General features: G+C 39.4%; 1 protein-coding gene and 2 non-coding genes across 6 annotated transcripts; 1 reads left to right on the top strand and 2 right to left on the bottom strand.

Annotated features, from left to right (window-relative positions):
* Nucleotides 1-19,954: 19,954 nt before the first annotated feature.
* On the top strand, nt 19,955-20,061 carry LOC135269229 (U6 spliceosomal RNA). Its single transcript, XR_010337555.1, has one exon. It is a non-coding gene; the product is annotated as a U6 spliceosomal RNA (small nuclear RNA).
* A 3,114-nt stretch (nt 20,062-23,175) lies between these two features.
* PLS3 (plastin 3) lies at nt 23,176-112,885 on the bottom strand. 4 transcript variants are annotated; one of them, XM_012451788.3, is made up of 17 exons: nt 112,780-112,885; nt 64,957-65,037; nt 51,745-51,908; nt 42,896-43,025; nt 42,269-42,401; nt 39,910-39,991; nt 38,951-39,116; nt 35,677-35,819; nt 33,148-33,174; nt 32,779-32,874; nt 30,164-30,359; nt 28,365-28,443; nt 27,313-27,427; nt 26,967-27,100; nt 26,163-26,286; nt 25,826-25,950; nt 23,176-24,408 (listed from the first exon to the last, which is right to left on the bottom strand). In XM_012451788.3, exons 2-17 carry the CDS (start codon nt 65,027-65,029, stop codon nt 24,276-24,278), a joined length of 1,920 nt encoding a protein of 639 aa, XP_012307211.1. In that variant the 5' UTR covers nt 65,030-65,037; nt 112,780-112,885; the 3' UTR covers nt 23,176-24,275. The 4 variants fall into 4 exon arrangements, with proteins under 4 accessions (XP_012307211.1, XP_064217738.1, XP_012307209.1 ...); XM_064361668.1 differs by lacking the exon at nt 112,780-112,885 and adding an exon at nt 81,898-81,916; XM_012451786.2 differs by lacking the exon at nt 33,148-33,174.
* An 11,953-nt stretch (nt 112,886-124,838) lies between these two features.
* On the bottom strand, nt 124,839-124,966 carry LOC135269365 (small nucleolar RNA SNORA64/SNORA10 family). Its single transcript, XR_010337659.1, has one exon. It is a non-coding gene; the product is annotated as a small nucleolar RNA SNORA64/SNORA10 family (small nucleolar RNA).
* Nucleotides 124,967-144,179: the final 19,213 nt, after the last annotated feature.

Raw genomic sequence — 144,179 nt, forward strand, 5'->3', positions numbered from 1 at the left:
TGGCTCAGTCCTGTAATCCCAGCACTTTGGGAGGCTGAGGCTGGTGGATCACCTAAGGTCAGGAGATCAAGACCATCTGGCCAACATGGTGAAACCCCATCTCTACTAAAAATACAAAAATTAGCTGGGCGTGGTGGCATGTGCCTGTAATCCCAGCTACTCGGGAGGCTGAGACAGGAGAATCGCTTGAACTCAGGAGTCAGAGGTTGCAGTGAGCTGAGATTATGCCACTGCACTCCAACTTGGAGACAGATCAAGACTCCATCTCAAAAAAAAAAAAAGAAACTTGTAAAACGAACAGAAAAATGTGCAACCCCAATTCACTCTGCTAAAAGGAAAAAATTAAGCTGAAATCTGAGTGCTGCAAGCAGCTGCCTTTTCTTTTTTTCCTAAGCAGATAGCTAGAGACAAAAGGTGAAACAACTTTTCTTATGTAAAGTTCCGATTTACTGAATGTGACACGAATACATAATTCACTAATCCCTTACCAGTTCCTTTTGTCTTGCCATTTGTGTCTTTGGTAATGTAACCATACCCTCCCCCTTTCCCCTCCATCCTGCTTCTCCCCCGCCTCCCCACCCTCCCCACCCCCCCACTTCCTTTTTTCAAGACAGGGTCTCTCCCTGTAACCACGGCTGGAGTGCAGTCCCGGGTTCAAGTGATTCTCCTGCCTCAGCCTCCCGAGTAGCTGGGACTACAGGTGTGCACCACCACACCCGGTATATTTGTATTTCTAATAGAGATGGGGTTTTACCATGTTGGCCAGGCTGGTCTCAAAGTCCTGACCCCAAATGATCCACCCGCCTCGGCCTCCCAAAGTGCTGGGATTATAGGCGTGACCACCATGCCAGGCCTGCTTTTCCCCCTTTAAATACTGAAGCCATTAAAATTTTCTTTGGAGAAAGGCACAGACCACAGACTGTTTCTTCAATTCCATGTTCTTTATCCCGGGACGTTGTCCTTAACCTTGGCAAAATAAACTTCTAAATTGATTGAGACCTGTCTCAGATACTTTAGGTTTACAAACTGCATGGTCTTTGCAAGCAGCTGCAATTCTCCTGTGGACTCTCTCCCCTGTATGTAAACCCCCAGTAAAACCCGAGATCTCATTTGCTGGCTCTGGGTCACTTCTTTGGCCTCTTGAACCTGGTGCCTTCCCTACTGAGGTTTATGCGTTCAGTACAACATCCATTCTTTTTTTTTTTTTTTTTTTTTTTTTCAGACGGAGTTTTGCTCGTTACCCAGGCTGGAGTGCAATGGCGCGATCTTGGCTCACCGCAACCTCCGCCTCCTGGGTTCAGGCAATTCTCCTGCCTCAGCCTCCTGAGTAGGTGGGATTACAGGCATGGGCCACCATGCCCAGCTAATTTTTTGTATTTTTAGTAGAGACGGGGTTTCACCATGTTGACCAGGATGGTCTCGATCTCTTGACTTTGTGATCCACCCGTCTCGGCCTCCCAAAGTGCTGGAATTACAGGCTTGAGCCACCGCGCCCGGCCCAACATCCATTCTTGAAAGCAGAGCCTAATCACCTTTTAAAGGTCTCACCTCACCTCTTTTTCTTTGAGACGGAGTCTCGCTCTGTCACCCAGGCTGGAGTGAAGTGGCACAATGTCAGTAGAGCAACCTCCACCTCCCGGGCTCAAGCAATTCTCCTGCCTCAGCCTCCCAAGTGGCTGGGATTACAGGCATGCACCACCACACCCAGCTAATTTTTGTATTTTTAGTAAACATGGAGTTTCACCATGTTGGCCAGGCTGGTTTCAAACCCTTGACCTCAATGATCTGCCCGCCTCGGCCTCCCAAAGTGCTGAGATTACAGGCGTGAGCCAACACGTCTGGCAGGTCTCACCTCTTAAAACCATCACAATGGCATTTATATTTCAACATGGGCCAGGTGCAGTGGCTCATACCTGTAATCCCAGCACTTTGGGAAGCCAACGCAGATGGATCACTAAAGGCCAGGCATTTGAGATCAGCCTGGGCAACATGGCAAAGCCCAATCTGTACTAAAAAATACAAAAATTAGCTGGGCATGGTGGTGCACACCTGTAATTTCAGCTACTAGGGAGGCTGAGGCAGGAGAATCGCTTGAACCCAAGAGGTGAAGGTTGCAGTAAGCTAAGATCACGCCACTGCACTCAGCCTGGGTGACAAAGTGAGACTCTGTCTCAAAAAAAAAAAAAAAATTCAACATGCGTTTTGGAAGGGACACTGAAGCCATAGCAGGTAGACACCAACTCCCTGCAAACCTCAGTATTTAATGCTTCTAGATTCCCTGCCCTAGCTCCAGCTCCAACTCCCCTTCTCTGTGCCTCTCCGGTTTCTTTTCTTTTTTCTTTTTCTTTCTTTCTTTTTTTTTTAGACTGTGTCTCACTCTCTCACTCAGTCTGGAGTGCAGTGGCACAATCTCGGCTCACTGCAACTTCTGCCTCCCAGGTTCAAGCGAATCTCATGCCTCAGCCTCCTGAGTAGCTGGGATTACAGGCACCCCCACCACACCTGGCTAATTTTTATAATTTTGGTAGAGACAGGCTTTCACCATGTTGGCCAGGCTGGTCTAGAACTCCTGACCTCAAGTGATCCACCCGCTTTGGCCTCTTAAAGTTCTGGGATTACAGGCATGAGCCACTGTGGCTGGTCACCTGTCCAGTTTCAAGGCCAATAAAGGCAAGCTCAGTATACTCCAATTCTTTTCTCAGCTAGAGGGCAGGACCATCCTGACCTCATTTATAATTTGCTCCTGTTCTCTCCAATTTTGCTCCTGTTCAGGGACATGAGGATTAGTTTCCCGCATGGCCCTAGCTCCTGGCCTGCTGACACATTTTGATCTTCTAAGCCCTAAGCTCAGTCATCAAGCTCACCTCTCTGGGGCCTGCATCCCCTCGAACTCCACCATTATCTCTGGCCTTCTGGAACACAAATTCTAACTGCTTCAAATTCGGCTGCTCCTTTGCAGTGTGTAGGGGAAGCCCGGGCTGGCAAGGACTGTTCCTAAAATCCACATGTTCACCTGTTATGCTCCCAGAATCCTGCCGCCTAAATATATCCCCTCCTGGTTTCAGAACAGAGACTCACAAACATATATAAATAGGGTCAAAGGGACTTCAGCGTCAAGGTCAAATCAATCCTTCCCAAATGAGGACTTTGTTTTCCCGCAAAAGGCAGACTATTTCCCAAAAGTTTCAAACATTCCTTGCATCTTGAAATAGCTAAGGCTTTGTTCGTATTTCACGGATGCCGAAGGAGTGCGGTGAACCTGCTGGGCTCCATGAACATGCAGTTCAATTTTAAATAAGCTAGTAACACTATGCAATTTGGCCGCTAGATGGCAGGACCTTTTCACCATGAGTATGACGTGAAGCTGACTCTGAAAACCCCCAAGTAGTAACACCAGCCAGCCAAACAAAGCAAAAACACCAGTCAGCCAGACAAAGCAAAAGGAATTTACCAAGTTTGGTGAAAGGTCCTCTTCATGTATAAATTTTCTCACATTTATCCTTATTTCGATAATGATGTTAGCAAATACAATTATGATTGTCTAACTTGTTTCCATGGTGATGTCTGTCCTTGTTATATCTTATCTCCACTCTTAACTCTTCTAAGGAAAACCACTCGAATTAGGAAAGAAATCTGAGACTTTTTATGGAAATACAGGGCAAATACAGAGACTCCACTTTTATGGGAAATTTTTTTTTTTTTTTTTTTTAAGACAGGGTTTCACCATGTTGGTCAGGCTGGTCTTGAACTCCCGACCTCAGGTGATCCGCCCGCCCGCCTTGGCCTCCAAAGTGCTTGGATTACAGGCGTGAGCCACTACGCCCGGCCTTTGGGAAAATGGTTTTCAAAGGAAGTCTCTAGGAATCCTCAGCAAGCTTCCTGAACATGGGTTATTTCAAACAGGAGTAATCCAAACTTCATTTAGGGCAATTACTCACAGATAGACCTTTACAATAATTAATTTCATGCTAAGTGCTTCGAACTCCTTCCAGGAGTGAAGTGGGTATACTGCAAAATTATTTTCCTCTTTTGAGAAGACAAAGTCAGAAGAGAAAAAGTAGAGAGGAGGAGACTAGTTCTGGGCATGTAAGTAGTGGCAAAAATTCAAGTTTATTTTCTCATTGCTCTCCACGCGAACAGGAGTTGAACATGGAGATAAACATCTCCATCTTCATCTGGAGATGAAGTCAGTTGTTTCCAGGGTCAAACAATAAATCCCTGCAGTGAAACAAGCGGGATTTGTTGTTCACTGAAGGAACCATGGAGCACCTCCAGAAAAGGGTGTGAAAAAGGATTTATTTTAGGATTTGGGTTTGTATTAGGCACTTTTAGAGAGGATCTAAGGAATTAGTGCTATGCTCTGAATTGGATGCTATGAGGGAGTGTGAGTAATTCTATTATTGGGAATCCTAATAAGTTTATCTAGGATGAGGCAAGAATACGGAGTGAGGATAACACTATAATTTGTTTTTTTTTAAAAAAAGGAGCTGGGCATGGTGGCTCACACCTGTAATACCAGCACTTTGGGAGGCCAAGGCTGGAGGACTGCTTGAGGCCAGGAGTTTGACACCAACCTGGGCAACAGAGCAAGATCCTGTCTCTACAAAGAATAAAAATAAAGCCGGGCACCGTAGCTCACCCCTGTAATTCCAGCACTTTGGGAGCCCGAGGCGGGTGGATCGCCTGAGGTCAGGAGTTTGAGACCAGCCTGGCCAACATGGTGAAACCCCATTTCTACTAAAAATACAAAGATTAGCCAGATTTGGTGGCCCATGCCTATAGTCCCAGTTACTTGGGAGGCTGAGGTGGGAGAATCACTTGAACCCAGGAGGCGGAGGTTGCAGTGAGCCGAAATCTCGCCATTGCACTCCAGCTTGGGCAACAGAGCAAGACTCCATCTCAAAAATAAATAAATAAAAAAAAATAAAATAGACAGGCATGCTGGCACACACTTTTAGTCCCAGCTACTCTGGAGGCTGAGGCAGAAGGATTTCTTGAAACTGAGAAATTGAGAATTGAGGCTGCAGTGAGCTATTATCATGCCATTGCACTCCAGCCTGGGTAGCAGAGTGAGACTGTCTCAAAAAAAAAAAACCAAGCAATAGTCACTCATATTAGCCAGTCTAGGGGAATATCGGTCATTTCTGTAGCTGAGACAATGTTCATGTTTAATTTAGTTTGTGTTAAAACATTACAGTTTGATCTTGTTTTTGCCTTGATTGATCATTGTCACAGAGTAAACTTGTCTGATGTTGCTGTTCTGTGAGATTTCTCATGTTCAACAGCAGATCACCATGGCCCAGCTGTTAGTGCAAGGACAGCAACACTAAGGCTGATGCCTTACTCTCTTTTCCTTTTGGCCAAGGGCAGATGCAGTCAACCTGCAGAAACTTCATCCTTGATATCCAGATTTTCATCATAGCTAAGATTTTGCTTTAAAAACTGTTTGTAGCCGGGTGCGGTGGCTCAAGCCTGTAATCCCAGCACTTTGGGAGGCCGAGGTGGGCGGATCACGAGGTCAAGAGATCGAGACCATCCTGGCCAACATAGTGAAACCTCATCTCTACTAAAAATATAAAAAAAAATTAGCTGGGCATGGTTGTGTGCCCCTGTAGTCCCAGCTACCCTCGAGGCTGAGGCAGGAGAATTGCTTGAACTCGGGAGGCGGAGGTTGTGATGAGCCGAGATCGCGCCACTGCACTCCAGCCTGGCGCCTGGTGACAGAGCAAGATTGTGTCACAAAAAAAAAAAAAAAAAAGAAACTGTTTGTAGAGGGTGGGGGCACAGTGGCTCATGCCTGTAATCCCAGCACTTTGGGAGGCCGAGGCGGGCGGATCACCTGAGGTTGGGAGTTCAAGACCAGCCTAACCAACATGGAGAAACCCTGTCTCTACTAAAAAATACAGAATTAGCCGGGTGTGGTGGTACATGCCTGTAATCCCAGCTACTCAGGAGGCTGAGGCAGGAGAATCGCTTGAACCTGGGAGGCAGAGGTTTCAGTGAGCCAAGATTGTGCCATTGCACTCCAGCCAGGGCAACAAGAGCAAAACTCCATCTCAAAAAATAATAATAATAAACAAAAAAATAAACTTAAAGAAAAAAAGAAGGCCGGGCACGGTGGCTCACGCCTGTAATCCCAGCACTTTGGGAGGCCAAGGCAGGTGGATCACGAGGTCAAGAGATCGAGACCATCCTGGTCAACGTGGTGAAACCCCGTCTCTACTAAAAATACAAAAAATTAGCCGGGCATGGTGGCACATGCCTGTAATCCCAGCTACTCAGGAGGCTGAGGCAGGAGAATTGCTTGAACCCAGGAGGCGGAGGTTGAGGTGAGCCGAGATTGTGCCATTGCACTCCAGTCTGGGTAACAAGAGCGAAACTCCGTCTCAAAAAAAAAAGAAATAAAGAAACTATTTGCAGAGAACGTAATCTAAATTTGGAGTATTGATAGTTTCTCCTGCACCTTTTGTTACAGGGTAAATTGTTGAATCCTCTGATTTGATAATGGTCACAGAATATCATTTAAAATTGATAGGAGATAAGGATGATGGCTGAGGCCTGTAATCCTAGAGCTTTGGGAGGCCAAGGCAGGAGGATCGCTTGAGTCCAGGAGTTCAAGACCACCCTGGGCAACACAGTGACACCTCCGTCTCTACTGAATAAAAAAATTAGCCAGGCATGGTGGTGTGCACCTGTAGTCCCAGCTTTTCAGGAAGCTAAGGTGGAAGGATTGCTTGATCTTGGGTGGCTGAGGCTGCAATGAGCTGTGATCGAACTATTGCATTCTGGCCTGGGCGACAAAGTGAGACCCAGTCTCAAAAATAAAAATAGGGCCAGGCGCGGTGGCTCACACCTGTAATCCCAGCACTTTGGGAGGCTGAGTCGGGTGGATCACTTGAGGTCAAGAGGTCCAGACCAGCCTGCTTAACATGGTAAAACCCTGTCTGTACTAAAAATACAAAAGTTAGTAGGGCGTGGTGGCACATGCCTGTAATCCCAGCTACTCAGAAGGCTGAGGTAGGAGAACCTCTTGAACCTGGGAGGTACAGGTTGCAGTGAGCTGAGATTGCGCCTCTGTACTCCAGAGCAACACTCCATCTCAAAACAAAGCAAAAAAACTGATGGAGTTCAAGAGACGACATCTCATCCCAAAATATGAGTGTAGACTACTAGATTATGCCACTGCATATTACGCCTGTTGGGCATAAGGATTATTTTGAGAAACAAGAGACAAAGGAGAAACTCTGAAGGCAAGAGTAGAAGCTGGCCGGGCACGGCGACTCAGGCCTGTAATCGCAGCACTTTGGGAGGCTGAGATCACCTGAGGTCAGGAGTTAGAGACCAGCCTGGTTAACATGGTGAAGCCCCATCTCTACCAAAAATACAAAAATTAGCCGGGCGTGGTGGCGGGCGCCTCTAATTCTAGCTACTCAGGAGGCTGAGGCAGGATAATTGCTTGAACCTAGGAGGCGGAGGTTGTAGTGAGCGGAGATCGCACCATTGCACTGGTTGCCTGGGCAACAAGAGCAAAACTCAAAAAAAAAAAAAGTTACCCCTCCTTTTTTTAGCCCCAAACCTTAGAAGACAGAAGTTACCCTTTTGTAGGAGAAATTTACATGCATATAAGAAATCTCCATTTGTAAGGGTTCTCCCACTCTGCTTCAGAATAAGAATGGTGACTCTAAATTACTGGAGACTCTTATCAATGGAGAAGGCATGGACTTAAATCTGCACTTTTTTTTTTTTTTTGCTTTTTCATGAGTTTATTTGTTTTGTAGTATATAGATGTAGCCAGGGGTGTTTAGTATAGCATAAATTTTCCCTTGGCTACTTAGGACGTAATCAACAACTATGTGATTGCCCATAACCTTCCTGGCTAATGAGTTTAAACTAGTTTGTCTTTCAGAGTGAAGTTGTGTTTGTTATGACTTTTGTTAGGGTATGAGGCAAGTTTTGAACCATGTTTGCCAGTGGGATTATCTTTAATGTGGGAATTGCAATTTACATAGTATCCGTGAAAAGGGAGTCAGTTATGTCTTTTGGGAGTTTGTTTGTTTAATTGTAAATAAGCTTTTGTGTTCTGCATTTTGGAGGTTTCTGGGTAGAATTTTTCCAGCGAAACCTAATCCACTAGGGGGATGATACTTTTAAAGATCTGAAAGTGTCTCACTATTATCCTAAATACACAAGATAAATTAGGATATAGCAGACCAATGTAAGCCCAATATCCATATAAAGTGTAGCACCCTAATTAGGAGCTACACTGTTTTGAAAGTATAAATATCATGTATGACAATAGGAGTAAGCCAGTTTTGTGTCCTTTGAGGTGGACTGATTTTTGAGTGAGGTTAAATAGCTCAGCAAAGCAGGATGACATGGCTCTGGAGAATAAACTGAATATTGTGGTCAGGACGGGGTAAATAATATTGTCTACTTCTGATTGGCTAGGTCTCGCTGATAGTATTAAAATAACCTTAGCAGAGATATTCTCATAATGTGAGGTCAGAGTCTGTTAATACAAGGCTGAAGGTCAGGATTAATGATATTGTTATATGTAAATTTTCAGTGATGCAAAAGAAGTAGCACTTGAATGTAAATTTCCTCACCAAGGTAATTTACTTCTATAGAAGGGTGCCACTCATAGATGGAACAATGGCTAGTGCACACCTGGACAAGGAGAGGGAAGGGGTACTTACTCTTGATGGAGGCTAGCCCCTACTGCTGTCATTCCCCTATTGTCTAGCATTAGACAGCACAGTCTAGGCTAATTCCGATTGGCTATTTTATTTTATTTTTATTTATCTATTGTTTTTGAGATGAAGTCTTGCTGTTGTCCCCAGGCTGGAGTGCAATGGCATGATCTCGGCTCACTACAACCTCCTGGGTTCAAGTGATTTTCCTGCCCCAGCCTCCCTAGTAGCTGAGATTACAGGTGCCTGCCACCATGTCCAACTAATTTTTGTATTTTTAGTAGAGATGGGGTTGGCCAGGCTGGTCTCGAACTCCTGACCTCAGGTGATCCGCCTGCCTAGGCCTCCCAAAGTGCTGAAATTACAGGCATGAGCCACTGCGCTCGGCCCTGATTGGCTATTTTAAAGAGAGCAGGGCCGGGCGCGGTGGCTCAAGCCTGTAATCCCAGCACTTTGGGAGGCCGAGGCGGGTGGATCACGAGGTCGAGAGATCGAGACCATCCTGGTCAACATTGTGAAACCCCGTCTCTATTAATACAAAAAAATTAGCTGGGCACGGTGGCGCGTGCCTGTAATCCCAGCTACTCAGGAGGCTGAGGCAGGAGAATTGCCTGAACCCAGGAGGCGGAGGTTGCGGTGAGCCGAGATCGCGCCATTGCACTCCAGCCTGGGTAACAAGAGCGAGACTCCGTCTCAAAAAAAAAAAAAAAAAAAGAGAGAGCAGAGGTACGAACCGGAGTGGCAGGGTAGGTAGTTTGGTGGGAAGGACGGTTACAGGGACAGGTCAGAGCAGGTAACCAGGGGTCAAAGCAGGTGACCGGAGCAGGTGACCGGAGCGGATGACTGGGATGAGTCAGGACGGAGAAGGGGACCAGGGAAACAGATGTGAACTACTGATTAGAACTGGTGGAAAAGGTTGTTCACTGAAACTACAAGGAAGTTAAACTTTAAAATGGAGGACAAAGAACTGAGCATACTGACATACCGATTCTTTGAAGAGAAACTTGGAGTTCATTATATCTAACAATATGAGGGAAGTTTAAATGCCAGAAGGGGCCTATAAAAAGGAATCTGCCTTCTTAAGTGTTTAAAGGATTGCTAGTAAATTATTATCAGCAGGATGTGGTGGAAGATGTTAGATACAACAATCAATTCAATTCGCAGCGGTATCTAGGGCCTGTGAACAACGTGAGGTGATAGAAGACAGCCATGAGGATTCAAAATAATAGGATGAAGATAAGTGGGGCTAATATTAATATTCTAGAGGGTATCATAGTGTAATAATAGATAATAGTAGTAGAAGAACAAAGGATAGAAAAGAATGTTGAAGAATCAGAAAATTAATCTTGTTCTGCTGTCTTAGGTGGAACTTCTGAAGTCAGCAGCTAGTTTTCTTTCTTTTTTTTTTTTTTAATAGAGGTGGGGTTTCACGGTGTTAGCCAGGATGGTCTTGATCTCCTGACCTCATGATCCGCCCACTTCGGCCTCCCAAAATGCTGGGATTACAGGTGTGAGCCACAAAAGCCATCTACTTCTGCAGTCAGTGTTAAGATTCCTAAGAATCCTCAGTTTAAGGTCTTCGAAAGAAATGGATGTCCATTAGTGTAGGAAAAGGTGATGTGTATCTTTTAAGTTAAAGGTTTTGTATACTCTTAAAAATCTAAACATCAACACCTTGGAGTTTTACTGATATAACAACTTGTTAACAGCCTTTTTTTTTTTTTTTTTTTTGAGATGGAGTTTTGCCCTTTTGCCCAGGCTGGAGTGCAGTGGCACAATCTCAGCTCACTGCAACCTCTGCCCCCCAGGTTCAAGTGATTCTCCTGTCTCAGCCTCCTGAGTAGCTGGGATTACAGGTGCACGCCACCACGCCCAGCTAATTTTTGTAGGTTTTTTTTTTTTTTTTTTGAGATGGAGTCTCACACTGTCCTTCGGGCTGGAGTGCAGTGGCACAATCTCGGCTCACTGCAACCTCTGCCTCCAGGTTCAAGCGATTCTCCTGTCTCAGCCTTCCAAGCAGCTGGGATTACAGGTGCCTGCCACCACGTCCAGCTAATATTTTGTATTTTTTTTAGTAGAGATGGGGTTTCACTATGTTGACCAGGATGGTCTCAAACTCCTGATCAGCCTGCCTCGGCCTCCCAACGTGCTGGGATTACAGGCGCGAGCCACCACATCCAGCCAATTTTTATAGTTTTAAGAGAGACAGGGTTTCATCACGTTGGCCAGGCTGGTCTAAAACTCCTGACCTCAGGTGATCCAACCACCTCAGCCTCCCAAAGTGCAAGTATTACAGGCATGAGCCACCATGCCCGGCCAAGAAGGCATGTTTTTTTTAACCAAAGTTCAGGGAAGTTGTATTTCTGTTGCCTATTTCAGAAGACCAGATCTTCAGGTTGCAGATCTTGCAGAGGATGTTTAGGTACATACTTTGAAAATGCACTTTGTTTGTCATAATGCTGGAGGTATTATATGAGTCTCTTGGAATATTCAGTCACATTAGCCTGTAATTCAGTAGTATCTGGGATTAGAAATGAAATTCCCAAATGCATGAGGCAGGCTTTTATTAACTTAGAAGGTGATAACCTGTGGATCTTTGAGAGCTTTGATCTCATAGTCATGAAGGCTAATAACAGTTCTTTGGGCCTGGGAAGTCCAAGGATTTTTTTTTTTTTTTGAGATGGAGTCTCACACTGTCACCCAGGCTGTAGTGCAGTGGTCTCAGCTCACTGCAATCTCTGCCTCCTGGGTTCAAGCAATTCTCCTGCTTCAGCCTCCCGAGTAGCTGGGACTACAGGTGTGTGCCACCACACTCAGCTAATTTTTCTGTATTTTTAGTAGAGATGGGGTTTCAGCATGTTGGCCAGGATGGTCTCAATCTCTTGACCTAGTGATCCGCCCGCCTTGGCCTCACAAAGTGCTGGGATTACAGGCATGAGCCACCAAGCCCGGCCGGATTTTTGAAAGCTTTGATAATTATGATTAGATAATTCTATTAATTGTCTTTATTTTTTATGAATTTGAGTATGGCAAGGATAGAGGAATTTCTGAGTAAAATGTAGTATGTTAAGGAATTTAAAAATAATGATACCAGGCTGGGCGCAGTGGCTTATGCCTGTAATCCTAGCACTTTGGGAGGCCGAGGTGGGTGGATTGCCTGAGCTCAGGAGTTCGACACCCCGTCTTTTAAAAAAAATAAATAAATAAAAAATAATGATACCAACAAAATGTGCGTCCCTGTTACTAGGGCGATACCTCGAGATTTCCCACATCAGGAGCACAAAAGCAAGCAATTGAAAAAAATCACTACATTCAGCTCTATAGCAAGGAGAGGCCTCAACCAACTCTAAGGATAGACCATGATAACCAGAACACACTCACATCCCATTTGGAGAGGTTTAAAAAGGGCCTGAAGGCTGTAGTTCCTGCCAATTTCCTACCCTAATAGTTTTGCAGGACTATGCAACTGTAGGTAGGACATTTCCTTGGAAACATCTTCGACGATATCTCTCAAGATTCCCCCACCATTGCTGGTTCAGTACGGTAGCCAGTCTGTCTCTGCTATTACGAGTGAAATGATGAAGGATTTTGGCTGAAATATTTTTATTATGGTTATCTTCTTGGATAATGGCAAAACATCTCCAAGTTTTCAAATTTACCATTTCAGTTTTAAGGGTTCTTAGAGAGGTCAGAAAATCTCTTTGTTTCTAAACCATTGTGATGTTATGAATTACCCTAAAATCATAAGTTTGCTATAAATATAAAATTTTTATTTTACATTTTGTCAGTTGATAAGTCTAGGCCAAGGCAATCAATTTAGCTATCTGTTTTGCAAATTATTAGTTGTTTTTTAGAGACAAGTCTATCTTTGTCACCCAGACTGCAGTGCAGTGGCAAAATCATGGCTCACTGCAGCCTCAAACTCCTAGACTCATGTGATCCTCTTGCCTTGGCCTCCCAAGTAGCTGGGACCACAGATGCTTGCCAACATGTCTGGCTTATAATTCTTTTATGCAATGGTCCCTCAGGTGTGGCCACTAGAGGAGATGCCAGAGAGGCTCAGGAATAAAACAGTGTATTTACTCACAGGCTGTACAGACAGGAGGCCAGGAACACCATGCAGAGCCACATGGGAAAGACACCAGGGTGGTCTGGAGGCAGAAGACAGGAGCAAGGGGAAGATTTAGGCCATGACCTTTACTGGGACTTCTATAGAATAGGCAATGCAGGGCAGGGTGAACAGTTTATGACTGGCTAGTTTGAATAACTTCCTTGGGCTTTGGGCTACATAAGGGTGGTCTTTAGTTGCTTGATACCTGGCCCTAGTGTCAGAGGTATCCTAACCCAAGTGACTCCATCTTGAATAAAAGCCAAATAAAGCCAAACCTGCTGGGGTGCTGGGTTATATTACCAGGGGATTGGGAACTCTTGGTCTCAAGATGTTTATGGTTGAGGGGACAAGTTAATGATGCTAAATACAAAAAACCCAGAACTTTAGGAAATGTCCTGATGTCCTGATATCTTAAGAACAAAACGCACTCTTAGTTTAAGAATGCATTTCAGCCAGGCGCAGTGGCTCACGCCTGTAATCCCAGCACTTTGGGAGGCCGAGGTGGGTGGATCACGAGGTCAACAGATCAAGACCATCCTGGTCAACATGGTGAAACCCCGTCTCTACTAAAAATACAAAAAACTAGCTGGGCATGTTATTTATTCATTTATTTTTTTGATGGAGTCTCACTCTGTTGCTCAGGCTGGAGTGTAATGGCGTGATCTCGGCTCACTGCAATCTCCGCCTCTCGGGTTCAAGCAATTCTCCTGCCTTAGCTTCCGTGCCTGCCACCATGCCCAGCTTATTTTTGTATTTTTAGTAGAGACAGGGTTTTGCCATGTTGGCCAGGCTGGTCTTGAACTCCTGACCTCAAGTGATCCACCTGTCTCAGCCTCCCAAAGAGCTGGGATTACAGGAGTGAGCCACAACGCCCAGCCGATTTCACTTTAAAGACAATAGTATACCCATGAATTCTTGCTGAAATCAATAGTTACACAAGAGAATAACAATACTAGGCTAGGTGCAGTGGCTCATGCCTGTAATCCCAGCACTTTGGGAGGCCAAGGCAGGTGGATCATGAGGTCAGGAGTTCAAGACCAGCCTGGCCAACATGGTGAAACCCCGTCTTTACTAAAAATACAAAAACATTAGTCAGGCGTGGTGGCAGGCACCTGTAATCCCAGCTACTTGGGAAGCCGAGGCAGGAGAATCGCTTGAATCTGGGAGGTGGAGGTTGCAGTGAGCTGAGATTGCGCCACTGCACTCCAGACTGGGCAAGAGAGCAAGAATCTGACTCAAAAAAAAAAAAAAAAAAAGAAAAAAGAAAAAGAAAACGAAAGAGAATAATAATACTAGTATCCTGTCACAAGCTGATCACAAGCCTTTTATAATAAAGCACGTAAGATCATTAGTCTTAGCTCTATCATCCTATATCAGGAAGCATTGTATTTGATGTGGGTTTGTTCCTCCTCTTGCTTTCTAAGGATACTCTACTCTGTAATAGAATAGTCTGTAATAAACTATCTTAACTTCACCATGCTCTCCAACTTGCCCTGAATTTTTTCTTACGTGAGATCCAAGAACCAGCTCCTTGGGATCTGGGGCAAGACGCTTTTTCCATTAACAGTAGGATGATTAAGAAGAGGAATGTGGCCTCCTGGGGTATCTGGGCCAAACAGAGGAGGTAGGGCTCTGGATTGGTTATTGTGCATAAGAAAGATGCTCCTGGCTGGGCCTTTGTTATTTTTAAGACTTGGCTAGCCCCAGGAGGGGCAGTCTCCCCCTGGCCAGAAAGATTTTTTTAAATGTGAAAACATCATAATATGCAGAAAATTTAAAAATATTTACAATACACAATGTGAACTGATTTAGTTTCTATGAGAAGCTTATATTTTAAGGACAAACTTAAGTCTGTGATAGGTTATCCTGTTTAGCAATTTTTAGTTTTACTTTTTATGTTTGAACCATTAATGAATACAGTTAAATCAGGGTTCTTTAAGAAAGTCTCTAGATGAAGCTTCTCCAACCCGTGGCCCTTGGGCTGCGTGCAGCCTGGAATGGCTTTGAATGCAGACCAATAGAAATTTGTACACTTTCTTAAAATGTTATGAGATTTTTTTTCACTGTTTTTTAAAGCTCATCAGCTATCGTTAGTGTTTGTTAGTGCATTTTATGTGTGGGCAAGACAATTCTTAATTCTTCCAAGGTGGCCCAAGAAATCCAAAAGATTGGACACCCCTGATCTAGATCTGCCCAGGGCTCAGATACTCAGATAATCTCCTAAAAGAGGTAAGTAAGCATGGAGTTTTACTTTTTCAGGTAAAGGAAAGAATATTTAATTATCATATTATTATTATTATTATTTTGAGATGGGGTCTGCCTCTGTCGCCCAGGCTGGAGTGCAGTGGTGCGATCTCAGCTCACTACAACCTCCACCTCCCGGGCTCAAGTGATTCTCATGTTTCAGCCTCCCAAGTAGCTGGGCCCTCAGGTCCATGCCACCTTGCCTGGCTAAGTTTTTTGCATTTTTCGTAGAGATAGAGTTTTGCCATGTTGCCCAGGCCGGTCTTGAACTCCTGAGTCCAGTTCAGGACTTAGGAGTTCGCCATAGCCTCCCAAAGTGCTGGGATTACAGGGCTGAGCCACTGTGCCTGGCCATATTTTCTTTATGTATGATTAACTTAGGAAGTTAAACTCTTTAGATTTGTAAAGTTTATTATTATCATCACCATTATTACTAAGTTTAGCAGAGAAAAGCTCTCATAACACTTTTTACTTAATAGGTGGAGAAATTTACTCTTAGTTTCTTTTCTAAGATTGAGTAATACATCTTTGTGTTACTTAGTCAGAGCTGCTATAACAAAGTGTCATAGAGTGGTGGCTTATAAACAACAGAAATTTATTTCTCAGAGTCCTAGAAGCTGAAAGTCTGAGATCAGGGTATTGGCTTGGTTGGAAGACAGGGTGTTGCTCGGGCTGGAGTGCAGTGTCAGGATCATGGCTCACTGCAGCCTCTATCTCCCAAGCCCAAGCAAGTCTCCCACCTCAGCCTCTCAAGTAGCTGGGACTACGGGTGTGTGCTACCACGTCCGGCTAATTTTTTTTTTTTTGTAAAGACAGGGTCTCCCTATGTTGCCAGGGCTGGTATCCAACTCTTGCACTCAAGAGATCCTCCTGCCTCGACTTCCCAAAGTGCTGGGAGTATATGCATGAGCCACTGTAACCAGCAGGTATGGTTGGTTGTTGTTAGGGCTCTCTTCCAGGTTGCTGCTGACTTCTTGTGTCACATGGCAGAAAGAGGGAGAGCGTGCTCTCTGGGAGTCCCTTTGATAAGTACACTAATCTCATTCATGAGGTCTCCACAATCATGGCCTTACTGCCTTCCAATGGCCACACCTCCTAATACCATCATGTTGGGGGTTCAGATTTCAACATACGAATTTTGGGGAGACATAAGCATTCAGTTTATTGTTATTACCTGATGAACATTTTAGGAATCCAAAACATGGTTTAGGTATAAAAGACATCTTAATAGATTTATAATTTTGAATTTAGATCCTGAATTCAGGAAAGGCAAAATCGAGAATCAGTATTAAAGGAGAAAAGGTATGTCATAAATATCTAAAAACAAGAAATATTTACAGTCAATGATATAAAACCATACTAGATTATAGTAAGGCTAAAGCTGTAATTCACTCCCCACCCCATAATAAAAGCAAAAGCAGTAGCAATCCCTCATATCAGCCAGAAGAGGGGGATATTTGTTAATTTCTGTGGCTTGGACGTCTTTTGTCTGTGTTCAGACATGATTATGCAGTGGTCCTGCTTTTTGTCTCACTTCATTACCATCACAGAGGGACCTTGCCGGATGTTGGTGCTCTGAAATTATTTATGCTCACAAGAAAACAACAAAGTCTAGCTGTGAGTGCCAGGCAGCTCCTACATGTCCGGGGTTATTTTTCCCTTTCTCATCACTGTGATAGAAAAAATTGGTGATGCTGTTTTGGTGATATGTGTTACGTACATTTTAAGTATAAGCTGTCAAGCCTTACCAGGAGCCCCTTTTGTGAAATCTAATGAACATATCATGGTTTGTTTTTTTGGGAGGCGGGGTGGGGTGAATATGTGCTGTGCTGCCGAAGTGTGAGCACTAACGTATCATGGTGTTGAAATAGGATTTTAAACCAGAGAGCAAACCCGGGTCAAATCTGGACAATAAGAAAAAACCTACAGAATTTTGTTTTAACGTCTCTGGGCCTTATTAATTGCAGTCAAACTTGTAATAAACTGAAGTTAAAGCATCGCTTTCACTTTGAGGACTTTGCTGACCACCATCTACCCACCCATGCAATATCTACCACTATCAAAGTGTACCCTTTCTGACTTTGTGCTCCCACCTGCCATCAGCTTCCATCGAAACACTTTACTTCATGGTGTTTGTGCCCCTGTAGAGTCCTGCACTACTCTAAAGCTCAAAGAAAAGAACATGTTTCTTTCATCTTATTCAGGTCTTAAACAAAAGCCTGGAGCAAGTAAGTGCTCAATATTATTTAACTATTAATAAAACATGTTTTAACAGAAGACTTGACAGAAAATATGACTTTGAAAACTTCATCCACATGAAGTATGCTCCTTTTCTTTTTGGTCAGACAGGGTCTTGCTCTATCACTCAGGCTGGACTGCAGTGGCATGATCATAGGTCAGTGCAGTCTGAAACTCCTAGGCTCAAGTGATCCTCCCTCCTCAGCCTCTCAAGTAGCTGGGACTACAGTTCTGCTCCACCATGCCTGACTAATTTAAAATTATTTTTTAGACATGGGGTCTCACCAAGTTGTCCAGGTTGGTCTTGAACTCCTGGACTCAAGTAATCCTCCCACCTCGGCCTGCCGAAGTCCTGGGATCATAGGTGTGAGCCACCATGCCCAGTCTACATGAAGAATGTTGAACAAAGTGACGAGAGGAAGAAGACTGAAGTTATAAGGTCTTCACTTAGGGTTATTTTGCAAAAATAATGCAATCTGATAAATTCTTCATGAGTCACTGCAAGCCTCTATACCTGGTGTTTAATGGTTTATTATAAAAATTTTTTACAAATGCTATTTGTTTCCCAGTAAGAGGTTGTCATTTTCACCTCAATAGTGCTTTTTGTGTACCTTTCCATGCAGTGTTCCCAGGAAGATATAAACAGGTATATAAAGAGCAGAGGACCGATTTCCATTAAATAAGCAATGATTGCTTTTATCTTATTATGAACATGATGCATGTATGTGCAAATATATATGTATTTGTTTTCGTTTTTGAGACAGAGTCTCACTTTGTTGCCCAGGTTGGAGTGCAGTGGCACAATCACGCTCACTGTAGCCTCAAACTCCTAGGCTCAAGCGATCCTCCTGCTTCAGTCTCCTGAGTAGCTGGGACCACAGGTGTGTACCACCACACCCAGCTAATTTTTAAAGTTTTTGTAGAGATGAGGTCTTGCTTTGTTGTTCAGGCTGGTCTTGAACTCCTGGGCCCAAGGGATCCCCCAATCTCGGCCTCCTAAATTGCTGGGATTACACGTATGAGCCACTGTGCCTGGCCCATATATTAATAAAATAATAAAATATATGATGAAAAATGATCTCTAAATCTATCACCTGGAGGTAACCACTAGCAATATGTTGGTTTATCTTCTTCCTGGCCTTTTTGTACTATGAATGTGTATCCATGTACACACATAACCTAAGGATCAACATTGAGACCTCAGGAAGAAAGAAAAGTAGAAGGGTTATGATAGAGGTAAATATAATAAACTAAGCTTCATGCTTTTTAAAAGTACTATTTGAGGGCTGAAGCCATATTTATATCATCTAACACGGTGCTCAATGTGTGTAGAGAAATCACTTAAAACATTTATATTTATTTAACAGGTAGAGAGAGTCAAGTGATCTAAATGAAAGTAAGGTATCTATACCTCACTTGAAGTGCTAAAATGTTGCTTAGAAATCAACTGTGATATGATACATATGTATATACCAACACCTAAAGCAAGTCTTTAAAAAATAAGGTGGCATGTGCCTGTAGTCCCAGCTACTTGAGAGGCTGAGGTAGAGGATCGCTTGAGCTTGGGAGGAGGTTGAGGCTGCAGTGAGCTATGATAGTGTGACTGCTCTCCAGCCTGGGTGAGAGAGCAAGACTGTCTCAAAAAATAAAAATTAAAAGAGAGATATATTCAAGATCACTATTGATGTATCAAAATGGAATTTTAAAAAACGTTCAATAGCTCACCAAAAGGTAAGAGGCAGGCAATAGAAGGACAAAAGGTGGAATGAGCAAACATAAACTAAATAATAAAATGGCACATTTATTCCTTATCAATATTTCCTTTCAATGTAAATAATGTCTAACTATTAATAATTAAGGCCAGGTGCAGTGGCCCACAGCCGAGTGCGGTGGCTTACAACCAGGCGCAGTGGCTCACGCCTGTAATCCCAGCACTTTGGGAGGCTGAGATGGGTGGATTGCCTGAGGTCAGGAGTTCGAGACCAGCCTGTCCAATGTGGCAAAACCCTGTCTCTACTAAAAATACAAAAATTAGCCGGGCATGGTGGCGGGCTCCTGTAATCCCAGCTACCTGGTAGGCTGAGCCACGAGAATCGCTTGAACTGGGAGGCACAGGTGGCAGTGAGTCTAGATCAAGCCACTGCACTCCAGCCTGGGTGACAGAGTGAGACTGCATCTCAAAAAAAAAAAAAAAAAAAAAAGGAATGGCCTGGCATAGTGGTTCATACCTGTAATCCCAGCACTTTGGGAGGCCAAGGTGGATGGATCACCTGAAGTCAGGAGTTCGAGACCAGTCTGGCCAACATGGTGAAACTTTGCCTCTACTAAAAATACAAAATTAGCCAGGCATGGTGGCAGGCACCTGTAATCTGAGCTACTCAGGAGGCTAAGGCAGGAGAATCTCCTCAACCCAGGAGAGGGAGGTCGCAGGGAGCCGAGCTCACACCACTGCTCTCCAGCCTGGGCGACAAGAGTAAAACTCCATCTCAAAAAAAACCACAAAACAACAACTAAACAAAACAAGTAATTAATTAAAACACACATAGAACTGGCAAAAAACAGATGACCCAACTATATGCAATCTCCACGAAACTCACTTCAAGCAAAATGACATATGCAGGCTAAAAATAAAAGAAGAGAAAATGACAATTATGTAAACATTAAAAAACAGGTGCTTGCTTTGGCAGCACATATACTAAAATTGGAACGATACAGAGAAGATCAGCATGGCCCCTGTGCAAGGATGACATGCAAATTCATGAAGCGTTCCATATCTTCTTCCGTTTTCTATGTCCTAAACTAGGGAAACTGAGGCTCCTGTAAGTGAAGTCACTGAACCCGTTAAGGAATATTCCTAATTCCAACCCCATTCCCACCTCCTCCTCTAAAAAGAAAAAAGAAAAAAAAGGGAATGGCTAGGCTATATTAATAACACATAAAGTAGACTACAGAGCAAAGAAAATTACTAGGGACTAGGAGTGACATTATGTAATCAGAAAAGGATCTATTAACCAAAAAGACATGGTGACCCTAAATGTATAAGCACCAAACAACACAGGCTCAAAATACATAAAAACTGATCAGGCTGATGCAGGGCGTGGTGACTCATGCCTATAATCCCAGCATCTTTGGGTGGCTGAGGCAGGGAGCTTGAGACCAACCTGTAATCCCAGCTACTCAGGAGGCTGAGGCAGGAGAATTGCTTGAACTCGGGAGACGGAGGTTGCAGTGAGCCAAGATAGTGACATTGCACTTCAGCCTCAGGGAAACAGCAAGATTGTGTCTCAACAAACAAACAAAAAACTGATCTGGCTAAAAGGAGAAATAGATAATTCTGTATGGGTAGTTTCTTGAGGTTAGTAGCTTTTTATGGTTGTCTTGGGCAGATGCTATAAGCAAAAAGAGCAAAGCACATTCAAAGAAAGTAGAAAAATAGAAATCATAAAGATAAAACCATACATCAATAAAATAGAAAACCAAAAAAAAAAAAGAAACAAAAAGCTAGTTCTTAAAAAAACAGCAATGAATTTGATAAACTTCTAGCAAGACTGACAAAGATTAAAAAGAGAGAAGACATAAATCGCCACTATGACAAATCAAACTGAAAATATCATTACATACCTTGCAGCTATTAAAAAGATAAGGAAATAGCACAAAAACTTTATGTTCACAAATTCAACAACATGGAAGAAGTGAACAAATTCCTCTAAATTCAGAAACCACCCAAAACGCAATCAAGATGAAATAGATACTCTGAATAGCCCCGTAACCATTAAAGAAACTGAATGTATAGTTAGGAGATCCTCCCCCAAGTATCTCCAGGCTTGAACAGTTTTATTGTAGACTTCCACCAAATATTTAAATAAAAATTAACATCAATTCTGAGCTTAGATGCAAAAATCCTCAATAAAATATTAGCAAATAAAATTCAACAATGTATAAGAAGAATTATATACTGTGACCAAGTGGGATTTATTCAGGTATGCACGGTTTGTTCAACCTTTGAAACCTAATCAATGTAATCCACCATATAAAAAGGATAAAGAAGAAAATCTTATGATGATATAAATTGACACAGAAAAAGCATTTGATAAAATCTACCCACCCATTCATGATAAAAATTAAAAAATCAATCTCTCAGCATATTAGGATGGGGGAAATATCATCGTTATTTTTTTTAAGAGATGGAGTCTCGTAGCCCAGCTTAGGGTACAGTGGTTCAATCATAGCTCACAGCAGCCTTGATCAACTGGGCTAAGTGATCCTCCTGCCTCAGCTTCCCAAGCATCTGGGACCACAGCCATGCACCACTATGCTCAGCTAATTTTTATTTTTTTTCAAAATGGAGTTTCACTCTTTTGCCCAGGCTGGAGTGCAATGGCATGATCTCAGCTCACTTCAACCTCCGCCCCCTGGGTTCAAGTGAGTCTTCTCCCTAAGCCTCCCGAGTAGCTGCGATTACAGGCGTGCGCCACCAAGCCCAGCTAATTTTTATATTTTTAGTAGACACGGGGTTTCACCATGTTGGTCAGGCTGGTCTCGAACTCCTGACCTCAAGCAATTCTCCCACTTCAGCCTCCCAAAGTGCTGAGGTTACAGGTGTGTGGGGAAGAGATGAGTATTCACTATGTTGCCCAGGCTGTTCTTGAGCTCAGGCAATCTATCCACCTCAGCCTCCCAAATTGCTTGGATTATATTTATGAGCCACCTCACCTGGCAGAATTCTAAATGTATTGCTAATTTTGGTTCATGTTGCTATTTGTTGTAATTAGTTTTTGGAGGAAAAAAACCGTTTCTCGGGCCCACTGCTTTATATGAACACTTAACTATCTAATGGTATACTCCTACAGGCTGTGGGCCCTGTATGGTGAACCACCCAAGAAATCAGCTCCTTTTTGGAAGAAAGGACCATATGGAATATATCTTTCCTATCTTGTTAGGGCTTATAGAGAAGAACCTTTGTACTTTGACAGAGACGAACATGCATAAGTATGGCAGATTCAAGGCATAAGATGTAATTGTCCTTACTTCATCAGTTACCCTAGTATATGTTTGCAGATTTGTCTTTTTCTACTCATAAATTCTATTTTTATATTAAAAGAATCTATAATCTGAGACTGAACTTACTTTTTTAGTCATCTATATTTTGATTCTTTTTTTATTTTATATATATATGCAAAAGTAGAGTTGTTAAATGTATCCTTTTTTAATTTTATGTCTTTGGGATTGGGGTGATATTTAAAAAGGTCTTTCCATCTCTCAGATTATAAATGCAAAATATTATATAGTATCACTATGTAACCAAATCCTCAACAGACTGTACTTTATATTACTCATTCAAACAAAGGCTTAAAAGGGCACTGTAAACCACTGATTGTTAACAAGGGATGATTTTGTCACCCAGGAGCATTTGGCTATGCCTGGAAACAATTTTGGTCAACGCGACTGGGGATGTGCTACTGACATCTAGTGGGTAGAAGCCAGTAATACTGCTAAACCTCCTACAATGCACAGGGTAGCCCCTTCCCCTACCTCAACAAAGAATGATCCAGCCAAAAATGTCAATATGGATGAGGTTGAGAAGATCTGCCACGAACCATTTCTCCTCTGTGACTGTTCAGATCCCCACTGTTTCAGGATCTGTATATCATAGAACATTGAAAAGAGAGTTGGGAAAGAAAGAAAAAAGCAGGAACTGGATAAAGAAATTTTGGTAAATTGGAGAAAATTCTTTTATTTGTACTGTCCTTAATTCAGTACCTCTAATTCAGCTCCCAAAACTCAAATTTACCCAAACACCATTTTAGAGAATACATCAGAAAAACGAAAAGAAAAAGTCCTGACAAACACTGGCATACTTCCTAAGGGACCAAAGCATGAAGAAGAGACTAGTTATTATGTAAATGCCTTTATTTGAACTACTACATTGCTATCAGATTACATCACTTTTCAGAGTTAGAGTAACATAATACCTTGGAAACTACAGCAAACAGCTTGACAAAGCAAGAGTACATTAAATCCTACATATATACTTTTATTTTTAGTGACCACATTTCTTTGTTTTAGGTGTAAAATTTAAAAATATATTGTACACTTAGCATACTTGGCCTACCAAATCCTAAATTCTGAGCATACTCTCTCCTCAAAAGTATCATATTCAACAGCATTTTAAATTTAAAGAGAGAGTTTGATGATACAGGTTTTAAAACAAATAAGCATGTATTGAACCAAGTGACAAAATATTTCAATTGTTTACAGCTTAGGTATGAGAGGGAAAGATGCAAATTTAAGGTACATTTTTCTTCTAGCTATAATGTATGTTTTACTTACTTGAAGACCCCCTTAAAAAAAGTAGTAAAATCAGCAGTCTTGTTTAATGTAATCAAAATATTCTTAAATGTACAAAAAAGGATCATGTAGAAAGAATACTGTAAAAAGATACTGATCTTAAAAATAAAATAATAAGAAAAGCTTCTATTACATTCTGCACAGCCAGTTACTTCGGCAAATTTTCAGTACTACAAAGATAAGCAAAGGATACTCATATCCAAATACCCTCTGACCATAGTTCTCAAATAAGAACTAGCATACTGGATGGAAAGCAAAATTACTGTCTAATAATATTCATATCACATCATCTAAGTGAGTCCCAAGACAGGGACATTCTAAGAGGGCAAAAGATAACAGAGCGAGAAATAACATACGGCAATGGGAAATGTCAAGGGCAGCATTCTAGGAGAGAGTAAAATGTTTTGGCTATGAGCACATTTCAGGCGTGCCTGGAAAATCCAACTCTGACTATGGGAAAGAGGAATTGTTTTTATTAAAACCCTTTCCCCTGAGGGCTCTCATGCTGAGCTAGTCTTGTTAATCAAAATGAAAAGTTCTTTGAATGGCCAAGAGTTCCTTAAGCCATAAGCACTTCACCTGGAAATAGCTGACCTGTGGATCATGCACCTGGGAGCAAGGCTGTTTTATTCAGATTGGTTATTTTACACTCTCTTCATTCCCCTGCCCATCAAACATGCAAAAACAGTCATGACCATCTTGGGCTTTACTTCCACAAGGTCTTCAGGAAGAGCATACACTCTGGCTCCGATTCTTCTAGCCATTGACACTGCATACCTATTTTAGGGGGAAACAAAAATCAGGATGAAATTCTTGTCAGTTAAGGACATCACATAAGACATCTATTTCTTCATATATGATTATTATGCTGTGATGCAAAGATTCCATATTGATAGTTCCAATTAGAACAGTTATGCTTTTTGTTTTCTTTTGATTTTGGTTTTGATTTCATTTTGAAGTTACAGTAGGTTTTAAGCTCTACTATTTGGAGCCAATAATATTTATTCACTCTTTTTCTCCAATGTGAGGTGAGAATTAAGCTGGAAGCACTGACTTTATATACATAATTACCTAGGCTGTCTACGTGATCGATGTTGGTATTCACATTGCACATATAATAACACACACTCATGTCATCTTAGAGATATGAGGTGAAAAATCATGTAAGATGCAAAACCCAAGTTGTTGGGCAGATACAATGAATACTTCCAAATATTCACGAGAGGGGAGACAGTCTACATGGTACATGGAGAGGGTGGCTGGACCAAAAACTAGAAAAGGTAGACAAAGGATGGGACAGAAGAACTAAGATGTCCAGGTACGGAAATTTTCAGGAACACATCTCAACTATTCCATGAAGCATTTCTAGGTGTGTTGGAACCAGAATCTTTAAAGATGATTAAACCATCGAGTTTCTAGAAAAAGAGGTTTCAAGAGCTCTTTATACATTGTAAATATTAGACCTTTTTCATATCTGCTAGAAATATTTTTAAAGGAAAAATAAATAATGTGCCTAACTCCAAAGTTTTTCAAGAATGCTTCTTAGCTGTTTTATAATGCAGGGCTGTGGATGGATTTTCAGTGTCTAATTAGTAAAGTTTTCATGAGTCACCCATGAAGCCAGGTCACACTCTAGGTGTTTGGTGAAGAAGAAAAGAGGCTGGTGGAAAAGACCTAAATATTGTTGAAATGCAAGAAACTTTCAAAGCATAGTCTTCTGTGGAGGCCTAGCAAGCATTCTGTTAATATGGGAACTGAGGAAGATAAATTCAACAAATGTACTAAGAATGATCTATGTATAGTAAAAGAGACATAAGTGGATAATGTGTTTTTTAAAAAAGAATGAGATAGACAGATGAACACCCTAAGCTCATTTTTCCCTTGTTGTAAAGTTTTACTTAATTTGCATTCAGATATATGCTACATTATTTCTGTAATCCACCGAAGCAATATTTGACTAAGCACCTAGTAGGCCAAGCACATGGCTAGGCTCTTATAATTTTTTAAAAATTTAATCTTTATAAAATCTCAAAGGTAAGTATTATTGCCCCCAGTTTACTGATGAGGAAACTGAGGCTCCAAGAGGTTTCCACCACGGTGATGCAACTCTTAAATGGCAGCACCTGAATTAGAACTCAGATCCATCCAGCTGCAAAGCTGTGTTTTTTTCATACTACTATGCAGTCTCCCTTACTTGGCATTATTGTGCTTGTCATCTTCTGTTAGATTGCCACTCTTCACAAGGTCATAGTTTATACAGCCTGGCTGGATGGCATCAATTAAATCCACAACTGCCAAACTGGAGCTGATCGTCTTGTCCTAGTGTGAAAGGAGAACAAATCTGAGAATTTTGATACATACAGATTAACATGTGCTTACTTATATCAAGTGCCAAAAACAAAGCCCAGTGAATTCATAAAGAATCATGCCATTAGCCCAACAATAATTCTCACAAAGAATCCAAAGGTGGCCTTCCCAAATGATAGATATTACCCAGAAAACATATTTAATAGTCACATATGGATTCTGACCTTAAAACTCTGAATAGAAGTTGATTTTCCAGCTTCACTCAACGTTCTGTTCACCCAGTTCACAATGATGTCGTCATTGGCTTTCTGACCATCTCCAAGATCTTCCAGGACATTGAGGGTATATCTAAGAGAAGCAGCAGCAGAAAATATCACAATCTACTTTATGAGGAAAAATGCAAGCATCAGAAAGATGCTTTATCTTCCATTTTTATATTCCTTTGATTTCAAAGACTAAAGATTTCATGGAAAGAGATTCACACTATGTGAAAAAAACATTTCAAGCAGTAGTGGCTTGCTACTGATCTACCCTTTGTAGTGGTGAGAGAGCAGACTGACAGTGTTTTAATGAACAGGTTCAACAGCCTACTGCAGGCACATTTTGTACTATTCCGATACTGGTAATGGCATAAAATAAACTGTGCTTTGGCTGGTACCCAGTCATAATGAATGCGTTTCAGCATTATGGCGATCTTCATCAGCATTACAGAGAGATCTTCATTTTCAAATGAGCATGAGGATATTCATAATTTTGTTCTGACAATTTTTTTATTCACTGACACTTTAAATGAGGCCAAAAATCTACATGTCAGGCTTCCTATTTTTTTTTAAAAAGGACTAGCTATAGTTCTCCTGCCTAACTTGGAAGGAAGCATCCAAATATATTAATTAAACTCATTGCAGAGTGTAAATACAACATATTTCAAAAGTGTAGTCACTGACATGTTCACTTATTAAACACAGTAAGGACTAAATCACAGACCTATATGATAGTAAAGCTTAAACAGCTAAAATTGTATACTATACCTTCTCATCAGCTGCCAGACTAAAGCTAAAGTCAGGGTTTGGTTCCCATCATTCAGGTCTTGCCCTCCAATGCCAACCAGAGAAAATTTAGCAGGATGCTTCCCTAATTCAACGGCATAGTTGCAGTTTTCTAGCTGCAAAAACACAAGAGTAAATGGTTAAAGATTTCTATTTGTTTAATCTGCATACGTGTGTGTATGTCTTGTAAATGCTAGGTTATCAGTACACAGAACCAAAGAAGACACAGTTTTTGTCTTCAAGAAGCTCCGAGTCAAGAGTTTTAGAAACAAAAGAAACAAATCGACAATAAAAATACTCTAACATACACAGCAACTTAATTATCTACCTTTTTCATGTTGGCTCCCAGTTTCGGGTATGGAGGCTTATTAACCTTACTCCAGTCAACAGGAACTTTAATTCGTTCATATAACTGTAAGATTACCAGAGCATCTTGCAGGTCACTAATGATTTAAAAATAATGTAATCAGTGTTTTCAGGAAGCTGGGATTTGACTTTCCTTAGAAACAGTAACACTACATTGTCAAACAAGATATATAAAACAATAAATAATACCCAAGACTCATATTTTCTATCAATCTGTGCTGAAAACAGAGCTAAGACCATCCACTTCATTTATAAGTATTTATTGAGAGCTTACTGTGAGCAAGGCACTGTTCTAGAGGCTGGGCCCACAGGACAAAAATCCCTGTCCTTACGTTAGAGTCAGAGAGATAGACAATAAACAAGTACATGGATAAACAAACAATAGGATTTTGTGGGTGTATATAAGTGCTATGAAGAAAAAAAGGAACTAGGGTTAGGTGTTAGAGAGTAGCAGGTGGTAGTCAGGAAATCTTTGAATCAGTGACTGGAATACAGTAAGGATATGAGCCACGATACGTGAGCAAACAACGTCCCAGCCGGAGAGAACAGTGAGTCAAAGTCCCTGAGTGTTGCAAATGGTCTACTTAAAGGGCTCTCCAGTCTCTGCTTCTTTTTTACCTTTCTTTTTTTCCCCCTTAGAAATAAGATCTCGCTTTGTTGCATAGGCTGGAGTACAGTGGCACAACCATAGCTCACTGAAGCCTCAAACTCCTGGGCTCAAGCAACACTCCCACCTCAGCCTCCAGAATGGCTGTCTCAAAATATAAACTATTTGCTACCTAGGGTACTATAAAGACATTTATACATTCTATCACTTACAGTTAATGATCATATAAAGAAATAATTTCGTCTTTTGTGTGTTTGGAAAATGATGATGGAAATCACCACTCAACATTTTCCAATATAAATAACTGCTACAAATTAATACCTAGAAAGTCTTTAGAGCTGTCATTATTTGTGTAACATCCACTCATGACATTCATAACCATTTACGATAGCAGTAGGAAGGCTTACGCATAGAGATGGTTTACGTGGGGATTGACGCCAAGAGAGTTCATCCAGTTACGGAAGGTTCTTTCTTCACGAGTTTCTCCTGTTAAGAATATTCACACACTTTATTGATTTATTAAACACTTTATGTATGTGCGTATAGTGCCAATCCACATATTAGATTATTGTATCTCTCTATTCAGATCTAGAAGCTTTCAATAATACAAGTTTCCAAGCATTCTCTTAAGTACATACATTCTCTCTAGATACAGGCTTATTTTTAAAATTTGAACTTTATTTATTTATTTATTTTTGAGATGGAGTCTCGATCTGTCACCCAGGCTGGAGTGCAGTGGCACAATCTCGGCTGACTGCAACCTCTGCCTCTCGGATTCAGGAGATTCTTCTGCCTCAGCCTCCTGAGTAGCTGGGATTACAGGCGGCCACCACCACATCCAGCTAATTTTAAAATTTTTAGTAGAGACAGGGTTTCCCCATGTTGGCCAGGCTAGTCTCAAACTCCTGACCTTGTGATCTGCCCACCTTGTCCTCCCAAAGTGCTGGGATTACAGGCATGAGCCACCACGCCTAGCCTGAACTTATTTTAAAATTAAAGAATACAACCTTATTCTAACCAGTTAAGTAATTTAAAGGTTTATGAAGATTTGAGTCTCCTTTTCAAATCCTTCTCCCATATTTCCTCGAATCTGTATTCCTCAAAGTAACTGATGTTATCAGTTTAGTTAATGGTTTTATAGAAATATCAGTGGACACTCTTTGCATTTCTTAATTTTTTTATTTTTTGAGACAAAGTTTCGTTCTTGTTGCCCAAACTGGAGTGCAATGGCGTGATCTTGGCTCACTGCAACCTCTGCCTCCCACGTTCAAGCGATTCTCCTGCCTCGGCCTCCTGAGTAGCTGGGATTACAGGCACCCGCCACCAGGTCTGGCTAATTTTTGTATTTTTAGTAGAAATAAGGCTTCACCATGTTAGCCAGGCTGGTCTCAAACTCCTGACCTCGGGTGATCCTCCTGCCTCGGGCTCCCAAAGTGCTAGGATTACAGGCGTGAGCCACGGCACCCAGCCGCATTTCTTAATTTTTATAGACTATCCTTCATGCATATATAATCTGGAAAAGGTAAACTCTGCCTTTCCCAAACTTAAAAAAATTTACCATATATTATCATTTGTTTTTTGAGGAGGTAAGGGTGAAAGGAGTTGGGGTTAGTTCCAGTTACACTGACTGTGGATGAATGAAACATAAATACATAAAAGTGGTCTAACCCTAAAGATTAAAACTAAATATTGATTTATGAAGTGACTTTATATTAAATGACTCTACTACTTTTTTTTTTTTGAGATAGAGTCTCACTCTGTTGCCTAGGCTGGAGTGCAATTGCATGATCTCAGTACACTGCAACCTTTGTCTCCCAGGTTCAAGCGATTCTCCTGCTTGAGTATCCCCAGTAGCTGGGATTACAGGCTCGCACTACCACGCCCAGCTAATTTTTAAATTTTTAGTAGAGATGGGGTTTCACCATGTTGGCCAGGCTGGTCTCAAACTGCTGACCTCAGGTGATCCACCCATCTTGGCCTCCCAAAGTGCTGGGATTACAGGTGTGAGCCACCACACCTGGCCTCAACTACCTTACTTTATAAAAGTTCACTTGTATTGTCCTTTTCTGCTAGTTTTTACTCAGCACCTGCATCTACTTGTTGCAGATATAAAAAAACTTATTCAGTCAAAATTTAAAAATCATTGTGGCCTCTGTATTTCTACTCTATAGTCCCACACATTCGAATTTGAGAAGTTTTTGGTTACCTTCTAATAGAGTCCAGTCAATATCCTGGTTCTCTGGCTTAGTTAGTGCTGGGTATTTATTAAACAGATTAGCCACGAAAGCTAAGTTGAGTTTGGGGTTTCCACTGACAACATCAGCAGGGGTAACAAACTGTCTGCAACCTAATTTATCTGCTTGTTGAAGCATACTCTCAGCTCTCTTCAAATCATCTGTTTCCTGTTGAAATAAAATAAGAAGATTTTGTCAAAGGCCATACTAAAAATATAGAAAATTTCCCCACAATCGTACTTTGGGTGTACAGTTCTACTTTCTTTTAGCCAACATATGGTACTGATTATAAAATTGTTTTGAATGCAAAAAAAAAAAAAAAAAAAAAAAAAAAAGTTGGCCCTGTTGGAGGTGCAGTACCTTTAATATATCCTAGATGGCACCAGATGACATAGCAAACTACTGAGTACATTTAACCAAACCGGATTAAGTTTTATGTAAAAGGTTGGGGGAAACTCCCAGATTTTGTTTGAAAAATATACATTCACCATCTTTACTTTCTCCGTTTCCACTTTTCCTTTTTTCCTTCTCAATAGGAAAACAGCTTCAATTCTTATAAGCCATCTCACGTTAAATATTCAGATATTTTCAGTGGAATTATGTTAAAAAGTAGTTTTTTTCAAATGTACTTATCTACAATGAATATCTACCAATTACTAAATGTGAAAGGGTATTAGCTCTAGTGCTACTTAAGTCTCATTTAGAAAATAGTGTTCACTTTCTGTAAATTGTGGGTTTATTATCTTCAGCCTGGTTGATTTTATTTTATTTTGCTGGTTTACTAATTTCTGTTTCGGAGTTTCTCCTTTTCTCTACTGGCTGTCAGCTGAACTTCGCTGAGGCTTCTGGGTACTGTGCATTAGGTCAATGAGCTTCATGACAGAGTTGACGCCTTGCAATCCTGGAATCTCTGGGGCTGTGTTATGCAGCAGAAGGAACTAGAAAAGAGGGCGTTGCTGGAGCGAACTAGAGAGAGAGAAAGTTGTGCTGAGCTGTGGAAGATGGCTCCCCTGGCTCAGGGAGAAGACAGATACCTTCATTCAGTTTATGCTCAAATCCCAAGGGAAATGCTTGTGAACTGTTGCTTGACTTGAAGAGAAACAGAGAATCTGTTTCCACTGATTTCTTTTTAACAGATCAAACCTACTTAGGGCAAGAATGTAGCAGGAATGGTGGAAGGCAAGACCAAGGATTAATTTCAGGGAACTGAAGGATTAAAAAAGTTAGGACGAAAGGAAGGGAATTTTTTCCATTACAAAGAACAAAAGAAAAAAGTTAAATTGAAATTAAAAAAGGTAAAACCGTTCAGAGTTAAAATTAGGCCTTGGCTGGACATGGTGGCCCATGCCTGTAATCCCAGCACTTTGGGAGGCCAAGGCAGGAGGATTGCTTGAGCTCAGGAGTTCAAAACCAGCCTGGCCAACATGGCGAAACCTTGTCTCTTAAAAAAATAAAAAAGGCCCTGAAGAAGGTGTAAAGCTGAAAAAGATGAAGGACACTGAAAATCACGAGAACAGCATGAGGAAAGGCACATGGGTGGTGGTGGGAAGGGAGGTTGGGGTGAGGAATGCAGACTTTTGGCGAAATAACACTGACTAGAAATGATAGAACAAGATTTGTAGGGTGAGTGCTAAGCAGAACATTTTGGACTGAATTCTAGAGTCAACAGAAGAATCCTTGTCGGATCCGAAGAGGCAAGAGACAAAGGAGTGTTTTAAGATCAATCAGAAAGGACTGACTAGAGAAGGTGTGTATCAGATCACACGGCTAGCCATCCCAGACAGCTCCCTTCTTGGACAAGATGGCCCCTCATCCTTACCAAGAGTGACCTGAGCTGAAGAGTTTTGCATTTAACATATAGACAGAAATATAAGCACGCAAGTCAGGTACAAATTCAGTTATGGTAAGGGCAGTATAAAAATGGTTTAGCCAGTGTAATCCACTCCATCCTATGGCATAATATGCTAGATATGTGGATTTTGTTCACTAGTAGCATGCATTCCATATCTAATGGGTACAAAGACCACAGAATCCTAGAAACTTGGGACTAAGTAGTCCAGTCTAACTCCTTACTTTATGGATGAACAAAGTAAAATCCAATTTTGAGAAGAAACTTGTCCAAGGTCACTAAACAAATTAGTGACATAACCAGGGAACATGGTCTCTGAGAGTAATTCCCTAAATCAAATTTCATAGACTGGGAGTTTGTAAAACATAATAACATTACTCTCAACACAGAAATATGAATATATGTATATATAAATATATAGTCACTAAATCTGTTACTGTGGTTATAATCCAAATACTTGGAAATGGTTAGCTTCTAGTTGCTTATTTCCCCATACTTGTTTTGAATATTTTATGCCATCCATATAAATCAATACCACAACAACTATGGAATTCACTAACAATCAAAATAAATCTAAGCTAGTTTTCTGGCCTCTGAATTACATGTACAGTAATACTTTTTAAAATAATGCTTAAAATTACCAAATCCACTTCATACAATTGTAAAAATTATTGTATTTATAAGAAATTGACAATAATTTTGCAAGATTGTAGAATTCAAAAGAGCAGCTATACTTACATTAAAACCTGACATGTTAATATCTATCCGTGGTTCACCTTCCTTTTGTCCTTTTGGTGCAATTTGATTGAGAAGATGGAAATAGGCTTTGGAATCCTACAAAGAATTGAATATGTCAGTGAGATCACGGTTACAAGGAATGAATGTATCCTATTGTCTCATGTTTGGAAGGCTATTTGCATTGGATTTTTTTGAGAATATATGGCACAAATCTCTGCCTTCTAATTTAACAGGTGTCTTCCCCAGAAAAGTCCATCTATCTGGCCTTATATCTGTCTTGCATATGGATGAACTGGATTTTGACATGACTTCACAATTATTAAAGCCATCAATACAATAATGCTCATAAACATATAACCAGTTCTGTACCTTCACTGAATTACTGAAGTCAATAAGCTTGATAGACAAAACAAGCATTTAAAAAAGTAGGAGAGCAGAAATCCAGGAAGCATAGAAGAAAGAGAAAATAAACAAGTTATATCATTACAAAGCACAATGCACATACCACAACCTATGAAGAAGAGATTAGCTATGTTACAGATGTATTTAATTGTAAATTTAAATGAGAAAAGATTAAATGCTAAACATTTTAGTTGCTAAAATAACACTGAACCCTCTATGATCTGAACATACTTAACAAAACAAATGTCTCTTTTCGTTTTAAACCCCTGGACTCTTTTATCACTTGAATGTTGCTTTCTTAGAATCCCAATACATAAAACAATGGGGTTGGCTCACAGTCAATGTGAATTCAGGTTGTGTGGACAACACAAAACACAGCTTGAAAACCACTGTATTCACACAAACACTTATTAAGAGCCTTCACACGTGTCAAGTAAATTCCTGCATCTTCAGAATTCTAGAGGACAGGAAATCGAGTCAAGATTTCTTAATCCTGCCATATGTGAAGACCACCTTCTAGCTTTGATCTTAACAGTTTCCTGTTACTGGGCCTTGAAAGTCCAGACAGACTATGAAGGACTGTTTCTCATAGTCTATGTGCATACCAACCCCTGTGGAAGTTGCTCAATATGTCAATTACTGAATCCATTTCCCAAGCTACCAAATCTAAATGTCTGGGAGCTGCCTAGAGAGGTGCCTTTTAGATCAGCTACCCAAGTGAGTTTGAAACTCGGTGCCATAAATGGTTCTAAGAATGGGGAAAACCAGGTGATCGAAAGCTATTTCAGAGCAATTCATAAAATGGCAACTCTGATCTTATTATTCGGGGGCATAGCATCTACCTCCTAAGGAATAGTGTATTACAACTGTGAAAGTGCTTTAATTTCCAATTTCTTGCTAAAGCTACATAAACAATTTATAATCTAAACTTATGCTCTTGAGAAGAACAAGTGAAGAGCAGACCCAGCAAAATCTGTATTTACTACCCTGAAAAGGGCTTTACAGGTGAAAATTTGAACTTGAATACAGATAATCTGGAAGTTAGTTTTCACATTACCAAACAATTCTTTACTTTTTAAAAATATTCAAAGCAGGCTTCACTTAAAAAAAAGAGAGAGATTCTCTGTACATTTAAAATACATCCCAGTACATACAATCCATTTACAGTTGGCTTGCTGATTTTCAGGAACGCATCTAGTGCATGAAGCAAAATATACCTGGCTGGCCAGGTGCTATGGCTCACGCCTGTAATCCCAGCATTTTAGGAGGCTGAGGTGGGAGGATCACTTGAGCTCAGGAGTTAGAGTCCAGCCTGAGCAACACAGTGAGACCCCATCTCTATAAATAATTAAAAAAAAAATCAGCTGGACTTCGTGGTGTGCACCTGTAGTCCCAGCTACTTGAAAGGCTGAGGTGGGAAGATCGCTTGAGCCTGGGAGGTCAAGGCTTCAGTGGGCCACGATAGTGCCACTGCACTCCAGCCTGGGTGATAAAGTGAGATGCTGTCTCAACAACAACAACAACAACAACAACAACACCTGGCCAAACATATTGTATAATTCAAAGAGAGGGAAGTGTCAGTTGGGTCTTATAATTTTGGGGCTATTCTTAATTTTCATGGATGAAATCAGCAGTACAGGCATCTCACTGCCTCCTCTCATCACTGAACAAAATCATATGATAGCATAGTATTGTTTTCACAGCCTCGCCAGTCAGTGACATCTGATGAAGACCCTTAAGTTTGTTCCTTGTGTACCAGCATCTGGATGTCAGAGTTGAGGCAGCTAAGGAGAACTCCACACAATGTTTGCTATAGTAATGTTGGCCCTCTCTGCATGAGAAGCCAAAGGCAACATGTGATAAATGTCTTCCTTCATTGTTTGTTTTTCCTCACTGCTCATGATAAACAGTGAGTTAAAAAAAAATCAATTCAAGGCAAGAAATACGAGGGTCTTGTATGTGCCACATACCGTGTTATAGGTTGGCTTTAGTAGGAGGGCCCTGGAGCAGGGGCTGAGGTAGGAAGGATACACAGACATAAATAAGAGCTCATCACTATCCTGGAGGAACCCACATCTGAAGGTGGGATAAAATGACGACAGAGAAGCCAAATAAAAACGGGGAAGAGGAAATCGTGAGGCCCTTCCTCTCTCTTCTAGGTGTGTTTACTAACAGGTACACTGAGGCCTGGGAAAGGCAGTTAAGAATAGAATAGTCATGTCCTATTCTTTTATACTCCATGTTTAACAAGAAGCAGAATATAACAAATTAGCATAATATAACAAATTAGCATAATACTCTAACCTTTTTCCCCAAAATAAAACATAGGTGCTCATGCTCTTTATCTGGCTCTACTTCTCTTCTAAAATCTACCTTCAGGGCCAAGAGGCAACAAGGCTTGGTGATACAGTGTTAGAATTTTCCCTCCGATAAGCTGGGATGAAATCCTCCAGCTATTATATCCCCCCAAAATGTTGTGGTTCTTTGAATAGTTACCTTGATGTCAGCACTAAAGTTGTTAATTTTTTGCCAACCCGAGTTTTCCAAATGAAAGTTTGCCCATCTAAGGAGAAGCTCTTCTGGAGACAACTTCATAAGCTCTTCCAAAGTCTCACCATCTCGGAGTAAAGCAGCCAAAGCTAGAAGAAAAAACAAAAAATCCCACAATCATTATATGACATAATAACGGTCATGCCAAGTTGATTCACTCTTTTGACACTGTTGAGTAACAGAGGTGCAAAAACTAGTATGACATAGATCTGGTTTCAAGACACTCATAACCTACTCAAAAAGATAAATATATATAAGTAGATTTAATAACATAATACTATAATTTATTATTTTCTCTGTTATTCTTCACATTCCAAGTAACAAATGAGTTTACGGCCTTTAAGCTTACATTTTCACATTATGTCGTATGTTTGTATAAACTGTTCTTATTTAATACTTCTAAAGTCAAGGATTTGGGGAAAGATGTTTAAAATTTGGGAACCTTTTACTTAATCTTTTGATTAAAGACAAAGATTCTGGGAAAGATGTTTAAAATTTAGAAATCTTTTACTTAACCTTTTGATTACAGTAATCTAGAAACACTGTGGTATTTGTGTTTAAATATTATTAATCAATTAACTCTTGAAGTCTCAAGCCTATTTTAACAGGAATATAATTCAACCTTATTATTTTCTTTTTCCTTTATTTTTGAGACAGTCTCGCTCTATTGCCCAGGCTGGAGTGCAGTGGCGTGATTTCGGCTCACTGCAACTTCTGTCTCCTGGGTTCAAGTGATTCTCCTGTCTCAGCCTACTGACTAGCTGGGACTACAAGTGCATGCCAGTATGCCCAGCTAACTTTTCTATTTTTAGTAGAGACAGGGTTCTGCCCTGTTGGCCCGGATGGTCTCTACTAACTCCTGGCCTCAAGTGATCCACCCGCCTCGGCCGCCCAAAGTGCTGGGATTACAGGCGTGAGCCACCATGCCAGGTCTCAACCTTACATTTTCTATAGCACCCAACATGTAAAGCCTGCTCAATAATTTTTTGTTGTTGTTGAGAAGCCAAGCTTTTTTTGGTAAATATTTCCACAGGTCATAGGCAAAAGCTTGAGCATTTACAGAGAACTGTCTAAATTTAAACATTGTTTTAAAGAAGTTATGCAGTCTTTATGCAGTAACTGCCTCCCATAAAATGAGATTAATATTGGACAAGAATGCTGAAACTGTCTGATTTCTGAAGAGGTCCAAGTAATACCTCCATCAGGCAAATTTAATCTTCAATGGACTCGGCTTGATGTTATGCCCCTTTGACACTTGGATGCTAAGAGCAGAGGCAGCATGACCATTTGTATAGAGCCCTCCTTCTGCTCCTTATCTCCACCCAGTCAAAGGCTGGAAAAGATTAAACAGCCCAACATCTATGCACCTGAGACCTTGTCAAAAATAAATTATATATTACATGAGCCGATGCCATTTTATTTTGTTTTTTCTCTTTCCTTCTTAAATGGACTTCAACCCCTTGAAACAAAACATGCACCACTGTGAAGAAGGCAGCAATTAGAACAATTTTATTCATTCAAAAGCAGGTACTTTTGAGTGGATTCAAAATGTAAGTGTATGCTGGGCATGGTGGCTCATGCCTGTAATCCCAGCACTTTGGGAAGCCAAGGCGGGCGGATCACCTGAGGTCAGGAGTTCGAGACAAGCCTGGCCAACATGGTGAAACCCATCTCTACTGAAAATACAAAAATTAGCTGGGCATGGTGGCGGGCACCTGTAATCTCAGCTACTCAGGAGACTGAGGCAGGAGAATCACTTGAACCCGGGAGACGGACGTAGCAGTGAGCCGAGATCGTGCCACTGTACTCCGACCTGCATGACAGAGCGAGACTCCCTCTCAAAAATGAATAAATAAATAAGTGTAATAAATTCCTAAAAGTGAAAAAAAGACTTATAGTGGATAGATGTATAAAATAAGATCATTGGCAGACATGATGAGACTTGGACAATACTGAGAATCCCAAACATGTAATCTTCTCCCAAAGTAACTGAGGATTGAGATGGTGATGTTAGGGATTTCTGGAATGAAATCTGAGTATTTGGAGTGGTGCTCAGTATTTTAAACTTTTCAGAGGTTAATGAAGTACTTCCTAGGACCTCAGGGGAACTGTATGGAATATGCTTAATACATTCTATAAATCCACAATGTGACATAAAAAAACCTATGCTGAAAAAATGATCCTTCTGTTGGTTCAGGAATGTGAGACCATTGAGGGTAGGTTAGAAGATTTTGAAGGGGGTCTAAATCTATAGGATATAAAAGTTGTTAAAACTAGGAGATAGGCTGGGCATGGTGGCTCACACCTGTAATCACAGCACTTTGGGAGGCCAAGGTGGGCGGACTGTTTGAGTCCAGGAGTTGGAGATAGCCTGGGCAACATCATGAAACCCCATCTCTACAAAAATACAAAAATTAGCTGGGCGTGGTGACTTGCGCCTATAGTCTCAGCTACTCAGGAGGCTGAGACAAGAGGATTGCTTGAGCCTGGGAGTTTGAGACTGCAGTGAGCCGTGACTGTGCCACTGCACTCCAGCCTGGGTGACAGAGTGACACCTTGTCTCCAAAAAAAGGAGATGGTGCAAAATGGTGGAGCTGAGAGTGGTAAAGAGGTAGAAGTTGTGTAGGCAGAGCAGAAAAAAATAGATAATCAGGCTGGGCGCGGTGGCTCATGCCTGTAATCCCAGCACTTTGGGAGGCCCAGGTGGGTCGATCACCAGGTCAGGAGTTCGAGACCAGCCAGGCCAACATGGTGAAACCTCGTCTCTACTAAAAATACAAAAACAAGTCGGGTATGGTGGTGCATGCCTGTAGTCCCAGCTACTCGGAGGCTGAGGCAGGAGAATTGCTTGAACCTGGGAGGCGGAGGATGCAGTGAGCCCAGACGGTGCCACTGCACTTCAGCCTGGGCAACAGAAAAAAAAAAAAGAAAAAGAAAAAGTAAAAAAATACATAATCAAGTTTTAGGACTTCGGGAAAGCTCCTTAATCTCTCTGTGCTTTTGTGTCATTGTTGCGAAATTAATTGTAAAGTGCCTGACAAATGTGAATTACTAGTAGAGAGTCATGTAATTATGCTATTTTCCTGAATAACTCTATAGCATTACCTTATGTTCATTCTAGTTATCACTAATCACCTCCATTAAGTGAGAGCATGAACGTCTGCATGACTAGAAAAAAAATAACCAATAAACAATTTCCAGAATGGTTGTGTTCCATTACCTTCATTCCTGCTTAACTCGATGTCAGCGAACAAACCGATCTTAATGATCTGCCAAAGCAGTCCCAAAACCAGATGAGGTTTCCCAGCCCTCAAATCTTCTGCACCAATGTTCACAACGTGACACCCAATGGCAGAAGCAGAGTTCAGTGCCAAGTTCAAGTTTTCCTGCAAGACAGCCAAATTACACACCTGCTTCTCAACCTTTCCATTTTTTAGCAGTCTACTTTCTTCCTTTACTGAAAATAACACTTAATGAGGAAATTAATACCTTGTATTAATTTTATACATATATGTGTCACAGAAAACAAATTCCAGACTTTTGTGTTAAAAAGCCTAGCTAAGACAAATTTCAGCCTTATTGCTATTGCCTTTTGCAGAATCTCATGAGAAGTTAACATATTTTTATTTGGTCCCTTTTGAAGTATGCTGGCACTAAAGGAAAAGGCTGAGTAGCACAGTAAATTTATCCATGTGAATAAAGTGCTATCATTCCAAAAATGCCTAAGGTGAGGGACCAACAGTAATGCATATGCCCAAAAGAGTTTTAGAAGTTATCAATGTCCACATCCCAAGAGGTGCTCTTCCCTGAGGGAATTTTGCTAATAATTTAATGTTCAATTGATAGAAAAGAAAAATGTTCCATTCCTTAAGCACGCCAGTTAATTAAGAGCTTATATATTTTTGCTTATCTCTGTAGTGCTTGAGCACATTATGAAATAAAAAGAACATAGAACTTTGAAATTAGAATGGCATTTGAACCTCAGTTTCGACATTAATTTCAGGCAAGCTCAGAAACCTTTCTGAGTCCCAGTTCTGTCTGTATAATCTGGATGACAATCCCACACTCAATAGTTGTTACAAGGATCAATTGGGAACCTACAGAGTGCAGAGCCTGAAGTCTGTGAACAGGTCCTCAAACAGTAATTTCATGTTAAAGGGAGGGGAGAACAATGCATACCTGAATGATGAAGGGTGTAAGTTTCTTCTTGTTGATTGCTCTTTCATCAATGGTATCAGGAACTGAAAGGTTAATCATCTTACTGAAACAAAAAATGAAAAAAAAAATGAGTTGATTTACTTTTATTAAGTGTCTGTAAATATTTACAAATATTTTAAAGCTTACTATAACATCTCTTTCACATACTCTAAAAATGCAAATAGATGACTTTTATCATGTTGATCATAATAAACGACCCAAATGGAAAATAAAGATTGAAAAAAAAAAAGACCAGGCCTGATGTGATGGCTCATGCCTATAATCCCAGCACTTTGGGACGCTGAGGCAGGAAGACTGCTTGAGGCCAGGAGTTCCGGACCAGCCTGGGCAATACAATGAGACCCTGTCACCACAAAAAAGAAAAAATTAGCTGGGCATGGTGGCATGTGCCTCTAGTACTAGTTACTCAGGAGGCTGAGGCAAGAGGATAGCTTGAGCCCAGGAGTTCAAGGTTACAGTAAGCTACGATCACACCATTACACTCCAGCCTGGGCAATAGAGTGAGACCCTGTCTCAAAAAACATAACAAAACAAAGAAACTCTGGCCAGCTATAGTGGCTCGTGCCTGTAATCCCAGCACTTTGGGAGGTTGAGGCAGGTGGATCATGATGTCAGGAGTTCAAGACCAGCCTGGCTAAGATGGTGAAACGCTGTCTCTACTAAAAATACAAAAATTCGTTAGGCATGATGGCAGGTGCCTATAATCCCAGCTACTCAGGAAACTGAAGCAGAGAATTGCTTGAACCTGGGAGGCGGAGGTTGTGGTTAGCTAAGATCGAGCCACTGCACTCCAGCTTGGGCGACAGAGTGAGACTCCACCTCAAAAAAGAAAAAAAAATGCATGGGAGGCCGGGCAAGTTGGCTCACGCCTGTTATCCCAACACTTTGGGAGGCCGAGGTGGGCAGATCACTTGAGGCCAGGAGTTCGAGATCAGCCTGGCCAACATGGTGAAACCCTGCCTCTACTAAAAATATAAAAATTAGCTGGGTGAGGTGGTGAGAGCCTGGAATCCCAGCTACTTGGGAGGTTGAGGCATAAGAATGCTTGAACCCAGGACGTGGAGGCTGCAGTGAGCTGAAGTCATGCCACTGCACTCCAGCCTGGGCAACAGAGCGAGACTCTGTCTAAAAAAATAAAAACAAAACACACACATGGGAAATTATTTATTCACTGCCTATAAACGGAACACAAAGGAAGTGTGTGTGTGTGTGTGTGTGTGTGTGTGTGTGTGTGTATTTATTTATTTATTTTTTAGATAGATAGGGTTACCCAGGCTGGAGTTCAGTGGTACAAAGCATAGCTCACTGCCACCTTGTACTACTTCTGGGTTCAAGTGATCCTCCCACCTCAGTCTCCCAAGTAGCTGTGACTACAGGTGTGCAGTCCCATGCCCGATTAATTTGTAATTTTCTTGTAGAGACAGGGGTCTTGTTTATGTTGCCCAGGCTGGACCTGAACTCCTGGCCTCCAGCAATGTTGCTGCCTCAGCCTCCCAAAAGGCTGGGATTACAGCCATGAGCCACCATGCCCAGCCTATCTCACATTTCAAAAATCAGCTTTTCAAACAACCAAAATGACCCTATTGCAAAAAGAATTTTATATCCTATAATATATACTGTCATGTGAAATATTTCAATTGCACTACCCTAAGCACTCTGTAGGTAGTAATTTACTTAATGCTCACAACAGCCCTGTGAGGTAAGTATAATAATGTGGAGATCATAATAGATAGAAACTGAAATGCAAAGGGGTTGAGTGACATGATCACAGTTCTACCGCTTCAGAGTGGCAGGACTGAATATAAACTCAGTCAGACTGATTATGGAGCATGGTATTAACAACTGTGTGACACTGCCTCTATAAATTGGAACACCGACTAACAGTGTTGATAATCTTGTATTATGTCTGCCAAGATGCTGTTGGCTGTGGGGCGGCAGCAATGACAAAAGCATTTTCTGGAAATAGGTCATTGGAGAGTGAGAACTGAAGAGTAGCCTCTTTTTTTCTTTTGGAAGCTGTGATACTTTAGAATAAACAGACACTGACATACTTAAGTTCAACAGAGTCGTAATGTTCTGCTGGCTCGGTGATGAGAAGAAAATGGAGGCTGAGAACTTCCCTATAAAGAGGTTGTCGATCTATGACTGAATTTTAGATTGACGGACAGACCTAGAGATTCAGTGAAAAAGGCAGAACCTGGATAATTTTCTATTCTAATTATTGCCTGAGGTGAATCTGTCAAGCATGCAGAAGCAAATATATCAACTATGTGGAAGTCTATTTTTGGATATCTGGATATAAAACAAGCTAACATCTTACCAAAGCACAATTCCATCACCAACAGCTTTGAACAGGTCATCAGTGTTTGGGTTCATTGGTATAACGTGTCTACAATCAGGATCATTTTCCAAAGCTTTGTTTATCCAGTTAACAAAAGCATATTTTTCTTCCTCTAAAATTATGTTAAATAACAAGCAAGACATTAGTTCACACTCTAAGTTAACGATTTGACTCCAAAGCCTAATAGTGCCGAAAGTTAATGTGTCAGAAACATGTGGTTATTCTGTGTGGAATCCCAGACACTTGGATGCAACACAGTGGTTATTAGGAATTACAAAATTAAGAAAAAGAATAGAACACATTAACTGGTCCTCAGAGAAGTTACAAAATTCCTTAAAAATTACACTTATCTTACTGTACAATTCACTATAGTAAAGCCTATCATTACATGGATTGTATTCTGTCTCTTGCAAGCTAATAAAGCCATACAATAAACACAATACCTTTATGACAAGTATTAGTTTCAAGCCTAAATACATGTCGCAAAGGACTTCTATTGTATTCATAATTAGGAGGTAATGATTTTCTAGAGCGCTTCCTTGACATTGCAGCATCCATCGCACCTAGCACATTGTATTAATCTAATAATGCCTATGAAATGATTACCTGAGTAAGAATGCTGTGTTCCTTCGCTGGACAACTCTGAAGTTCCACCCAGAGCACAAATACCTTCTTTCCTGTTGATGGCTTTGCGGAAGGTCTTGGCAATATCGCTACTTTTTACCTCTTGAAAAATCTATTAATTAAAGTAATTTTGTTGATTCACAATTAATTTCAAATTAGGCACAATAAGCTTATTCATATTCTTTTATATCTTCATCACTTACATTTTTTCCATAGCTGATGTTAAAAGATATAAAAAATTGGGCTTGAGTTTTTGAAATGCTAAACAAGTACTACAATACTACTGCTGAAAATGAAGCACCAGAATGTCAATTGCACACACTTGTCAAAAACATTAAGTGCTACATGCATTGAATCCACTTTAAGCCAAAAACTAATGTGATTCAAAGGCACAGGTAAATCTGTTAATTTTCTACAAACAAGGAAGGGTTTGTTCTTTTCCTGGAGAGAAAACATTGAAGAATCCTCCCTCTTTAATCAAAATTCTTAATGAAAAGAAAGATAAAATTTTATAATTTAACCAAAAAACTATTTTACAGTATAATGAGGTAACTCATTAAGAATTCATTAAATCAAAAGTTACAGAATAATATGGTTAAAAAATGCATTAAGCTGGTAGTAATAGATGACTGTCAAGAATAAACACCAAAAAGACGCTTTTCAGAGATTGTCTTATTGTGGCATTTATGAAGTTCAGCTTCTCTTCCCAGTAAGAAATATTCTAATCATACAAAAGCAAGTTATAACAAAGGAACATTCTAACTGTACAAAGGCAAGTTATAACAAAGGAAGTTTCACATCCTAGTACTGTGTAACCATCTGATTGGACATTCTAAAGGTCTATATTTTTCTGAGGTATTGGAATTTACCTAATTCCAAATGTGTTCCTGATCCACCAATGTGCATGGCTAAATTAGCAAAGCCAGTAAAACAGGAGCAAGATGTAGAAACTCTAAACTGTATACAACTTTCTTTAAATGGTGTTTAGAACCTCATTTAAATGAATTCATTAAAAGAAAACTGAAGACTTCATGGAAAAGTTGCTGAAGAAATGCAATTCAAAGACCTTTAACATTCTTGACAAATATGTATTCACACACACATCTCAGGAAGATGCAGCCTATGTCTGCGGTTCATAGAACAGGGTCACAGTATACTTAGCAGTTCAGGTTGTATGTGTCAGAGCAGGCACGAGCAGAAGCAGAAATGCAGCCCAAGCTATACTAATCAAGCCTTGTGTCTTGCACAGGACTGTATCAGGCTGAAAGAAGGAGTGCCTTGTTACATTTCATCTTTCCAGGAGGGCACCTCTGTGATTAATCCATCTAGAGAAAGTGACTTTTTGGAACTGGGAGAAAAGTTGCTGTATGTGTTGTCAGTGTCCCTATTACAAAGTCATCTTTTCCTGTTACCTTTCTTAAATCCTTTCTTTGGACTTAAAAATACAATTTTGTCTGGGAGAGTAGTTAGTAAGCAGTTAAGTTTTACAAACTCAAACTTACTCAAGTATTTCCATAGCTGCAATTCTGTGCTAGGTATATGAGTAATTTTGGAGGTAGAATTTTAGAATAAATGTCTGTATGTATGTTTGTATATATATGCGACACATATACACACTGACTACTCTAAATACTACATACAACCAATGAAGTCACCCTTCCTGCTCTATGGCCATTATATTGACTCTAACTAAGTATTAACAGTGTAGAGCTGATGCACACACTCCAGTTAGTTTTCAAATCATTAAAATTATTCTTATTTACAATCTGAATTTTTAGTCCAACTGTGCCTTAACTGTGATGCATTTTGATTCCATAGCTCTCCTTTTGATAACAATGCACCTGCTCAGTGAAAAGACAATAGTCACTAGTCTACTTCTTTCTGAACTCTACTTCATTTAGTGAAACATTGTCTAGTAAGGTAAAATCTGAAAGGTGTGCATTTCTTCATGCCTAACATACCACAAGTCCCCACAATGACAAAAATGTTACAGCTTCAGAATGAGATATGTAAAGTTGTATTTCTTATTACAAGTGCTTATGCTTCAAGGATCATTTACTTCTAAGAATTAGGTTGTTTGAATGATCATAATTTCAGCTAAAAAATAAATCCAGGGCCGGGCATGGTGGCTCACGCCTGTAATCCAAACACTTTGGAGGCCAAGGCAGGCGGATCACCTGAGGTCGGGAGTTCAAGACCAGCCTGACCAACATGGTGAAACCCCGTCTTTAAAAAAAATAAAAAATAAAGAAAAAAAATAAAGAAAAATGCAAATTTATCCTTTAAAAAAATAAAATAAATAAATCCAAATTTGTTTACGTCATAGAAAAGAGGATTAATTCATATTTTAAAAAGAGAATGTAGGCCGCGTGTGGTGGCTCACACCTGTAATCCCAGCACTTTGGGAGGCCGAGGTGGGTGGATTATGAGGTCAGGAGTTCAAGACCAGCCTGACCAATATAGTGAAACCCCGTCTCTACTAAAAATACGAAAATTAGCAGGCGTGGTGGTGCGCACCTGTAATCCCAGCTGTTCAGGTGGCTGAGGCAGGAGAATCGCTTGAACCTGGGAGGCGGCAGTTGCAGTGAGCCGAGATCACACCACTGCACTCCAGCCTGGGCAACAGGGTGAGACTCTGTCTCAAAAAAAAAAAAAAGAATGTCTAGAAATTGGAACTAATAACTAGAAACAGAAAAGCAGGATGGGAGTGGTGGCTCACACCTGTAATCCCAGCACTCTGGGAGGCCGAGGTGGGTGGATCACTTGCAGTCAGGAGTTTAAGACTAGCCTTGGCCAACTTGATGAAACCTTGTCTCCACTAAAAATACAAAAATTAGCCGGGCGTGGTGGTGCATGATTGTAACCCCAGCTACTCAGGAGGCTGAGGTATGAGAACTGCTTGAACCTGGGAGGTGGAGGTTGTAGTGAGCTGAGATGGTGTCACTGCACTTCAGCCTGTCTCAAAAAAAAAAAAAAAAAAAAAAAAGACTATCTCTGCTATATATCCTAATGCAATTACTTCTGTAGCTCTAGTAAAACTTCTTATGCTTGACAATGAAATGTAAAGTTGTAATTAAGTTTGTTAATTTTCATCAGTCTTGCAAAAGTTATATGACCTTCATTTTCTAAATTGTTTAAAATAAATTATTCCAGCTAAGCTTAAACTTTTAGTTTCATAGTATTTTCCTTTATTCCTTGGATTTAAAAAAAGTAAAAATGGGCTAGGTGTGGTGGCTCACACCTGTAATCTCAGCACTTTGGGAGGCTGAGGCGGCGGATCACCTGAGGTTGGGAGTTCGAGACCAGCCTGACCAACACAGAGAAACCCCATCTCTACTAAAAATATAAAATTAGCTGGGCACGGTGGCATATGTATGCCTGTAATCCCAGCTACTAGGGAGGGTGAGGCAGGAGAATCGTTTGAACCCAGGAGGTGGAGGTTGTGGTGAGCCAAGATCACGCCATTGCACTCCAGACTGGGCAACAAGAGTGAAACTCCGTCTCAACAAAAAAAGTAAAAATGTGCCAGGCACGGTGCCTCATGCCTGTAATCCCAGCACTTGGGGAGGCCGAGGTGGGCAGATCACCTGAGATTGAGAGTTCGAGACCGGCCTGACCAACATGGAGAAACCCTGTCTCTACTAAAAATACAAAATTAGCTGGACTTGGTGGTGCATGCCTGTAATCCCTGCTACTGGGGAGGCTGAGGCAGGAGAATCCCTTGAACCTGGGAGGTGGAGGTTGTGGTGAGGTGAGATCACGCCACTGCACTCCAGCCTGGGCAACAAGAGTAAAACTCCGTCTCAAAAAAAAAAAAGAGTAAAATTTATAAGAAAGAACTGAAGATTTGTTATGTCTATGATATTAATTCACTACACAAGAATTTGCATTTTACTTTCTACTTTCATAAAGAAATTGCTTAAGTCGATGATAAAACTATTTGAGTACAAGCTTTGGCTTAACAGGGAATCTCTGAAATCAGAGATAGCACAGGACTGACTACTGTGCTGGAGTCTTCTCAATGACTCTTTTCAAAGCTGCCTGTTGTGATACTAATGAGCTCACTGTTTTGTGCTGTTTTCCCTCCACAAGGAAAGACTTGCTTTATCATCTGGGAGCTAATTCTTGCTGTACTTTTTTCAGGAAGCAATATCCACTGTTGTTCTATCCATCTTTTTCAGTCTCCTTTATGGAATATATATATTTTCTATTCTTTTATTAAGTTTCACCGCCTTTCTCTCAAAGACGCTCAGCAACCAGCTAACTTCTTTTGACCCCAGAGTTAGCTCAACACAGGACAATTGGCCAAACCAAAACAATCCAGAGGCATATGACTTAAGAAAGAAAGATTGCAGAAAGAATTGCAAAAAAAGAATTAACTGGCTTCCAGTGTTTGGGGCTTATTTCCAAAATGTTTCCAAAGAAGCAGGTTTGAATTTTTCCATTTTTTGGGAATGTCTTGTAGGCCTAAACTTAGTAATATTTGAAAAACATCACTTTTTTTTAAAGAAATATCTACCCCAACAACTAACACCTATATAGCATTTACCATATGTCCAGGACTGTTTTGGGCAGCTTACTGCTCTGCTGAAAGTGCCATACTATTCCTTAACAATCAAAGAAAAAAAGTCCCATTATCCTGTAAGCATAAAAATCCAGTATTTTAGCTCTCCTCTCGCTGCCCAAGATGCCGAAAGGAAAAAAGGCCAAGGGGAAGAAGGTGGCTCTGGCCCCTGCTGTCGTGAAGAAGCAGGAGGTCAAGAAAGTGATGAATTCCCTGTTTGAGAAAAGGCTTAAGAATTTTGGCATTGGACCGGACATCCAGCCCAAAAGAGACCTCACCCGCTTTATGAAGTAGCCCCGTTATGTCAGGTTGCAGCAGAAGAGAGCCATCTTCTATAAGCGGCTCAAAGTGCCTCCTGCAATTAACCAGTTCACCCAGGCCCTGGACCACCAAACAGCTACTCAGCTACTTAAGCTGGCCCACAAGTGCAGACCAGAGACAAAGCAAAAACAGAAGCAGAGGCTGTTGGCCCGGGCCGAGAAGAAAGCTGCTGGCAAAGGGGACGTCCCCACTAAGAGACCACCTGTCCTTCCAGCAGGAGTTAACATCGTTACCACCTGGGTGGAGAACAAGCAAGCTCAGCTGGTGGTGATTGCACACGACGTGAATCCCATCGAGCTGGTTGTATTCTTGCCTGCCCTGCGTCATAAAATAGGGATCCCTTACTGCATTATCAAGGGGCTAGGCAAGACTGGGACGTCTAGTCCATAGGAAGACCTGCACCACTGTCGCCTTCACACAGGTTAACTTGGAAGACAAAGGCGCTTTGGCTAAGCTGGTGGAAGCTATCAGGACCAATTACAATGGCAGATACGATGAGATCCGCCGTCACTGGGGAGGCAATGTCCTGGGTCCCAAGTCTGTGGCTCGCATTGCCAAGCTTGAAAAGGCAAAGGGTGAAGGACTTGCCACTAAACTGGGTTAAATGTACACTGTTGAGTTTTCTGTACATAAAAATTATTAATACAAATTTTCTTTCAAAAACAATCCAGTATTTTAGTTTTGAAGTGTTTAGAATTTTAAAAAGCAGGGTATTAAATTTAATTTTCACTTTTTTTTTTTTTGAGACGGAGTTTCACTCTTGTTGCCCAGACTGGAGTGCAATGGCACAATCTTGGCTCACCACAACCTCCGCCTCCCGTGCTCAAACGATTCTCCTGCCTGAGCCTCCCAAGTAGCTGGGATTACAGGCACCCACCATCATACCTGGCTAACTTTGTATTTTTAGTAGAGACGTGGTTTCTCCATGTTGGTCATGTTGGTCTTGAATGCCTGACCTCAGCCTCCCAAAGTGTTGGGATTACAGGCATGAGCCACCGCGCCCAGCCAATATTCACCTTTAAAGTTTACATACATATAATTCTGGGACTGTTTTTTGCCATACACACACACACACACACACACACACACACACGCACACACACTCTTCTCTGAAAGTAACATAAACTGTTTTTGTTTGTAGCTTGGTTTGCAATTAACACCCCTCAAGCAACAGTTCAAAGAAAAAGCAAAAACACAACAAGCAAGAACATGTTTATTTCTATTTCCTTATGCTAATATGTGACAGGAATAAAATGCTCTCTATTTCTTGGATAACTAAGCTTTACCCATATTTTGCCTGACAATTTGTATGTTTCATTGATGATAAGGCAGATGGGTGTGGACAGACATTTGGTTAATACAGTCATAACAGTAGCATCTGAAATTTCAGGCAGGTTACTTTACTGTTGTTGATATTTCAAATTTCTTGAATAGCAGGAAGGTGCTTGGAAAAAGCCACTAGTCCTCTGTGTAATGTTGGGCAAGTCACTTCCTTTTTCAGAAACCCAAGTTTGTTTGTTTCTTTTCATTTGAAAAGTGTAGGAATGTAAACATAATGATTCCTTCCAATTCTAAAATGTATATTCTAACCTAAAATGTCCTCATGAATGTTGTTTTTTTAAAGCCCTGGAGTTGCCAAAATTATTGTGCATGGTCTTTACTTTTAAAGAATATACTAAGGTAATCACACCTCCTCCCTTAAAAGCCACAAATAGCTGTGTAGAAACTACATTTCAAAATCTACAAAATTAACAATTTCCCCAAGATCATTTTCAAAGACATTTTAATAATTTTGTCCTTAATAATAATAACACACTGCAAATCCTAATGATTTAGGTCTGTTCTTTCTAGTAGATTAAAAAATTCTGAGCAATAAATTTTATCAAAAACAGCCAATCATAGTTAACTGCTGCTCTGAACTACTTTAAATTCACAATTAAACATGCAGTTAAAAGCGGAGCAAGTGATACATCAGAAAACATGCAAGTGCTCAAATTGCAAACAAACTGCAACTTACTATTGAACACAGAATTCAAAACAAAAGGCTTTGGCCATAACTGGAGACAAAAAAAATGGTGGGAGGAAATCAGTATTTCAAAAGAAAATGGCAAGAACTATATCATAATTATGACACAAGTATTTTTTTTTTTTTTTAAGACTGAATCTTGCTCCGTTGCCAGGCTGGAGTGCAGTGCTGTGATCTCGGCTCACTGCAATCTCTTCCTTCTGGGTTCAAGTGATCCTCCTGCTTCAGCCTCCCAAGTAGCTGGGATTATAGGCATGCACCACCACCACGCCCAGCTAATTTTTGTATTTTTAGTAGAGACAGGGTTTCACCATGTTGGCCAGGATGGTCTCGATATCCTGACCTTGTGATCCACCCGCCTTGGCCTCCCAAAGTGCTGGGATTACAGGCGTGAGCCACTGCGCCTGGCCAACAGGTCTGCATTTTAAAAACAATCACAAAATGCTGTCAGCTCAGTAGGCATCATTACTTGGTCAATTTGCTTCTTGAACTACTACAGTGTTCTAAAGGTGTTAATTCTAACTGGAGAGAACATTTCAAAATTTCACCTGCTATGGTGAGCCACAGTTACTGATGGGAGTATATGTTATTGTTTCAGTTGTCTTGGGGTAAAATAAACCCTGAAAAGGAGGATAGAAGTGCTAGGACATTTGTGATAAGTAATACGCACTGATAACTAGTTTGTGATATACTGAAAGGAATTCCTAGTTAAGATCTAGTCAAACTCAGCCTTAAATTAATAACAAATACACCAATAAAATCTTAAGGGTATCCTTAATTAAGGGAAGAAGCAACAGCTATTCTTTTATTTTTAAAATTAATTAATTTATTAATTTAGACACAGGGTCTTGCTCTGTCACCCAGACTGGAGGGCAGTGGTGCTATCATAGCTCACTGCAGCCTCAAACTACTGGGTTCAAGCAATCCTCCTGCCTCAGCCTTCTGAGTAGCTGGGACTATAGGCTCGAGCTACCATGCTCGGCTAATTTTTTAAATTTTTTGCATAGATGGGGTCTCCCTAAGTTTCCCAAGCTGACAAGGTCTCCCTATCTTGCCCAAGTTGGTCTTGAAAGGCTGGCCTCAAGAGACCCTCCTGCCTCAGCCTACCAAAGTGCTGGGGTTACAGCCAGCTATTTTTAACATATATCTCAAATACACTGTCAATAAATACAGACTGAAAATGGCATAAGTCTAAAAAATCTAGACCTCACTTGCTAGCAGCCAATAGTGGTAGGCATTGGAGAACCATGTGCCAAGTATACATTTTCCAGGCACTGAGTACAGAACACCAGACTAAGTGCTGGGAGTAGCGGCGGGGGTGGGGGGGTGGGTGAAGGAATTAAAAACTTAGCCCCGAACCTTGAAGAATATTTGATGCAACTAGAGAAGAAAACAAAAATTTTAAATGCCTCTTCCAATGGACTAAAAAGATATGCTTCAAACTTTTAATTATCAAAATTATCATCCTAGAGAAAATGATTCAGTTAAATACCCCTACCACAAGAGTAGAAAACAACTTTTTAATCAGAAAGTTCAGCTCAGGAAGCTTCTGAGACTGTGAGTCAGGGTGTATCATTAAAATTTTGGTGTACACTGTTCACCATGGGAGAGAAAACACTTCAAAGATGTCACTTAGCACTTAGATAACTGCCCTTTAATGATGCCATGAAAGGAGACTGTTCACCTTATACAAGGAGCATCATGTTAAATCTTTGTTTCTGCAGTGTTCTTTTACTCAATTCATTTGTTAAGCTATTCTAGTGGCTAAAAGAAAGTAAATTTAGTGGGGAGGATGACAGAAATGTTATTAGTTATAACAGTACTAATATTTAGGAACTTAATAGCACTTAATACTATAACATCCCACTAGACAAAGGAACATCTATTACATCTAATAATCATGAATTGTCACATACTTACATAAACAAATTCATCAAAACTTATTTTCCCATCTTTATTCCTGTCACCATCCAGCATGAGTTTCTGAATAATTTCTCTCACTTTATATCCTGGTAATGGCATATTAGCTTCCTTGAAAAGTTCATGAAGTTCGTAGTCACAAATGAATCCGTTGCTGTTGAGATCTTCGTAAAAAAAGAGAACAAGCAAGAAGAAAAAAAATTGAGAGACGCAAATTAATTTATTAAGAGTATTTCCCTTCATTTGAGGCTCAGTTCATAAGCTCACCTAAATAAAATGTTTTCTTATTGTGTGGAAATAAGGTTGATTGAAAGGGAAATGGACATTTTAATGGAAAAAGCAAGGTTTTACATCATGTATCCTGTGATTTAAGCAATGCGTAAGTAGATTTACTTGATAAGAGCATCCCTAAGTTCAAGAAAGCATAGTTGGTTAATACAATTATTATTAACTTGGAACTAATAGGATTTTTAAAAAAAGAATTAATAGATCATAAACCTACAAAACACTTGTATGGTATAGAATAATTTCTACTGTAACTATAGGAGTTTTGTGTTTCTTGGTTTATTTTTATTTTTTTATTTTTAATTTTTTATTTTTAAAGACAGGGGTTTCACCATGTTGGTCAGGCTGGTCTTGAACTCCCGGCCTCAGGTGATCCGCCCGCCTTGGCCTCCAAAGTGATTGGATTACAGGCGTAAGCCACCATGCCCGGCCCGGAGTTTTGTGTTTCTTATTCTTCCATTGCTCTAAAAGAAGTTTTATGAATTTAATGTTGAATCTGTTTCAACGTACACCTGAAATTAAGGAATCACCTTCAGTGCCAATTATTTTAAGAGTTAATGTAAACAAACCTTAATATAAGACAAATACAGAGTTTATAAAAATAAATGTACTATTGAGGAAAGCAGATGTTTAACATGACTCTATAAAAACCTTTTAATTTTCGTACTACTGAAGTTCCTCAGAGTATGTCTCGAAGTGCTGATTAAATGAAGTTTATTCTGAAACTTTTAAAAATAGAAAAAAACACCTAATCAATGACCAAAAGTTAATTGATTTAGAAAACGGCTAATGTCCTGAGGGTTGTAACCACTTGAGTATATTATTTTTGTGAATAAAGTTTGATGTTCACAAGTAATTTCAAATATCTTCTGTTCATAATGCCTTTTATTCCTTAGGTCCCACTGATTTTCATATGTAAATTTAATTATACTAGAAGGAAACAACCTGAATAGAGAAATGACTCAAGATGACCTTAGCACTGTTTAAGAAAATGTATTGTGGCCAGGCACTGTGGCTCATGCCTGGAATCCAAGCACTTTAGGAGGCCAAGGAGGGCGGATCACCTGAGGTCACCTCACCTGAAGTCAGGAGACCCGTTTGGTCAACATGGTAAAACCCCGTTTCTAATAAAAATACAAAAAATTAGCCAGTGTGGTGGCATGCACCTGTAATCTCAGCTACTCAGGAGGCTGAGGCAGGAGAATTGCTTGAACCTGGGAGTCAGAGGTTGCAGTGAGCCAAGATCACACCACTATACTCCAGCCTTTGTGACAAGAGTGAAACTCCATCTCAAAAAAAAAAAAAAAAAAAAAAAAAGAAAGAAAAAAAAGAAAAGAAAATGTACTGTGAATAGTTAATCTGTTTGACACATTACTTAAAAACTCTGTAGAAGGTATTGATCTTGATACTGGGAATATCACAGCCAACAAAAGAAAGTTTTTCTCTCAAGGAGCTCACATTCTAATGACATATAACATGAGGTATGACTATAAAATGTAATAAAATTTAACAATATAAATGTTATAAAAAAAATAAAGCAGGCTGGGCACAGTGGCTCACGCCTATAATCCCAGCACTTTCGGTGGCCAAGGCAGGCAGATCACTTGAGGTCAGGAGTTTGAGACCAGCCTAGCCCACATGGCGAAACCCCGTCTTTACTAAAAATACAAAAATTAACTGGGTGTGATGGCAGGTGTCTGTAGTCCCACCTACTCGGGAGGTTGTGGCAGGAGAATCAATTGAACCTGCCACGATTGCACCACTGCACTGTAGTCTGGGTAACAGAGCAAGACTCCATCTCAAAAAGAAAAAGAAAAAAACATTATAAGGGGTTAGACTGGGGCTATTTTGCCCCCGGGGACATTTTCGATTGCCATAATGGGAGAAGGGTGTTGGGCTAGGAGAGGAAGCACCTGGCATACAGTGGGTAGAAGCTGGGGATTCTTCTAAATATCCTACAGTGGACATGACCCCTCCTCCGTATGTACCACACAGAGTTATGCAGCTCGAAATGTCAATTGTGCTGAAGTTGAGTAAACCTAGGTTATAGAGATATTAGGGGGCAGGGATGTGGTGGTGCTACCGAAGGCCACTTTGGTGAGGTTATATTTGAATGAAGACTTGCCTGAGGTAAGGTAAGCAAATCATATGGCTATGTGGGGCAAGAGATTTCGGGCAGGGGAAATAGCAAATGCAAAGTCAGTGATGCTGCAGTGTGTCTGGTGTGTTTTGGGAAAAGTAAAGATCCAATATGACTTGGGTAGAATGAACAAGGGGGAAAATGAGAGATAAGGTCAGGGAGCTAACTGATCATATATGTTCTGCTAGACCAATATATTTCATGGAATACATTGAAATTTCTTTCTAAGTGTGATCTAAGTATAATTCACATTAGCAAATTTTTGGTCAATTACTAAAATTGCAATTTGCGGGAATGCTCTGGGGGGATTAAAAATTAAATTAAAATATTAAGTATACTGTATGGAACCATGTTGCCAACACCTTGAATGCTGATGAAATTCTATGTTTAGTTTTAATGCAGTCTATTTTAAGTATCAAATTTTCTTAAACATTGATTACTACATTTTAAATCTATGAATTAAAACATCTGTACTTTTATTTTTACTTTTATATTTTTTTGAGACAGGGTCTGTGTTGCCCAGGCTGGAGTGGTACGAGCATGGCTCACTGCAGCCTCAACCTGCTGTGCTCAAGCAATTGTCCTGCCTCAGCTCCCCTGCATGGCTGAGACCAAAGGTGGGCACCATCATGCCTAGCTAATCAACATATCTGTACTTTTAAAATATCAATAACGAACCACTCAATACTTAGTGTGAAAATCACTTAGATTTCCTTTGAGGTAAAGCATTTAATTTCCCTAAGGCATATATTCACTTTTTTTCTTTGGATTTATAAAAGGTCATACATCAAACTCTATTTCTACATGTAAAGTGTTTCTACATAGAAATCAATTCATCAATAATGTCTGCAGTTGCAAAAAGAACAAAGTAATCCCCATGGCACTGTGGCAAAATTTTAGTGGCTCTTGTATGAAAGTCTTGGGTTTAAATCCACCTGCTCCCATGCATATACCAACCTGTTTTTCCTATTTCCTTTCTAAAACTACAATGGAGCTCAGTACTAGAGGATAAGTGTGGCATAGTGAAAGAAACACAGCATACATGCTTGAAGAGACACACAGTGGGAATAATGTGACACAGTGTCTTATCTCACCTTGGCTATTAATTTGCACATGTCACCTCTTCAGGCCTTAGTTTTCTCATCTGTAAAAGGAGTGCTTTGGACCAAATAATCTCTGAAGTTCCTTTTTGGCTCTATCACACTCTGATTCTAAATCAGAATACACAAGACTTCACAACCCTCCCCCCATACAAACACATTTAAAACCTGGAGATAGAACAGTAATGCATATTAAATACAGATAGAGAGTAATAACATTCTGATCACTACTACGCCTTATTATCTAAGTATAATATTCTTTCATTTTTATGATATCTTTGGCCAAAGAGATGGCTTATTCCTTTTAACTGTCAAAACTTTGTTCACTTTAGTGGGTTCTTTTTTCTTTTAAGCTATTTTATTTATTTAATTTGAGACAAAGTCTCACTCTGTCACGCAGGCTGGAGTGCAGTGGCGTGATCTCGGCTCACTACAACCTCTGCCTCCAGCTTCAAGCAACTCTTCTGCCTCAGCCTCCTGAGTAGCTGGGATTACAAGAATGTACCACCATGCCTGGCCAATTTCTGTATTATTAGTAGAGACGGCGTTTTGTCATGTTGGCCAGGCTGGTCTTGAACTCCTGGCCTCAAGTGATCCTCCCACCTTGGCCTCTAAAAGTGCTGGGATTATAGGTGTGAGCCATCATGTCTGGCCCACTTTAGTGGTTTTTTATAGAAAAATATTTAAAAATATATTATACTTTTCTCTGAATTCTGAAATGAGACATATGAGTATATTATATATGTGTAATTTAATCATTTGTTATTGACTCGTTTATTATTTATTTATTTTGGGGCATGGTCTCACTTTGTTGCCCAGGCTGGAGTGCAGTGGCCCAATTCTGGCTCACTGTAGCCTCAACCTCCCCAAGCTCAGGTGATCTTCCCAACTTAGCTTCCCAAGTAGCTAGGACATTATGGGTGTGTGCCACCATGCCCGGCTAATTTTTTCCATTTTTTGTAAAGACAGGGTTTCACCATGTTGCCCAGGCTAGTCCAGCATTCCTGGCCTCAAGCAATCTGCTTGCCTCGGCCTCCCAAAGTGGTAGGATTACAGGCACGAGTCACCAAGCCCAGCCAATTTATTTTAAAAAAAATTCTTTAGAGACAGGATCTCATTCTGTTGCCCAGGCTGGAGTACAGTGGCACAATCATAGCTCACTGCAGCCCTGATATCCTGGCCTCAAACAATTCTCCCACGTCAGCCTCCTGAGTAGCTGAGACTACAGGCTCTCACCACTATGCCCAGCTAACTTTTTGTTGAGACAGGGTCTCACTATATTAACCAGGCTAAACTCAAACTCCTGGCCTCAAACCCTGCCACCTTGGCCTCCCAAAGTGTTGGGATTACAGGTATGAGCCACTGTGCCTTGACTCTAGTTTAGACTGGACTATATAATAGGCATATAACAGGTATTGTTCTTTTTGTATTCTCAGTGGTATAATAGAAGTGGAAGATAGAGATGTTTTAAATTAGATATGGGAGAACTACAGTGGATTCAAAGCTATATGAAACTGACTAAGGCCCAGAAAGTCTATCTGGCTGCCTATTTGTATGAGATTAGAATACAAGTCTGGTGAGTGGGACTGGTGGCTCATGCCTGTAATCCCAGCACCTTGGGAGGCAGAGGCAGGAGGATCACTTGAGTCCAGGATTTCGAGGATGCAGTGAGCTATGACAGCAACGTTGCACTCTAGCCTGGGCACCAGAGTGAGACACTGTCTCAGAAACAAAGAAAAAATAAATAAAAAACTCCAGAAATTTGGGTCACAGGCAGAATTGCTATTTGCATGAACCCTCCCTGAAATAACCTCTCTTGAGCATTAATTAGAAGACAGTTCACTGATGTGATTAAAAGATGCCAGGAAGTAGCCACCCTAAAATATAACTAACATAAAATAACCACATTTGGAAATTCCATTTCAAAGTAAGGGTAGTAGTAATGGATGCTTTTAGAAAGGGACAGAAAAATTTTAAAGGAAATTGGAGGAATAAGAATTTGTCATTACATGACAAACTTTCTTATTAGGCTGCAAATCTCACAATTAAGAATCTTTTAAATCTTTGTATCTCCCACCCCAATACTTAGCACAATCTTTTGTATATAATAAGCAATGGAGGCTGGGCACAGTGGCTCATGCCTGTAATCCCAGCACTTTGGGATTACAAAGCGGGAGGGCAGATCACGAGGTCAGGAATTCGAGACCAGCCTGACCAACATGGTGGAACCCCATCTCTACTAAAATTACAAAAATTAGCCAGGTGTGGTAGCACACACCTGTAATCTCAGCTATTCAGGAGGCTGAGGCAGGAGAATTGCTTGAACCTGGGAGGCAGAGGTTGCAGTGAGCTGAGATGGCGCCACTGCACTCCAGCCTGGGTGACAGAGCAAGACCCCCGTCTCAAAATAAAAAAAAGGCCAGACGCTGTGACTCACGCCTGCAATCCTAGCAATTTGGGAGGCCTAGTCGGGTGGCTTGCCTGAGGTCAGGAGTTTGATACCAGCCTGTGCAACACAGTGAAACCCCGTCTCTACTAAAAATACAAAAAATTAGCCAGGCGTGGCGGTATGCGCCTGTAGTCCCAGCTACTCGGGAGGCTGGGGCAGGAGAATTGCTTGAACCTGGGAAGCAGGGGTTGCAGTGAGCCAAGATTATGCCACTGCACTCCAGCCTGGGCAACAGAGAGAGACTCCACCTCTAAAAAAAAACCAATGGGAAAAAAATATTTTTGTAGAATGACTGATTCTCAAGAATTGACCAAGGAAAGAATGCTCTAATCCCAGATGGGCATTTTAAAAACAAAACTAAACAACAATGACAAAAATACAGAAATAGCACTCAAAGACTGAATGGCAATGCATCGAGAAACCAAATCTTGACAGAAATATCTCTTCAATAACATTCAATCTCATTCCCTTTGTTCTAATCCTGTCTCTACCCAGCAGCCTTCAGATCTATAATTTGGTTTTCTAAGTGAACACACCCATCAGGGCAGGCCCAAGTGGATAACCAGTGATGGCTCCCTGGTCAGGATCTCTTTTGTTCCAAATGTAGAAACCTGCTTTGGCTTTGTTGAGAAAGGGGATGCACACTTGTTTAAGTATGAGTCACCCTCCAGAGCAAACTGAGTACCTACCATGTGGGTAGACACCCACTGGGCAGATTCCAAGGATACAGAAATGAATCAAACAGAACCCCTGGGTCTTACTTGAAACTATGGCTACAAAATCCTTGTAAAAATTTTGAGTCACTTTCAATACCTGTTCTTCCTCTTTATCTCTTTACTGGGATGAGAAGAATGTGTGTCTTCTTCTAAAAGTTTTACCTATTCTGCCATTTTCCCATATTTTAGCAGCCAGTGTTAGTCCAACTTACACTACCTCCTATGATCAAAGGCATTTTAGTGTTAGTATGAGTCAATTATATCAAGCCTTTCTTAGAGTTCTTAAATCACATATTTTGAAAAACACAATTTCAATTCAAACAAGAAGGCAGAGGGAGCCTAAAAAGACAGCTAGCAATTAATTTTACAAAACAATCCAGCTAGAAAAGTACTTGAAAGACAAAATAGCATGCAATTATTCTTAAAGTGTTTTGTGCTAATTTTATTTCCAACCCCCAGTCAAAAAACCAAAAACACATCCTCAAACATTATCAAAGATCTAATGTGGTTTGGAAGGTCAGAAAAAAGGTAGCATAATGGGATTTTAGAAAGCTTCCATCTCATCAGGTGCTCAGAACTTTTCGTGTACTAAGACTAACTGGTTGCATTTTTTTTTTTTTTTCGAGACAGAGTCTCGCTCGGTCACCCAGGCTGGGGTGCAGCGGCACTATCTCACAGCAACCTCTGCCTCGAAGGTTCAAACGATTCCTCTGCCTCAGTCTCCCGAGTAGCTGGGACTACAGGCGTGCACCACCACGCCCAGCTAATTTTTGTATTTTTAGTAGAGAGGGGATTTCACCATGTTGGCCAGGGTGATCTCGATCTCTAGATCTTGTGATCCACCCACCTTGGCCCCTCAAAGTGCTGGGATTACAGGTGTGAGCCACCATGCCTGGTAAACTTGTTGCAATTAAAAAAAATAAACACAAATGCTGATGACTATTCAATCTAATTTTCTACATTAGAGAAAAGTAGTTTCGTTTAAAACTGGCTAAATGATAGTCTTTGAGTCATGTTATCCTCATGTGTAAAATAAAATAGCTGAGGTACATGAATGATTCCCAAATAACCCCAAATGAATTTTGGATAATTTTTTGTTATTCAAAAGCAAAATGAGAATAAGAATAATGAGGAAAGGTTTTTCAAAAAAAAATTTAATTTTTTTAAAATCATAAGACTATGTCCTTATTCGTGGTTAAAATATCCATTTTAAAACAAAGCACTGGAATTAGAATGTTGCTATTTAGTATGTTTGATGGTAAACTTCTCCTCTTCTGAGTTTTGACATAAACATGAGAAGTTAATAATAAACTGACCCAAAATACACAGACCTAGATTGAAAGTCATTTTAACAACTGGAAACTAAAATCACAACCACCAGGCATGATGGCAGTCCTTTATATTCTCATTCATGCTGCCAATGTTCTGCAACTGCTTTTTGGCTCACTTGCCATTTCCTCATTAACTATACATTGGCATAGAGTGGGAAGGACTCTGTGTTTTGAAGACTCTTCTGTTCCAGCATCACAGTTTCCAACAAGCTGATAAAGTAGACATAAATTACCATACTGCCTATATTATACAGAGCAGTTTCAATGCCAGCACGTCTCAACCTTTTGGTTCAGAAAATATGGTCAGTATGGGTGGACATTAAGGACAAGCTGGATAAAGGAAATTCTACCTTACCACTGCATACAATTCCGGCAGAAAGTAAAGGGCTCAATTTGAGTAAATTGACCAAGTGTTTGTTTTTTTTTAAAGAAGAAAATTATGATACTTAAAAAAAAAAATCACTAAGCAGCTCCCAGTGCTGCCCCAAACAGTCCCATTTTTCATACTGACTACTGAATTCATCAGAAAAGAACCAACTGTTACAAAGAGTGTTCTCCCTCCCTCCCTCCTTCCCTCCCCCCCTTCTCTCTCTCTCTCTCTCTCTCTCTCTCTCTCTCTCTCTCTCTCTCTCTCTCGACACATGTAGGTTCAATCTGCATTTTGTATTAAAGGAAACATTTTTCCCTTTTACCAAGTATTATTTTAAATACTAGTTAACTCCCGCACCTTCCCTAAGTAACCTTAAAGTAAATAAACTTATTACACAGCCATGTTCCTGCAGAAGTTTGAATCACACCAAGAATGCATATCCTTAAAAGGAAATGTTTTCCCTCCCCTTGCATCCTGTTATTTAAGCTATTTTAAGTACTTGTCTGGAGAAAGCTAAGCCAGAATCCAAGTGGTTTTGATTTTAGCTGCTGTTTTACACTGCCCACGTTCAGGTGGTACGTGCTGCAATCTGTAACTTCAAACGCATCTTTTGGGGTAATACTTCGTCTTATAAACTTGACAGTAAGAAAGACTGGGATTTTCTTTGACCCTCAGATTGTGTGTGTGTGTGTGTGTGTGTGTGTGTGTGTGTGTGTGTGTGTTGCTTTAAACATCCTTGAATCTGTCTAAATCTGGTGTTTTTCTTTATGAGGAGGTCACACATTGTGTGCCCTCATGTGCAACACACATGTGACCTCTCTATTAGCCCATTCAGGACAGTGCTCATTAGGACTTAAAGAAGCAATATCCTTTTGGAAAACCTGGATTTAAAAGTTCAATTTGGCTTGACCAACATAGTCTACAAATTTTCTTCACTAAAAAAATGACAAAAGGAATCTATTTATCTAACAATAATGGATTTATACACATACACACACAATCCTGAATGCCCCTGAAAGCTCACAAAATACTGATTTAAGACTCGGTCAAAAGACTTAGGCAGAAAAATTTAAACTATATTCCATCCTAAGATCTAAGCAGTAAAATCAAGCTTTCATTAGGCATTAAAACACTAGAAAAGGCAGTTGCTAAACAACTCCAGATGCTTAGCTAAACATGGGGTTTGCCTCTCACAGCTTATACCTTTTGAGGTAGCTCACTCCAGCAAATATAAGAGGCAGTTAAATGAGTTCCAGCTAAGGGTAGACTGGAGGTTGCTGCATTAGAGTTCACCATACTAGTGGATTTCCAAAGATGGAGGTCAAGTTCACCAGAAGGCTGGACAAGTTTAGAAAGTGAGACCAGGCAATCAAAAATGTTTATCAGTCCTTTTCTTACTCAACATTTCCAGCAGTTTGGCCATCATTTTTCCCCCTGCTGCAACTCTCGTTTTAAAAATACATGTGTGTTCTCACACACATGTGCTCTTGCTTTTACCCATGCACCCACACATGTGTACTCCTAACTAGCTTCCACACCTTCAAAACATGGTTTTCTGACTATCCCAAGACCTATACTTCTAATAATCCATAGATAATTAACTAGATGGCACAATGAAAGAGCACTGACTAGTTTCATTTTTCTTAGATGGGCTATAGTTTTTTTTTAAGGCATAATTAAACAAACATGCACTGGTGTCGTTTTATTGAATACTAAAAGTAAATTAACTAAAGCACCATGTTTGTTGGTTCTTTTTTTTTTTTTTTGTGGCATCATCCTGATGTGGTTTTTATATTCTAGAGAATATCAAGTAATTTGAAACAACTCAACTTCCTGGGATGAGACAAGTCTGGTATAGCTACAATCAACACAACCAAATTTTTTTTGCTTAGTTTGGTGGGAAACCTCAAAAGAATACACCCACATTATTCCTAGTCATTTTAAGAAACCCCATTATTCTTTTATTTCCAAAGTGCTGAATTCATGTTTAAAAAACCTCAGTAGTGAGTGCTCAGGAGGGAAAAAATGCAAATTTAAAAGTAAGTGTTTGCAGTACTAAAGCAACTCTGCAAAGATTTACATTACATGAATTTGTCTTTATGACAAGTAATCATCCAAATGACCACTAGCTTCCACAGCAAGATTAAAGGCTTAGAATGTAAAAGACAGTTTCTAGATGGTAAAATATTAATATCTAAGTGTTTTGAAAGGTTTTACTTATTCTTCTTTAGAAAAAGTTATATATTACAGCATTTAAATGAAAACTGAAACATTATGAAGTACAAAAACTGGGAACTAAGGTTTCTGCTACTGGGAAGCACTGGAAACAATTGTTCAAAAAATTAAAATAATTACATGAGCTTGGAACTTAAAACTAAGCAGGTGCAGAAAGTGAGTGAAAAGAGAACTTTAAATTCTAACACTCAATTTATTGCTAGTAAAGAGAGTTTCAAAGCACTATTAATTGATTGAACAAAACCTATGATTAGCGATAATTACAGAGATTTTCTCCACACACTATGATTGTGCCGAATTTCTAAGGAGATAATCAAGGCTATTATTGTTAATAGATGGGGAAAATCATCTAATGATTTCCATATTTTGTCACAATTGAACTGGGACAAAGTAGTCTTTCCTATTCTCTGCCAGCCCACCCCCACGGAGAAGAAACAACTGTCCTTCACAGGATAGTAAGTTATAGAGCTTGTTTTTAAAATAAAGTGTCCCTGAATTAGAAAAAAAATTTCTATAACACCTTTGACAGTTGCCTGAGGGTTCTGTAACTAACAACAACTTAAAAGTACAGATTTTTTTTTAAAAATTGAAAGACTCAGCTGGGTCCTCTAAATGAGTTTCTAAAAGATGGTGTACACACAAGCTTTTATTATGCTGAAAAAATATATACATAAATTTTATATGCTACAATTTAATGGCAAAAACCTTTAATAATAAATTCCACTGTAATGAAAATCTTCACAACAAAGGCCCTCTGAATGTATAGTTGATAATGACAAAAATCCCAGTACATCAAAAGGCTATGTATATAGTTCCTTGGGTTTCAATCAGTGAAATATTTACTGAGAGCTAGATACTGAGTGGAGACTACAAAAGAATAATATTCAGAACAGGCAGAAATTCTGGATTCTAGAATTCTTTATAGCATATATAGTAATAAGAGCCTGAGTATGTTAGGAACATATGCCTGGCAGGGACTTTGGGAAGCTGTATACCTATCTTACACTCAACTTAAACAATAGCTCCACAATGACCTTTTCTTGCAGTCAAACTTCTCATTGATCCCTCAATACAATTTAACTACTTCCTCTATAAAGATAATTGGTCAATCTTCTTTATGTCATTAAGCTTTTAAAGGAAAATGAAGTTCTTTCACTGGTAAAATGTATTCCAAGTCTCATGAGGTAAACAATATCTGAATTGACTTTAATTTTTCAGGAATATTGCACACAGTTATTTCCAAGATGCTGCACATGAGGACAAGACCTATATTCAACATTTACTTGAGGAGATGAGGTTCTTAATAAGGCATGGTGCCTACTCCAAAATTCCATTCATAAAGAACAAATTAAGCTGCTCCTAATGTTGAAAGATGAATACAAATTTTAGTAAAGCTTCAAAAAATGTACTCCTAAAACAATTATAAGACTACTCTGACAGAATGAGAGACATTAAAAACAAACTCTTGCAGCCAGGAACTCACTTGCAGTTATATATTAAACTACGTAGCATTCTTCTTACAATAAGTGGTATCCACAGCAAGTTAATTAACTGCTAGTGTTATATATATATACACACACACACAATCATGTTAGATTCAGGACTATTCAGTGTTTTCTAGTTAAAATTTTGATGGGATTATAAACGTTACTCTGGCTGGGGTCTTTATTCTTCCCAAGGTACACTGCTACTACTAAGTGCCTTCATAGAAAATGTTGACCATAAATACACGGGAATAGAAATGTGTATTTCCTCATTTTTCACTACTGGAAGTTTCAACACAGGTCTAAAGGCAAATTCTGATTTACATAACAAACCATTATATAAGCTAATTCTACACCATTTATTCAAGGAGGTACCAAATAATAATAATCTACATCTCTAAGCACATGTTGATTCATGTATTTACATTAGTAGTCTGTTCTTACCCTGCTTTCTCATTCTTATCTATAGACTTGACCCAAGCATGAAATTTGGAATGTAAATATTATATACTGCTTCCATAGCTGCTCAATTGTAAGGCATGTTATATGATGATAAAGGATAAACCAAATGGCATGCTATGCCTTCTCATCTTATATTGAAGCTATAATTTAATGTGGCAAGGTAGAACAATCTGCATTATCCAAAGGCACAGAAAATCCATTAAAAAAAGGCCATAAAGCCAAACTAATTAGGGAAAGGTAAAACATCATCTAATGTTTTCGAGGGTCACAGATCCCTTTGAGAATATGGTGAAAGTGTCAAACCTTCTCTTCAGAAAGATATGATATACAAAATATAATAACCAAAATTTGGCATAAAAATTTCAGGAACTGTACATAGGTGTCACCAGTTAAGGATTGGAATTGTGGTCTAAAAAACTTGATTATATTAAATACTACATAAAATTGAAATAATATCAGCTACCACTCTTGACCAAAAAAAAGTACAATTTTAAGTAAAGCTTCCAAAACTTTATCCCATCTATTTTAACTGTCTTGCCCTCATGTTTTTGATTAAGCATTCATGTGACATTTTTAGAGAAGTAACTTTGGGACCAAATAAATATTGCTTTCCTATAGTTATACTACAAAAAATACTCACCAACTTTTGCAAAGGCCTCTTTGAGTTCATCAAGCTCATCTTTGGAAATCTGAGTAGTAGCCATCTCATCCATTTAAAGATCTAAAGAAAAACCAAAAAGGTTTCAGACTTAAAAAAATTGTGATACGTATAAACACTCTTGCTAAGTTCTCACCTTAGGGATAATTTAAACAGAATTTCAAACGACTAAAACACTCTGAATAGGTTACCACATTTCTATGTACAACTTTAATCAAGAAAACAAACAAATGAAAAGTCATCACTTACCAAAATTTATTGAGAAACAATATTTCTGACTTTTCCTTCTAAGGACAAAATCTAAATTACATTCAAAAAGTTTAAGGAAGGGCCAAAGTACCCAGCAGTGACAGGAAAAAGCTACATAACAGACAGAAATTCTTGGTTATACAAGCCAAAGCTAAAGGTCAAAATTATGTGACCAATGAGTCACAGAAAATAGCATTTCCCATTAAGCCACTTTAGAATCATTCACTGTGAAAACACTGATTTTCAAATAGCAGGCTGACACCTATCAATCACTACCATTAAAGGAGGAATAAAGAGGAAACAAAACAAATTATAGATGGTTTTGATATAGAAATGCACACGTGTGCTAATATACAGATTCTTAGGCGTATTAAAGGAAAATTTTTGCGGTCAATTTTGATGATGGGGCACATTAACTTTGAACCCAATTAAGTGAAATGTTATCCCAGAAAAAAAAGAATTCTGTTTTCTCATCAGAATTGTATTACCAACATATTGTATTCCATTATTATATTTTGAATTTTGTTAATAAAAATTTATAGAAATAATATATGATACTCTTGATATCAGTATCATAATATTCTTGATTTTACCTCTTGGCACATAATATTTATGACCTGAACCTTTATGGAAAAACTTTGTTAATCCCAGCAATAAAGACAGGAGGTCTGTATCACAGTAGATAATTTCCAAATACAAACCTATTATAACAATAATTTTGGGCAAAGAAAAATGAAAATAATTACATATTACTTTTGCCCTTTTTGTTTTGGGTTTTTTTCTTTCTTCTGATTTTTTTTTTTTCTGGTAGACCTTATTTTTCTTTATTTCTTTTTCTTTTTTTGTAAAGACATGGTCTTGCCACGTTGCCCAGGCTGATGTCTAACTCCTGGGCTCAAGGGATCCTCCCGCCTCGGTCTCCCAAAATGCTGGGATTACAGGTGTGAGCCACCACGCCAGGCCAATAGACGTGGTTATTAGAGTATTGTTAGGTTCACAGCAAAATCAAGCAGAATGTACAGAGAGTTCCCATATATAGCCATCTGTTGCTTAACGACAGATGTATTTTGAGAAATGCATTGTTAGATGATTCTGCCACTGTGCAAACATCACAGAGTGCACTTACACAAACCTAGATGGTATAGCTTACTATACACCTAGGCTAAACAGTATGGCCTATTGCTCTTAGGCTACAAGTGGCATAGCAGGTTACCGTACATAACACTGTAGGCAATTGCAACACAGTGATATCCGTGTATCCAAACACATCTAAACAGAGTAAAGGTACAGTAAGAATATAGTATTATAATCTTAGGGGACTACTATCATATATTCAATCAGTCGTTGACCAAAACATCCTGCACCCAAGTGGTACATTTGTTACAACTGATGAACTTACATCACTACCACCCTAAGACTCTGGTGAACATTAGGGTTCACTCTTAGTGTTGTACAATCTGTGGGCTTGGACAGATGTATAATGACATGTATCCACCATTACAGTATTACATAGAGTAGTTCCACTGCCCTAAATATGTTGCCTTTCCAAAAAAGTATACTGTGGTTTTCACAAACTATACAAAATACATTTTGAGATCTTATATTTATCCCTGTTAGACATTTTATTAAAAGGCAACAGGCCGGACACGGTGGCTCACGCCTATAATCCCAGCACTTTGGGAGGCCGAGGCGGGTGGATCACGAGGTCAAGAGATTGAGACCATCCTAGTCAACAAGGTGAAACCCCGTCTCTACTAAAAATACAAAAATTAGCTGGGCATGGTGGCGTACTCCTGTAGTCCCAGCTACTCGGGAGGCTGAGGCAGGAGAATTGCTTGAACCCAGGAGGCGGAGGTTGTGGTGAGCCGAGATCGCGCCATTGCACTCCAGACTGGGTAACAAGAGCGAAACTCCATCTCAAAAATAAATAAATAAATAAATAAAAGGCAACAAATTACTCACCAACTCATTTTTTGGTCAAGAAGGGTAATACTCAGTAGAGTGAGGTTGGGGCTGGAAGTGGTAAGGAGGGATTCCTAAGAGAGCTGGGTCACATCTATCTTTTTCACAGCATTGTTGCCATTTCTAGAATTTATCACAGCCCCAGGCACATAGTAAGGCACTCAATAAAACAGAACTTTAATAAAATTAATTCCTTCAACAACTATGTACCAAGTATTAATACATTATACAAATTCATTTGCATATTAATTTCCTGAACCCTCACAATAGTCCTGTGAGTTAAATATTCTAATCTTTTTTTTCTTACTAGAAGACTTAGGCTCTCAGGACTGAAATTTACACTCAGGTTTCCCAAACCCTGGAGAAGTTTTAAAATGACCATATGATGCTATTAGCTAAGTTTTTACCATAATGTAACAGACATATATAGTGACTGGTGTTTTAAAAATTAAATAAAACCATCGACCAAGTGCAGTGGCTCATGCCTGTAATCCCAGCACTTTGGGAGGCAGAGGCAGGTGGATTGCTTGAGGTCAGGACTTCAAGACCAGCCTCACCAACATGGTGAAACCCTGTATCTACTAAAAATAAAAAAATTAGCCGGGTATGGTGGCAGGCACGTGTAATCCCAGCTACTTGGGAGGCTGATGTAGGAGAATTGCTTGAACCTGGGAGGCGGAGGTAGCAGTGAGCTCAGGTTGCACCACCACACTCCAGCCTGGGTGACAAAGCAAGACTATGACTCAATCAATCAATCAATCAATCAATAAAACTAGACTAATAAAAAAAGATATAAAACAAAGCTCGCCTACTCATAAAGTTTTCTTATCTATGATATCAAAATACCACTAAAGATGGGTAACTTCTCAGTAGACTGGTTGGATGAAAATACCTTTCAGAGTAATCTCAGGATCTATGAGGGAAAGAAAGTTCTTCAGTTAGTAATGAAGTTAGGCTTTGTGTTTGTTGTTGTTGTTTGTTTGTTGAGACAAGGTCTTACTCTGTCGCCCAGGCTGGAGAGCAGTGGTGTGATCACGGCTTACTGTGGCCTTGACTTTCCAGGCTCAGGTGATCCTCCTTTCTCAACCTCCCAAGTAGCTCATACTACAGGTGTGGGCCATCGTGCCTGGGTCATTTTTGTATTTTTTTGTAGAGACAGGGTTTCACCATTTTGCCCAGGCTGGTCTTGAATTCCTGGCCTCAAGCAATCCACCCACCTCAGCCTCCCAAAGTGCGGGTATTCCACGTATGAGCCACCATGCCCTGGGCCTGAAGTTAGGCATTTTAAAGATCAAGAATAAAAAGAACTGTAAATCCCAGCACCGGGGAAGGATTGCTCGAGACCAGCCTGGGAAACATAGTGAGACTTCGTCTCCAAAAAAATTAAAAAACTCATAAGTTAAATGTAATTTAATAGTAGTAATTCTAAAAATATTCCTGTTTCACTAATATGTTCAACACTCCCCATTACAAAACTATGACATAGGATTTATTCCAATTTTCTTTACACAGGTTTTAAGCAATCATGTTTTTAATAAAAAATTATTACCCATCTCCACGAATTAGATCAGCCTGGGCAACATGGTGAAACTTTGTCTCTCCTAAAAATACAAAAAATTAGCTGGGCATGGTGGGTGGTGGCACATGCCTGTAGTCCTAGCTTGAGAAACTGAGGTGGGAGGACCAGTTGAGCCCGGGAGGCAGAGGATTCAGTGAGCCATAAGCACGTCACTGCACTCCAGGATGGGTGAGAGAGCAAGACCCTGTCTCAATTAAAAAAAGTAAAAAATAAAAATAAATTAAGAAATGTTTAGATCTCATAGAAATGATTTTAGAGCACCAGTTTACTCCATCTCCATGAATTATACCATAGAGAACAATAGCACAGAAAACTCAAAAGTAAGACTATCTCAGAAATCTAAAACATGTGACCTCTCTCCTTTATCTCTAAAGGTTTCCAGTTTGGGCAGATTGTGAGTCAGTAATAATTTAAAGTATGTGAGTAAAAAACAACTAAAACAAACCCATACAATTGAGCTTATTCTCATACTACCATATCACTTCTATGCAAAAGAAAATTAGGGTTGGGTGCAATAGGTCATGCCTGTAATCCCAGCACTTTGGGAGGTCAAGCCGGGCAGATCAATTGAGCCCAGTAGTTTGGGATCAGCCTGGCCAACATGGTGAAACCCCATCTCTACCAAAAACGCAAAAATTATCCAGCCATGGTGGTGCGTGTCTGTAATCCCAGCTACTCTGGAGGTTGAGGTGGGAGAATCACTTGAGCCCGAGACGTCGAGGCTACAGTGAGCCATCAGTTTGTCACTCCCCCACTCCCCAAAGAAAGAAAGAAAGAAAGAAAATTAGAAAAGATGGTTCTGAACATAAACTACTCCTGCCCTCCCCTTCCTTATCCCTGATGACCAGTTGGGTTCTGATTAAATCGTAGAAACCTCTTCCTCCCCAACATGCCCCCCCTCACTTCTCAAACATTTTTACCAATATCTTAGGCATCTGCTATACACCTAGTTCTTGCCCTCAAGGAATTCACAATCTTCTGAAGCAAACATGAATAATTACAATATGACACAAAGAGAACTAGTGACTGCAATAAAAGATACAAATATCCATTTTTTTAGAAGAAAAAGTCTCCAGAGACTTTAAGGATTATTAATTTCTTCTCAGAGTGACTAGAAAGGCAGTTGTTTTTTTCTTCCTATAAAATTGGCAAATGTTGGCTCATGCCTGTAATCCCAGCAATTTGGGAGGTAGCGGCAGGCGGATTGCTTGAGCTCAGGAGTTCGAGACCAGCCTGGGCAACATGGTGAAACTTCATCTCTCCCAGTAATACAAAAAAAATAGCAGGGCATGGTGGGTGGTGGCACATGCCTGTAGTCCCAGCTACTTGGGAAACTATGAGGTGGGAGGACCCAATTGTGCCCGGGAAGGTAGAGGCCACAGTGAGCCATGAACATGTCACTGCACTCCAGGATGGGTGACAGAGCAAGACCCTGTCTCAATAAAAAAAGTAAAAAATAAAAATAAAGAAATGCTTAGATCTCACAGAAATGACTTTGAGCACCAGTTTACTCCAATAACTAATCCAGTGCATTAAATATATATATTTTAAAATTTTCAAGTTTCTTATTTCCAGTTACCTTTTAAAAAGCCTAAAGTGACTTTGCACATATAACTCAGATATTCCATCTATTGGAGACATTAAAGAGACACACTTCAATAAGAACAAAAAGAAACTGGAACATGCACATATCCTCAAAACCGTATTTCCAGACAAGGTTGTTTTGGGATAACAGAATAGTTTAATGTAGGACTCTCCAATTTAAATAGACCCATATTCATTTATTGATAATTATTTAAAAGGAAATAAAGAAATGCTACTCTGAAGTACCTGAGTTAAGACTAAAAAATATAAAGCCAAAGGTATAAAGCTCACAATATATGCTCTAGTTGATAAGAATTACAATTTTAAAATTTGCCATTTGAAGCTTAAAATAAAGTTTAATGTAGATTTCTTTATGCCATTATGAATTAAAAAGTGGTCTGTCATTAAGACTACTCATAGGTACCTGATGGCGTCTTTAAGGAAATCAAGCAGTAAAGTACTATCTTGGGAGAAAACATCACATTAAGCAACTTGGAAATGACTAAATATATTAAATCATTAAAATCTTACAACTTAAAATAACAGAAGCTCTATTCCTCTTCATGGGGCATGCATTGTACAATAGGATTTTTTTGTCTTACAGCTACTAAACCATCCCAGATGGGTTCACAAAGCAAAACACAAGATTTAACATCAATACTGCCCTGTAAACACTTCATTTAATCTCAAGTACCAGTAAAACAAGCTGTTGTACCGAGCCCAAGGAGGCAGTATGTTTAATAGAAAGATTGTTGGACGTGGAATTAGAAGACATTGATCATTGCTCTGGTTCTGCCATTCCCTAGTAATGTGTCCATGAGCAAGTTTAATTAATCTCTCTCAGCCTCAGTTTCCTCATTTGAAAATAGTGATAATAATACCTACTTCCCCCAGGTCCTAATGAAGATTACAGATGATATATATGACAGTATATTGTGAACTATAAAGTATTACACAGCAACTTCAAATCCTTCATGAAAGAAAACGGAGAATAAATGAATGCCTGGGTTAACTGTGAAGAGCTGTATAAATAAATGTAAGGCATTAGTTCTACTAACAACCTTTTACATGGGATAAATGAAAAGTTATCTCATCTCCCTATAATTATTGACTACAGAATATAATAGGTCTCCCTCATATATAAAAATTACAAGCCTTTAGTCAAAGTAATTTAAAAAGGATGGGCCTAAAGGAAAACCTGTCAGCCACTTTTTATCCATGAGTCAATTTGGCTCCTTCATAAGGCCAGTTTCTAAACACAATTTAAAGAGCAGACAGGAGATATACAAACAAATAAACAATTTTCCTGTAAATATTTCAGGATCACTTTTCAAAATAGCTAATAGCTTGTCAATATGATTGTCACATTCCTCCTAATTTAAAATTTTTTCATGAGTACTGAAAAAAGGTGAAGAGAAAGTATTACTTGCTGAATAAAAGTTTAAACCCAATTTCACAATATGTGATTAACAGGCAAAAGGAAAAAAAACTGATTTTCAAGTATGTCCTCTTTCCCAGTCTGTCTTCCCACAGAAGTGGACTTTATTTTTTTATTTTTTTATTTCTTTTTTTGAGACAGGGTTTCACTCCGTCACCCAGGCAGTGGTGCAATCTCAGATCAGTGCATCCTCAATCTCCTGGGCTCAAGCAATCCTTCTGCCTCAGCCTCTTGAGTAGCTGAGACTACAGGTGTTCTCCACTACACTAAAGTGGATTTATTTACATGATGAGAGAGAGGGAGAGAGAAAGAGAACTGATATTCAAAGAAATAGAAATTTATTGTTCCTCCATTTAAACGCTGCAATTTTAATACTTATCAAAAATTAAACCTTCCAGAGTCTCAAAATTTTCCTGAATTCTCTCATCCGCAAAGCACTTTGATCTGTCCCAAATTCTGTTTCCTCCCTAGCTCCTATGCCTGCCATTTCTGTAAAGGAAAAGGGAAAGCTGTAGAAAAAAAGCCAGACCTCCTTTACTAAACATATAAGACACAGGAAAATGGATTTTCAAATAAGGGAATAAAACAAAAGCAAACAAAACCTTGTTTGTTTTTCTTTTTCATAAAAGGATATGGTGTACAACTGGGTATGAATTCAGGGCGTCACCCATGGAAGAATCTTATGCCTATGAAGTCATCCCTAATTACAGAGTTTGACTAACAATAGTGCAATTATGAAACCACTCCACCAGCTCATTTAACTATACATAAACCCTGAACACAGGTCTTTGCTGAGAAAGGTGTACCTACAACTACCTGAAACTATTACTCAAATTCTGAAAGGTATTTGAAGCGGGGCGGGGTGCCTATTTTATCTCCTAAAGCACTCATTCACTTTAGGAATGCAGCTGACTGAATAATCTACTTATTCATCTGTGTTGTTCAGTACCATGAGGCCCAGGAGAAAGGGAATGCACATGGGAAACTCATCTAGGGGTAACTAACTTTGATCATAAACTTGATTTTTTTTTCTAGAAATTGAAAGGCATTCAAAATATAAAAACAGGATATTCCCCATAAACTTCATCCCAGCCACTAGTATGGTAAATAGAATTGGGAAAGAGAAGTTTATTACTTATATCAGAGATTGGGCAACACATACTTGAGCTCCTAAAATGAACAAGAAAGCAACAAAGGGGGAACAAAACATGGAAGAAATACATTATTTCACTATAAATGAAAATAAACAAGGTAGCCACCATTATGTGTGAACGACTCAAGAGTGATCAGAAAAGGGGTGTTGTCATCTTCCTCCATCCAAAACAGGCAGTGCTTTTGAACACCCACACTTTGCATACCTACCTGTACCAATAAAAACTGCCGCCCAGCCTCCTCCCTAGTTAGGTAAGTGAACAGCTCAGCACTAGTCTCTCGCTTAGATGGGTGTGCAACACTGTGGACTAAAACTCACCTATTCATACTATGATTACTAAAGCTCCAGTCTCGTGTTTCCATGAGAATGACTTTAGAAGATCCCAACTTGAATGTCTACTGCACTCACCTACTTATTTATTTATATTCATCAAGCATTAACTGAAGGCTTAGTATGTAGCAGGCACTGTGTTGGGTGTTCCAGATAGAGAGAGTTAGGACTCACATCCCCTTCTTTTTGGAAGAGCTTACTGTCTAGTGGGGAAACAGATGGAAAAATAAAGATACATTAGTGCTATCGTACCATCATAGTCATATATACTGAGTGGTAGGCGTCAGAAAATGTTTTTCCGAGGTGATGTTTGAACTCTGTCTTTGAGCGCAAGTAAGATTTTCTCAGATAGACATCCCCAGTAAGGGCATTCTCAGACAGACATCACTGGTAAGGGTATTGTGCCTAGAGTTAGTGACAGACACACTTGCAGCAGCAGAACAGGATCCAATTTAGAAGTGGCCAAGGGAGAAAGAAAGTCAGTGAGGAAGATTTAAGTTAGGAAAGTCCATGTGTCTCCAATCTAAATTACTGCCACATTATTTTCCCTGTTTTTTACTAACCCTCTCTCCTGCTAAATCAGGTCTCCTTTTCAACTTCCCCACTTTCCTGTCTGCAGACTGCAGTTTGACCATAAAAAAACAAAGGGAAGATCAGTCAGTCTCCAAGCCCTCTGGGTTCTTGCCTTGCTGTCTCAGAGATTCTTCCATCATATCTGTTTATCACCTCATGTCTGGCCTTCTCCAAAAGCCTTTTATCAGATCTGCCAGCTGTTCTGTCTTCCTCCAGTGCAATCTTTACACTGCTAAATTCCTGAAGAGTAGATCTTATAAACATTCCATACAAAAGAAAGTCCCACCTTTTTAGTACAGCTTTCAGGGCCCTACACTTTTGTAAACTGACTTCTAGCTTAACGTCTGCCCATCCTTCCCTTGTTACTTCACATTATATGTACTACACTCTTAAACCCAACACTCTCAAGAGATCTTATTCCCATTTGTTTTCCCACTTCTTCCACTGAGTCTCTCCGGTGGAATGCTCTTCATCCATGTATCTAGACACTTCAAAAGCATATTTCAGGAAGTCTCCTCAGATTGTCCCCACCCGAGATAAAATTTCTCTTCCCAGTACTCGCACAGAACTGTGTTTTTTCTATTACAGCCGGTCCTGGATTCTCCACTATCAGTACCTTTTGTTTTATCTTGGTCTCTTCTGCTTTTCCTCTCTCCCATTAGGAACTTCCTCTCTATCTGCTTCTCAGGCTTAGAATACCTTCCTCTACTTTTCCTCTCTATCCAAATTCTACCCATCCTTCAAGCAAGGTTCAGAAGCCTCCTTCTCTCCCAAAGCATGATTCCCAGTGACTACCTCCCACTGATCTTTCTCTTCAACTCCCACAGAATTTAGAATCTTGCCACAAAATTTAGCAATTTATTTATAGACTTCCCCCTATAGTTACATAAGTGGACATGAGGACAGTCTAGCTGGAACTTCTATTGTCCTTTTTGGTTCAGTTTATCTGCCTTCTTTACACAGATTCTTAAACCTGGTCAAAGAGAACAATCTTCCTCAATAAAAGAGAGCCCTTCTTTCACCAGTAGCACACAAAAACTTGTGTAATTTTTTGTTCTGCAAGTCTCACTTCAAGACTGTTTCTCAAGAATAGTCTAAACTTCACCTTTTACTCTTCACAATGCCTTGCTTGATGTTGGTTACATAGGCATGGGTTAAAAAATATGCCAACTGAGGCTGAGTGTGGTGGCTCATGCCTATAATCCCAGTGGTTTGGGAGGCAGAAGTGGGAGAATTGCTTGAGGCCAGGAGCTCAAGACCAACCCGTGCAACATAGCGAGATTCCTTCTCTAAAAAAAAATATTTTTTCAATCAGCCAGCATGGTGGCCTGCGCCTGTAGTCCTAGCTACTACGGAGGCTGGGGGAGAAGGATCACTTGAGCCCAGGAGTTTGAGACTGCAGTGAGCTATGGTTGCCTGCCTCTAAAAAATAAAAAATAAAATACTCCAACAAATCGCAATGTTTAGAGGATAGTGATAATTCTCAGTATTCCCAATAGCCAGTGATCACAGCAATGAGAATTTGAAAGCTGAGAAGTCTGTAGAATTTCATAACTTCATTCCCTAAATTATATTAGGGAATAAACAAGTGCCTGGGATAGTGGTGGACTTTGCCCAGGACACAAAGCTGTGAAGCAAAATTAAAAAGATGTGTTTCTCTAAGCACAGTTGAAAAAAAACCAAAAAACAAAAGAATGTGTTTGATGAAAGGTCATTAACTATTGTTTTTTCCTCTTTTCTTTTCTTTTCTTTCTTTTTTTTTTTTTTGAGATAGAGTCTTGCTGAGTTTCCCAGGCCGCAGTGCAGTAGCATGATCACTGCAGCCTCCAACTCCTGGGCTCAAGTGATCCTCCTGCTTCAGCACCCCCCACCCCCAGTAGCTAGGACTACAGGCATGCAGTACCATCCGGCTAATTTTTTTATTTTATTTTATTTTCTTGTAGAGACAGGATCTCACTATGTTGCTAAGCTGGTCTAAAACTCCAGGGCTCAACTGATCCTCCCGCCTCAGCCTCCCAAAGTGCTTGGATTACAGGCTTGAGCTGCAGTGCCCAGCCAATTAACTACTCTTCCCAGAAAAACAAAAACAAAAAGACTACACATTGCTTTGCAGAGAGATGGTCCATGCCCAGTATAGCCTTTGGAAAATAACTTAGAAAGCTCTTAACAAATATGACCATGATATCCAGAAAAAAGAACAGTTGCCAGAAAATGCAGTTAGTAACCCCTTCCAGCTAATACTAACTTGTTTTCATTACTTAAAAGGATAAGGGATTGACATAAGCCTTGAGCTAAAATAACCACTTCTTTAATTGTATAAAACATACAGAATATAGACAATGAGTTCAGTGAAGATGATACAGAGTTCTGAAAGTTCTTTCTTTAAAACATTGGTATTAAATTGGCACTGATCGGCCGGGCGCGTTGGCTCACGCCTGTAATCCCATCACTTTGGGAGGCTGAGGCGGGCGGATCACGAGGTCAGGGGTTTGAGACCAGCCTGACCAACACGGTGAAATCCCGTCTCTACTAAAAATACAAAAAATTAGCCAGCCATGGTGACACGCACCTGTAATCCCAGCTACTCAGGAGGCTGAGGCAGGAGAATCACTTGAACCTGGGAGGCGGAAGTTGCGTTGAGTCGAGATCGTGCCACTGCCCTCAAGCCTGGTGACAGAGTGAGACTCGGTCTCAAAAAAAAAAAAAAAAGTTTTAGCCGAGCATGGTGGCATGTGCCTGTAGTCCCAGCTACTCAGGAGGCTGAGGCAGAAGAATCGCTTGAACTCGGGAGGCAGAGGTTGCAGTGAGCTGAGATTAGTCCCACTGCACTCTGGCCTGGGCGACAGAGTGAGGCTCTGTCTCAAAAAAAAATTGGCACTGATCATAAAACAGTCAATATCCTGATAAAAAAAACACAAAAATGCTTACTTTCTCCTATGACACATTCATTCCTATATAAGACAGGCTTCTGCTTCTCTGTATTAATACTGCTTAATTTCAGCCTCTTGAATTCTAAGTATTGTGAACAACCATTTCCATTGTATCAGTGCTAATAACTTAGTCTTAATATAAAACACTCAAGTAAGTATCTATGTGATTTACTTTTCATTATAATATTTTTTTCTTTCAAGATTTTTCTCAAGGAACAAGTGGCTTGGAATTTTGCGTGACTCATTTCAGAAAACTTTCACAAAATCTTGGTAAAGGAGTAATTGTCAACGCTTAAGAGGCTATATGCATAATTTTTATTTAATAATTCATTGCTCTGAAAGTCAAAATAAGGGAGTCAAAACCTAAACACCCTCACATGTGTCTGTGTCATAGGTTCCTAGTCCTAAAAGTTCAGGAAAAGTAAAAACAGAAGGAAAAGTGGTGAAATGTTTTACTGTTCATTAATTCTAGCACATCGGCATTATCAAAAATTACTTCTTCTTCTATTTTTTGAGACAGAATCTTGCTGTGTCGCCCAGTCTGGAGTGCAGTGTTATGATCATTGAAGCCTCCAAGTCCTGGGCTCCAGAAATTTTCCCACCTTAGGACCCGGAATAGATGGGATTACAGGCACAGACCACCACGCCCAGATAATTTTTGTACTTTTTGGAGAGATAGGGTTTTGCCATCTTGCCCAGGTTGGTCTTGAACTCCTGGGCTCAAGTGATTTGCCAGCTTTGGCCTCCAAAAGTGCTGAGATTACAGGCATGAGCCACCACATCCAGCCAAAGACTGCTTCTTATAGTCAGTGTGGTAAGCAAACATCTATCAAAGAAATATTCACCACATATAGCAGAGTTTACTTCAGAAAGTTATTTTTCAGGCCTAGCTCTGTTCATTCCACTTAATATTTTAGCTGCAAATTGTAAAACTAAACAGAGGACATCGTTAGCTACCCCAAATAAAATGGACAGTATTTTCTCATGAGGCATTATTATATACACTGATTAGATTGTATAGTATCAAGAACTAGAGAATAATGTAACTGGCCGATGAGAACATAAATCTGGAAAAATCTAGCAACTGTGCTTCTACAATTCACATAGAATAAAATGAAAATAAAGATATCACAGAACAAAACCATATTGTCAGATAATATAAGATTTCAGAGATATTCATAAAGTAACCCGAAAAACCTTACCACTATTTCCATGACAAAATATGCTTCGAATTCCAAATCAATTGAGAGATGAACTTTAGAAGGCTCTATCTATGACTGAAGGCTAACTCTACCCTTTATCTAACTCCAAGTAGCTGCCTACCTATAACTATAATTTGGCCTTGGATATATCCGAAACCTTTAAGGAGGCTTAAACATCAGTCTACTTTTTAATGTGAAGAAGAGATTGTTCTGTTCTGCACGGACACTGCTCCAATAACCCCTATGGATGCATGAGAAACATATAAAGGTTTATTAATGAGGGCGGGGAAGAGAGATGACAGCAGAAGAGTTATTTGCAAAAGTCACGCATGGGGTTAGACTAAGCCATCTTAGCTCTCTTCTACCACTGTAATATCCACAACCAATTAAACCGTCTCCAATTTTCTGTTTGTATTATATATATATATATATGATGTGATATATATACATGATGTGATATATATATATATATGTATATATATATTTACTGTTCATTAATTGTAGCACATCAGCATAATCAAAAATTGTTTCCTTTTTTTTTGAGACAGAATCTTGATGTGTCACCCAGTCTGGAGTGCAGTGTCATGATCACTGAAGCCTTCATGTCCTGGGCTCCAGAAATTTTCCCACCTTAGCACCCAGAGTAGATAGGATTACAGGCGCACACCACCACACTCAGTTAATTTTTGAATCTGTCAACCAGGCTGGAGTGCAATGGCAGGATCTCGGCTTACCACAACTTCTACCTCCTGGGTTCGAGATTCTACTGCCTCAGCCTCCCGAGTAGCTGGGATTACAGTTGTGCGCCACCACGCCTGGCTAATTCTTGTAGTTTTACTAGAGACTGGGTTTCACCATGTTGAACAGGCTGGTCTTGAATTCCTGACCTCAGGTGATCCGCCCGCCTCAGCCTCCCAAGGTGCTGGGATTACAGGCGTAAGCCACTGTGCCCAGCCTTACTTTATATTGTTATTATTATTATTATTATTATTTTGAGACACAGAAAGTGTTGCTCTGTTGCCCAGGCTGGAGTGCAGTGGCTCTATCTCAGCTCACTGCAACCTCTGCCTCCTGGGTTCAAGCAATTCTCCCATCTCAGTTTTCCCAGTAGCTGGCATTATAAGCATGCTCCACCATATCTGGCTAATTTTTGTACTTTCAGGAGAGACAGGGTTTCACCATGTGGACCAGGCTGGTCTCGAACTCCTACCTCAAGTGATCTGCTCACCTAGGCCTCCCAAAGTGCTGGGATTACTGGTATGAGCCACCATGCCCTGCCTTGTATTATTTTAAAGAAGATGTGTCATAGGGTCATAGTTGCTAACCATTTCCTTCCCTTCCCCACATTCCTATAGCCCTTTCAGCTTTCAGGGTGATGACATCTATTTCTTTCTCTATCTCCTCCATGAGCCTGTGAGTTCCTTGAAAGCGCAGTTGGTATCTTATTTGACTTTGTATCTTGGCTCACAACAAGCACCTACCGAATGTTTGTTCAATAAATAAACTTTGATGGAGGTGAGTAGGGAAAATGCGCGGACCTACACATCGTGCAGGCTATATAGTCCTCTATGTGGTTTTAAAAACACATACACTATTGGAGAAAGCTGTGAACAAAATAGTCAAGATTAATAGCATCCTCACATTTTTCACATGCAACTGGCCTGTTATCATGCTTTAACTATCTACCCTTGTTCAATACTTCAAGATATTACAGAACTCTTCAAGATGTTTGTGACCTGTCCTTTGAATTTAGCTGAAAGTCAAACAGAAATAAATCTTTTCAGAAGCAGTTTTTACTTGCAATCATTTTAACATTCAAGGAACGCTTTCACCTTTACAGTCATACATATCGTGCGTACAACATGTTTTGACAGGCCTGCAATCTATAGATAAAAGTTAACATTTAGAAGTAAATATAAATTGCTCCAAACTAAAGGTATAATGACATTTTTTATTGCTAATATTTTCAATATATACAAGAGAAAATAGCACAAAAAACACCCATAAACCCATCACAGATTCTACATTTATCTTGATTTCCTTACACTTGCTTGGTTCATCTATCCTCTCTTCCTGTCCTTTCTTCTCCCTCCCTCCTTCCTGTGTCTCTTCCCTGAATTACTTTAAAGCAAATCTCAGAAATCCTGTGATTTCACCCCTACATAGCTACTAAGAAATGAGTTCGTTTTTCTGGAAATACCTCTATTCTGGGTTATAACTGATCATTAGGTGGATTCTAATTGATCTTTTGTTTTGTTTTCAGTACCCATTTGTATGAGTCATTTAAACCCCAAAGGGTGCCCAATCCTGTGTCATTTCCTGAAGGAATCTCAAATACCTCCATTTTAGGTAAAAGTTTCCTTTCCTCTTTTTGTACTTTATAAACAAAGATAAGATCTGAAAGCAATGGCTGTTTAAAAATAAATTAATACATAGCTTTTTCCAATAATAGAAATATTCAATTCCATTTGGTTGGATTAAAGACATCACTTAAATGTTTCTCAGGCAAGAATTTTGCAGCTTTTTAATGCAAGTCGTAATTACGGTCTAAAAGCCTCTTTTCCTGTGATGAAAAATACTATTTCAAACCCAAAGACACAACAAAATACACCTCTCCTTCCCCTATCTTCAGAAAGCTAAGGTACATTAACTAACTTCTTAGATTGAAATAGCTCACTTTCCTTTTAAAAGGTCTAATGTCTTCCATACCTCCTAAGTAAAATTTTACATCTACCCTCAAAAATCTGAATTTATGGGAAAATAAATCTGCTGCTAATGAAATTAATTTTCATACCTAAGAAGTATTTCCAGTTTCCTTTCTTATGAAAATTAACAAATGTTTGAGTGAAGCCAAGGGCAACTTTCAGGGGTGTGTGTGGGGTAGGTTGGGGTGAGTGTGTGTGGTGTGTGTGTGTGTGTGTGTGAGTGAGAGAGAGAGAGAGAGAGAGAGAGACGCTAGACAAGATCAGACTAGTTACCATGCTTCATTTCAATTCAAAATAAAAATACCATAAAATATTGTGACCTTCAACTCAAATCACTACATACACTAAGCAGAAAGCTATCTGTAAGTCACTGAAAATGCCTCCTGCAGTGTTATATACCTTGCTTATATGTTAGCAAATACAGCACTTGTTAATTGAAAAAAACTGGTTCATTTTGTTTCATACATCCATTTTTACTTCACATGTGCATACTAAGTAAAACCAAGAGGGGACTCAACTCAGAGTAAGGATTGACTATATAACTAGCTATACTTCCCTTGGCCGGAAATATGGGGAAATTAAACTTATATGACTACCACGTGATGGAAAACCCTGAGGTATCTGAGCACCAGAAATCACTATTGCTGCCAAGTACCAATAACAGCATCAAATTTAATCACCAGTGATTTTTATTATTTTATAAGTTATAAACATTAAGACAACTGCTTGATTTAAGTCACTTAGGAAGAGTTGAATACCAATCTAATCATGACACGTTCTATCATGACAGCCACTTCAATCTCTATTTTACAGAATTTTGAAGAACCATTTAACTGGGATCAAAGGCATTAGAAATCCCAACCCCAACACAAATATAGACAATAATTTAGATTATTGTCTATATTAGAGTTTTAGATACCTAACTTGATTTCAAAACAAATTTTAAAAAGTGTAAACTTTCTAAGCAGTCTCTAAAGAAAAATACAGAATACACACAGAACACGTTAGATTTCAAACTTCAAAATTTTCTTTTAACACAAATTTGATTCTACTTCAATAAATAATACTTTTAAGGTGACTCCAAATGTTTAACTAGCCAAATAAATAACAGGAATTTCAAGATTTTTAAAGTAAATTTCTACTTAATCATTTAGTATTTAAATTTAGATTTAGTAATCTGAAAGTTAGAACCTGTCAAAATAATATTAATATAGTTACCCGCTGAGAGCAAACTTGGTTCTTTCCTTCCTGGCAGCACTGACAGACAGAACCTTCTCCCACGCCCAGAAGAGCAATCTGGAAACCCAACATTCTTCTTACAATTGCAACTCTAGAGAGCAAGTCACAACACTTCCTGCTAGAAAAAGAGAACACCCTGACAAAAGAATGATACAATACTTACGAATCCCCTTCCTGTCAGCCTGGCAGTATTTGGCGAGGAATTTAATAAATTCTAACCTAAACGTAGCACTTAAAGTTTTCTTTTCTTTTCTTTTTTTTTTCCCAAAACCATACAAGGACTCAAAGGAATTTAAAGTTAGTTCAGGTCAAATAGCTACAACCCATATACCTATTTAGAGTTTGAACAGTAGCCAAGTAACCTGCTTATTTTAGAACACATGGAACAGCTTCTCCCCAGTGCCCAAGTCACTCGTCCATAGTCAAGAACATTACTTGCAAAGGCAAATTAACTCTCAGACCACTCACTTACAGTCTCTATTATTCATTTCGATCCATACACAACATTTACACCCCATATGCTAAGGCGCTGTAGCATTGATTTCAAGTATATACATTTTGATTTACATCAAAAATGTAAGCTCTTCTGTGTAGGAACTATATTTTCTGCTGGAATAGCACACAGGAACTAAGCCAACACTTGCTGAACTGAATAATTTTCTAACTGAGAGGCCTAGTAAAGAGGTCTAAAGCCTGATTGGGTTCAAATGCTGGCTTCACAGTTCATTAACTGTGCAAATTGCTTAAAACTCTTCTGCCTCTATTTTCCCATCCCAGGATGAAGATAAGAGCAACTCCATCATATCACAGTTTACTATTGGTTGTAAGACTTAAATGATTTAATATGTGTCATAAATTTAGATCATAGCCTGGCACATGGTAAGTACTAGGTATGTGATAACTGCTCTCATTATTGAAATTTGCCTTTAACTGGTCTAGCAGTATAATCAGTGAATTGCTAAATTAGGCAACTGGTTAGTTGCGAGTGCCTTTTATGAGAGAGAACAATCAATTGGAGCACTGGGCGAGGCTGAGGAGGCTGCTTCAGTACTGACATAGGGCAAGCTAATAATCTAAGAGGAAATGTGGCACAATGAAAGCATCAGGGTCTTAGGAGTCTGACAGAGTTGTAAGTCTGTGTGACCCTGAACAAATTACTTAGCTTCTCTGCACCCCGGTTTCATAGCTATAACTATGGAGCTATTCCGCATATTTCCAAAATCCACACGATGACCCAATGGGAAGATATAAATACATAAGAGTGTCTGGGTCCAGCATGGTGCTGCTCAGTAAGTGGCAGATATTATTATCATCTGTCTGGGATAAAGCATGCATAATGCCATCTGCTGCTCTAATCCACCTCGTGAGAATGAAAGAGAGACAATAGATACTCTAGTCCTTCATAAATAATATACAACAAAGTGAAGCATTTTATGATAGCATACTGAACCCTCAGCATAAGAAGGTAACTTATGAAAGTGTGAAAAGGAGCCCTTACTGGATTGTCCCTATCATGAGGCAGACAGTGTTCTCCTGTCCTCATCACTAACCACCATCAGCAGACACTGGGTTACATTTTGTCTCCTTGATGGAAGTCCTTTAATTTATTTTACCAATCACAAAAGCTTCGTGAAATATCAAAAGGCAACACAATCCAGAAGAAAAGGAATATAATGGTAGGAGTCAGGGGACGTGTTTTTCCATGTGTCCTTGTTGCTGACTCACTATGTGAATGAAGCTTTTTCAAGTTTTCTGAGGCTCAAATTCTCCATTTCTAAAACAAGCATAGAACTATCTGCCTGTGGCCTATCGGGGAATAGTAGGTAACTACAAAGCATTTTGAATTAATTGGAAGAGTGTGTGTTATCATGCATTTTTCAGACAGAGAAAACCGGGGCATAGGCAACTGCCTCGGGTAAGAAGACAGTATCAGTTTAGACCAGAAATGTTGGTTTCTCCCAGCCTTACCTTTTCTTCAGCCACACCTGTTGCCTCAAACCACTGAGATGGGTCTGTCCCAAATGCTACATAACCATCCTTTTCAGATATGTAGCAGTATCATTGAGGAAATTAATGTTTTAAATATGTAATTCTTCATTTTAGAAAACAACAGCTTTCTCTATAAGAAACAAGGTTTACAGGTTGCTATAACAGTGCTACTTAAAAACTGTTTCACTGACTTTTCCTTCCCTGTTCATCTGGAACATATATGCTCTCCAGCTTTCTAAACTCCAAGGTTAATCTTCGTTCAGTGTGATTTGTCAACACCAACTTGCTAATTCTAAAGTCTCTTCACCTTAACATAATAGCATTTATTTCTACTGCAAAACATTGTAGTTAAAGTTCTAGGAATAGATATGCCCTTCAAAAAGGCACATCTTCTACTTAGTAAATGCTAGGTAGAACATTTCCTAAAAGACAGTTTTTCGTTTTTTGTTTTTAGATGGAGTCTCTGTCACCCAGGCTGGAGTGCAGTGGCTCAGTCTCGGCTCACTGCAACCTCTGCCTTCTGGGTTCTCGCTATTCTCCTGTCTCAGTCTCCCGAGTAGCTGGGATTACAGGCACCCACCACAATGCCTGGCTAATTTTTGTATTTTTAGTAGAGACAGGGTTTCACCATGTCCAGAACTCCTGACCTCAGGTGATCCACCCACCTCGGCCTCCCAAAGTGATGGGATTACAGGCTTGAGCAACTGTGCCTGGCCTAAAAGACAGATCTACCACATCAGTAATTTAACCAGTTTTAGCATGTGGCCCATTTTGTAAACTTCTATCTCACTCACCATCTGAGGTGTGTATGGGTATGTGTGTAAAGAGGGCAGTGGGGAGTGTGTCTGTGTATGTGCATGTGTGTGAATAGGATCTCGGTTTTTACTATGGGTAATGAACACTGGTTTGGGAATGTAAGATGGTGGCAAGGGTTCTGTAATAAATTCTACATTTTCATCAGCAGGCCACAGAATGAAAACAGCTTTTACACTGCGTCCCAAATTCATCAAAATGAATGCTAAGGAAAGCCGATGGAAACCAAATTCTCACTCTCACTCTCTCTAGATGTTACAAACAGAAACCAAAAAGTTAAGAGTTCAGTCCGGGCCAGTCACGGTGGCTCACACCTGTAATCCCAGCACCTTGGGAGGCCGAGGAGGGTGGATCACCTGGGGTCAGCAGTTCGAGACCAGTCTGGGCAACATGATGAAATACTGTCTCTACCAAAAATACAAAAAAGCCGGGTGTGGTGGTGTGTGCTTGTAGTCCCAGTTACTTGGGAGGCTGAGATTGCAGTGAGCAGAGATTGCACAACTGCACTCCAGCCTAGGCCACAGAGCAAGACTTCATTATCAAAAAACAAACATAAAGTTAAGAGTTTACACACATGCACTTGTGGACCCACTCCCACCCCAGGGTGGCAAGAAGGGTCACACCCTAAAAAGTTACAGGAGTTTCATATAAGTATCAGTGGGATATGTAGCTGGAACACAAGAGCTAGGCATAGTATTTCTAAAGTCTCTTACAACTTTCATCCAGATATCATGCTCTCCACCACACCCAGCACGAGGTATACTTTCCATGTGTTACGTGTACATTGGAGGCCTCTCCCACTGTGCTTAATAATACACCTCAACAACACTCATCTATTTTCCTTATATGAAACAGGATTTTTTCCCTCTTCATGACTTATAAAAACAAAGCAAACAGAAAGAAAAGAAGAAAAAAAAAGGAAAGAAAAGCAAACAAACATAGTGAGTGAAGCATAGAAGCAAAGGGATCTAACATATAAAACAGGCAACAAGTTTACATTTAAGAAACTGCTACTGTAATTTTAGGAAACTATTGAAAACTTTAGGAAATTCATGCCAGGCACAGCATTAGGTATATAAACTTGTTGCATGATGTGTCAATTTTAATAATCAAGTCACTTATGTAATTTTTTCATATTTGGGGAAAAATAAGTCAGATTATATCTTAATTTCAATATTCTGGCCAGGCGTGGTGGCTGTTGCTTGTAATCCCAGCACCTTGGGAGGCAGAGGCAGCTGGATCACTTTAGCCCAGGAGTTTGAGAGCCGCCTGAACAACATGGCAAAACCTCGTCTTTACAAAAAAACAACAAAAAATTAGCTGGGCATGGTGGCTGTCGCCTGTAGTCCCAGCTACTTGGGAGGCTGAGGTAGGAGAATAGCTTGAGCCCAGGAGGTGAGCTGTGATCTCGCCACTGCATTCCGTTCTGGGCGACAGAGTAAGACTGTATCAAAAGAAAATATAAAATTCAATATTCCAAGGGCTGTCTCCCTGATAGTATTTATTAGCTCTTTATTTGTGTAACTAAGTAATCAAAATTTTAAGATAAAGAAAAGGTCAAAATACATTGAATTATACACCGGGCAAGGAACGGATTTAAAAGACATATATGCTCTGTTCATAGCTAATAAAAACATACAAAGGAATAACTCACATGCTCTACAATTTTCTACCCTGAGGGTCTCCAGCTCACTCAAAAAAAGAAAAGAAAAGACAGGGGAATGGGAGAAAAGAGGAGGGGGAGGGCAATGGGATAAGGAGGGAAAAAAACAACAAAAAACCCAACTCAGTAGTTCCTAAACTTTTTGGCCTCAGGATCTAAGAATCCCAATGAGCTTGGTGACACATGGGTTAGATCTATCAGTGTATTTGTCACATCAAAAATTGCAACTAGGAAACTTTTAAGATATTTATTTATTTAAAAATAATAAGCCCATTACAGGTTAACATAAGCTTTTAAATGAAAAATAACTATATTTTGAAAAAAAGTGTGGTGAGAAGAGTGGCATTGTTTACATTGTTACAAATCGCTTTAATGTTTAACCTAGTACAAGAAAGCTGGGTTTTTATATCTGCTTTTGCATTCAATCTTTTGCAATACCAGTTTTGGTTCCAGTGTATGAAGAACATCTGGCCTCTTACATATATATTCTTGTAAAATGAAAGAAATATTTTAAGACGCTTTCCAGATACTTACAGATACTTTTCAATACCACACCAAAACTTGAGAAGTGGTAGTTTCTTAAAGGTTGACTGCAATGTAGGGTCTGGTAAACTATCAATGATTTTTTCAAAATCTATTCATCTATCTTGCACTTAGAATGGGCCTTTTACTGATGCTTGATTTTGTAACATCATGCATTGGTCATTTGGAAAAATATTGTTTCATTAAGTTATGTAGGTCTTCCAAATGCTGACACACTTTATTATACAAAATCTAACAAATCATTTTCATTAATTATACTGTCAACTTCCTTAGAAAAGTCTAAGTATTGATCGGATACAATGGTGACCAATGAAAGTTCTCAAAAAATTGAATTTTGCTTGAAAGCTCTAATTTTAGCATTGGCAACAAACACTCTCAGTTGTTTCCCTCGCAGTGACAGGCACACTTGGTTCATTTTTAAATGAAGTATCTGTCAGATACTTGGGTCTGAATAATCAATCAGTTAATTCAATCTTTCAAAGTAAAAATGGTTTTCTATTTTTAAAAAGGCAGCTAGTTTAGCTCACAACTCAAACAGCTGCACAAGTACTTTCCCTTAAGACAATCATCACAATCATCATATATTTACATGCAGCAGAAATACTTTATGGGTACATCTCATCTCATCAGACACAATATTAAAAAGATGCATACCTAAGAATTGAGATTTAATAAAATTATTTTTTCCTGCTTCGTCGAGTACATTTGTAAACGCACGCTGTAAGATTTTGTTTCTAAAGGTGATGGTATGGTGCTGAGGAATACAATGGCTATTACTACAGTGTGGTGCCACTACCTTGATTCAGCAGTTTTGCCCACTATTGCTTTTGCATCATCAGTGCAAATGTTAACACAGTGAAAAAGCAAATAACAATTTAGTTTTATCATGAAAGTAGTTTTAACCCCCAAGAGCCCATGCACCACACTTTTTGAAAACTGGTGCTTTACTCAATAATATTTATGAAGGCGCCATCTAACTTTAGAGACAAGAAACCTATAAGGTACGCAGGTTTTAACAAGAATTTTGAAACTGAAAATAAAATTAACAAAATTACATATCTAGGTTTTAACCTGAGTTCTGTACTTTTGAACTGTGAAAAAGAAAAAACATCTCTTTAATATCAATTCAGGGAAGACAAAAATCTACAGCTTATCCACTTCAAAGCACATTTTGCTGAATCAGGTTCATGCCCAAAAGGCATGACTTTATCATGACAGTCACGACATAACATGTAGTTACATGACAGTGCTGTTTAGAAACTTTTAATAAAATTTTTTAAAAGATTAAAAAAGAAGTATATGTTACAAAATGAGTTAACTTCCAGCCCATACACAACAAATTAGATTTTCTTCTGATAAGCGGTTAAGAATTCGTCTCTTGCATAAATTAGCACAGAAAGGGTTTAAAAGTAAAACTCCACATGAAATGCAAACATTACTATCTTAAAATATTAAAAACTAAGTGTACTACAGTATTTATGGGTAAAACAATATGTGGATTATTTTAAAGCAAATCTCAAACAAATAAAAAAGAAGGGGAGAGCAAAGATGAAATAAGAACATAAAATACTGATAATTGTTAAAGCTGGGAGTTCTTAATGCTATTTTTCATAATGTGTTTGAATAAGTCCATAAAAATAAATTTTTAGGCCTGGCATGGTGGCTCACGCCTGTAATCCTAGCACTTTGGGAGGCCAAAGAGGACTGATAACAAGGTCAAGAGATCGAGACCATCCTGGCTAACATGGTGAAACCCCGTCTCTACTAAAAATACAAAAAATTAGCCTGGCATGGTGGCACATGCCTGTAGTCCCAGCTACTATGGAGGCCGAGTTGGGAGAATCACTTGAACCTGGAAGGTGGAGGTTGCAGTGAGCTGAGACTGCACCACTGCACTCCAGCCTGGGCAACAGAGTGAGACTCCATTTCCAAATAAATAAATAAATAAAATAAGTTTAAAAAAATTTCTGCATGCTTTATAACGTCATTGGGATTTTGGAGAGCAAAATAAATTTCCTGGCTCATATTTATTCAATAGATAAATACTGATTAAGCATCTATTCTGTAAAAGGCACTACAGTAGTTGGCATCAGGAAATATGAGGATTTCTGCAACATGCTTTTCATATCCTCAAGGGGCTCAGAATGGTTGTGTCTGTCCCTAAAATGGGTATAAAGCTTCCACTATGACTTTTCTAAGGGGTACTTATTTATGTCATTCCAAAGTACAACTTGAGCCAATTGAATAGCGAGTCACTATAATGCAATTTTAAGAAAAAAAAGAAAGGGAAATGGTGTATGAAAGAAAATACAAAAAGGAAACAAAAAATAAGAAATGAGCCTTTCCCTGGTTTCCCTCTATAAAAGGAAACCAAAAAGAGATGTGAGCAAATATGGGCATGACCACATCATTTTTCCACCACAACCCACCGTCTTATTTCACTTCAGGACAGGAACTATCATGTCATCTCCTTTGAGTCAGCTCTTGTACTACTCACATAGGCAAAAATAACTGAGCAATACATTCATTTTCCACAGGGAGCATTAAATACATTTAAGTATTCTATAATTTTTCATATGACAGAAGATACTTTTACAAATGCCATGACTTTACATTAATTTCCAAGGCTACATGGTCCTTTCACCACCTCCCCCAATACAAATTAAGCCCATCCTCAAGAATTAATCCACAAGTTAAACTAGTAACATTCCTCAAGAGGCCTAAGTATAACACTGATAAATGAAAACTAAAAATGATCATCACAGAAGAAAATATTTACTTTAGTTATCAGCTTCTAGCTTCTTGCCCTAGATTCCAAACAAAATGTCATATTTTTCCCCATTCAAGCTGTAGATAAAATGTGCAAAAGTTCTCAAAATTCATTCAGTGAAGGTCTTTAAAAGCTGAGTGATAGCATTAAAGAATTTAAAATTGCTCTACTGTTTCAATATTTAACAAGCTCTATGAGGGCTGTGAATTTTTTGTCTGTTTTGTTCAGCAATCTATTTTCAGCTTATAAAACAGTGCCTGGCATCCAGTAGCCACTCAACAAATATTTATTAAATGGATGTATGTGGAAGACTTTGCATCCTACAGGAATTAACTCAGTGTCATATATTATAGTGGTTTATTTCATAAGAATAATGTTTTAGCATTTGTCTTTTTAATGCAAAGCAAATACATAAGGATAAAACGCATCTACTCTTGTTCCATTGGCTAACCCTATAAAATACAATCATTGCCGAAAGCTAATCTGGCCAAACACATGATAGGTTATATCTCCTAATAGCACCAAATCCATGCTCATATTTGGCAACCGAAATGAATTTCTAAATTTTGCACCTTTAGAAAATAGACTTTTGAGAGAAAAGAAGTGGAGTGGAAAGTATAAAGAACTCTCAATGTATCAAGTTTTTCCTCAAACTTGCCACACACACCCTCCCCAAAAAAGAAAGAAAAATATCTCACTGTCAAGAGTCAAAACATCACTGCGTTAGCTTTCCAAATTTTAAAACAACTACTTTTTGACCTCACAAGGAATAACAAAACCTTCAAAAGAAAGAGCCGCTTTAGCATTTCCTGCCGGCTTGCCCTAGTCTCAGATTAACCTTGTCAGTTCTTAGGAAGACATATAAAATCCCCTTTAAATGACTAATTCAGATGAAGTGGTAACATGAATCCATAGCTTTTAAGACTCTGGCTTCTACTTGTTACCAGATGTTGCCATCACTTCAAAGTGTTAAATACATCCATGAAGAATTTCAGATATATTTGCATGTGAATTATTTTCTGATTTCTGCTATTACTGTGGAGTCATATTCATGGAGAAAAATTGTTGACTTGCTATTTAATAAAACGTCCTTAAGATTCGGATGTTCACTTTGAGAGCCACTCTGTGTCAGTCTAATTCTTCCATGTAATTCTTGCAAGTACATATATACACTTTCAAAACACAATACAAATTAATTAATTAATTCCATTACATTGGGGGTTTGCCTTGAATGGCCCGCTTTATACTTCTTTTGAATTTGGGGTGGCGGGGGGAAACTTTCACAAAAAGTCCAGCTGAAAAATCCGAATTTTTTGGTGTGTATACTTTTGGAATTTCTTTTTCAGACAAGTAGACGGTCCTGAGCTTTACATAATACAGTTTAGAGTTCCTTTGGCAGGTGTAATTCAACTATTCCACTATGCTTTCTGTTTCTAATCACCACACTTCTCTGATTAATTTCTTTAGCTATGTTGCCATCAAGGTTTTATTAGCTTTTTAAAAATTTTATTTATTTATTTTTTAGACAGGCTCTCTCTCTGTCACTCAGGCTGAGTGCAGTGGTGCAATCACAGCTCACTGCAGCCTCAACCTCCCCCAGGTTCAGGCGATCCTATCACCTCCCCCAGACTCCGGCGCTCCTATCACCTCCGCATCCTGAGTAGCTGGGACCACAGGTGCATACACACCGCGCCCAGCTAATCATTTTGTGTTTTTAGTAGAGATGGGCTTTCGCCGTGTTGGCCAGGCTGGTCTCAAACTCCTGTCTTCAAGCGATCTGTCTGCCTCGCCTCCTAAAGTGTTGGGATTCAGGCACAAGCCACTGCACTTGGCCTATTAGCTTAATTTTTAAAAAAATGTTTAAATCTCCAGAGACAGTTTAATTCAGCAACAATGGTTACTATTTTCTACACATAATGGTCATTGTTAAGTCTGGCTCAACACAGAATTCTGAACACAATGTAGATTTATCCTTAAGATTGGCTGCAAAACTAACATGGTCTCTTAAAGTATTAATAGTTATATGTTCTTACCATTCAAATGTATGGGAGATACCCTACAAAAATTTGTTTATTTTATTTCTACTGAGATGCCTCAACTGTATGACTTTGAGGAGGGAAGTAAATCCATAAACATAATACTATGCTGGCTCAGAGTACTAGAGACTGGATTGTAACTGACCAGTCTTACTTGTTTCGTGTTTTATTTGGCAATCTGTTACCTGGTACAGCTAAAGTGTCATCATAATGAATTCTGCCACATGTCAAAAAGCTTTTGTTGTCTTCACTTCCTAAAAATCATACTGTTAGCAAAAACTAACCTATGCATCAGTAACCTCTCTTCCCTCTTCCAGCTAATTACCTCAGAAATAGGCTAAAGCAATTAGCAGAGTTCTTTTGATGAGGTAGACTGTCCTGGCTCACTAGCTGAGAATTCACTGCTCGAGAAAATGAGGTTTGAAAAGTCTCTCATACCTGACAAAAACAAGCAATGGGGAAAGGACTCCATGTTTAATAAATGGTGTTGGGAAAACTGGCTAGGAATGTGCAGAAAGCAGAAACTGGGCCCCTTCCTGTCACCTTACACTAAAATTAACTCCAGATGGATTAAAGATTTAAACATAAAACCTAACACCATAAAAACTCCAGAAGAAAACGTAGGCAAAATCATCCAGGACACAGGCATAGGCAAGGACTTCATGACTAAAACACCAAAAGCAATGACAACAAAAGCCAAGATAGACAAATAAGATGTAATTAAACTTCAGAGCTTCTGTACAGCAAAAGAAACAATCATTAGAGCAAACCGACAGAATGGGAAAAAATTTTTGCAATCTACACATCTGACAAAGGGCTAATATTCAGAATCTACAAAGAACTAAAACAGATATACAAGAAAAAAACAACAAATCCATTGAAAAGTGGGCAAAGGATATGAATAGACAATTTTCAAAAGAAGACACATATGAGGACAACAAACATATGAAAAAATGTTCCTCATCACTGGTCATTAGAGAAATGCAAATCAAAACCATATTGAGGTATCATCTGACACCAGTTAGAATGGGAATCATAAAAAAATCTGGAGACAACAGATGCTGGAGAGGATGTGAAGAAATAGGAACACTTTTACACTGTTGGTAGGAGTGTAAATTAGTTCAACCATTGTGGAAGACAGTGTGGTGATTTCTCAAGGATCTAGAAATAGAAATTCCATTTGACCCGGCAATCCCATTACTTGGTATATACCCAAAGGACTATAAATCGTTCTATTATAAAGACACATGCACACGAATGTTCATTGCAGCACAGTTTACAATAGCAAAGACCTGGAACCAACCCAAATGCTCATCAATGATAGACTGGACAAAGAAAATGTGGTACATATACACCATGGAATACTATGCAGCCATGAAAAATGATGAGTTCGTGTCCTTTGTAGGGACTTGGATGAATCTGGAAACGATCATTCTCAGCAAACTGACACAAGAAGAGAAAACCAAACACCGCATGTTCTCACTCATAGGCGGGTGTTGAACAATGAGAACAAGTGGACTGAGGGAGAGGAGCATCACACACTGGGGGCAGTGAGTTGGGGGTCTAGGGGAGGGACATTTGAGGGTGGGGAGGGATAACATGGGGAGAAATGCTGGATATAGATGAAGGGGGAATAGAGGCAGCAAACCACCTGGTTATGTAGGCACCTATGCAACAACCCTGCATGACCTCCACATGTACCCCAGAACCTAAAGTAAAAAAAAAAAGTTTCTCATTATACCAAATAAATTTTAAAATGCAGAGAAATTACATGTGAAGAAAGAAATCTGGATATATGTTTACCATATGAGTACCATTATGTTGCATCTTCTTTAAATCACACTTTCTAAATTATAGTTTTACATTACCTAGGAGGGTTAGGAGTAAGTGAGAAGTAACATATCACTAACAAAAGTGATGATAAACTTCACTGTAATGATAATGCTATGAGCCAGGTGCTATAACTTAGGGAAGTTTTCATTATAGAAGTAATGCTGCTACTGTAGTTAGGGTAGTACATTTGGACTGTGATTTTCAAATTCCTGCTAAGTCTAACCACTTAATCCCACATTCACAATATTAATTTACTTTATTAAAGAATAAAGAGCCAATTTAAATATAAACAAGATGGAAAATATAACCAGAACGTTTTGTTTTGTGCCTACCCCCCTGAATCAGAAAGCAGACGGAAGAGTGGAAAAGCTTTATCTTGATAAAGCAAGACAGAAATGAAAGCATGATCTCATTCAATTTTCCCTCACCCAAAACCAACAAGGTGACATTTTCTCTTCAGTTCTTCTTCAGTCCTAATCAGTTTGACAGCTCTCCTCTTTTTAAAAAATACCTGACAGTAAATTTGAGTGTTCTTTTAAATTAAGAAGTTTATCAGATGCTTTTTGTAATTTTTAAGATTTTATTTTGCAGAATCAATGATCAAAGTAAGAGAATACATAATTGTTTTCATTTAAAAACTTTTGACTTACTATTCATGAATAATAAACATATCCCAAACCCCAATATCCTAAATTTCAACTCTTTAGTAGCATATTCCTTTTTGCTATATGGGGAGATGAATTTGTTTGAGACAACAGAAAAGGTAAACCATACTTTCCTTAAAGCAAAACAATAGGTTTAGGAATCTTAACAGCCTTATAAATCTAATGGGTGATCTTAAAAATTCCAGAAGTAAACCTTCAAAAAATTTTAAATTCAAAAACATATCAGTGATTTACAACTTGACAGTTAAATACCTAAATCAAAATGTCTCATTACTTTGAAAAACTTCAATTTTGGCCATTATAAAAGGTCATCCACATTATGGCTAAAAAGAAACTGCTGCTGGCCAGGCACTGTGGCTCACGCCTGTAATCCCAGCACTTTGGGAGGCCGAGGTGGGTGGATCACGAGGTCAGGGATTTGAGACCAGCCTGGTCAACATAGTGAAACACCGTCTCTACTAAAGATACAAAAAATTAGCCGGGCACGGTGGCACGCACCTATAATCCCAGCTACTCAGGAGGCTGAGGCAAGAGAATCGCTTGAATCCGGGAGGTGGAGGTTGCAGTGAGCCGAGATCATGCCATTGCACTCCAGCCTGGGTGACAGGGCGAGACTCTGCTGTCAAAAGAAAAAAAAAGAGAAGAGAGGGGAGGGGAGGGGAGGGGAGGGAAGAGAAGAGAGGAAAGAAAAGAGGAAAGAAAAGAAAGAAAGAGAAAAAAAGAAAGAAAAAGAAACTGCTGGCCAGGCATGGTGGCTCCCGCCTGTAATACCAGGATTTTGGGAGGCTGAGGCAGAAGGATTGCTTGAGACCAAGAATTTGAGACCAGTCTGGGCAACATAGTGGGACTCAATCTCCACACAAAAAATTTAAAAAATAAAAAACAAACTGCTAATATTCATTCAATAATTTCAAAATCAAAAATATACATTTCTTCAGAAAATAAGAGCTAGTGTTAGACTTTGAAAGGAACTAAGCTGTTTTCCTTAACAGAATTATAATTTTTAACTTTATTAACATTACATATGCAATTTCAAAAGTCTAATTCATCAATTCCTCTCAAAAATCCTAGAACAGTTTTTTTAGTTATAGACAAGCTTCTTCTAAAAATTAACATCAAAAGGAACAAGCCTTAGAACACCTAAAACTGCTGAAAAATAAGGTAGGTAGAATCTACCTGGCATTAGGTCAGACTATGTGGCTACAGTAATCAAGACAGTGTGATACTGACAGAGCAATGCATACTCAGAACAATGGAACAGAACAGAACAGAGAACTCAGAAATAGATCTACACAAATATGTTAAACTGATTCTTCACAAGGGTGCAGAAAAGCTTGTCAGTGGAGGAGGAGAAACATAGACCAAAACAAAAAATAAGGAACTTCAAGCTAAACGTCACACCCTACACAAAAGTTAGTATAAAACAGATCACAGACCTAATTGTGAAACACAATACTATAAAACTTAAGCGGGAAAAACAGAAATTCTTCAGGAACTGATTTGATGAAGAATTCTCGGACATGACACCAAAAATCAGTCCATCAAAGGAAATATTGATAAATTGGGCCTCATCAAAATAAATCCTTTTGTTCTGTGAAAGACTGTGTTTAGAAGATGAAAAGATATGCTCTACAAACCAGGAGGAAATATTTGTATGCCACATATCTGATACAAAATTAAAATCTAGAATACATAAAGACTTCTTAAAACTCCACAAAAGTAAAAACACAAATAATCCAATTAGAAAACGGGCAAAAGTGCCGGGCATGGTGGCTTATGTCTGTAATCCCAGCACATTGGGAAGCCAAGCGGGGAGTGCTGCTAGAGGCCAGGCATTTCAGACCAGCCTGGACAATATAACAAAACCCCAACTCTACAAAAAATAAAATTAGCTGGGCATGGTGGTACACATCTGAAGTCCCAGCTACTTGGGAGGCTTAGGCAGGAGAACTGCTTAAGCCCAAGATGCTGACGCTGCAGTGAGCCTTGATTGCACCACTGCACATCAGCCTGGGCAACAGAGCAAGACCCTATCTTAAAAAAGAAGGTAAATAGGCAAAAGACATGAACAGACATTTCACTAAAGAGGGCATAAGATGGAAATAAGTGCATGAAAAAATGTTAAACATTGTTAGCTATCATGCAACTGAAAATGAAACTACAATGAGCTATCACTACACACCTATCAGAAAGGCTAAAATAAAAAACAGTGACACCACCAAAGGCCAGCAAGGATGTGGAAAACTGGATTGATGATACATTGCTGGTGGAGGCACAAAATGGTACAGTCACTCTGGGCAAACGCTTTGGCAATTTCTTATAAAACCAAACATGCAACTCTGATACAACTCAGCAATTGCACTCTTCAGGCATTAATCCCAGAGAAACGAAAACTTAAGTTCACACTAACACCTGTACACAAATATTTGTGATAACTGAAAAACTGGAAATGGTCCAGATATCCTTCAATGGGTGAATGGTTAAATAAACTTTGGTACATACACACCATGGAATACTATCCAACAATGAAAAGGAACAAGGTATTGACATATTGACATACACAACAACTTAGATGAATCTCTACAGAATTATGCTCAGTCAAAAAAAACTAATCTACAATGGCTACATACCATATCATTCCATTTATACAATATTTCTAAATGACAAAATTACAGACACAGAGAACAGATTAGTGCTTTCCTGGGGTCAAAAATGGAGGTCGGGGAGGAATGAGGTGTGTGTTGTCATCAAAGGGCAATAAAAGAGAATCTAGTGGTAATGAAACTCATTTGCATCTTGTCTGTATCCGTGTCAACATTGTGGTTTTGCTATTGTACTATGGTTTTGTAAGAGGTTACCATTAGAAGAAACTGGGTAAAGGTACACAGGGTCTCTTTGTGCCATTTCTTCAAGTAGGCGTGAATCTACAATTATCTCAAAATAAAACATGTAATTAAAAAATCTAAATCAGAATTAAACACAGAATATAGTATAATTAAACTAGGGAAAATGAAGAATATTTACTTGTATTAATTCCATATCCTGCTTTAAACATTATTCCCACTTTATCTTTTCAAAACTTTTTTGACCTAACTTCTGACACAATATTCTTAGCATATGTAGTCAGTTCATGACTCCACTAGAGTGTTTGATCTGGGTGAAAGTTACTTTTTTCTGTTCAAAACCAAAATAAAAAGGAGCTGTCATAAAGGAAAATCTCAGGGCTAAAACACATCAAAGTGTGATGATTCAGGTATCTGCTATTAGAAATACTTTTTACTTGTTCAAGTGACACTTCTCCCCAAATTATTTACATGGATAAGTCCTTGATTTCCTTCATATCTTGCCTGAAATATCTCCCTCTCAGTAGTGCCTTCTGTGACCACATATTTTGAAATGGCAATACCCTTCTTTCCACTTCCTATACCATTAATCTTACTTTTTCTCCATAATACATTAGCATCTATTATATAAAATCATTATTTATTTTCTATCTCTCCCCTAGTAGGATGTAAGCTTCATAAGGATGGTGATTTTTGTCTCTTTGATTGACGGCTGTAATTCCCATTGACGGCCTAGAAGAGAATGTGACATATATAAGGTACTCGAATAATACTTGAATAAGTGAATAAATAAATAAATGAAATAAACTTTTTTTCTAGTCAAGGAGTAATATAGAGAGGAAAGACTGACTCTGAGAATGATAAAATCCAGTTTAGAAGAAATCAGGAGTGGGCCGGGCATGATGGTTCACTCCTGTAATCCCAGCACTTTGAGAGGCCGAGGCAGGAGGATCACGTTAGGTCAGAAGTTCGAGACCAACCTGGCCAACATGGCAAAACCCCATCTCTACAAAAAAATACAAATATCATCCAGACATTGTGGTACACGCCTGTAATCCCAGCTACGCAGGGGCTGAGGCATGAGAACTGCTTGAACCCGGGAGGCAGAGGTTGCAGTGAGCCAAGATCACGTTACTGCTCTCCAGCCTGGGCGACATAGCAAGATTCCATCTCAATTTAAAAAAAAAGAAAGTAGGAGTGATAAGCCCTATAATGTATATTCAATATTTCAATATACTGGAACTAGAGTTCTCAAAATATTTTGGATATACTACATATAATAAAGGAAACTCTTTATGATCAGTGTTTAGGACTGAAGTTTTGTCAGCATATGAGTACTCTGGGTTTAATATGACCTAAACAATGTTGACCATGGATGTGGAGTTTAAATACATAGTGAGAATGATGGAGCAGTTCCATTACTACAATCTGGGTCTCCAATGACGGCGACCTGATCCTCCACCACTGTCCTGGACCATTCTATGCTGTGGCAAGCCAAAATCAGACTTCAGTTGCCTCCTTTGTAAAAATCAGTAGGTGGATTAGACTCTTAGTGCTTCGAATGATGGTACATTGTTTTATTTATCTTAGTGTACCAGGCACATTGTTAATAATTAGCAAAGGTCTATTAAATATGTAGGAAGTTCTAAATGGGACTCCAGAAAGTTGTACCTTTTGTTTTTTTGACTGAACTCCAGCCCACCTTTCTCAGGGAAGCCTATCCTTTCCTAAAGGATCTGCAAGGTTCTACCTGCCCAAAAGAATAAGGAGACAAAAATTTATCTGTGGGTTGACTCCAGAAGATAATGACAGAGAAAAGTTTTATGGGTCATTAGCTATTTTGATCTGGTGAATCTGGGGTCAAGGGTGCTTTAAGGAACAATCTGAAATTGAAGACAATGATTTTATTTATTTTGAGACAGGGTCTCTCTCACCCACGCTGAAGCACAGCGGCATGATCATGAACTCAAGAAACCCTCCCGCCTCAGCCTCCCGAGTAGCTGGGACTACAGGCACACACCACCATGCCTGGATGATTTTGCTTTATTTTTAGTAGAGATGAGGTCTCGCTCTGTTGCCCATGCTGGAGTCCAACTCCTGAGCTCAAGTGATTCTCCTGCCTCGGCCTCCTAAAGTGCTGGGATTACAGGCATGAGCCATCATTTCTAACCTGGTGATTCTTTTAATCATCTTTTTATATTCCCTCATTCTCATATTCACCCCTAAAAGGTCGAAAGATAGACTCCCTCAAACTTAATGTCAAAATTCCTAAACATAACACACTGATGTCTTCTAAAATTGTCAAGTGTTACAGGCTGATTTATCATTATGGCCCTTTATGGGTTTTAAATTTTGTTCTATGTGGATGTATTTCATACTTCAATAGTAAATTTAAAAGTAAATATATTAGCTGTGCTCAATAATGCTTTCAGTTGATTGAAACCATTGCATTTCAAAGCATTTATCATGTACTTCTGTACTCCATAATAATGCTTGCCTTTGCTCCTTAGAATAGTGCTTAAAAAATGAGATTAAACAAAAATGTGCTAGGCCGGATGCAGTGGCTCACGCCTGTAATCCCAGCACTTTGGAAGGCCAAGGCAGGCAGATCACGAGGGCAAGCGTTTGAGACCAGCCTGGCCAACACGATGAAACCCCATCTCTACCAAAAATACAAAAATTAGCCAGGCATGGTGGTGGGCACCTGTAATCCCAGCTTCTCCAGAGGCTGAGGCAGGGAACTGCTTGAACCCGGGAGGCGGAGGTTGCAGCCAGCCAAGACTGTGCCACTGCACCCCAGCCTGGGTGAGAGAATGAGACTCTGTCTCAAAAAAAAAAAATGTGCTGTCTATTATAGAATAAGTTTTAGAAAAGATGATTATACAACTTTTACAGGCTTTCTATTATTCAAGTATATATACTACTAAGGAAAACATTATTGAGAACAAGTCAATGATAAGCCAATAAGCATCAGGAAACAAGAAAAAAATAGCTAAACTTATATGGAAAAATCAGTAGTGCTCAATCAAAGCAAGGATTTATATTAAGAACAGAGTAGTAATAAATGAAATGTTATCTTGTCAGCACCACCTCTAACTCATTAGCTGACTCATGGTTAGACACTTAATGTTTGCATGTCCCATTATTTATGTTAGCCATAATGTAGAAACAACCCCAAATGTCCACTGACGGACAAATGGATAAACAAAATATGGTATACACATGCAATGAAATATTATTTAGCAATAAAAAGGAATGGAGTACTGATACTTGCTACAAGGTGTATGAGCCTTGAAAACGTTATGCTATGTGAAAGAAACTAGTCACGACTACTGCCTATCATATGACTTCATTTATATGCATGTCCAGGATAGGGAACTCAATGTAGAAAGGAAATAGTTTAGTGGTTGCTTAGGGTTGTGGGGTTAGAGTGCTGTGCTATGGAAGGTGATAGCTAAAGTATATGGGATTTCTTTCTGACGTGATGAAAATGTCTGAAAATTGACTGGTGAAGGTCACATGTATCTGTGAATATCCTAAAATCTATTAAAATAGATGGTATATTATATCTTAATAAAGCTGCCATAAAAGTGAAAATATTAATACATTCCAATTTTCTCTTTGACTCTACAGTTTAGAAGTTCTCACAGTGAAAATGCTATTGATAACATTCACTCATAATCCTTCATTGAAAATAACTAAAACCTGGCCGGGTACAGTGGCTCACGCCTATAATCCCAGCACTTTGGCAGGCCGAGGCAGGTGGATCACAAGGTCAGGAGATCGAGACCAGCCTGGCCAATATGGTAAAATCTCATCTCTACTAAAATACAATTATTAGCCAGGCGTGGTGGCAAACCTGTAGTCCCAGCTACTCAGGAGGCTGAGGCAGGGGAATTGCTTGAACCTAGGAGGTGGAAATTGCAGTGAGCCGAGATTGCGCCACTGTATTCCAGCCTGGTAACAGAGGGAGACTCCACCTCAAAAAAAGAAAGAAAGAAAGAAAATAACTAAAACCTAAGGAAACATAAAAAACTAAGGAAGCCATTTGTTTAGTCTTCTTATAGGCTCACATCATTATTTTATGCAATGTAATTCATAAATCACTCATTTCCTGATTAGGTTTCCCCAATTCAATCGTTATCAGCAAGGAACATTTATGGCCATCCATGTTTCACTCTTTCAAATATAAATATCAAGACCCGTGGTGTGCCAGGTACACTGTGAAAGGAACTAGGAGAATGAGGCTTTTTCTCAGGGCTTATTTCCTTTCTCCCTAGAAATACAGCTTTTTCCCATGGTACATGGCAGAAATTTATTACTGCTCTTGAAGAAAACCATATACAGCAGACATAGTACATTGCTTTGATCCTTTCCCACCAAATGAAACAACTGTCAGATTTGAAATCCTAGGTATTCCTGCTCAAATTCTGTGACAATGGGTCAGGCAAAGTGGCTCACACCTATAATCCCAACACTTTGCGAGGTCAAGGTGGGCAGATCACTTGAGGCCAGGAGTTTGAGACCAGTCTGGCCAACATGTGACACCTCGTCTCTACTAAAAAATACAAAAATTGGCCAGGTGTGGTGTGCACCTGTAATCCCAGCTACTAGGGAGGCTGAGGCAGGAGAATTGCTTGAACCTGGGATGTGGAGGTTGTAGTGAGCCTTCATCATGCCACTGCATTCCAGCCTGGGTGACAGAGTGAGACTCCATCTCAAAAAATAAAAAATTAAGATCTGTGACCAGAAGTTCAAGGCAGGAAATTAAGGTGTTGGCTATACCTGTAGTTACTTGTTATTATCCATGAGTCAAATAAAACTTAACAGAATACTGTACTACAGAAAGTATAAGAGCTGTGCGTGCAAGTAATGGTGAATGGATGTTTTTTGGGCTTCTGCATACATGAGTATTTCCACAGCTGCAGAACCAACTACTGCAGAAGTACATGCTGTGCGCAACATCTACAATTTAGTAAAGCTGGAAAGAATTTTATTTTTGTAAAAACTAAATGGGGTGTGGCTCATTTTTTTGCCAAAGGGCTATTTTATTCCAAGACACTGGTGTCTGCTGACCTTCATTTGTAGGCTGAGCAATGTTCTATTTAAGTAACATTAACTCATAGTGGGTTCTTTTTTGGTATGCAATAATTATTGCAAAGAAGAAATAACAATGTTTAAATGCGATTTGTTCTTAGTTTAGATTTGATTATATTGGGTTATAAGTGATGTCTTTGTTCACATTAGGTTTATATTTAGAAATTATTTTATGCTGAGAAAAAAGGCCATATTTAAATTCATTTTCTTTTTTCTTTTTTCTTTTTTTTTGAGATGGAGTCTCACTCTTGTCACCCAGGCTGGAGTGCAATGGCACGATCTTGGCTCATTGCAACCTCCACCTCCCAAGTTCAAGCAATTCCCTCACCTCAGCCTCCCAAGCAGCTGGGATTATAGGCACCTGCCAGCATGCCAGGCTAATTTTTCTATTTTTAGTAGAGACAGGGTTTCACCATGTTCATCAGGCTGGTCTTGAACTCCAGACCTCAGCTCAGCCTCCCAAAGTGCTGGGATTACAGGCATGAGCCACAGCGCACAGCCTAAATTCATTTTGTACATTTATGAATATTTTTAGGTTTCATGAGAACCAAGATTATTTTTGTGTCTTTCTGTTCTACTATACTGTAGGAGTATCTTATCCATCTTTGTAGCCCTAGCACCTAACAGTCTGTATTAAACTTATGGTAGTTGAATGAATGATGAAACCAATCCAGAAATAGACTAATAAAGTAATTGTCCATATTAGTATTTTTGGTTAACTGTTATTCATCTGTAGTTTGTACCATCTTAATATATACTTAAGAACTTTGGGCACATTTATAAGTTTCCCTGAGTTTTACATCTATTTACCAATGGCCTATAAGCCTTCTTTAATATCACACTTACAGTTTCAAGATACTTATTAACCTTCCCTCCTTCCTACACAAATCTCTGATTAGAGAATTTTTCCCCTTCTGCTAGCACCTAATCGATTAGTTTGCTTTTTAAAATTTATTTCTTATTTTTATTTTTTAAAGAAACAGGGTCTTGATACCTTACCCGGGTTGGTTCTGAACTCCTAGGCTCAAGCAATCCTCCCGCCTCAGCCTTCCAAAGTGCTGAGATTACAGGTGTGAGCCACCATGCCCAGCCACTGGTTTGCTTTTTATCTGAATGTTAACTAAAGCTGGAACAACTTGTTTGAGGATAAAATACTAAATGCATGGGTTGGCTTACATTTCCAAACATGTAAATGGATCAATATTACTTTTCTGTTAGTTATACTTAATAATAATTTGGGTCTATTTGCTTTTTAATTACCACAGGACAAAATATAAAATTGTAATTATTCATACCCACTTGTAAAAATGCTTCAACTGCAGCTTTACAATGGAGACCCACAAACTGCTCAAAATATTTGCTGAATGTGTCAATAGCCTTCATCATTTCCTGGTTTTTGCTTTTGAAAATTTCCATTAGATGAAATAATGGGCATCATAAATATGTTTTAGATTCACCCATGTTTAAAGGCTACATGTCATCATGGAAACATACTGATTTACTTTATAACCCTCTGCGATCTTCAGCATTTTAAGTTTTCAGTAATGTATTTTCTCTTTGCCCCTACTTTTTTTCCTCCCCCACAAGTCAGGTGTCAACATTACCTATTACCTTTCATTCTGATTTAAGCTATATTTGTTAGTGGCCTTGAGTTTATAATGGTGTCTATAATTTATTGAGCCATGTTTCCAATTTTTCTTTAAAGGTGAGTTCTTTTCTTTTCTTTCTTTCCTTTTTTTTTTGAGACAGAGTCTTGTTCTGTGTCCCAGGCTGGAGTGAAGTGGTGTGGTCTTGGTTCACTGCAGCCTCTGCCTCCAAGGCGCAAGTGATTCTTGTGCCTCAGCCTCCCATGTAGCTGGGACCATAGGCACAGGCCACCGTGCCTGGGTTAGTTTTGTATTTTTAGTGTAGAGGCAGGGTTTTGCTATGTTGTCCAGGCTGGTTTCAAACTCCTGAGCTGAACTGATTCGCCTGTTTTGGCCTCTCAACGAGTTGGGATTATAGCCATGAGCCACTGTGCCCGGCCTTGTCTAGTTCTTTACATATCCTCACCAAAGAATAAATTAAATTATAAACAAGTTTCTGAGCTAAGCGAAGAAGTTTCTTCAACCTGAAACATGGCTACAATCTTTCACATTCACAGTGAAAAACAATAAAAAGCAGCATTTTTCCAACACCATTAAATAAAACACAAAAAATCCCCACTAATATATAAAATCTTGCCAGCCTGGGAAACATGGGGAAATCCCATCTCTACTAAAAAACAAAATACATAAAAAAAAAAAATTAGCCAGGAATGGTAGTACACACCTGTAATCCCAGCTACTCAGGAGGCTGAGGCATAAGGATTGCTTGAACCCCAGAAGTCAATGTTGCAGTGAGCCGACATCGCAGTGTTGCACTCCAGCCTGGGCAACAGAGCAAGACTCTGTCTCAAAAAAAAAAAAAAAAAAAAAAAAAAGGCAAGGTGCTCAAATTAGAGAAAAAGAGGTAGATATAGATACCTCGCAAAAATCATCTAAGGCCACATTAATCAGCCTGTAAATGAAAATACTTATTGAGTACCTACTATATATATGCTAGTTGCTTTATAAGTGGTCTCATGTAATTACAAGAACAATGTTAAAAGTGAGTGGATTATTTTCATTTTATACATGGGGAAATTGAGGTTCAGAAGAGTTAAGAAACCTTCTCAATGCCACAGAGATATAAAACGGGAGAGCCATTGGAACCCATACTTTATGCTAAAATCCACTCTGACTAGGCAACATAGCATGTACATGATCTTCCTGAAAAAAAATAGAAAGGTAGTGAGAATGCGTTGTGTGGGTCAGAGGAACCGTCCAAGTCACTTCTGGGTCATAATGGAATTCCCAGACCAACAAAGTCCTTGGTGAGGCTAGTCAACTGGAGGAAAGAGAAAAACACCAGGGAAGGGCCTGTGAAATGGCATGGGTTAAGTTTGAGGAGGGATATGTAATGTACAATGAGCCATCTAAATACACAAAATATTTATGAATTCAAGTGCTTGGAATTTAAGGAGTCGCCATATACTGAAACCAGGTACAAATTAAGTGTCGGCATCAGAATTTTTACTGCTATTGGACCTATGTTTAATAATATTATTTAAGCAACCTGAATGAAATGTAAAACTTTGAGTTTAACTGTAGTTTACTGAGTGATATCAAAGTACTTTAAGAAACCAACAGCCTGAGATGAAAGGGCCTATCAGCAAATAGTCATTTAGTCAACACCAGGCTTAAACGTTTCTTTAGGATACTGAATGCTCATGGGCACAAATAAACTTTGTATACTTGAACTGAGTTTTATAATAATATGAAATATAAAGGCTTCTTAAAAATAAACCTGTCTCCCTTCCCCTATTAGCAGTTCCGTTTCAAAAAATAGAACTTCCTATGATTGTACACGGCACAGGATCCTACCTCATCCTGCTTTGCACCTGCTAATTAGATCAGAGAAAACCAAAATACTTCCAAGACATATACTTTACCTAAACAAGTTCCAGTTTAGAGTCACATATGATACAATACACTATATAAAGTATGGCCTTTTTTTTTTTTTTTAAGACAGAGTCTTGCTCTGTTGTCCAGGATGGAGTGCAGTGGTACAATCTCAGCTCACTGCAACCTCTGCCGCCTGGGTTCAAGAGATTCTCGTGCCTCAGCCTCCCAAGTAGCTGGGATTACAGGCATGAGCCATTATGCTCAGCTAATTTTTTTTGTATTTTTAGTAGAGACGATGTTTTGCCACATTGGCCAGGCTGGTCTTAAACTCCTGACCTCAAGTGATCTGTCCGCCTTGGCCTCCTAAAATGTTGGGATTACAGGCATGAGCCACCATGCCCAGCCTTCTTTCTTTAAATGCCTCTGTCTGAAATCAAGACTATCTTTTTGTTTAAGCCAATGTTTAAATTTCAGAGACTGTCAAAGGAATTCATCTTTAAAACAATCTTGGCGATTTCTCTTCTAAGAAATAATGATAGAGCTGAAAATGATGTTGGAGCACGAATGCTTACTGAAGCATTATCTATAAGATATGGAAACAAATGTCCAACAACCTGGAATTACTGAAGTAAATTATGAAATATCTATTATATAAAATATAGTGCAGTGATTTTAAACATTTACAAAAATATTTGATTACTTGGAAACATGTTTATAATATAATAAATGAAAATAATGGGATATGTCTCTTTTCCTACATATAAACACAAAATGAGCATTTTAAATTACAGTTACCTTGAATTTTTCTAATCCAAAGCAAAGTGATTGAAAACATCTTTAAAGTACACACTATATAAGACACTTCCCCAATAGATTAACTAATTCATACATATTGAATATTATAGCAATAGGGTGTGCCCTAGGGACAATTTTGTATCATTTTCGCCTCTGAGCAAACTCTTTGCACCGTATAATGGTAATTTTCCCTGATCTGAAACACAAGCCCCAAAATGTTAAAATGAACAATAAGAAATGGCAAAAATGGGAACATTCAAGTAAGTTAAGAAATATAGGATAAAAGCTTGAAAATTACATTCACTTCTGAATGACAGTGTTATTTTCAGTGTCAATAGCAGAATGTCAATCTGAGTGCAACACTATGTAATTAGAGCTTATAATGTGGAACACAATTATGCGAATATTCAAAACTATCAAATGGCCCTTAACAGATTTTATTTTACAGAAAGTAAAAACTTTATATTTATATATCACACAAGACTTTATATAATATACATAAGCACACATAAGTATATATGTACTCGTGGGTGTATGAATATCACAGCTTAATGGAATCAGACTTATATTTTCAATAAACTGGACAGAGCATGAATAGGCAACAGAGCGAGATCCTGACTGGAAAAGAAAAGAAAATCCAAGTTAATAGCTTTGAGGGTGTTTATTTTTCAACTTAACTTCCCACATTTTCTGTCTTTTTTTTTTCTTTACTTTTTTTTTTTTTGAGATGGGGTGTCAATCGGTTGTCCAGGCTTGGAGTGCGGTGGCACAATATCGGCTCACTGCAACCTCTGCCTCCCAGGCTGAAGCAATCCTCTCACCTCAGCCTTTTGAGTAACTAGGACTATAAGCGTGCACTACCATGCTCAGCTAATTTTCTGTATTTCAGTAGAGACAGGTTTTCACCATGTTGGCTAGGTTAGTCTCCTGGCCTCAAGTGATCTGCCCACTTTGGCCTCTCAAAGTGTTGAGATGGCAGATGTGAGCCACCGTGCCTGGCCATTTTCTGTGTTATTGATGGCATGCTACTTAAAGGTATAGATTATCTCTTCCACTATGTAGTTTCCCAAACCTGCATGTTGTCCTCCTTTAGACTGCAATTATGAGGAGGAAAAACTTGACCTTTCATAAGGTTTTATTTACATGAAACCTCCCATTATGGGCAATCACAAAACTAAAAATGAGGTGGTAATCCAATGGACTCTGTAACAATTACCACTGAAGACCAAAATTCTACTCAGTAGTTAGTTAAAAAGGGGGAAAAATCATCACCCAGTTAATGGCTTTAATGGGCTACTTTGCACAATATTTGAGGTAAGAGATAGAAGAAAGTATCACATGTAGGTTTTCATTCTATTGTTATCAATCTATTCTTTTATTTTTCATTATAATATGTCTGGCTTTATTTTTCGTTTGCTTGTAAAAGTTGGATAGCTAGAGAACTTTTACAGACAAGGAAAAATGTAGCAAGACTTACGTGATGAGAACCCTGCCATCTCTGTAAACTCTTGTTAAAGCTTTAGTGTTTCTATGATATACTACTGCAGCACTTTGAATTTATATAGCACCTGTCTGCATAAGAGCCAAGGCTTCACGTTTCTCACTTATCCTTTCACCATGCTTGTGAAATATGTAGATTGGAAACACATGGCTTAAAACTAAGGTGAAACCCAGATATGACCACAGGAAATTTCAAAGATTTACTTAAGATGATCTATCTGTCCAGACTGCTGAGGACTAAAAGACCCTAAATTCTGTGCTCAGTGCTTTTCCAATAAACAACACTACCTCGTTATAAAAAAATTTCTAAACTTTTACGAAAACGTAAGGTTTCTCATATTATAAAATCATCAGGCTTAATGCAGCAAAAATCCCTGTTAAGGAATTATATAAATGGCACCTCTTTATTTTAAAGAACTAACATTAGTCAAAGAATAACCCACTGGTGACCACTTTCCTGAATAGTCATCAATTTGCCAACAAAGTATTTAGCTTGTTTCAATACAATTGCATCAAAGTTTGAAAAGTCAACTGATAACTGAAATAAGTCAGATTATGAATATTTGAAAAAAGAAATCTTGGCAAACCGAAAAGCTTGAGATATCTTCTCTTTTTATAAACGAAGGCATGCATGGTACCTGGCACATATATCTACTCAATTAGTTATCAATATAATAATTTTAAATGACTTTCTGAAGGTCAAATTACGAGTCAATGGCAGAGCACTTTCTAGAATCTAGTTCCTCTGAGGCCAACTTCAACATAATTAGCATTTTCATTTTCATATACCAACAATGCTTCTTCATCCCTAAAACAGTTTATACTCACTAATATTTATCTTCCAAGTGTCAAGAATAAGGCAGAATTTTATATTATTAAATTTATCCTGAATCTTTTGAAACTGCATCACCTCTGTAACAAAAATAAATTGGCCCAAGTATGATCAGATCTTCTCCTAAGACTGACATTTCATGATTAGACTGTTTTCCTAACTTTAACCAAACCTTTCTCATAACTAAAATCAGCTAGTCATGACCACTGGTATATAAAAGAGCTTCCAACATTGTAATGTATCCAAAAAGCCTTGACACCTCCAACACACTGAATATACATTATGTGGTATATCACTCTCTAGAATAATACATACTCAAAACATGACCCATCTGATTTCTTCTAAATGACTTTTATTATTTTCACAGCTCAAAAATTTTGCCTTCTGGATCATTCTTCACCAAAAGGAAAATTGTCATATGAGCAAAGACGACATGATTCTAAAAACAGTTACCCCATGTTGTCATGTATTGAGAGATATTCATTTTCAAATTTTATTTTATACCAGCTACTTTCGGAATCTGTACCAAACAGCAAAACAGAAACAGTTCGGCTTATACATTCCACATGGATTATATTAGATCAAACACAGTAGCAAACTCATGAATTTATCATATGTGCTAAGAACACTGTCAGTACATTTCATGAACATCCAAGTAGAAATAATGCCTAAAACAGAATATGAGATAATGGCAAGTGGACTTTCTTCTTGGGCCCTCTTAGCATCACCAAAAAGAATCACTTTGGTGCTCAAGCACCATGGCCAAGCTGCCCTTTTCTTTTCAGTAACAGGATTCTGTTCGCCTGGGATAAAAATCTCATTGAGTTTCTGACAGTGCCTTGGATACTGACATTCTGCCATTATAGTCACAAAGTCTAATGTGCATGTAACCATTTGTAGAAGAGGCTTAATCTCAACCAAATTATTACTCACTAGTTTTAATTAATCCTTCTACCCAAAATGCCATAAGTCTAGCCATTTTTATCAGTTGAATCTAGATGGTTACATCAGACTAGAGACTTTGGACTTCAACACTGAATCGTCTGTATTAAGGCAAAGCGCAATTTATTTATTAATAGCTCTCCACCCCAGGTAAAGCAAGGGGTTGCTATCGGCTAGATCTAACAGAAATTAAGAATTTGACTCCCAGTTCCCTAATTTTAATAAAAATTTGGGCTCATTATATCATACCACCAAAAAAGGAAGTCAGCAATATTGGGGGTGGTGTTTAATGAGTAGGCATCACAAGAGAATGAAATGCTGTGGACTGGAAGCCTAGCGATGATTCTATTTGTTAGCGATGATTCTCATTGAACACCACTTAAAAAGGAACTTACTCCCTTACCACTTTAACCTAGTTGAGTGGTAATAACTCCCCTTTTTTGAGGTTAAACATTTGTTATTTCAATCTAAAATTATATTGTCACCTCACTTCCACTAGAGGGGCCTATCTACCAGTGTAGTTAACGCTAGTAACTCAGGTGCACCTTAAACCCATTTCCAGCTAATCTGTGCCGCAAGGTTAGCCTTGGGGTCAGAACTATGGGCTTTAAGGTTGTTCTAGTTTTCAGGTTCAGAAACAAGAAAAGAAACAGCAAGAAAATGGAGTGCTCCAGTCATTCAGAGGCTGCTGCAGGAGACAAAGGGTTTTTGGGTAAAGAATACAAAGTCAAAATCTCTTAACTATTTTCTGCCCTAGTTGTTTTCAAGGCTGAATATGCATCAACCAAGTCCTTTTTTTTTTTTTTTTCAGATAAGCAAAGCTTTTAAACTCCAGACCTCAGAGGCTCCTCTCCCTCTTCTATACTCTGTAATCTATAATCTGAATAGCCAAATTGCCACGTTTTCCCAGCAGCAACCTTAACTTGGGCCACGTGGGCGGGTATAGGTCAGTATGGGAAAGTTGTTTCAGTGCCCTCTCATTATTCAACCAAACCATTGACAGGCAAAAACTCAACCAACTCGATGTATCAAATTTACTATCCACTGTTCTTGTGCATGATTTCTAATCCAATTAATTCATAACCACAAATAACTGATGGTTAATTTTAGTCAAGAGGCTATCTACTACCTTTAGGTAGATGCCTAAAATAGAGAACAGTTCAATTAAAATATAGGCCAGACCAAGGAATATGAACAGAGCCTTACTTTTTAACACTATCTTGTGGGATATAGCTTCAAAGCTAGCATTCAGGGACAAAATGGGGCATGACTAAAAGGATGACTTCCCTAGAAAATTAGTAAAGTGTTTTTTAAGTTTAGAAAAACCATGAGATTGAAGAACAGAGGAGATATATGTCCCAACTCATATATATTTCAAGCCCTTATTTTAAAAACAGCTACTGTTTTTATTTTATATAAAAGTCGAGCACCGAATTCCCTTTCTGGTCCTCTCATCCAAATCCTAGTAGACTTCCTTGATTAGAAGCTAGTTCGCACTCCTCCCCACCTTTTTTCAAACGTAGAGGTGGTTTTTGGAATATGGGCCTCAGCCATTACATTCCAGCTTTAAAGTCAAAAGCCGTCATGTGACCATCACATCAGAGACTTGGGGCACGTGATTCCAATTGGTATGTGTGGGGCTGCAGCCACTTAGCTGGAATTCACCATAAACTGCATCTCCAGGATCAAGTTTAGACTCCCCAATCCATTGTGACATCCAACAAAGTGGAGTTAAGTGCTTGCCCCTCAATAGTTTTTTACTTCCCCCTACCTTTTCAACCTACTGTTAGCCAGGCTCCCTTCCCTCCTCTCCATCCCTCTTAACAGGCCGGGCGCCCCCAACAAACGGTCTGAAGGATGCTAATTGGCGAGGCTCTCCAACCCACTTAGTTCCCAGCGCAACCCTCTGCACCATTGGGGATATCTTGCAGCTCAGGTGAGAGGCAAGGAGCATCGCGTAAGGCAAGAGTCAAATGCCATCAAACCCACTCCACCTCCCGGGCAGGGATCATCTCGCGTCCCGCAGTCCGGCGGTCAGAACCGCCAGCACACTGAAGCAGCGACGGCGGCGGTAGCAACTTTGGGACTGGCGAGAAGCCAGGGCGGGGGTGGTCAGCTTCCCGGGGCCTCTCATTAGAGCGCTTAAGTACCGCGGGTAGAGAAAAGTAAACACAGGCAAGTGCAGCTGTGCGGGGAAATGCAGGGAATACTATCTCCCTCCCATCGCCCCTCCGGTTGAGCCACTCCGAGAGTCGGGAGAGGTCCGGGGCTGCCGCACGCAGCCGGGACCGCGCGCCCTGGGCCGAAGAGCCAAAGGAGCTGAGAAAAGGACAGAGAGTGCGGGACAGGGGAGAATGGAAAGGTACTGCCCTACTGGCCCAGAGATGTTCTGCTACTGAAAGAAAAAAAAAGTGCTTACTCATAGGGAGACGAGGTGCGCTCGCAACGCTCTCGCTAAGGACAAGGGAGGGAAGCAGGCGGAAGGCAGGCAACCCAAGCCTCGTTCCTTCCCTCGGCCACAGTCCCAGCTCTCCAGAGCCCCAGGGTCGGCTTAAGCCCGCCAGGTCAGCCGAGGCAGGTTTGTGGGGGCTGGAGTAGTGGCAGGCTGCTGGCTCCGGGATTTCCTGTCCTCGGGCGGGAGGAGAGGGGGGGATGGCAGTAGCTGTAGAAGGACGACAGAGGGAAGTTATGTGCTCCGTTTCCACTTCGGGGCCCCAGCCGCGGAGGGGGATCAGGGAAAGGGTTGGCGTCTAGGACTAGAGCCCAAGATTGGCAACAAGTTAAGAGCAACTAGTAAGAAAGCACCATTTAATACAGTGAAGAGCAGAAAACGTGTTTGCGGAGGGTTCTTGTAGGGAAACTCCCCACTCACACTCATTTCGGTAGCGAACGATCGCCCGGGCGCCCGAGGGCTCCAGCTGAAATTTCTCCGACCTTCCTCTCCCCCCCATCCCCGCCCCGCGGGCGAGACACGTTCCTGCTGAGCTTAACAGAGATGCTCTCCCCGGGACCCACTCCTGCCCACGCCCAGGACACCCGCTCCCCTAGTGCCCCCCGTTGTTTACAAAACACTTACGTAAAGTCACAGAGTCCAGGGTCTGGCCCGACTGCCGCCGACCAACGCACTCCGACAACTTCTGCCCCTCGGAATCTTTGCGGCTATGGTTCTAAAGCCAGCGCTCCCTCCCCTCCTGCCAGCCCCCTCCGCCCCTCGGCCGCCGCTATTGGCTCGGGTGGTGCTAGCAGTCGGCCTGGGAACCGCGAAGGGGATTGGGCCTCCAGCCTGTCACATCAACTGGGTGGGGATCCGGGAAAATAGGCACGAGGATGGGCACCCAGGAGGGATAGGGATTGTAACTCTGCAGTAAGGAGAGGAGAATGGTCCGCAGCGCCTGAGTCTTCCCTTCCTACTTGGGCTAAGAAGAGGTTTGAAGTTTAAAGTGCCTGGCTCGAAGTACATATTCACAAAATCTTGTGGGATTAATAAAAAGATGAAAAAGTTGGCAAGGAGAATTTGAATGCCACCTATATAAAGTCTATGGGGGAGTGGGTATGGTTTCTCCCAGAATCGTAAGAAGAATCACGGCATGTTGGGGGACTTTCCTAGTTACAGCTGCAACAATCAGTCCAGGTGCCAACCGGCTCAGAGGAAAACATCAGCAATCATTCCTTCCCTTAAGAAGTCAAGGGAGAATATGGGCAGGGCAGGACCCTTAAGCCTTTGGCCTCATGCCAAGCAAATTGTTAGCCCACATCACCTGTCTGGTATGTTTGTCCATGCGGAGAGAGGTGAGAGGAGGTGGTTGGAAGTACCTTGGTTCCACTCTTTTGACCTGAAATGGGTATCAATTCTCATCAGTCTTCTTTCACCAGAGAAAACATGTAGACGTGTTACTGTTCCCCAGAGTGCCATTTCTTCTCCTTCTCGGCCCAGGAGATGTCTTCCACGTCTTAGCTGACCTCTCTCATTAATACACGTGGAGGTCATCTGCATTCCAAACCTATGGCTCATCGTAGATCCAAATCAACTCCCAGAGCCACAGTTTGAGGGATTCTGCAGGGTCAGGTCAAGAGACTGACTTGTGGGATCGCCGTAGAAGAAAAAGTCTAAGCCCTTTTCTGTTCCAGTCATAACCGTTTTTTTCAGGAAATATGTGCTTGCAAAGTTCTGTCAACATTTAAAATTAGTTCGATTAAGTTGCATTTTACATATACCAGGAAAAAATGCTAAGAGAGGCTTTAAATTTGAATGTTCTTAAAAAGGAACCCCTATTTCATCTGCCATTATAAATTTCCTTAGAGAAATTAATCTGTAGTGAGTGCCAAGGCTTCTTAAAAGGGAAGAACTTGGGGAGTTCATATATTGCCTAAAGGCTAGACTAGCAGAAGACTTGGCACTAGGAAAAAGCCTTGTTAAATATTAATTAATGATAACCAACTGGAAGAACTTATGAAAGGCACAGGAAGGTGAAAAAGGAATGAGAGGGCAATCATGCTTTCACAAACATTGAATTTGTGTTATGGGAGATTGGGAGATTTTCTACTGGTTCAGGTTTGAGTCAGTACAAAAATAGTGATTTCAATATGTTGGCGTTGGATTGAACATGGAGTCAGTGCATTGCTACACACATTTACAGTAAGCTCCCAAATGAGATTTCTAGCATTCAATAATTTGCCCAAGGTTTGGTATGACTTCTGGAATTCTTTACAAAAATGTTCGAGATACAGGAAATAGGCTCCTTTAATTTTCTACCTTTTATGGTGTCTGTCAGTCACCACTGAAGAGCTTCCACCTGCTCTTAAACTGAAAATTACAGACTGAGCAATAGCATGAAGGGACTCTTTAAGCTAAATTTTCCAGTGCAGATATATTTGCCTCCATTACGTTGTATTCAATTTTAGTTTATTTTTCAAAATCTAGAATTTTAAAGTAAAAATATTAAGAATCCTATGTATATGCTATTTACAGTTCCAGTTTTTTATTCAAAAAAGCTTACATGGGGCTGGATGAGGTGACTCATGCCTGTAATTCCAGCACTTTGGGAGGCTGTGCAGTGGGAGGATTGTATGAGGCCAGGAGTTCAAGACTAACCTGGACAACATAGAAAGACCTCATCTTTACAAAAAAAAAAATAATAAAATCTGTAAAAAGCTCAATAGAAACTATACTTTAATAAAAGTCTTCATTCACCACTGAGAATGTCAGAATTCAGTCAAGAAATGTCATTTTAATTGAAATGCAATAGTCCGTAGTTTCAAAGCAGCAGAGTACCTAGCTGATGGCATTACTTCTCATTGCCTCAGTACCTTTCCAACAGATAAAACACGCCCTAAACACAGAAGCACCTATTGGGATGCTAGCTGAGATTCCTGTTTAACAAGCTCCACTATATAATCCACTATATATAAGTACAAATGAAAAACCATTTTCATTCCTGGGAAGTGTTAAAAGAAAAATTTGAGACAAATTAAATTTAACATAGTTTAATTGAGCCATGAACGATGGGGCAGCCACCCAGAACCAGACTAGTGCAGAGAGACTGGTTCTGCCACATGGTCAGGGAGAATTTATGAACAGAAAAAGAAAGGTGACGTACAGAAAATGGAAGTGAGGTACAGAAACAGCTGGATTGGTTAGAGCTTGGCATTTGCCTTATTTGAACTTGTTTTGAACAGTTGGCTGCCTTTCATTGGCCAAAATTCAGTAATTTGTACAAGAGAGGGTTACAGTGTTTTTACACATCTGTTTAGGTTACAGTTCACTATGTATGGAAATATCTTTAGGCTGAACTTATGTAAGCAGCTTAGGCTAAACTCTTTTTTTTTTTTTTTTTTTGAGGCAGGGTCTCACTCTTTCACCCAGGCTGGAGTGCAGTGGCATGATCACCGCTCACTGAAGCCTCAATTTCCGAGGCTCAGGTGTCTCCCACTTCAGTCTCCCAAGTAGCTGGGACTACAGGCTCATGCCACCACACCTATTTTTTTTTTGTAGTAGACATGGAGTTTTGCCATGTTGGCCAGGCTGGTCTCAAACTTCTGACCTCAAGTGATCCACCCATCTCCCAAAGTGCTGGGATTACAGGCATGAGCCACCACGCCTGGCCAGGTTACAGTAATTTTGACAGTTACTTTAGTTAGAGCCATAATAATCTCTCCCTCAATGAGATTTACATAATTAATTGGCACATATCACATTTTGCTTTTAAGGCAGTGTTATTAATAACATGCTCGTAACTTACAGAAAATTTAAGGTAGTTGAGTGCACTAGCTCAGGTATGCAACTTGACATTATCATTTTGTGTGTCTGGGATATAAAGCATTCTTTTTGGTGAAATATTCAACCTCAACCTTCATCAGAATGTAATTTGAAATACTGGAGGCTTCCTATGAGAAAAGTCTTTTAAACATGTACAAATGACCCTTCAGAATAAATTGTAGTGTACATTTCAAAATTTATAAGGGTTACCCATAATTCTCCACAGCACTGGCCAGGCTTCTAAAGAAACAGTCATGTCCAGTCTATTGTGTTTAATTGATTTCTGAATATGTGAGGCCAGATTTTGGTGAATTTAAGAGTGTCTACCTGCTGTGTGTGTGTGTGTGTGTGTGTGTGTGTGTGTGTGAGAGAGAGAGAGAGAGAGAGAGAAAGAGAATATAATCAGATTTTTAAATGCTATAATTATTTATTCTTCCAAGAATGCTTATAGTTAAATATTTGGGTCTGCGTCTACTAAGTATGCAAAATACGACTTTAAAAAGAGATTGATAGTGTGACACCATGGATGAACCTTGAAAACATTATGCTAAGTGAAAGAGGCCAGTAACAAAATACCACAGATTATATGATTCCATTTATATAAAATGTACAAAAAGGGAAAATATGGTCCATAGATTAGTGGTTGCCTAGGATTGAGGGATGGGCAATTGGAGGGAAATGAGGAGTGACTGCTAATGAGGTTCCTTTTGGGGGTAATGAAAATATTCTAAAATAGATTGTAGTGATGGCTGCATAATGATATGAATAAATTTAAAACTACTGAATTGTACAATTTTAATTGGTGAACTATATGGTATGTGAATTAGGACTGTTAAAAGAAATACTTTAGGCAAGTTAAAATTAACAGAATTTAACTGAGCAAGCAAAAAATAAAGTTTTAAGAACTAGGCAGCCCCCAGAATCAGAACAGATTCAGAGATTCTGGGGCTGCCCCATGGTTGGAGAAGATTATGGACAGAAACGGGAAAATGACATACAGAAAACAGAAGTGAGTACAGAAACAGCTGGGCCTTTGCCTTATTTGAGCAGGGTTTGAATAGCTGGCTGCCTGTGAGTGTGGTTGTTGAAGTATGGCCACTGTGATTGGCTGAGACTCAGCTATTGTTATAGAAGCCTACTCCTAAATTAGGTTTTCACTTTGTTTACCTACCAAGTTAGGTTGCAGTTTATACCTAAGAATTCGAGTATACAAGTACAAAGGCTTTCTCAGGCCAAATTTTAGTTTGATTTAACAGATCTCTGTATAGCTGCTATTCAAAAAGAGAAGGAGATTGACAGAATTAGGCTATTAAGCACAAGGAAAACCATACTAATGAGGATATGACATGAAAGGATCTGTAATTGCAAGGAAGAAACTAAACTCATAGCAATCAAAAGTGCCTTGGGAGATAAAGTCATCCACTTCTTGGTTACCATGATCCCTTGTCACTGTCACAGAAAGAAGAACATAGTGCTTTAATTTACCACAAAGAGATGTAAATTAAACATTACAAAAAAGCATTTAAATCAAGCCAGAAACAGAACCTAGGCAGTAAAAGGTGATAGTCGTGCTTTTCCGATACTTTTTTGAGACGGAGTTTCGCTCTTGTTACCCAGGCTGGAGTGCAATGGCACAATCTCGGCTCACCGCAACCTCTGCCTCCTGGGTTCAGGCAATTCTCCTGCCTCAGCCTCCTGAGTAGCTGGGACTACAGGCGCGCACCACAATGCCCAGCTAACTTCTTGTATTTTTAGTAGAGACGGGGTTTCACCATGTTGACCAGGATGGTCTCGGTCTCTTGACGTCGTGATCCACCCGTCTCGGCCTCCCAAAGTACTGGGATTACAGGCTTGAGCCACCGCGCCCGGCCCTTTCTGATACTTTTAAAAAGGTTTGAATTACCATATGACTAAATCAGTCTAGGTATTTAAATCATGCCACAGTTTTCATAAATACTTGCAGTCATAAAGATAATTGGACATTTGGTCTAAGTAACCAAGAAGTGCCTTAGGAAGTGTCACAGAAGGTTTGAGGATAAGAAGTTTCAGTCTGAATCAACACACATCTCTTCGATAATTCAGAACCTATAATGTGTTCACTGGTTTGTTTCTTTATCAATCCCATAGAGTCACCTGAACAAGGGTAAAAATAGAATGTAAAGTTGTTCATTCAGGGAAGCACTCCCTTTCATACACTGAGCAAGATTATCATAGCATAAATACCATTTGGTGGTTGGAATAGAGTAGGCCTATCACTATGTTTAATTAAGGCTTTATAAAAAGTTGTAAATATTTGGGAGTCCTCTGGAAAGGACACCACGTGAAATGAGATCATATGCCTAACATTATCCTAAGTCAGAAGTTACCAAACTTTGCTTGTTAAGGGCCAGATAGTAAATATTTTTGCATACGAGCCATACAGTGCCTGTTGCAACTGCTCAACTCTGCTGTTGTACTACGGAAGCAACCATAAAAAATAAACAGGCTGGGAGCGGAGGCTCAGGCTTGTAATCCTAGCACTGTGGGAGGCCAAGGCGAATGGATCACTTGAAGTCAGGCATTTGAGACCAGCCTGGCCAACATAGCAAAACCCCGTCTCTACTAAAAATACAAAAATTAGCCGGGCATGGTGGCGGATGCCTGTAATCTCAGCTACTCAGGAGGCTGAGGCAGGAGAATCACTTGAACCTGGAGGTGGACGTTGCGGTGAGCCGAGATCGTGCCATTGCACTCCAGTCTGGGCAACAGAGCAAGATTCCATCTCAAATAAACAAACAGCCGGGTGTGGTGGTTCATGCCTATAATCCTAGCACTTTGAGTGGCAGAGGCAGGCGGATCATTTGAGGCCAAGAGTTTGAGATCAGCCTGGGTAACATCGTGAAACCCCGTCTTTATTACAAATACAAAAAATTAGCTGGACCTGATGGCTTATACCTGGTGTCTCAGCTATTCAGGAGGCTGTGGCATGAGAATAGCTTGAACCCAGGAAGCAGAGGTTGCAGTGATCCAAGATCGCACCACTGAACTCCAGCCTGGGCGTTTTGAGCAAGACTCTGCCTCAAAAATAAATAAATATAAAATAAAAATAAAATAATTAGCCAGGCATGGTGGCACATGCTTACAGTTCCCAGTTACTTGGAAGGCTGAGGCATGAGAATCACTTGAACCCGCAACGTGGAGGTTGCAGTGAGCACCAGCCTGGGTGATAGAACCAGATTCTGTCTCAAATAAATTAAAAAAGAAATAAACAAATGGGCATGGTGATGTGTCAATAAAACTTACAAGAACAGACAACAACAGTTTGGGTCGTCAGGCTGTAGTTTGTTGACCCCTGTAGAGATTACTGTGCTTGCTCCAATGTGATCTTGGCATCTGGATGGAGCTGTATTCTAAGAGGTATTTTACTAGGAGTTGGTTTATGACTGATGATATGAAACAGATTGAATTAGAAATTAGCACTCTTTTATTATTACAATCTTAGGTCTTCACAATCTTTAATACCAAGCAGCTGATGGGATGGCTGTCTACTCCCTTTTTCATTTTCACCTTTCAAATTTGAATGTAATCACAATAGCCAAATTCGCGAGTGGGAGGGAGTGAGGAGGAATAAACTGGCAACTTCCATAGCTACTGCTTATTGAGCTCCTTATCTGTGGTAGGCCTTGTACTGAGAACCTTATATACATGATCTCATTTAATGCTAATAACTATCTCATTCACAAAAACATTATTTTTCCCATTTTCAGATGAGAAAACTAAGATTTAAGGAATAAGTAACTTTTGCCCAAGATCGTTTTGCTAATAATGCAGGAGCTGGGATGTGTGAGTGTATGGGATGATTCCATCTCTTGTCTGACTCTACAGTTTGTGATTAGAACCAAAGGACGTTACTGGAAGCATTCACTGTACTTCTATCTAAAAAAATAAGGCAAAGGAACACTGTTAATGATTGTACCTTTCTTCTCACTTCCTTGAAAAAATGGTTAGCTCACTGGTGATAAATCTCTTAGATAAGCAGGTATGTTTTATTACATGCTATGGTCTGAATGTTTATGTCTCCCCAAAATTCATATGCTGAAACCTAATTACCTAGATGATGGCATTAGAAGATATTGTATTAGAAGATATGGTATGAGAAAATATTAGAAGATGGTATTTGAAGGCAGGCATATTGTATCCAATTTTTGCCTTTTTTTTTCAGACGGAGTTTTGCTCTGTTGCCCAGGCTGGAGTGGAGGGGCGCATCTCAGCTCACTGCAACCTCTGCCTCCTGGTTTCAAGCGATTCTCCTGCCTCAGCCTCCTGAATAGCTGGGATTATAGGCATGCACTACCACGTCCGGCTAATTTTTGTTTTTTTGGTAGAGATGGGGTTTCACCATGTTGTCCAGGCTGGTCTTGAAATCTAGACTTCAGGTGATCCACCGCCTTGGCCTCTCAAAGTGCTAGGATTACAGGCATGAGCTACCGCACCTGGACTATTTTTTTTTTTTTTGTATTTTTAGTAGAAACAAGGTTTTGCCATGTCACCAGGCTGGTATTGAACTCCTGACCTCAAGTGATCCACCTGCCTCAGACTCCCAAAGTGCTGGGATTACAGATGTGAGCCACTGTGACTGGCCAATTTATCCAGTTTTTAAAGAAAATACATGATTATGCCCAACTTATCCTACCTGATAAACTCTGAATTATGGGTCACATAAACTATTTCAGAGGGGTAGTTTTAAGCAAATTAAATTTATTCTAAATTTAATGTGTTATAAAAAGAAAAACACCCAAAGGATATGGCTGACATTTCATTCAGTTTTACTTAATATAGGGTCTTTTGAAGCATTGAATTTTAAAAGTAAAATAATTTGATAATGAAAACCATGGGATGGTTGTATTAGAAGGACCATTATAGACCACTCCCCTCACAGTACAGATGAGTAAAACTGAGGCCTTCAGCAGCAAAATGACTTGCCCTAATCTTTTGGTTTTGGTTTTTCAAGTCCTCTTTTATAAAGTTGCTTTAACAGGTGGCATTTTGAGGATTGCAATTTTCTTTTTATATATTTCTGTTTTAAGTGTGGCTTTGCAAATATGCTATATAATGATGCACTTCAGAGACATTTCCATAACTGACACCATGTAGTAGGGTGGAGCCCTTTCAGCTGTCGGTTTTCTACAGAAGTGAAGTCGACAATAGGGTACTGGCTTAGGTCAAATAGCAGGTAGGGTATAAGTGTCTTTCCAAAGTCTTGCACCTATGCAGAAGTATAGGGCCAGCACTGGACTGACCAAGGTCAGGAACCTTGTCAACCAAAGGAAATGAAAAAAGCAAGCTTTAAGGATCTAGTCTAAGATAAGGGGTTGATAAGGAAGCAAGGTAAGGCAAAGAAAATCTGAATAGCACCTCAGTGGAGAGATGATTTGTTAGTTTTGAGACAGTGTCCCAGACAGATCACAGAATGCAAAGATTCTTTATTTGAGTCGCTCCTTGAATCTGCTCTCTAATTAATAACTCTGATTCTGAGAGACATGAAAGTCACTATATTATTCTTTGGGAGGCTGGAATAAATTATGCACATCATTAGGGATAATTCAGTGTCTGCAAAGAGGTCCCTTGTCAGGTCATTCTGCCACACAATGGAAAGACTTCATTTGCTTTGCTTCCTTAAGTCTTTTTTCTCCCTTACCTGATCTTTGAGTTACAAGATTCTTTTTTTTTTTTTCTGTTAAAGGAACAGATCCTTTATTTTCTCTTCATCAAATCTGATAAATAAATTGCAGCATTTTTTAAAACCCTTTCCAATTTCTTATTTACCTTGATCGAAGCAAGTACTGCTCATTAAAATGGCACAATCACTCTGGATTTGTGTGAATTTCAGCTTTTACAGAACAGAAATCCCACAAAGAAGAGAAGCATAGGTAACAGATTGCAAAGGGCTGGCAATACTTCCTTTAAATCTGAGTATAAATACCAGCCTCTCCTAGCTTCCAGCAACATATGCTTATGTATTGGAGCTACCCAGATGCACAGAATGGATGTGCAAGATGAGAAACAGTTGTTAAGGATTCTTTCTTCTTTTGAATTTGTCTTGCAATATTTAAAATAGTAATATGTATCATTCTTTTCACCAGAAATGATTCAAAACATAAAGGTCTTTTTCTATGCCTTGTTTTCCATTTTGAACTAAATGCATTCTTTTTCAATCAATACCTTCATTAACATTTATGTCTACCCATTTTTTTTTTTTTTTTGTGGAGGAAGGAAAATGCTCTGAAGATTTGGAACAGCTTAGCCTCCAAAGTGCAGGTCAGAAAAATGGGCTACTTGAATGCTTATCAGTAGTACTGTAATTTTTTCCAAATGCCTTACAGCATTTTATAAATAATTAGAAATGCAAATTTCATTTCTAAATGGGAAACTGATACATAATTTATAACAACGTGTATGAAAGCATAAAGTATTATATAAATTCAAGAAATACACACAGTTTAAAAAAATTGTTTGAAATTTATATAAAATGAAAGTGATATGCTTATAGCTAATTTCTATATTTTCACTTATTCCTATTATAAACCATTAAATTAATTGTAATCTTTAGTACTCCATGGAAACTATTTGCTTAAGCATTAACATCTACAAACTTAAAACCAACATCTTAAATCTCAGTGCAAGGTACAATTCTTTTCCAGGATCCCTAAAATAGGTCATTTCAATTACTGCCCTGAAGGCTTTATAGAAATATCAGGAGGCCAGTAGGTGGCTCACACCTGTAATCCCAGCACTTTGGGAGGTGAAGGGGGAAGATCACTTGAAGCAGCCTGGAGTTCAAAACCAGCCTGGGCAGGAAAGTGAGACCTGTCTCTACAAAAAATTTAAAAAAAATAGCAGGGCATGGTGGTGCACACCTGTAGTCCCAGTTTCTCAGGAGGCTGAGGCAGGAGGATCCCTCAAGCCTAGAAGTTGCAGGCTACAGTGAGCTGTCATTGAGCCACTGCACTCCAACCTGGGTGACAGAGGAAGATTCCCTTCCTCCCTTCCTCCCTTCCTCCCTTCTTCCCTCCCCACTTCCCTCCCTTCCCCTCCCCTCCCCTTCCTTCCTTTTTTGACACAGAGTCTAGCTCTGTGGCTCAGACTGGAGCGCAGTGGTGCAATCTTGGCTCACTGCCACCTCTGCCTCCTGGCTTTTAAGTGATTCTTGTGCCTCAGCCTCCCAGTAGCCGGGATTATAGTCTTGTGCCACCATGGCCGGCTAACTTTTTGTGTTTTTAGTAGAGATGCGGTTTCACCATGTTGGCCAGGCTGGTCTTAAACTCCTGGCTCCAGTGATCTACCCACCTCAGTCTTCCAAAATGTTAGGATTACAGGCGTGAGTTGCCGTGCCCAGCCTGAGATTCATTCTTAAAAAAAAGAAAAGGAAGGCTGGGCGCGGTGGCTCACGCCTGTAATCCCAGCACTTTGGGAGGCTGAGGTGGGTGGATCATGAGGTCAAGAGATCGAGACCATCTCAGTCAACATGGTGAAACCCTGTCTCTACTAAAAATACAAAAAATTAGCTGGGCATGGTGGCGCGTGCCTGTAATCCCAGCTACTCAGGAGGCTGAGACAGGAGAATTGCCTGAACCCAGGAGGCGGAGGTTGCGGTGAGCCGAGATTGCGCCATTGCACTCCAGACTGGGTAACAAGAGCGAAACTCCGTCTCAAAAAAAAAAAAAGAAAAGAAAAGGAATACCATGAAACGACTGTTGGTTTGTACTGCTCAACAATTCAATCTTAATTGCAAAACACTTCTTTTTATTTTGTAACACTACTCAACACATTTATAGATTTAACGAGATTTAATTTTATAAGTAATGAGTTTTCAAGGTAAATGCAGATTTTGGCAATGTTTTCTGGAACAAGAAAACATGAAACTCTCCAAACACAATATAGTTATGATTCAACATGAAAGCTGTCGTTTGTATTTGGTAGTGTTCTGCATATTTGCTTCAGACAGCTGTTCTCTTATCATTGGTTGGGTCCTGGTATATTGTCTGGAAAGCGAGGTGATAAATATTCATGACTCATTTTTTAAGGTAATTGCAAGTAAAAAATGATTGCGTTGAGAATCAATTTTAATTCCTTTTTATTTGGTTTTGTTTTTCCTCCTCCACATTATGGGGTCATAAGTTTTTAAAAACTTAAGTTATTATTGTACCTATTCCAGGATCTTCTCGGTAAGGTACAAAAAAAAAGGAATCATTTCTTTTTCTAAAATCAAATGCAAATGATCAGATATTAAAACATTAACATGCAAATTAGTGAAACATTCCACAGATTTTCTGCAGCCGCTCCTCACCTCCTCCCTCAACTCCCACATTTCCTTATATATTCTAGCCACACCAGATATTTCATCATTTCCCAAATTTCCCTGTATACCTATATAATCCAGCTCGGGGGAGTGGAATTGAAAACATGTGTGTTTAGGAGAGAGTCAGAATTTGGTTTAAATCTGTCTCTGTCTCTTACTATCTGTGTGGCTTTGGAAAAATCACTTCATCTCTGTGTGACTTGGTATCCTCATGGGAAAATTCAGACAACTGGCACCTCAACTTAGTGCCAGGTATATAGTACATGCTCAGTAAATTGTTATTGAATGAAGGATCAAATATAACATATAAACCACCTAATACAGTGCCTGGCACATATTGGTAAACAGTAACACAGCAATTATCTCTGTTCCTCTCTGAGGCCTGTTCTCACATTCCTTTTTAATCTAGCAAATACCTAACTATCCTTCAAGTCCCACATCAACTGGCATATCTTTGGAGATGATTTCTCTAATCCTTCCAGACAGAGCTAATGTTTCTTGGTCTTCATTCTCATAATATCTTTTACTCCCCCCATCCAGGACCTATTGTGCCTCTGAAGGAAAGAGAGGCCACCATAATGCCAATCTGATTTCCCAAGGAGATCTCTCTGTCCCCATTAAGAAATCACACAGGTGAGGCCAAGCATAACTATGGAGAGCTAAGAGTCTCATGACATTTTTTTTTAAAGAGACAGGCTAGGCCAGGTTGGAGTGCAGTGGCACAATCACAGCTGTCTGTAGTCTTGACCTCCTGGGCTCAAGCCATCCTCTCTCCTTGGCCTCACAAAGTGGTGGCTTAAGCCGCTGAGCTCAGTCTTGTAACATCTTATACCTAGCTTTCATAGCATTTTGTTGCCATTGCCATTGTTGATACGCCAACTAGACTATAATAACCTCCTTAAGGGCAGTGACCCTATCATACTGGTCTTTGTATCTGTAGTTTCTAAGTCCCAGGTATACAGTAGAGCAAATACATATTTGATGAAAGATGAAGAGACTGAGTTGTCTGCCAGAGTTTTTACCAGTATGTAGGACTTGACTATACTTTGTAATTCATGTATCTGTCTTACCCATTAGACCATGACAGCTTTTTCCATTTTTCTTTGGTTTTTAGACAAGGTATCGCTCTGTCACCCAGGCTGGAGTGCATTGGCTCAATCACAGCTCACTGTAGCCTTGACCTCCTGAGCTCAAGTGATCCTCCCACCTCAGCCTCCTGAGTAGCTGGGATTACAGGTGTGCACCACCACAACGACTAATTTTTTTTTTTTTTGGAGAGACAGGGTCTCGCCATATTGACCAGGCTGGTCTCCAACTCCTGAGCTCAAGTGATCCTTATACCTCTGCCTCCCAAAGTGCTGGGATTACAGTCACTGTGCCCTGTTAGACCATGAAATGTTTAAGGAAAGGCTCTCTTTCCATGTATCTGCAGCACTGACATAATTCCTGTCTCAATAAATGTCTATGGAATAGATATAGGCCAAAATCTATCTTTAGGGCTCTTTCAGCCATTTTCTTCTGTTATTTGAGTAACTCTCATCCCCACACTTCACAAGATCCTTTCAATATCTGCCTTTCCATGTGTGCTCTTAGTCTCTCCTTTCTTTTGCTAGCTTCCAAAGGATAGGTTTAAATAGACTCATCTTTGCTAAAGTATTCTTAGCTGACTCCTTGCTAGTTCTTTCATTCAGTGCCTTAATCCAGCTACAATGTACGTTGTATACAGTGGCTACCCAGTTGTCAGCTGGCCTATCTAGCCCTGGGCAGAGATTTGATAAGTTAGATATAGTGCATCAACCTATGAAATCTCTCGGTTTTGAACCTATCCTTTTAATATGGAGAATGAAACTCACCAAATCTAATTTCTCCCTTTCAGTTTAGGAATGCTCAAGTCATGACCTCCTATGGACCTGGGAGAAAACTGGCTCTGCCTTCCTCCCAGATTCCCTGAAGCGACCTCCAGTTTGTTTTTGTTTGCCCAGCAACCAAGAAGGGGCCATTTGCCATACTGATTTTAATATGAAGACATTTGGGTTCTAGTTGGGTATTCAGCTAGAACATAGTGCACTAGAATTATCTGTGTCCCATGATCTCTCTATCAAGCATTACCAATATAAAATTAATATGGAGACCTGACTAAGATTCTTTAGTATTTTCTTATATGAAGTTGGTCTTTGGTAGGGTGAGTGAAGTAATCCGGCATGTGTCATATTCCTTTTCAGTCTTTTGATTATCAAAATTAACCCCTATCCACCCATCCAAACTTTATGGAAGACATTACATTGTTCATATGATAGCAATTTTAAAATCATGCAGGAAAGCCGTTCCTGTTTTGTTTTGTTTTTTTAAAAAAAGCTTATAAATATTAATGGTGTTAGTTATGTTAATCAATTGGTATACCAGTTTGTACAAGGGGAAATGTTTTGGGCTAAGAGTTCTAAATTAGGGTATAGTTAGGATTGTTAGAAAAATTTTTCTTTTGCTTTATCCTGATACTTGGTTTATCTCCCTTCAGACATCTGTTCCTAGAGACTGTTATCTTTTCTCCATATCCCTCTCTTCCAATTAGAGACAGATAAGCAGTTGTCTTGAGAATATAAGGTCACTGGCATTCCATAAATGGATTCCAGTGCCTGCTTCAGAAATAAGTGGTGAGTGTTCTCTGTCACTTGCAAACTATAAATTAATTAAGTTGACAACTTTTCCTTCTTTATGTTATGTTTTTAGAGGGACTTTTGAAATACCTTTTACTGCATTTTCTGATTATAAAAGTAACATATGGTCATTGTAGAGAATTGATAGCACAGAAAATCACTAAAAGAATAATAAAAATCTCAACACCCAGAGATAACATCTGTTAGCATTTTGATTTATTTACAGTTTTTATATGCATATAAAAATTTTTTAAAAAATTGAGATTGTATTATATTATAAATGCCATATCTTGGTTTTTCAAAGCATCCTTGTATCTGAAACATTTTAAGCACCATTAAGTGCTTGAAAACACCATTTTAAATTGCTATATAACATTGTAATGTGGATATACCATGGATTGTTTCTTTAAATATTCTTTTATCATCTTTAGATTGATTCCAATTTTTCCATCTTAAAAATAATTCTGAGCCAGGCACGGTGGCTCATACTCGTAATCCCGACACTTTGGGAGCTCAAGGTGGGTGTATCACCTGAGGTCAGGAGTTCAAGAGCAGCCTGGCCAACATGGTGAAACCCTGTCTGTACTGAAAATACAAAAAAATTCATTGGGTGTGGTGGTGGGCACTTGTAATCCCAGCTACTGGGGAGGCTGAGGCAGCAGAATTGCTAGAACCCAGGAGGCAGAGGTTGCAGTCAGCTGAGATGGCGCCATTGCACTCCAGCCTGGGTGACAGAGTGAGCCTCAGTCTCAAAATAATAATAATAATGGTCCTGTTCTTAATCCTTTTTCTAAATTTCCAATTAGACTAGAATCTTAGAAAAAAAAATTTACTGAGACTGTGTGATTTTTTTTTTTTCAAAAAACATTCATAGTAAGAATTTTTAAATTGTTTTAAAGAAAGTTTGAGGCTGGGCCTACTGGCTTATGCCTGTAATCCTAGCACTGGGAGGTTGAGGTGGGGAGGGTCACTTGACCCCAGGAGTTTAAGACCAGGCTGGGCAAAAAAGTGAGTCCTCCAGCTCTCCAAAAAGAAAAAAAAAATTAGCTGGACATGGTAGCCTGTGCTTGTAGTCCCAGGTACTCAGGAGGGTGAGTTGGGAGAATTCCTTGAGCCTGGGAGGTTGAGGCTGCAGTGAACTGTGATCCTGCCACTACACTCCAGCTTGGGCCACAGAGTAAGACCTTGTTTCAAAAAAAAAAAAAAACCCAAAAAACTTTACACCAATATGCCTATCTATTATACCAGCAGTGTTTGTGAGTGCCTACCCATCTCACAGAACTCTCTCCCAATTAATCCCTTAAAAGTTCTTAATTTGACTGACAAAAATGGTATATATCACTGGTGCTTTAGAATGCTGAATGTTAAAAAATATATATACCACTACGTTCCTAAACTTGTCCCAATGTATTTATCTCTGTTCTTGATCTTTATCCATTTTCCCTTTTGACTTTTGTGAGCTTTTTTATATTTCAAATCTATCAACCCTTCTTAATGTCTGTTGCAAATATTTTCCCAGTTTGTGGCTGTTGTTCTAGATTTTCTTGTTTACTAATGGCTTCTGAGCTTCAACTTTTTCCATTTTTGTGTAGTCTAAATCTATTGATTTTCCACATGTGATTTGTTCCATTGCTTATGTACTTAAAAATTCCATTGTTTTTTGGTAGAGTTATTGGTTAGTTTTACTTAGCCAGACTTATAATTTTGAAGGCAATGGATTTGTTCTACACAACTGTAAATATAGCTATAATTGTACTTTGTTCATTTTAAATATTTTATAGGCAGATTTGGATGTGCTAGTTATAAAAGTAGAAGCAGCTGTAATTCCTTTTAAATAGGACCGTGTGTGGAAAGAGTGACTCTTAAAAAGTCTTTTGAAAAAAGACTTGAAATGTTGACATTTTATTGCAGCGAACAACTGTGTTGATTGAATGTTCCATATTATTCATTTCACATTGTGTAAGAGCGCTATAACTCAAGGCAACACAACACTCAAACTGGATAATACCCCGGCATTTTCACTTTGAGAATTATTTGACTGGAGCCTTATTTCAAAATAGCTAAAATAGCATTTCTCAAAGGGTAGTCTTTGGACTCCCTGCATCAGAATCACGTGGATACTTGTTAAAATGGAGATTCCTGAGTCCCTCCTCCAAAATACTAAATCAGATCCCTTGGAGTTGAGGTCCCTGAATCCACATTTTAACAAGCATCCCAGGTGATTTTGGTACCTCCTAAAATTTGAGAATTTCTGGGTGAAGGAGAAACATCCATGGAGACAAAGGACAAAACACAAACGTGAGGACTTGAGTTCAAAGATAGATCTGGGCCAGGTGCTTTGGCTCACACCTGTAATCCCAGCAGTTTGGGAGGTCGAGGCAGGAAGATTGCTTGAGCCTGAGAAGTCGAGGCTTTGAGCTGTGATCTCACCACTGCACTCCAGCCTGGGCAACAGAGTGAGACCCTGTCTCAGAAAAGAAACCCCCCCAAAAACAAACCAAAACAAAAAAATAGTGTATCAATAAATAGGAAAAGGAATAGTCAGAATACAACAGAGCTTAAGTCTAAGAGTACTGGTCTATCAATCAGAAAATGGAGCTCTGCTAACCTTGTATCTGAGAATGACTCACAACCCTTCAAGTTCCTTATCCTTAAAATAAGGATGTGCCAGTGGCTCTCATTTGTAATCACGGTGGCTCTCACCCGTAGTCGCAGCACTTTGGGAGGCTGAGGTGGGCAGATCACTTGAGCCTGGGAGTTGGAGACCAGTCTGGGCAACACAGGGAGACCTCATCTCTACCAAAAATTTAAAAAATTAGCCAGGCATAGTGGTGTGCCTGGGAACTGTGGTCCCAGCTACCAAGGAGGCTGAGATGGGAGAATCACTTGAGCCCTGGAGGTTGAATGATGACCACTGCACTCCAACCTGGATGACAGCGAGACCCTGTCTCGAAAAAAGAGAAGAAAAGAAAAAAAAAGAAAATACATGTACCATAAGTTTCTTTTTGTAATGTCTAATTCTATACCAAGGAATCATATAATGTTTTTCTTAATTTGGGTAAAGAATCTACTGTAATAAGCCATTTCTGTGGACCTCAATGCTCTATATTGCAAATTAAGACTTTCTAGAGTTCAGATTTTATTTTTAGACTTTGATCATTAACTTTTTCTTTTACATATCGGATTAGGCTTAATGAGTTAGCTAAGTTCATGATGTGTAAGGTTCCAACAACAATTTTTGAAAAGATATACATGTACCCAAGTATATATGATTGTAAGGTCCAGGCAAAAGAACAGATTTAACAGTGCTTCATCAGTTTTATTATTGTTAATAATAGAATTGGAGGAAGTGCTAGTGGTGGTCAGCATCTGGAAGGTGTGGCACCAGGAACCAGTGAGTCAGTGTTGACAAGTGTAGAGTTTAGGGTCAAGTAGTACAGCCCCTGAAAGGGTTTGAAGTAGCGGGATGGAGAAGGGAGGGAGGAAGCAGGAAATCAATTGAAGAGCTATTAAAGTCAGAAGGAGCACAAGTTATTGACAGGATCTACATCAAATGTGGAACAAAGCTGAGAAGCTCTTTCGGTGGTCTCAGTCTGAGTGATGTGATGTGATGTGAACTGAGTGATGTGAATAGCCACCAAGTTGCTTTGCCTTTCCCCTCCCCCATTTAGAATCTGGATTGGATTGGCACATGAGGTGAGGGCACACCTGTAAAAGGTGACTACATAAAACTAGTTCCTAGAATTAGGGGATTGAGAGATACGGAGGTTGAGAGGTGGTGGAGAGGGGCCAAGCATGTATTTTTCTGTTGCCACACCTTCAGGAAAGGGGTAATATGCTTTCCGAGAAATGTAATTTCCCTTCTGACCTCCATTCTCTTTAGGATTTCTGTTGCTTTTGTTACCAAATTATTATATTCCAGTGTCATGAAATCTCAGAGGGTAACAAAGAAACTATATAGCAGTAAATAAGTATATATAGCAGTAAATATAGTATATATAGATATGCATAGTTACTTGAACCCTTTTGAGGCAAGCTCCATTCATTAAGTGTAGTGGAAAGGATGTGGGATTTGAATCTGTCAGGAACCCCTTAAATTATTCCTGAGTTGGAATTATTTCTGTATTTCTTACTATCTGTGTGATCTTGAATATGATGTATATGAGCCACATTTTTTTAAATCTGGAAAATGGAGATAAACTTTTTGTTTGTTTGTTTGTTTTGAGATGGAGTTTCACTCTTATTGCCCAGGCTGGAGTATAATGGCACAATCTCGGCTCACTGAAACCTCCACCTCCCAGGTTCAAGCGATTCTTCTGCCTCAGCCTTCCAAGTAGCTGGGATTACAGGCATGTGCCACCACGCCTGACTAATTTTTTGTATTTTTAGTAGACACGGGGTTTCTCTATGTTAGTCAGGCTGGTCTCGAACTCCCAACCTCAGGTGATCCACCTGCCTCGGCCTCACAAAGTGCTAGGACTACAGGCATGAGCCACCATGCCTGGCCTGGAGATAAAACAATTTTATTTGAATAGTTATTTGAACATTAAATAAGATATAATAGAAAAAAACCTGGCACAATGACTGGTACATAGTAAGACCCAGTATCCTTTTTAAATTGATTAGTTAATTTCAATGTCTTATCTGATTTTCTAGTATAGTGCCTAAACTCATTACTTTAGCCTTATCCTGTGGGATCCTCAATTCTTCTCCACTAGTTTTAGCATTTTTTTTTTTTTGCTTGATCTCATCATCTATCTCTTCATTCTCTTTCTCTTTCATGTTTTTTCCTTCCCTCCCACCTTTATTTTAAAGGAAGAGCATTTCCTTTGATCTGAAATCTAGGACCACTTGTCTCTGGATTCAAAATTATGTCCTTAGACTCTTGAACATTGAATATATTCTCCTGGTCTTCTACTCAGAGTAATCTCTAAACTAGCCTCCAACTTTTTTCACGTGGCCTCTTTCTCATTTTTCTTACTATGGATTGTTCTTCCCATGGTTGTATCCCAGGTTTTTTTTTCACATCTCTGTTCCCCATTCCAGAGTAACATTTCTAGCCCTCCAGTGTTTGTCATCCTCTCTCTGGCCACATTCAAGTTGTTCTACAGATATGCAAAAATACACTGATCTAAAATCCAACTAATGATGGATAAGAGGTCTAGTTTAAGACTCTGTAATATACTGCACATACAGTTAACGCTTCTTACCACTATTACTTAGTTTTATTTAATATAATTAAACCTCTATTTGTTTAATATAATTAAACCCACAGGGGCCCAAGAAGTTTAGATTTTGTCTCTGGGGAAAATGCCAAAACATTTCTCCTCTTTCTCTCTGCATCCAAGCAGCCCTGGATAACAGAACTCTAAAGCCTTTCATTTCAAGTTAATGAAAGGGAAGAGGTTCTTTTTGGAGATATTTGCTTGGAAGCCCCACACGTCTGGGTATGCCTCTGATCATTGTACAACAACAACAAAAAAAGTTCACACATTCATTCATTCATTCATTTGTTCAACAAATCTATCTATCTACCTATCTATTTATCTATCCATTTCTGAGACAGGGCCACGCTCTGTCGTTCAGTCTGGAGTGCAGTGGCAGCAATCATGACTCACTGCAGCCTCAAACTCCTGAGCTCAAACCATCCTCTCACCTCAGCCACCCAAGTAACTGGGATTACAGATGCAGGCTACCATGCCCAGCTGGTTTTTTTTGTGTGTGTATGTGTGGAGACAGAGTCTCACTCTGTTGCCCAGGCTGTTCTCAAATTCCCGACTTGGCCTCCCAAAATGCTGGTATTACAGGCATCAGCCACTGCACCCAGGCCTATTCAACAAGTATTTATCAAGAACCTATGATATTTCCCCTGCAAAAAAACAAAAGAAAGCAAAACAAAACAAAACCTATGATGTGATGTGACCGGGCATGGTGTCTCACACCTGTAATCCCAGCACTTTGGAAGTTTGAGGCGGCAGGATTGCTTGAGCCCAGGAGTTTGAGACCAGACTGAGCAACAGAGGGAGACTGTGTATTAAAAACAAACATAAAACTAAACTAAAGAAACTGTAATGTATAGTATAAAGTTCTGGATGAGCAGATTAAGATGAGTAAACTATATAGTTGAATAGGAGAGATGAACCATGTACACAACTATAATACGTAAAAATGAAATAGAATATATCTTTACAGAAGAGAGAGATTCCTCCAGGCTGAAACCTTATGTAATTAATTTCCTTCAGTGACTGACCAAATAATATGTCAGTTTCACGAAGCAAGCCTTAGCCACTGGATATTAAAATATACCAACGCTACAACAGCAGCTAGACGACATTCAAAAAAATTTAAACTCAATATAAGGAAGAAATGAAATTCAATTGTTTCAACAATGAGCATAGTGTTATTGGATGAGGACCGCCTGTGGGCATCAAAAGGCCTTGACAGTTGCAGTGATTCACTTGTAAAGCCTTCTTTCTTTTCCTCAGGTTGTGGAAATAAAACAGTCCTCAAGAGTAAAGTGGAGAATTTCCAATTTTGTCCTTTAATAAAGGGGTTGTTGGCATTGAATAGAATGAAAATAATGATACGTCTTTTGCCACCAAAGCATAATGACCCTTGTGGCCTTTCTCTCTACTCTGTACCCTGTACTTTAGACGGTAAGCAGCAATTTGAGTGGCAACATTGAAAAAGATGTTAACTCTCTGTTGCTCAGCAAGTACTAAGCAGATACAGAGCCTACATTGTGCTCACTACACCAGGACTAATAGCAAAGTGGTGTTCCTGAATTTTTCCCCTTCCCCCAAGCTCACTGAAACACAAACTCTGGCATTAATAAATACAGCACTTTGATTGAGAAGGTAGTGCATCCACGGATAACTAGAAAACTTAAAATCCTCAAACTGTGTCTTACATTGATGTTGACATTGTATAGGAACTTAGAATCAAATTTCTGCAAATAAATTTTGCAAAACCTTTACAAAAATCATGGAACAGTTATGTTTCAATTTTTTTTCACACTCAGGAAAGAAACAGTTTTTTTTCCCTACACACAGCCATGTAAAAACGCTTTGTTTTTTAAAGGATGTTAAATTATAAAACCCAACTGTGAATTTTAAATGCCACAGATATGAGGGTATAACATCTTATTAGGGTTGCCAGATTTAGCAAATAAAATTACAGTATGCCCAGCTAAATCTGAATTTGAGATAAGCAACAAATAATTTTTTTAGTATAAGTATGCACTATGCTATATCTAGCAACCTTAACTTCAGGGAACATTGCTTGATTATGTAATATTCCAGCTGGTGGTTAATTTTTATGGGCAGGTTTGCTTTTTACTCCCTGGGTTTTTATCTTTTTCCATTCCTGCATGTCTCTTTAGCATATGAGATTTCTTTGAATGAATGGAAAGATCTTCTGTGAAGAAGACCATTCAGTTACTCTAAAGCCCTGCGCCCCTCTGCAAAAAAAAGAAGAACAAAAAGCCCCTTTTTGGTCCTCTTTTTGTGCTGTCCCAATTGCTCTTCACTTGTTGATCTGGGTTGAGTCATTCAGATAAGTGCTTCAACATTAAGTGCCTCAACTTTCTGCTGTTCTGAATATGAAGGCTCAGTATAAATGGGTGGGGGAGGGAGGGATTCTATGGCACTGAGTCACATCAATTTGAAAAATAAACATGTAGACCTCATGTAGACTTTTCCCATTTCCCATAATTAAAGACTCTTACTTCCCCAAATATACATATCAGATGCTTTACCTGTTCTGATCATTTCAATGAACATTCAATTCACGTGCCCATCAGAAGGTTCACAAATGCATGAAAAGTTCATAATTCAGGCCAGGCATCATGACTTATGCCTGTAATCCCAGCACTTTGGGAGGCTGAGGTAGGAGGATTGCTTGAGGCCAGGAATTCAAGACTGGCCTGGGCAACAGAGTGAGACTTATTCTCAACAAAAAATAAATATATATTTACATTTTATTTTCCCAGACATGGTCTTTCTCTGTTGTCAAGGCTGGAGTACTGTGGCATGATCATAGCTTACTGCAACCTCAAACTCCTGGGCTCAAGTGTTCCTCCCACCTGAGCCTTCAGCATAGCTGAGACTACAGGTACATGCCACCGCACCCAGCTATGCAAACAAAACTTGTAAGAAATATTACTGATTTTTAGTATTTGCTTTATCGTGTCATAAGAAAACCTCTCTCCAAAACTTGAGACAGCTTCTTATTAAGGTTATAATTCCATTATGGCAGATATATGTGATGTTAAAATAACTTTTAAAATCATTATTATATTTTAAAAATTATTGCTTTTGAAACATTTCTTATCATTTCTTCAACTTTATAATTAAAAATATGATTTTTACACCCTCTTCTTTTGAATCCATTTGCAGAAGGACATGCAACAGTAAGTCCCTGAGCTGTCTCTACAAAGGAGTAAGAACTCTACTTAGACCGGGTGTGGTAGCTCACGCCTATAATCCCAGCACTTCTTGAGGCTGAAGTGGGAGGATTACTTGAGGCCAGGAGTTCAAGACCAGCCTAGGCAACATAGGAAGACTTTGTCTCTACAAAAATGAAATAAAATAAAAGGCATGCTGACATATGCCTGTGGTCCCAGCTACTTGGGAGGCAAGGTGGGAGACTAAGGTGGGAGGACCACTTAAATCCAGGAAATCAAGGTTGCAGTGAGCAGTGATTGTGCCATTGCCCTCCACCTTGGGCAACAAAGCAAGACCCTGTCTCATAGAAAGAACTGTATTTAGGCACTTTCATATATAACACCTCCCCTCTCAGGAAACTTTTTAATGGAAAAACATCAATGTCGTTCTGTTTATGATGATTATTACATCTTTTGTTTAACCTTCAGAAACCTACAAAAGTTTAAAAAGATGTCATGTCTAGTATCTCAGGATACTAAAAATTGAAATAAACTTTCCCAATTTGACCAAAGTTATCTATGAAAACTTTGTAGCCTATATCACATTAATGGTTTAAAAAAGTGAATGCTTTTTGATAGAAAAAAGGACATGAATGTTACCAAAGCATAGAAATGATAAATACTCAAGGTGATGGATATCTCATATACCCTGACTTGATCATTACACATTTTATGCACGTAAGAAGTACTCACAAGTTCTCCATAAATATATCAAATATTATGTATCAAATAAAGGGGAAAAAAGTGAAACTTTTTTTTTTTTTAGCAGCCTCACTGAGAATGAGCTCCTGTATGGTTGGCACGCACAGAGATGAACTGCCTGCTTAACTTATTCTTATTTTTTGAGATGAAGTTCTGCTCTTTTTGCCCAGGCTAGAGTGCAATGGCACAATCTCAACTCACTGCAACTTCCACCTCCTGGGTTCAAGTGATTCTCCTGCCTCAGCCTCCTGTGTAGCTGGGATTACTGACACGTGCCACCACACCCAGCTAATTTTGTATTTTTAGTAGAGATATGGTTTCACCATGTTGGCCAGGCTGGTCTGGAACTCCTGACCTCAGGTGATCTGCCCCTGCTTGGCCTCCCAAAGTGCTGGGATTATAGGTGTGAGCCACTGCGCCCAGCCTTGCTTAACTTATTTTATACTTTTGGCAACAACCAATGAAAACTTGTGAAACTTGTGGTGGTCTCTTATTTTTTTTTCCTTTTTTTTTTTTTTTTTTTTTTTTTTTTTGTAAAGACAGGGTGTTGCCATGTTGCCCAGGTTGGTCTCAAATTCCTGGACTCAAGTGATTCTCCTACATCGGCCTCCAAAGTGCTGGGATACAGGCATGAGCCACCACACCTGGCCTGAGCCAATCTCTTGAAGTCAGAAGTACACTAGACCATAAAACTGGAGACCTAGTTGTCTCCAGCTGTGCCAACATTTAGTTTCACGATATTGGGCAAGCCACTTCACCTCTCTAGGCTTGAGTTTCCTCATTTAGGAAAGTAGGTGGTTAACAGAAGATCACTCCTGTTCCACTTCTGAGACCTATTATTTAGGACATATAGAGAGTTTAACATCAGCTTTGTTATCACTTGAGACACCACTTCAGTGCTGCAACTTGAGCATTGAAGAACAGAGCAAAATGCTTCATAAATGCAGGTAAGAGTGGATATTTGGGTCTGACTTATTCAGATAATTGCGTTAGTTATAAATTGGCATTGTAGATCTATCTACAATGTATGTTGATAATATCAAAAAAAATAATAAAATCCCCAGAATTGTCTGCTTTTTCAAATAAGCTCATTAGGTGTAAAGAAAGAACTAGTTTTTAAGATCTGATTTAGACATTCGAAGCATTGACAGGGTAGATTCCGGATTGATAACCACAAGGGTCTTTAAAGTGGCATTTTTAGGCAAGGCACAGTGGCTCATGCCTATAATCCCAGCATGTTGGGAGGCCACGGCGGGTGAATCTCCTAAACTCAGGAGTTTGAGAGACCAGCCTGGGCAACATGGAGAAACCCCGCTTCTTTCTTTCCTTTCCCTTCCCCTTCCCTTTTCGTTTGTTTGTTTTGAGACAGAGTCTCACTCTATCTCCAGGCTGGAGTTCAGTAGTGAGATCTCGGCTCACTACAACCTCCAACTCCCTGGTTCAAGCAATTCTCCTGCCTCAGCCTCCCGAGTAGCTAGGGTTACAGGCACGCACTACAACACCCAGCTAATATTTTATTTTTAGTAGAGATGGGGTTTCACCATATTGGTCAGGATGGTCTCGATCTCCTGACCTCATGATCCGCCAACCTCAGCTTCCCAAAGTGTTGGGATTACAGGCGTGAGCCATAGCACCCAGCCAAAACCCGTTTCTACCAAAAATACATTATTCGTATATCACAATAATAATTGTAATAACACAATTATTATTATTATTAGCTGGGCATGGTCATGGCTGTGGTCCCAGTTACTTGAGAGGCTGAGGTTGGAGGATTCCTTGAGCCCAGGAGGCAGAGGTTACAGTGAGTTGAGTTTGCACCACTGCACTCCAGCCTGGGCGACAGAGTGAGATTCCATCTCAATAAACAAACAAACAAATAAAGTAGCATTTTTAAAAAGTATCTGCAGTTTTATTCTTATGCTAAACATCTAGGCCCTGTTTTGAAGGCACATACAACCACACCTTTATACTCAATCAAGCAGATAGCCAAGTTGTCAGTGTACATGTCTTACCAACAATGTTACATTTATTTCCCTATAGTTGTTTCTTTAGTGTGTTGGGGTTTTATAGTCTAAAATCATTAATCTTTTTTTTTTTTTTTTTTTTTTTTTTTTTGAGTCGGAGTTTCGCTCTTGTTACCCAGGCTGGAGTGCAATGGCGCGATCTCGGCTCACCGCAACCTCCGCCTCCCGGGTTCAGGCAATTCTCCTGCCTCAGCTTCCTGAGTAGCTGGGATTACAGGCACGCGCCACCATGCCCAGCTAATTTTTTTGTATTAGTAGAGACGGGGTTTCACAATGTTGACCAGGATGGTCTCGATCTCTTGACCTCGTGATCCACCCGCCTCGGCCTCCCAAAGTGCTGGGATTACAGGCTTGAGCCATAAAATCATTAATCTTGAACTTTGAGCACCTTTCCAGTTTTTGGAACTCACCTTTGAGTACCTTTACATTTTTTGAAAAGAATAAAAAGTGATGTAGTATGCTGTGTTCCATATAGAATATGAACCTTAGAATAGGTGATATCCCTGCTTTATTCCCCCATTCTCTCTATCAGTTAGTGTGATCTATTTATCTACTCATATCCAGAAATATTTTATTTTTCTGAGACAGAATTTTCCTCTCTCACCCAGGCTGGGGTGCAGTGGCATGATCTCGGCTCACTGCAACCTCCATCTCCCAGGTTCAAGTAATTCTTGTGCCTCAGCCTCCTGAGTAGCTTGGACCACAGGTGCCCACCACCATGACTGGATAATTTTTGTATTTTCAGTAGAGATGGGGTTTCACCGTGTTGGCCAGGCTAGTCTTGAACTCCTGACCTCAGGCGATCTGCTGCCTCAACCTCCCAAAGTGCTGGGATTATGGGTGTGAGCCACCATGCCCAGCCTAAAATTCGATGATATTTAGTTTGTTACAGAATAAGGAAAATTGAAAGAAAAATAAAATATATTTATTATGTAATGACTGGTAACTGATTTTATATTCATGTACAGATAGAAAGACTAACTCTACATTCTGAGAATTCAAAACCTTATAGACAGTTAAAGTGTTAAGAAACATGAAATATATTGCTCCAATTGCTTGTTTTTAGCTAGTGTAAATATTTCACTAAACTTCATAGCTTTGAATGCATCAAGGTCTCTTCAGAGTTTTTCAGCGGGTAACAAGCTTATATATATATTCTTTTTACAGTTTCAACAGTGGAGAATTTGAAATATGGTAAATGTTGCTTCTGCATTCCAATTTGATAATGAGCCTTAACCTTGTCCATTTCATTCCATTAAAAGAGGAAAAAAGGTAGTTACTGGCAAAGAAAATGGCTCATAAAGTAATCTGAGTGATGGAAAAAGAACAGTTCCCAGCGGGGAATGAAAATATCTTTCACCAAGGATGAAGTAGAATTATGGAAGTACTCCATCTGTAGTTGTTTTTTACACTTGATAGTCTTAAATAAAATTCCCCTTGAGTATCTCTGACCACTGAAGTCTGAGAGCCTGAAACATGATGAAATTTACAATCTGGACAGTCATAAAATCCTACATTTTCTTCAAGCTTTGAGGGGAATGGGCATTCTATTAGGCCTATTCCATTAGTTACCTTAAGTCTTATAAATTTCTTAATAAATTTGCCATACAAAGTTTTATTTATTTTTATTTAATTAAAACATTTTTTTTTCATAGTGATGGGGTCCCCCTTTGTTGCCCAGGCTGGTCTTGAACTCCTAGGCTCAATCAATCCTCCCATCTCAACCTCCCAAATTGCTGGGATTACAGACGTGAACCACTGCACCTGGCTGCAAACTTTTGGATATTTTTCTTAAAATAAAAACGTTTCTAACATATACTTGTTTTGTGATGCCAAGATAGTCCGGGGGATCTTAACAAGTAATAAGGAAGCCTTTCATGATATAGGATCCAGACTCAGGTTCTATTATCAGTTTTATTGCACAATTATTGTGTAGTATTGGAAAAGTCCATTCATCTTTCTAATCAGTTATTATGAGGCTTAAGTGCAAATATGCGTAAAAGGTTCTTTTAAACCATAAAGCATATGCAAATGTGACATATTTTCTCCAAACAGCCACCTAAATGAAAGTGGTGGATTTTCAATTATCTGAAGCGTAAGCCATGAATCTATGTACTTTGACTACACATAAGTAATGGAGATTAGCCTTGTGGTTGCTTATTAGAATGAAATGGTATTACATTACATATTCATATAGAATACTTGTAAATCAAAACAGTCAACTTTGTTACTTATATAGTAATGATAATGATGATAATAGGTAACACTAATTAAGCACTCCATATATATAATGCCTGGTGCTAAACAGTTTCCACATGTTATCTAACTCAACAATTGAAACGACCCTATAAGGTAGATATCATTACCATCATATTATAGAGAGGAAACAGATAAAGCCAGGATTACAGATTGAGGCAATCCAACCTCTCTCTTAGCCATTATACTTTTAAGCCTTCTAATTCTCTTAAAAATCTGCTGTCAACTTTTTATTTCTAGCAGAGCATTCTTCAGAATAAATGCAATACAAATACTCCAGAGAGGCTTCTGGAAGCTACAGGCTCCAGATAGTCTCATGATCCATTGAGTAATCTGGTTAAATGGAGAGTAAACATTAGGATTATGAAAACACAGAAGCACAGGACATAATGGAGAAAACCTGCTTGATTTCCATAACATGAAATTATGCTATATTAATATACTAGAGTTTGAGATAAGTAGAAAGTAGATATAAGAGTGGAAGCCTTAGACAAAAGAACTTTAAACTTAAAAAAAAATAAACCCACCTTTGAAAGTTTTTAAACCAAGAAGTGTTTTGATTAGTCAAGATAGCGTTGTAGGACATGTAATATAAGAGGTTAGAGATGAGTAGAAGGAACTGATGGGGAATTTTGTAGGCAATACCACCACTCTGTAATTGTAATTGACAACTTGTCAATTACCCAAGGTCTTCCATGCCCCTTGTGCCATTTGGTAATCACAGTATTCTGGTGAGGAAAATAGAACAGATTATATTATGCCATTTTAGAGATATTTTAACTACTAATGGCAGAATCTTCTTAAAATTAGCCTTGAGATTGGCCTAAATTATCATTTTCACAAATTATCTTTGAAGAGAAATTACATGAGTACATTGGTTCCCAACCCACGTTTATAACCCCAGCATCCATCATGACTTTATTCACATTGCATTCTAGTTAGACAGAATTACTCCTCAGACAATTATACATTTTTACCCACTGCTTTTTTCTTTTTTTTTGAGAGAGAGGGCCCTTTTCTGTGGCCTATGCTGGAGTGTAATGGCACAATCATAGCTCACCATAACATCAAATTCTTTGTCTCAAGGGATCCTCCTGCTTCAGCCTACTAAATACTTAGGACTACAGGCAAGTGCCCCCATGCCCAGCTAGCTTTATTTTATTTTATTTTTTATAGAGAGAGTGTTTTGCTATGTTGTCTAGGCTGGTCTTGAACTCCTGGGCTCAAGCATTCCCCTTTGCATCAGCCTCCCAAAATGCTGGGATTACAGGTGTGAGCCATTGCGCCTGGCCTCTCCTCTTTTTTCTACCATACAAGCCCATTCCAACAACTTATCTCTATTCGAATTGGCTTTTCAAATCACATCTACATTTCCACCTCTAAAATTTCCTTACTTCTTAATTTCTTCAAGCGTATTTTGAAATGACAAGTTCTGGCCAGGTGTGGTGGCTTAAGCCTGTAATCCCAGCACTTTGGGAGGCCGAGGCGGGCGGATCACGAGGTCAAGAGATCGTAGACCATCCTGACCAACATGGTGAAACCCCGTCTCTACTAAAAATACAAAAATTAGCTGGGCGTGGTGGCACACACCTGTAGTCCCAGCTACTCGGGAGGCTGAGGCAGGAGAATTGCTTGAACCCGGGAGGCAGAGGTTGCAGTGAGCCGAGATTGTGCCACTGCACTCCAGCTTGGCGCCTGGCAACAGAGTGAGACTCTGTCTCAAAAAAAAAATTTTTGAACATCATTAAGAAAACTTGGAGGAAAAACCAGTAAACAGTCATTCTATTTTTTTTTTTGTAAATCCTTGAGGTGTCTGCATCCGGACTCTTTTTTGTGGTTCTGGTCTGTATACAAGACAGGAATGTTAGAGTTGGAGAAGATTCTGAGACAAGCAATTGAAACGATGAAGAGGGCAGAAAGCAAGGCAGGAGATAGGCTATATATAAAATGACAACTCTTCATGTTGAAACTGGCTAAAGGTAAGCCTCATCAAAGAGCTGTATGGCTGTCAGATTTTGTTACTGGTATCTTGCCAGAGCATATGTGCTAAACAATTTTATCTCCAATGGCCTCAGCCTTGGACTGTAGTTTGGCTATTCTATTTTCTCTGATTCAGTTTCTTGAATTTCTGACAATTTCTTGAGTCCCACACATCCTCATTTACCAGGAGCTTCTCATTACAGAATGATGAATGTCATTATGTCCTTATCTACAGGTAAGGGGCAGGTGAAGTCTTATTTACATTCATAATGATTCTGGTTTGATTCTCCCTCCAGGCCAATTGACATATTCTTTAGGCTACCTAGTCCTCAACCAAGTTATTATGTACATTAGAATCACCTGGGGAACTGTAGATCTATGAATCATTTAGCACTTAATTTCTCTATTGTGGAAAATCAGGATGCCATGTGTATATTTCTTTAATACAGAACACAACTAAACAACGAAAATGAATCAGTAAATAGAAAACTGCTTTTGGTTTAATGTTATACACACACACACACACACACACTCATTTTTTTTTTTTTTTTTGAGATAAGGTTTCATTCTGTCACTCAGGCTACAGTGCAGTGGCACAATCACGGCTCATTGCAGCCTCAACTTCCCTGGTTTAGGCAATCTTCCCATCTCAGCCTCTGGGGTAGCTGGGACGACAGGCATGCACCACCACGCCCGGTTAATTTTTCATACTTTTTTGTAGAGACAGGGTTTCATCATGTTGCCCAGGCTTGTGTAGAACTCCTGGGCTCGAGCAATCCACCCTCTCTGGCCTCCCAAAGTGCTAGGATTACAGGCGTGAGCCACCATGCCCTGCTGGTTTAATGTTATATTCAAATTTCTCTAACTGAAGGGCATGTACTGTTGAGCATGCTCAGAAGACAAGGTTCAAGCCCTTCTTCGACTAGAGATGCTTCAACTAATCTCTCTCCTTGAAATATTCTCTCCATTATTAATTTCACCAATTATACCAAGTAATCCCTTGATTATTCCCCTGGAACAGACAGAGTTGCTACTAGTCTGTGCCTTATGTGATTTGGAAAAAGACTCTTGGAATGCAGCCCCAGACCTTGATGTACAGAGCATGGGTTGGGTATCAGCCCCATTTTATTCTCTAATTCAGGTGCCCTTGTGCAGTGAATAATGTGGCAGCTGTGAGACTAGTGATACTAAATAGGTTTATTTTTTTGGTGCAAATTTTAATGAGTTAATTATAGTTGTTAAAAAAAAAAACAGTGCTGAGAAAGTCTCTGAGGCTGTTTTCAGGCTCAATAGATAATGTGTACTGTAATCTGCGATGATTTGCCTTGGTTGGGAGAACGGCACTAGGTGTGACAAGAATTTACTATCTAAGTACTAGAGGCTTCTTGCCCATCCTGAAGAGGTAGGAAGTCTGGGGTAGGCAGAGGCTGAGGTAGAATGTGGGCCCAGACAAGTTATATAATTTATAGAACACAACTTTCAAATGCCCTTGTAATACAAGGCAACAATCCTACTTTCCAGGTCTTGAACAAAAAGCATCTAGCTGAGCTAGAGTGTTTTCATGAGGAGTCTGCTACACAAAATGATATTTTGTTTAATAAATGACACCTGTTTCTACTTGGCGTCATTTTACTGTCTAATAAAAACGCATTTTCACCACTCTTAGCCACAATCTAAAGAAGGATGCTTCAATCTCTTCCTGATTTAGCCTTAAACTTGGTCATGCTGTTTCTGTCTTTGCCCCTTGCATTCTGTCCTCTATATGGCATCCAGAATGACTTCTGTTTTTTTTTTTTTTTTTTTTTTTTGAGACGGAATCTCAC

The sequence above is a fragment of the Aotus nancymaae genome, unplaced genomic scaffold, assembly GCF_030222135.1.
Source record: "Aotus nancymaae isolate 86718 unplaced genomic scaffold, 86718_ANA_hifiasm-v0.15.2.pri h1tg000004l, whole genome shotgun sequence".
NCBI lineage: Eukaryota > Metazoa > Chordata > Mammalia > Primates > Aotidae > Aotus > Aotus nancymaae.

What these genes read in the sequence shown, in the direction of transcription:
- PLS3 (XM_012451788.3), bottom strand. Translation starts at nt 65,029, where the DNA reads ATGGATGAGATGGCTACTACTCAGATTTCCAAAGATGAGCTTGATGAA. An exon ending in AACACAGCATTCTTACTCAG is followed by an intron (nt 42,402 to 42,895) that starts GTAATCATTTCA and finishes ACATAATTTTAG; the next exon opens with AGGAAGAAAAATATGCTTTT. An exon ending in CGAGTTAAGCAGGAATGAAG is followed by an intron (nt 35,820 to 38,950) that starts GTAATGGAACAC and finishes TTTTTCTTCTAG; the next exon opens with CTTTGGCTGCTTTACTCCGA.